General features: G+C 35.4%; 22 protein-coding genes and 1 pseudogene across 46 annotated transcripts in view; 3 read left to right on the top strand and 20 right to left on the bottom strand.

Moving 5' to 3' along the window:
• Positions 1-3,666, bottom strand: part of LOC140011061 (uncharacterized) — a 9,108-nt gene extending 5,442 nt beyond the window's left edge. Inside the window, exons 1-2 of the mRNA XM_072059118.1 lie at positions 3,655-3,666; positions 9-203 (exon numbers count right to left, since the gene is read on the bottom strand). Of these exons, the coding sequence (XP_071915219.1) occupies positions 9-203; positions 3,655-3,666 (207 nt within the window). The remainder of the gene's footprint in view (positions 1-8; positions 204-3,654) is intronic.
• The window catches only part of LOC113702190 (alcohol dehydrogenase 2-like), a 20,724-nt pseudogene extending 11,018 nt beyond the window's left edge, over positions 1-9,706 (top strand).
• Positions 9,707-17,271: 7,565 nt separating this feature from the next.
• LOC113702191 (alcohol dehydrogenase 1-like) lies at positions 17,272-19,990 on the top strand. The gene is made up of 10 exons (XM_027223253.2): positions 17,272-17,451; positions 17,640-17,776; positions 17,866-17,912; positions 18,012-18,337; positions 18,433-18,515; positions 18,612-18,687; positions 18,837-18,898; positions 18,976-19,071; positions 19,188-19,349; positions 19,727-19,990. Exons 1-10 carry the CDS (start codon positions 17,406-17,408, stop codon positions 19,841-19,843), a joined length of 1,152 nt encoding a protein of 383 aa, XP_027079054.1. The 5' UTR covers positions 17,272-17,405; the 3' UTR covers positions 19,844-19,990.
• A 3,476-nt stretch (positions 19,991-23,466) lies between these two features.
• Positions 23,467-28,639, top strand: LOC113700645 (alcohol dehydrogenase 1-like). Of its 3 annotated transcripts, XR_011818175.1 has the most exons (6): positions 23,467-23,716; positions 23,926-24,090; positions 24,454-24,705; positions 25,010-25,221; positions 27,369-28,041; positions 28,241-28,639. XR_011818175.1 is itself a non-coding variant. In XM_027221109.2 (4 exons), the coding sequence occupies exons 1-4, from the start codon at positions 23,704-23,706 to the stop codon at positions 25,147-25,149; spliced, it is 570 nt and encodes a 189-aa protein (XP_027076910.2). In that variant the 5' UTR covers positions 23,467-23,703; the 3' UTR covers positions 25,150-25,318. The 3 variants fall into 3 exon arrangements, 1 of the variants encoding a protein (XP_027076910.2); XR_011818174.1 differs by having other exon boundaries at positions 27,369-28,639; XM_027221109.2 differs by lacking the exons at positions 27,369-28,041; positions 28,241-28,639 and having other exon boundaries at positions 25,010-25,318.
• Positions 28,640-32,247: 3,608 nt separating this feature from the next.
• On the bottom strand, positions 32,248-33,369 carry LOC113699634 (beta-amyrin 6-beta-monooxygenase). The gene is made up of 2 exons (XM_027220004.2): positions 32,427-33,369; positions 32,248-32,294 (listed from the first exon to the last, which is right to left on the bottom strand). The coding sequence occupies exons 1-2, from the start codon at positions 33,367-33,369 to the stop codon at positions 32,248-32,250; spliced, it is 990 nt and encodes a 329-aa protein (XP_027075805.2).
• A 7,542-nt stretch (positions 33,370-40,911) lies between these two features.
• Positions 40,912-46,488, bottom strand: LOC140011454 (uncharacterized). Of its 4 annotated transcripts, none has more exons than XM_072060332.1 (5): positions 46,173-46,488; positions 44,635-44,714; positions 44,463-44,551; positions 44,003-44,326; positions 40,912-41,720 (listed from the first exon to the last, which is right to left on the bottom strand). In XM_072060332.1, exons 2-5 carry the CDS (start codon positions 44,669-44,671, stop codon positions 41,082-41,084), a joined length of 1,089 nt encoding a protein of 362 aa, XP_071916433.1. In that variant the 5' UTR covers positions 44,672-44,714; positions 46,173-46,488; the 3' UTR covers positions 40,912-41,081. The 4 variants fall into 4 exon arrangements, with proteins under 4 accessions (XP_071916433.1, XP_071916434.1, XP_071916437.1 ...); XM_072060333.1 differs by having other exon boundaries at positions 44,635-44,685; XM_072060336.1 differs by lacking the exon at positions 44,635-44,714 and having other exon boundaries at positions 44,463-44,538; positions 46,173-46,487.
• A 521-nt stretch (positions 46,489-47,009) lies between these two features.
• LOC140011270 (uncharacterized) lies at positions 47,010-48,419 on the bottom strand. The gene is made up of 3 exons (XM_072060046.1): positions 47,880-48,419; positions 47,566-47,794; positions 47,010-47,461 (listed from the first exon to the last, which is right to left on the bottom strand). Exons 1-3 carry the CDS (start codon positions 48,417-48,419, stop codon positions 47,010-47,012), a joined length of 1,221 nt encoding a protein of 406 aa, XP_071916147.1.
• Positions 48,420-51,691: 3,272 nt separating this feature from the next.
• Positions 51,692-57,268, bottom strand: LOC140011465 (uncharacterized). Of its 3 annotated transcripts, XM_072060376.1 has the most exons (5): positions 56,953-57,268; positions 55,415-55,494; positions 55,243-55,331; positions 54,783-55,106; positions 51,692-52,500 (listed from the first exon to the last, which is right to left on the bottom strand). In XM_072060376.1, the coding sequence occupies exons 2-5, from the start codon at positions 55,449-55,451 to the stop codon at positions 51,862-51,864; spliced, it is 1,089 nt and encodes a 362-aa protein (XP_071916477.1). In that variant the 5' UTR covers positions 55,452-55,494; positions 56,953-57,268; the 3' UTR covers positions 51,692-51,861. The 3 variants fall into 3 exon arrangements, with proteins under 3 accessions (XP_071916477.1, XP_071916479.1, XP_071916478.1); XM_072060378.1 differs by lacking the exon at positions 55,415-55,494 and having other exon boundaries at positions 55,243-55,318; positions 56,953-57,267; XM_072060377.1 differs by lacking the exon at positions 55,415-55,494 and having other exon boundaries at positions 56,953-57,266.
• A 533-nt stretch (positions 57,269-57,801) lies between these two features.
• LOC140011269 (uncharacterized) lies at positions 57,802-59,211 on the bottom strand. The gene is made up of 3 exons (XM_072060045.1): positions 58,672-59,211; positions 58,358-58,586; positions 57,802-58,253 (listed from the first exon to the last, which is right to left on the bottom strand). The coding sequence occupies exons 1-3, from the start codon at positions 59,209-59,211 to the stop codon at positions 57,802-57,804; spliced, it is 1,221 nt and encodes a 406-aa protein (XP_071916146.1).
• A 3,272-nt stretch (positions 59,212-62,483) lies between these two features.
• LOC140011450 (uncharacterized) lies at positions 62,484-68,060 on the bottom strand. Of its 4 annotated transcripts, none has more exons than XM_072060319.1 (5): positions 67,745-68,060; positions 66,207-66,286; positions 66,035-66,123; positions 65,575-65,898; positions 62,484-63,292 (listed from the first exon to the last, which is right to left on the bottom strand). In XM_072060319.1, the coding sequence occupies exons 2-5, from the start codon at positions 66,241-66,243 to the stop codon at positions 62,654-62,656; spliced, it is 1,089 nt and encodes a 362-aa protein (XP_071916420.1). In that variant the 5' UTR covers positions 66,244-66,286; positions 67,745-68,060; the 3' UTR covers positions 62,484-62,653. The 4 variants fall into 4 exon arrangements, with proteins under 4 accessions (XP_071916420.1, XP_071916422.1, XP_071916424.1 ...); XM_072060321.1 differs by having other exon boundaries at positions 66,207-66,257; XM_072060323.1 differs by lacking the exon at positions 66,207-66,286 and having other exon boundaries at positions 66,035-66,110.
• Positions 68,061-68,593: 533 nt separating this feature from the next.
• On the bottom strand, positions 68,594-70,003 carry LOC140011268 (uncharacterized). The gene is made up of 3 exons (XM_072060044.1): positions 69,464-70,003; positions 69,150-69,378; positions 68,594-69,045 (listed from the first exon to the last, which is right to left on the bottom strand). Exons 1-3 carry the CDS (start codon positions 70,001-70,003, stop codon positions 68,594-68,596), a joined length of 1,221 nt encoding a protein of 406 aa, XP_071916145.1.
• Positions 70,004-73,275: 3,272 nt separating this feature from the next.
• Positions 73,276-78,852, bottom strand: LOC140011468 (uncharacterized). 3 transcript variants are annotated; one of them, XM_072060382.1, is made up of 5 exons: positions 78,537-78,852; positions 76,999-77,078; positions 76,827-76,915; positions 76,367-76,690; positions 73,276-74,084 (listed from the first exon to the last, which is right to left on the bottom strand). In XM_072060382.1, the coding sequence occupies exons 2-5, from the start codon at positions 77,033-77,035 to the stop codon at positions 73,446-73,448; spliced, it is 1,089 nt and encodes a 362-aa protein (XP_071916483.1). In that variant the 5' UTR covers positions 77,036-77,078; positions 78,537-78,852; the 3' UTR covers positions 73,276-73,445. The 3 variants fall into 3 exon arrangements, with proteins under 3 accessions (XP_071916483.1, XP_071916485.1, XP_071916484.1); XM_072060384.1 differs by lacking the exon at positions 76,999-77,078 and having other exon boundaries at positions 76,827-76,902; positions 78,537-78,851; XM_072060383.1 differs by lacking the exon at positions 76,999-77,078 and having other exon boundaries at positions 78,537-78,850.
• Positions 78,853-79,373: 521 nt separating this feature from the next.
• Positions 79,374-80,783, bottom strand: LOC140011267 (uncharacterized). Its single transcript, XM_072060043.1, has 3 exons — positions 80,244-80,783; positions 79,930-80,158; positions 79,374-79,825 (listed from the first exon to the last, which is right to left on the bottom strand). Exons 1-3 carry the CDS (start codon positions 80,781-80,783, stop codon positions 79,374-79,376), a joined length of 1,221 nt encoding a protein of 406 aa, XP_071916144.1.
• Positions 80,784-84,055: 3,272 nt separating this feature from the next.
• LOC140011474 (uncharacterized) lies at positions 84,056-89,631 on the bottom strand. Of its 3 annotated transcripts, XM_072060408.1 has the most exons (5): positions 89,313-89,631; positions 87,775-87,854; positions 87,603-87,691; positions 87,143-87,466; positions 84,056-84,864 (listed from the first exon to the last, which is right to left on the bottom strand). In XM_072060408.1, exons 2-5 carry the CDS (start codon positions 87,809-87,811, stop codon positions 84,226-84,228), a joined length of 1,089 nt encoding a protein of 362 aa, XP_071916509.1. In that variant the 5' UTR covers positions 87,812-87,854; positions 89,313-89,631; the 3' UTR covers positions 84,056-84,225. The 3 variants fall into 3 exon arrangements, with proteins under 3 accessions (XP_071916509.1, XP_071916512.1, XP_071916510.1); XM_072060411.1 differs by lacking the exon at positions 87,775-87,854 and having other exon boundaries at positions 87,603-87,678; positions 89,313-89,630; XM_072060409.1 differs by lacking the exon at positions 87,775-87,854 and having other exon boundaries at positions 89,313-89,628.
• A 518-nt stretch (positions 89,632-90,149) lies between these two features.
• On the bottom strand, positions 90,150-91,559 carry LOC140011266 (uncharacterized). The gene is made up of 3 exons (XM_072060042.1): positions 91,020-91,559; positions 90,706-90,934; positions 90,150-90,601 (listed from the first exon to the last, which is right to left on the bottom strand). Exons 1-3 carry the CDS (start codon positions 91,557-91,559, stop codon positions 90,150-90,152), a joined length of 1,221 nt encoding a protein of 406 aa, XP_071916143.1.
• Positions 91,560-94,831: 3,272 nt separating this feature from the next.
• On the bottom strand, positions 94,832-100,407 carry LOC140011476 (uncharacterized). Of its 3 annotated transcripts, XM_072060416.1 has the most exons (5): positions 100,089-100,407; positions 98,551-98,630; positions 98,379-98,467; positions 97,919-98,242; positions 94,832-95,640 (listed from the first exon to the last, which is right to left on the bottom strand). In XM_072060416.1, exons 2-5 carry the CDS (start codon positions 98,585-98,587, stop codon positions 95,002-95,004), a joined length of 1,089 nt encoding a protein of 362 aa, XP_071916517.1. In that variant the 5' UTR covers positions 98,588-98,630; positions 100,089-100,407; the 3' UTR covers positions 94,832-95,001. The 3 variants fall into 3 exon arrangements, with proteins under 3 accessions (XP_071916517.1, XP_071916519.1, XP_071916518.1); XM_072060418.1 differs by lacking the exon at positions 98,551-98,630 and having other exon boundaries at positions 98,379-98,454; positions 100,089-100,406; XM_072060417.1 differs by lacking the exon at positions 98,551-98,630 and having other exon boundaries at positions 100,089-100,404.
• Positions 100,408-100,925: 518 nt separating this feature from the next.
• On the bottom strand, positions 100,926-102,335 carry LOC140011265 (uncharacterized). The gene is made up of 3 exons (XM_072060041.1): positions 101,796-102,335; positions 101,482-101,710; positions 100,926-101,377 (listed from the first exon to the last, which is right to left on the bottom strand). Exons 1-3 carry the CDS (start codon positions 102,333-102,335, stop codon positions 100,926-100,928), a joined length of 1,221 nt encoding a protein of 406 aa, XP_071916142.1.
• A 3,272-nt stretch (positions 102,336-105,607) lies between these two features.
• LOC140011475 (uncharacterized) lies at positions 105,608-111,187 on the bottom strand. 3 transcript variants are annotated; one of them, XM_072060413.1, is made up of 5 exons: positions 110,869-111,187; positions 109,331-109,410; positions 109,159-109,247; positions 108,699-109,022; positions 105,608-106,416 (listed from the first exon to the last, which is right to left on the bottom strand). In XM_072060413.1, exons 2-5 carry the CDS (start codon positions 109,365-109,367, stop codon positions 105,778-105,780), a joined length of 1,089 nt encoding a protein of 362 aa, XP_071916514.1. In that variant the 5' UTR covers positions 109,368-109,410; positions 110,869-111,187; the 3' UTR covers positions 105,608-105,777. The 3 variants fall into 3 exon arrangements, with proteins under 3 accessions (XP_071916514.1, XP_071916516.1, XP_071916515.1); XM_072060415.1 differs by lacking the exon at positions 109,331-109,410 and having other exon boundaries at positions 109,159-109,234; positions 110,869-111,186; XM_072060414.1 differs by lacking the exon at positions 109,331-109,410 and having other exon boundaries at positions 110,869-111,184.
• Positions 111,188-111,717: 530 nt separating this feature from the next.
• On the bottom strand, positions 111,718-113,127 carry LOC140011264 (uncharacterized). Its single transcript, XM_072060040.1, has 3 exons — positions 112,588-113,127; positions 112,274-112,502; positions 111,718-112,169 (listed from the first exon to the last, which is right to left on the bottom strand). The coding sequence occupies exons 1-3, from the start codon at positions 113,125-113,127 to the stop codon at positions 111,718-111,720; spliced, it is 1,221 nt and encodes a 406-aa protein (XP_071916141.1).
• Positions 113,128-116,399: 3,272 nt separating this feature from the next.
• LOC140011453 (uncharacterized) lies at positions 116,400-121,976 on the bottom strand. 4 transcript variants are annotated; one of them, XM_072060328.1, is made up of 5 exons: positions 121,661-121,976; positions 120,123-120,202; positions 119,951-120,039; positions 119,491-119,814; positions 116,400-117,208 (listed from the first exon to the last, which is right to left on the bottom strand). In XM_072060328.1, exons 2-5 carry the CDS (start codon positions 120,157-120,159, stop codon positions 116,570-116,572), a joined length of 1,089 nt encoding a protein of 362 aa, XP_071916429.1. In that variant the 5' UTR covers positions 120,160-120,202; positions 121,661-121,976; the 3' UTR covers positions 116,400-116,569. The 4 variants fall into 4 exon arrangements, with proteins under 4 accessions (XP_071916429.1, XP_071916430.1, XP_071916432.1 ...); XM_072060329.1 differs by having other exon boundaries at positions 120,123-120,173; XM_072060331.1 differs by lacking the exon at positions 120,123-120,202 and having other exon boundaries at positions 119,951-120,026.
• Positions 121,977-122,509: 533 nt separating this feature from the next.
• Positions 122,510-123,919, bottom strand: LOC140011263 (uncharacterized). The gene is made up of 3 exons (XM_072060039.1): positions 123,380-123,919; positions 123,066-123,294; positions 122,510-122,961 (listed from the first exon to the last, which is right to left on the bottom strand). Exons 1-3 carry the CDS (start codon positions 123,917-123,919, stop codon positions 122,510-122,512), a joined length of 1,221 nt encoding a protein of 406 aa, XP_071916140.1.
• A 3,272-nt stretch (positions 123,920-127,191) lies between these two features.
• On the bottom strand, positions 127,192-132,768 carry LOC140011449 (uncharacterized). 4 transcript variants are annotated; one of them, XM_072060315.1, is made up of 5 exons: positions 132,453-132,768; positions 130,915-130,994; positions 130,743-130,831; positions 130,283-130,606; positions 127,192-128,000 (listed from the first exon to the last, which is right to left on the bottom strand). In XM_072060315.1, the coding sequence occupies exons 2-5, from the start codon at positions 130,949-130,951 to the stop codon at positions 127,362-127,364; spliced, it is 1,089 nt and encodes a 362-aa protein (XP_071916416.1). In that variant the 5' UTR covers positions 130,952-130,994; positions 132,453-132,768; the 3' UTR covers positions 127,192-127,361. The 4 variants fall into 4 exon arrangements, with proteins under 4 accessions (XP_071916416.1, XP_071916417.1, XP_071916419.1 ...); XM_072060316.1 differs by having other exon boundaries at positions 130,915-130,965; XM_072060318.1 differs by lacking the exon at positions 130,915-130,994 and having other exon boundaries at positions 130,743-130,818.
• A 533-nt stretch (positions 132,769-133,301) lies between these two features.
• Positions 133,302-134,711, bottom strand: LOC140011262 (uncharacterized). The gene is made up of 3 exons (XM_072060038.1): positions 134,172-134,711; positions 133,858-134,086; positions 133,302-133,753 (listed from the first exon to the last, which is right to left on the bottom strand). The coding sequence occupies exons 1-3, from the start codon at positions 134,709-134,711 to the stop codon at positions 133,302-133,304; spliced, it is 1,221 nt and encodes a 406-aa protein (XP_071916139.1).
• Between the last annotated feature and the right edge of the window lie 2,338 nt (positions 134,712-137,049).

Genomic DNA, 137,049 nt, shown 5'->3' with positions numbered 1-137,049 from the left:
TGATCCACGAGATCAAAACCAGAGCGGCGGTCCATGCTGCCGGAGAGAGCTTTGTCTAGCTTCAGTCTCATCATTTCCACGTCTTTCTCAGCCATGGCAGCCTTTTCCTTCTGGATTTTTTGTGGGGTCTGAGACAGCGCAGGTTGCTGCACCTCTGGCGGTGGTGGTGGTGCCGGCGCTGTAGCCTCCGTAGCCGCAGGTGCCTTTGACGGTAAGCCAATCGGCAGTGAAGATGAGCCAATCAAAAGGACCTCATCGGAGGAAGAAGGAATCGGCAGTGAAGTGTGGACCTCATCGGAGTGGATCGGAGAGTTTGAAGGGTTTGAAGGCAATCAATGATGAAAGTATTGGTAGATGAATTAGACCAGTGGTTAATTTTGGTTCAAAGGTTTAGAGGGATTAGAAAATTTGTGTTAAACCAAACTAATTTGAATTATTAGAAAATTAAAGTGTAAATAATAATAAGACACTTGGCACAATGCTATAGGTGGCATTGGATTGGCATTGCAAATATGTCACAGAGGATCCCAAGTGCTGTTTTAGTGGATTTACTTCCAGTTTTGTGTAGGTATGTGAGATCAAATTAATTATTTGCTATATCAACCATGTGGCCTTTTCCATGTACTGCACGTCTCTTTTAATGTCCTCCTGGGTGAGGGATCTTGTTAAATTAGGAAAACACGACATTCAACTAGTACACTAGTGAAAGCATGAACAAGTTAGAGTAATCGAAGCCAATTGCATGATCATAAAAAATAAATCTTCTTAGAACCCTCTAACTGAATGCATAATTGACATGTAACATTTGAATGACTTTTCTATACACTCCTTTTAACAAAATAAAAAAAATTGCATTCCTATTGGACTTTTCCTATACTAGGACATAAGATCAGATTGGCCCTTCATGAAAACACAGAGATAAATATAAATCTCAGCCATTCCCATTAAGATGTATGATTTCACTTCCTTTGTGTCAAGCCCAGGGCATACATTGAATAATTTAAACATTTCACCACAAGATTTCTCACATTAACAGAATATTCTATTGGAGTTCAAGAACACCTTTAGCATATCTATTAGTCAAACAACTATTGCACCTTAGTTTTATTTATAACAAAACTAATAAAAATAATAGTGATAAAAATTAAATGAACAAGCATGGTTTTTTTTATTAATGTTTGGGCAAAATGTAGCACAAAAAATTAGAAAAAGATTTTACTAACCTTTGAAAGGCAAGAAGATCATTATCTTGTTCTGCTTCTTGATTCTCTCTCATGGTTGACGAAAAGTAGCTCAGTTAAGTCAGTCAGCCACTACATTCTGATAGAAGAACTGTAGATAATAATATTTCTTTAATTTAAGACTCAAACTCTTTGAATCATAATTTTTTGAATTATAATTTGTTTACTGAATATTAAGACAAATACATAGCATATCTTCATTGCAAAATTTCATATCATGCTTTACTGATTCCTATACATGATCATGTATAAAGAAAGGTGTGAGCTTTAAGGCTCTGATTTTAAAAATTTGGGGGGGGGGGGAGAAAAGGACACTTACCACAATGGGTGCATTTGGGTGACTCAATTTGGATTCAACGGTTAAAACAAAGTATAGATGACTGAATAAAGTTCTGTTGCTTACCTCCCAAACAATGAACTTTTCACAGAGGAAAATAATTTGAAAAATCCTTGCTGATGCTGTAGGTGGAGTACTGTATTCAAACTTGCGTATTTCTTATTTTGATTAGTTTAAGATACAATTTTTGAGATAATGAACTAATTTTGAACATGGGTTTCCTTGGTTGATCATCTTAAATATCTAGCATCAGTTTTCTTCTAAGCCAACTTTCGCCGGGATTCAGACTTATTGCTCATTATCATGGGGTTTTATGCTCTTCTATTCTAATATGGCCAATAGCTGTTGAAGAATTTGTTTATCAAAATTTGGAATAGGGTTGCGAGACAATTGAATGGAGCCTAATCAAATTCACAGTGTAGATAAAACCTCTATTTCAGCTCAATTTTATTGCATTGAAAACATTAAGTTTGATATAATTTGTAATTATAAATTTATTCAATGAATCAAATAAATTTAAGGGAATTGGAATGGCACTCCACTTTTCACTAACGACACTCCCATTATCATTTTTATCGTATAATTTTCATTTATAATACTACATGATAAAACAAATGATGGGAGTGTCATTAACAAAAATTGAGTGTCATTCATATTTTCCTAAATTTAAATACTTGAATTTGACTTGTTTATTATTTATACCCCTAATAAAAAACTCAAAGTCCTGCAATGAAAATTCAATTTGCCTGATATTTTTTTTTATAATTATAGGTAAATAGTGTAATTTTTTTTTGGTATGTTATTGATATGCTAAATGAAAAAAAAAACAAATCTTCCATTTTATTGACTGTGAATTTTGAACCATTTTGTTCTCTTATCAATCTATATATCATATTATTCAACTCATAAAAGATTATTGATGAAGGAAAAAAAACCATAAAACAAAAATAGGATGCTTAATATGATTACATCATAATATAATTTTTGAAACAAGTAATATGCCCTTTCTATAATTTAGCAAAAAAAAAAAATCTAATAAAAAAGAGGAAGGAAATCCAGGTTATGTCTGTGCAGTTCAACTTGGCTTAACATTTGTCTTTAGTTTTTGCTCATTGTTTTTCGAAAGTGATATAGTGTATTTTTTTCCCTCGAGTGAATATTAAATGTTCTAAAAGCAAGAATTTACATTATTGTATGCTTAACTCGATTAGAAAGTTGTCTTATGATATGTTTCTTTATTGGGTTATCAACAAAAAAGCCCCTTGTGGTTTAGCTATCATACAGAAAAATCTCCTGTAGTTTCATATCATACGCATCGGTATCCCATGGTTTGAATTATTCTGAAAAGTCAACGGAAATCGTTAAAACAGATGGAATTGAATGAAAAGATGAAAATACCCTTTTGATATAAGCGAAAATTGCAGAAGTAATTTTGCACTTTCATTCTGTCGAAACCAACGGGGGAGAAAAAACACCTACACAAAAACAAAAACAAAAAAACCCATAAAAGGTATCCGAACAGAGCTTGAAAAAAGAGGGAGAAAAGAGTTTTCATTGATTATTTGTGGGATAAGAAAACTAAGTAGGATTAGTTGAGGGGGACAACCGGACAAGGAGTAAAATATGTCAGAAAACAGAATAACGGCCTTTCTTCCCTCTTCTTTTCTGCTTTCCTTTGCTTTGCCTCCTCCTTTCTTCAGGCAAAGAGCATATTGTTCTTGACTTTCTTTCATGAATGAAACAAACTTCCACCACTCCCCCCGCCCCGGTCCCTTGCTTCCTTTTCGCCTTTTTATCTGCATGGATAAAAGAATAATACACTCTACTATAAAACAAACCCACTATCTTCATACTACTTATTGACTGTAGAAATGGTCCATTCCTTTTTAAGATTTTGTTGATTTATTTGTTTAAGCATACGAGCTTCCGAGTCTTCCGAGGCTTCGGCTTCGGCCAAAATTGAAGGCAGCATTCGAAGGGTATTTTCGAACATAAGACCCAACTGTTGAATCAAGGAGGCACTTGGTAAAGAAAAGTCCGGCTAGATAAACGAAAAAGCAGGGACCAAAGACTAACCATTCGCTGCATCGCTGCTGCCGCGAGCATTTGGCCAGTGGCAGCTGCTGATGGTGTTTGTCCATTGCCAGGGAGTGGTGCCAACCACCCAGAGCAGAAAGGAAAATAAGAAAATTTGAGAAGCAATAAACTAAGTTTAAGACTCGAAAAAAGTGGGGTTAAAGAAGCTAAGTGAGACGGAGAGAGAGCGAGATAGAAACCCAGGTGGAGATGTTGCTGTTGATAGTGTCTTTAGGCCATTTTTTCAAACAGCTAGCGTTCAAAGATCATACAAGATTGCAATCCTCCACCTGGGTTTCTGTTATTTTGTCAAACAGCTAGCTCGTCTCTTGTTATTAAAGTGTGAAGGGTAAAGTAGGCATATCAGGTGAAAGTTTGTGATAGAAATCTATTTTCTGCAAGAAATATGCGCCTTTCAGTGCGTTTAAGACACACGTTGTATATTTGACGATTTCCGTCCACTTTTCAAAATAGTTCAAACCATGGGGTATCGACTTGTATGATATGAAATCACAAGGGGCTTTTTTGTATGGTGGCTAAACTACAGGGGGCTTTTTTTTATTGTTAACCCTTTTTTATTCCCATTTTGTCAGTCTGCTCGGATGGTTCTGACTTTTGAAAGTTTAAATTGAATGGTGGGGAATATTATATTTCAAGAAAATCAATACCTTTCTTTTATTGGATATCCCCGAAGGGACTAAGGTGATAATAAACTACTACCACATTACTATGAATGAAGCTATACTCATCGTTCACAAAAAAACATTCTCATCAAATATACTTGTCAATGTTGAGCTTTACAATTATCCGAACTCATTGCAGCCTCAAACTCCTCAGTTCTAGTGTCCTGTTGATGCATTACTTCGTGGGGAGAAAATATTTTCAGATCTGAGTTTGTAGAGTTTGCCAAAAATGTCATTCGAAGGCACAGACCTGCGGAGAAATGAGGATGAAAAAATAGTAAAATGTGTGAGAAGACCTGAAAATTCGAAATACAGCATTTGGTGAAAGTAAATTTCACATTCCTGTTAAAGATTAAGATCATAATCTGCAGGCGAATTACTAAGAATGGAACGATGCTGATACAGAATCTCTTATGATAGGATCTTGGCTTAGATAACATCTGGCTCTTCTTGTTAGAATTTTGCAATGAACTGGCGAATATCGTGACAAGAATTGGCTTCAAATCGTGATAGAAGATCACTTTCCTTTAGGCTTTATTTGTCCGGTATGATGTGCAAAGACCTTGGACAAATATCCTTTAGGATAAGATGAAGTTTGTTTGTCTTACACTCTTGCACAAAGCAAGACAAACCCTTTTGAACTAAGGAGTGCTTTTGGGAGAGTATACAATAGTAGGAAAGTGATTTTCTGCAGCAAACCACTCTCTACTTGACCTCTTTATATAGGAAGATTGTTTGAGAAACAAAAGAACTCATAAAATACTTGTATGAATAGATTCAAAGTATTGTGTACAAATTCATGCATTTTAATTCATGCATCTCATGATCTTAAGATCAAAACATGAATCTATCATTTCATTCAAGGATTCCCATATACATGAATACATTCATAAATGAATGTACATAATAGAAACATTCACAATACTATACATGTACCAAAAAACATGAATATACATTAATTACATGTATGTACATCATACAAATTTTGAAAAGTTTCCAACACTTCTCACATTCCTACATTCTGGTTCTTCAACTTTTTCCACTCTCGATCCTATTCAACCATTCTTGTTTCTCAAGTCAAGCCTGTGAAAAAAGCACCTTCCGACCATTGAACAGACACATTATTGCATGGTATCTCCTCTTTGATCTCATGTTCAATGACATTTACTCTAGGCAGACTAATGTCTTCCTTCTTATCAGTTTCAGCAGATTCTATCACATATTGATTGCAGATTCTTCTCTGCTATCAAGCTGAGCGGGTTCTATTATATGGACATCTGTCATCTTTTTGCTGTCATGTTCAGATGATTCTACTCAATAGACAGTAGTAGAGGTGTGAATGGCTGTGGCAATTTCAAAATCTTCATTAGAATCTATCGCCACTGTCTCATCTGGTGGTGTACGAAGAAGTGATGAGCTTTTCAATGAAGATTATTGTGCCCCAATATATAAAATCAAATTAGTGTCAGTAAGCGTGTGACAGAACTCAAAGCTGGAGATTTTGTGCTTCCTGTATTTACCGGAGAGTGCAAGAAATGCAAGCACTGCAAGTCAGAGCATCAACAGTGACAGAGGAGTGATGCATTGCTTAGTGATGGTAAGTCAAGATTCTCAATACATGGGAAACCAATTTATCATTTTATTGGAACTTCCCCTTTCAGTGTATATACTATGGTACGTGGGATTTGTTGCAAAGATCAACCCTGAAGGTCCATTTGATGAAGTTTGTGTTCTTAGCTGTGGAATATCCACAAGTTGGAGATTTTTGGCAAGCTCAAAACTGTTAATGAATGCTTTTTTTCTTTATGTATCTTTCTTGCAAAATTTAATATGGAGAAAGTACATTTGGTGCAGGTCTTGGTGCTATTCTGAATGTTGCTAACCCGCCCAAGGGTTCCAATGTTGCAATTTTTGGACTCAGAGCTGTTGAGCTTGCCGTGAGAATCATTACTATACTTTAAAACTTCAATTGACAGTAAAAGCTGGTTTCATCATGCATGTTACTGTTGGCAGCTGCTCATGCCTACCACTTTTTGTTATCAGGCGGCTGAAGACGGGCGAGTTGCAGGTGCTTCAAGGATAATAGGGGTTGATCTAAACTCTGAACGATTCATGAAGATGACTAAGTTAGTCTTTCAGCTGCATCTCTTTCCATTTCACATTCTTCCAGGAAATGTCCAAATCAATAAAAGAAAAGGTTGACAGCTAGAAGAAAACACACTAATTGATTGAAATATGATAATCTATTACCTTTGATCTACTGAGAGCTAAAAAATTTGGTGTCGCTGAGTTTGGGTTTGGAAATGTCGAAATCAATCAAAGAAAATATTGACAGCTGGAAGAAAACATGCTTATTGATTTATATCTGATAATCTATTTCCTTTCATCTGCTGACAGCTAAAAAATTTGGTGTCACTGAGTTTGTAAACCCAAAGGACTTTGACAAGCCTGTTCAAGAGGTAATTGTTGTTTTTGCTTAATGTGTTTAGACAAAAAATCTAAAATTAAACTTCCTGGTCACAGCGAAAACAGTGTTTTGTCTTTAGGTAATTGCTGAGATGATGGTAGCATAGATCGAAGTGTTGAATGTGCTGGAAGCATCAACGCAATGATCTCTGCATTTGTATGTGTTCATAATGAAATTTCCACATTCTATTTTCCTCCCTGGACAAAATATTATCTGGTCTGATGTTTGCACAGGAAAAACCAACTTCAACTCTAGACCACGGTAACTAAAAACCGCGGTCTGACCTTCCTCCAGTGGTTGCAAAGTACATGAACAAGGTAGTTTTATTAAGACTAGAGCTGGCAAAAAAGCCCAAAACCCAACAACCCGCCCAACCCGCCCATTAATTTTAAGGGATGGGTTGGGTCAATTGGGTTATGGGTTTTATTGGGTTGGGTAAGAACAACCCAACTTATTCATTGGGCGGGTTGGGTTTTTTATTTGAGTACCCAATACCCAACTTGTTTAAAAGTAATTCAAAATAATAAATACAAAATTTAATACACATATGCCCAACTATTTGCATTTGGACATGTGTTAATAATTCATTAATTAATTTGTATTCAAAATTCTCATATATATATATATATATAATTTTTTTTTTCAATCATGTTTTTAAATTTTTATTTAAAATAAAAAAGAAATTTAAAATAAAAACTCATGCTTATTTTACTTTTATAACAATAGTTAAACTTGCTCAACTTTTATAATCAACAAAGTAGTACAAGCCCGTGGCTAAAATGCCACAAAAGTAAGGTTGTTATCACATCAAGTCAAACCTGAATTATGTATTATTTGAGTTCTATTCGAGTAAAAATATTTGGATTTGAGTTTTAACTCAAACTCTTCGAGTTTTTAATAATTAATCTTGAACTCGAGTTATCATATTCAAGTTTGAGTTCGAACTCGACCAAATAGAATTTATATAAAAGTTTCCAATAACAAACTGAAAGGAAGAAAGAAAACGCAAACGCAAGGTGTCTTAATTACAAAATTCACTATAGTTATACTATGGGTTGTTGAAGCTTCTCTTGTTTATGAAAAATGAAAACACATAGGCTCCATATGGATTAGGCATTTTTGAAAGTGTTTTTGAAATAAAAAAAACTACAAGAAGTCCTACAACAAAATAACATGTTGAAATTATAAATGAGAGGCAACTTCTAGGATTGACTTTTTGTGTGGCTGGATGGGCATAATGAAAGCACATACACATTTTATTTCCAATTTGGATATTAAAGAAAAATAAGACCTTGTTTGGATTGCTATTTTTAGGAGTTTTTGTAAATATATATATATATATATATATATATATATATATATATATATATATATATATATACTGTAACAATTTGGTGTATGTGAGGTAAAAAGGTAATTGAAAATGTGTTCACGGAAAATATAAAAATTTTCCATCAAAAAATCACATTCTACAAGTTCTTTGAATTGTGGTTGTAATGTAAATTCAGAATGAAGAAATCAAAATTAGAAACATGTAATTAAGATCAAACAACTTAACCCTATGCCTAGTAGAGAAAATAATAGTTGGTTATGGGACCAAATTTTCAGCACGTAATCAACTTTATTTAGTTGATCCATCTATATATTTTTCTTAAACTGCTTTTAGTAAATAGCCTACACTTCCCTTGCCATCTATATTCTTGTAACACTTTATTTACTAAATCACATGTTTATGTGGAATTGGAAGTTTGGATCCTAGTATGAATACAAAAATGTTTCGTTTTCTTTTAAAATATGGCCATGAATTAAAATCTTCTTTGTTTCGTTGACGCTGCTTGGAATTCATGGTGGTGGCTAATTCAAATGCAAGTGCTAATCTACCAAGTGATTCTTTGCTTAACAGAATTCTGATATAACATGTTAGAAGAATGAAAAGAATTAGAGAAGTTAAGTTTTGAAAACTTTGTTGATTATAGAAGAAAGAGAGGGGGGGGAGGGGAACTAATTCCATCGAACTTCAATTAGTAGTATTAAAAAAGTACAAAGTAAACAATTTTTTTAGCTAATCTATTTAAATGTATAATTTATTATCTAAAATTCACAATACAAGCAATATAAAATATTATTCTATTTATGATGTGTTTCCAAGGAACTTAAGAAGTGAGTGTGTGTTTGTGTGTGTGAAAATACATTTATATATGTGAAAATGTGTTTATATATGTGAAAAAAATCTTTTTTGTGTGTTAAAATGTATGTGAAAAAGTTTATGTATTAAAATGTATGAATTAATTTGTTGGGTCATAGTTGGGTCATGGGTTTGAGATAACCCAATATGACCCAACCCAAAATCAACCCAATCTAAAGTTGGGCGGGTTGGGTATAACCCAATTAAGTGAAGACCCAATATTAATCCGCTCAAAACCCGCCCAACCCGCCCAATTGCCAGGTATAATTAAGACAATGAAACTTCTTGACTTCAACAGGATTGTAATCACAATAGCTGGTTCAGACACAGTAATATTACCATATTGGCTTCCCAAAGCAGTGCTTCATTTCTAAAAGAATAACTGACTATCCCTGTGGCGCTTGAAACTTCAAGATAGTAGATTACTATATTTTCTCTAATTCATTCTGTTCTTGTTGAACTAGTAAGATAATATAGCAAAAGCTGAGCAGAGTTCGTGCCATTGCTTTGTTGACCAGCAGCAAAACGTATACATTCATTTAGCCATATAAACTACCAATTATGTGGCACTGATTTCTTATCCTCAGTAAAACTTCATGCTTGCGGGAACCTGAACTTGAAAAGTTTATCACCCATGAAGTTCCAGTTTCAGAGATCAACAAGGTATTTGAATAAAACGGAGAGGGCCATCAATGCCTTATCCGTATGGATTCATAGTGCACCATCCAAAGTGAGCGATGAATACTATTGTCCTGAGCTTGATGTTATGATTATTAGTTATCTTTTCTTCCAGAAAATGTAGCATGTAACTTTTCTTTACTATTCCTTCACTCTACAAATGTAATAAAATACCACAAAAGTTTCTCATGTCTTCGGTATCTTGATTACTTTGTTAAGATTTTAAGCACTATATGCTTACTGGAATTTTCCATTTGCACTAGATCAATTTTGTAAATGTGACTAGATATTCTGATCTTCACAATCAGATATCTTTTAATCAACATCATTGAGAGTATGAAAGCTCAAGACAGTATTAGTTATGAATGCAGGAAACAACAGTGCTATCCTGCTGGGAATCGATTCAGAAAAGATAGAAGAACAATTGATCAAATGAAACTGTGAAAGAAACCTGTCTCTAAAAGTTCTTTTTTGTCTAATGAGACATTGATATTCAAAAGCAGATAGCATTAGTACATTTTTTTCTTCGCTCATTGCTTCTCTAGATTTATGACTACTCTTGGAAATTAAGGGCTGCAGCTGGAATTAGACAATAAAGCAAAGATACTTCCAAGAACTCAAACAATCTAGCAACATTCTTGGCATGAAAAGCAGCTTGACTGATTCTCACATTAATCAAGCAATGACTGCAAAATTCCCTTCTCCTGAAACCATCTAAAATGTATCTGATAGACAAAATAAAAGATCAGAGTCCCATTGCTTTAGCTAATTCCTGCCGTGTTGTGGTTGTGAGGACCCATAATTTTATTATTTCAAAATATTGTTAATTGAGGACTGTAGTGAGTCCCGGCGAGAGTTGGGCAGGCGGTCCGCCGAGCCCTTTGGTTCGCCTTAGGGGGAGGTGGGGCTGTCACAGTGGTGCACTTTAAACAACCAGACTACAAAATATGCCATTCTAAACTACTTGTGATGAAGAAGACTTGATCCTCCGGAGCTCCAGATTTTCTGGCAAAGGAACAAAACAGAATCTTATTGTCTACTAGTTGCTGCAACTAGTAAAATTAGGGGAAGGTATTTATTTTAAGTCTTCTTCTTGACTTTTAAATTGAATGTGAGAGTTCCAAACTTGGAGTCTTAAAACTTGCGGAGGGATTTCAAACAGGCAGAAAAATATGAGCAAGGCCTGATGAAATCAAAGGAGAATATGGATTGCCAATATAGGCAACGGAGTACCAAGAAATATAAAAAACATCTATATACCCGAAACAAATCGAGATTCGGGGCAACTGGTATTAAGATTAGACAGCGGTCCCTGGAACAAATATGCTTTGCAGTTAGATCCAAACAATGTTCTATGAAACTCACCTAAGAACAACTCAGGATATCTTTTACAATATGCACGAGAAAAGAAAACTCAAGTCTACCCCTGATTTCTTGCAATACAGGATATTGAATGTTCTGCGAAACAAAACCAAGATGCAGTCGACTACGGAACAAAAGAAAGCAACGTCACGAAAGTGTTTATGCTACAAATGAAAACTATAACATTCTAAAAACCATAACCATCAAACCGAACAGCAAAGGCAAGGAAACAAGAAATACAGTCCCGGCTGTCCCTTTCCGGAATAATTTTGAACCCCAACTGGTCTTCAAACCATCATAGTAAGACATAAAAACAAAGGCATTCTTTCTTTCAGCTACTGTATCAAACGCTGGACTTTTGTTCTCATTGAATTCATCGTATAAAAGGGATCCTGATTATGGTTGCATCATACTAATGCATAACTTCCTTCACCCTTTTGTATAGATCATAAGTTGGTGCAGATTTACAATCCACCCCTTTATTCTCCCATAAATCAGCATCTGATCCTTTGTCCAACACAACAAAGGGATTATTACTACAATCAACTATTGCATCAATTCCATCAACTCCTGGACCTTTGTAGCAGTGACGATTATTAACTATTGCATCAGCCCCTGGACTTCTGTCAGACTCGAGATTACCAACTATTGCATCAACCTCTGGATTTTTGTTAGAGTGAATATTATCAACTATTCTATCAACCTCAGGACTTTTGTCGCCGTTAAGATAATTGTCTAAACAAAATTTAGTTGATGGATGCATCATATTCATATATGATTCATATGAATATGATTCTTGCATCGTGTTAAAATTAAAAACTCTGTTATCATCTTCTTCTTCATAGTGATCATAGATTAGTGAAGAACTCCAGTAACCGTGAGTATCTTCCCCTAAATCAACCTCTGATTCGTCCGCAAAAATCAGACGTCTTCGAATTTCTTCAATGGTTTTCTTCATCGAAAAAGAAGGCGATGGAGGCTGGCGACTCCTCACAGCAAGGTAATGGAATTACGTCTGATGTGGCAAACGGTGCGCTCGTGAAGGTAGACCAAGTTCACGACCCACGTGATATGGTGTCAGTTGGAGACACACCCCTTGTGGGTACAAGTACAAGTATAAGAACAGACACGAAATCCTCTATGCCTTAAAATCCACGGTTTAAAAATGTGCCACAATTTAAAGATGTGTTCGAAGAGTTTAAATGGGGGAAATTACATGGTAGGATCCCTCGTATATCAAAACCCTTTAAAGATGATTCACAACGCGATCAAGACAAAGACCAAAACCAGAAACTAGTTCACGAGCAATTTACCCAAGTGATTTCAAAGAAAACGAGGAAACAGCTTTCAAAAAAAGGTAAAACAATGCAAACATGTCAAGATGTTAAATCAAATTTCCATGCTCACTCGCAATCCCACAAATGTGGGGCACCATCATGTGGATGATTTCGTTCGATTCATCTGTTATGTGTTTAGATTCGCAAATTTTTTCATATGTGCGTATTATTGTTGATCCTTAGCTGTCCCTTTTACTTTAACAGAGGTCAGGTTTGGCCTCCCTCTAATTCGCTGTACTCTTTTCGGATATAAATAAATTAAGGGATGGATCCCTATTTAAAAAAAAAAAAAAGGTTTTCCTTTGCATCTCTTGAATTTCACGATCAATGTGTTCAATATCCCTCATGAGTTGGTTATCAGATTGACTAGCAATCGAGTTTGCTACTTTGCTTTCAACCTGTTTGGACTTCTTTTTCTTGGAAAACCACCATGTGTTGCTCCTTGTTGGTCTTTACGAGGAAGTAGTGCCCTTTTGAGTCATGATCAATCTCTGGAAACATCAAATCAACCTCTGTTTCGTAGGAGAAAAATCAAGACATGTATATGTAATACAATTTTTAGTCATAAACAATTCTACTCCTAAAATCTTCTTTTACTTAAAAATAGTTGGACCAAATAGAGAAGTGAGTATGGTTAGAATGGTAGTTCACTTGCAAAAGGATCTTAATTCATTTGCAGAAGAAAATAAACCAAGCATGGAATTTCTAAAATGACTAAAATTTGAGCATTTCTAAGATATTACTATTTCGTCGTAATATTTTTTTTTCTGGCCCAAAACTAACTAGTTTTTTTTTTTTTTGTAAATGTTATTGATTTAGAATGACAACATACACAATTGCTCAAACCTCTTTCTTTGTGATTTAGAACTACACTGATCAATTTTCGAGTGATGCCTTACTTTATTAAATGCTAATTGGGTTAAAAAAAAAAAAGCCTCTTGTTGTTTAACGAACTGAAAAGCCTCCTGTGATCTCAAAACATACAATCTAACAACTCATGATTCGAATTAAACTGAAAAAGCAACGGAAATCATCAAAACTAACGTGTTTGAAACACACGCACTTGTTTTGTAACTAGTGGTACCTAAAAGCAGTTTTTTTATAATTAATTTTAATTTGATATACCCATTTTATCTCTTACAAAAAAGCCCCCTATGGTCAACTTAACCTATAGAAAAGCTCTTTGTAGTTTTGAAACGTACAAGTTGGAAGTGGTACCTAAAAACAGTTTTTTTATAATTAATTTTCATTTGATATACCCGTTTTACCCCTTACAAAAGAGCCCCTATGGTCAACTTAACCTACAGAAATGCCCTTTGTAGTTTTGAAACATACAAGTTCGATTTAATCCAAAACTTTTAGGAAAATATTGAAAAAGGAGTAAAGCTTCTTGAGAGAAATCAACCATCGGTTTTATGTACACTACATTTGGGGTATGGGAAAAGGTTTAAAATTTGGATTTTTGCTATTATAATACTGTTTCGAGGCTCTTTTTTAAGAATTTAAAGTAAAAATTTCAATACTTTTCTTTGTATAAAGTGAAGGAAAATTTTGCAAAATAGTTGCTTATATCTTTCTCAAGCTCTCGAGTGGGTAGCAAAACTAGACCTTATAATACTAGTACAAGATTTATGAGTGTTCACAAAACGCGAAGGTAAAAATTGTCTAGGTCGAAAAAACCATCAAAAGGGATGTACTTTACCTATGCAATGGATGATTGTGGATTTTTTTTTGTGATCATGGTATTATCCCATATATAGATATTAACCAAACTAGAGCAACTGTTTTATGCATGAAAGGATGTATATTATATTTTTTGAAACCACAAGGGACTTTCTAGTAAGTTGGCTTAACAATTGGGAGGTTTTCTGCATTTTATCCTTATATGTATTAGGGTATTTTTGTCATTTTGTTTACCCATGTTAGTCTTGACAATTTTTGTCGCCTTTTCAGTTTAGTTCAAACCATGAGATGTCGAATTGTATGTTTAGAAATCATGGGAGATTTCCTGTATATTCACTTCACCACAAGTGGCTTTTTTTTTTTTTAACCAATGCTAATTCGAAAAAATTAATTATGTGCAGCTTTGTTGTACATAAAGTTTACAATACATGCACATACATATATTTTTATGGATTAATATTTTATGCACTGACAGTATAGTAATTTTTTTTACACAAGCAACTTTGGATGTATGCCACATGTGTATGATTAAATGTCAAATTTGAATTTATGTTACATGGCGTTATCTAACTCAACTTGTGTAAAAAAAAAATAAAAAATTATTTGCTGACAGTGTATAAAAAAATCTACTCTATTTTCATTTGTGCCTAAGAGTTTATAATGTATATAGACGTATAGATGTTCCATTTCATTGTCTTGTAAATTTCTTAAGATATGCATTAAAATTGATACATTGAATCATATAGAGGTTTTGGTTATATTAGGAATCATTTTATTAGAGGTTTTGAATCATATCTATGTAGGATCAAATGTATTAGGAATTTCTAGGTAGGTTAATAATTACAAAAGTTTTTGGTAAAATTTGTTTATTTTTTATGTTGTTAAAAACGATCAAAACTTAAGTAAATGTATAAGAACTGTCATTCTTTTCCCCTAATTTATATACAAAAACTAAAGCAAGCGTTGAAGTGCCAAAATGCACAAACTAAGAACATTTTTATTTTTCTAATTTGCTTAATTTTGGCCTTCAACTGGGTGAAAAGTGGAATTACCTCAACCTAATTCAAGGATGATTAAAAAAAAAACAACCGTCTGAATAATACAAGAATACTTTTAAAGAAAAATACATGAAACCCCAAACATTTTTATATGCTGAAAAGTTTAGAACTAAACGTTTAATTGATCAATTCCATAGTTTTCATCTTTTGTCCGGTTCAATTCCATATATTTTGAAGGGATAATTTCAGAAACCTCCCCTGAGGTTTTTGATAATTTCACTGAGCTCCCCTGAGGTTTGAAAAATTACACTTACCTCTCTTGATTTGATAGTTTTAGTAATAAAATCTTAAAATAATATTGACTTGGTCAATTTTTTAAATAAATACCTAAAAATGTCCTTATATAATGAGTTTTAATTTATTTTTCTATACAATTATAAGATTATCTAGTATAATTATAATGAAAAGGTGCCAAATTTTTTATGTTCATATCTACTATTTGATAAACAACTATAATAATAAATTTATCACTATGATAAGATACTTTTGATGATGCTTTATTATGGATTTATATTTATAAGATAGAAAAGAAAATGTTGAAATAATTTATTTAAATTTTATGAATTTTTTGGATAGTGGGATTATCATAATTTGGTAGTGATTTGGAGCCATTTATTTTTTATTTATTGTTAATTTTAGTACCAAAAAATAGAAAACAAATATAGACAAAAACATTGGATTACATATAAAATTAACTTGTCAAAAAAATCACTAGTTCGGCATTTGGTTACAATAGAAACTAGAAGCAATAGTGGTAGTTCTACAGTTTTATTGACAAAAAATTAAAAAAAAGGAATAAGAAGAAAAAATAATGAAAAAATAATTTTAAAACTCCTTCTAAGTATAAGCATACCAAATAAAGGAATTTCATTAAAATATTTAAGGGTAAAATTGTTATTTTAAATGACAAGGGAGGTATGTGTAATTTTTTAAATCTCAAGGGAGCTCAGTGAAATTGTTAGGAACCTCAGGGAAGGTTTCTAAAATTATCCCTATTTTGAATTCGAACATTACTAGAATGGACATTCCCTATATTACAAATGATTTATTTACAATATGAAATTGAGAAAATCAAATACCAAGTCTTCAAATTTAGTTTCATAAAAGTCTAATGAGAAAAATGACTGCAAGTTATAAAAATTCAACTAGAAGAAAACAAGAGCCAATTCGTCACATTTGGGAAAATATCTTTTAGTTCACCACATATGATAAAAATTAAAATAATATGAACATTCTGTTATAAAATTAATGAAATGATAAGTATGGATGTCTATTCATTCTCTAAGAGATATATTAGAATATCCATTCCCTTATAAGGTTGATTGATATATTCATGTATCTTCTCGTAGTTCGTTCATATAAAACTGTTAAATTCATGTATCCAAAGTATTCAATTCATGTATCTATATTAATTTTATAAGTCTTATTTGTAGCCTTTGATACCTTTGGAAATAAAAGCGAATGAAAAATATGTTCTCACCACCAATTGGGATCAGGTATTTGTCCATCAAGGGCTCTTACCAAAGCCTACAATATTATTTGTCGATCAGTGCTAAATGATTTGGTCCATTTGTTCATAAATCAACCAATCAGATACAGTTGATAAAGAACTAATAGACAACTGTTAGTTACTTCTTTTCCATTTTTTTTTCTTTGCCACAGAAAAGAATCCTGGGAACTTGGATTTGCAAAACTAAAACAACTGATCAAATCTGGTTTCCCATTTCCTAAAACCATGGATTTAGCATCTTCATTTCTCGTCAAATCAACCAAGAATTATTTATTGATGCCAGTAATAAAATATAACAACTTGAGACCAGCTTGCTTTCTTTTCTCTTAACTTTTTATAGTTTTTAATAACGGATTTGGACACTACATCGTTTTCTTGGTTTCTTTTTCCTAATTGGACAAACTGTATGCCAAACCTCAAGTTTTGCTAGTCTCAAAAATATTGTTTTTTCAGAATCTGTACCTGGCAATGTCAACTACTATTTTTTTTTAATCTTTTCTTTTTGGATGGTTTAAGGGAAAAAGTCAACTGGTTTCAGAAACCGGAAAATATAAACCAAGGCAGCATCTGTTTGCAGCTTTCTCTTCTGCTTTCCAATACTGCAGAAGCAATCCTGGTTTTCTTTAGAAGCCAAGGGGAAAAAGGATAAAAATAAAAATGAAACCTCTTGCATTTAACTTGTACTACCACTGCTATATATATCCACCTTCAACAAACTCTTTCTCCACAACAAAACCATCTGCCTAAGTTTCAATTTGATCACGAGAAAAGTTTTCAGAATATTCAAGATGTCTACTTGCTCCAGTACTGAAGGTCAAGTGATACGCTGCAAAGGTACTTCCATTTCAAATCATTTCCCTTGTTTTAGATGTGTCGACATTGAACACCATAAAACTCTGATTTTTCGTTGGCTAATGAATGCGGAAAGTAATCTTAACATGCCTTAACCAACTTGACTGAGTTGTGAACAACTGTTTGGTTTTGAAAAAAATTTTGTCTAACTTTGTTGTTGCAATTTGCAGCTGCTGTGGCATGGGGACCAGGGAAGCCACTGGTAATTGAGGAAGTTGAGGTTGCACCACCCCAGGCAATGGAAGTTCGCCTGAAGATCCTCTTCACTTCCCTTTGCCATACTGATGTTTACTTCTGGGAAGCAAAGGTTCTAATGACATGAGAATAATTTGTTGTACATGCACCTAAAAACAAATATTTGCCAGTTTTAACAAGATTATTGTTGTCAATGTGCAGGGGCAGACCCCAGTGTTTCCTAGAATATTTGGTCATGAGGCTGCAGGGTATGAGAATAATTTGTCTTGGATTGACTGCTAATTTAGAATGTTCTTGGATGGCATAAGCCAAATCAACTTGTGCTTTACGAATTTTTTTTTTTTCAGGATAGTGGAAAGTGTTGGTGAGGGTGTGACGGAACTCAAACCTGGTGATCATGTGCTTCCTGTATTCACAGGAGAGTGTAAGGAATGCAGACACTGCAAGTCAGAGGAGAGCAATATGTGTGACCTCCTCAGGATCAACACTGATAGAGGAGTGATGCTTAATGATGGGAAATCAAGATTTTCAATAAACGGGAAACCAATTTATCATTTTGTTGGAACTTCCACTTTCAGTGAATACACTGTGGTACATGTTGGCTGTGTTGCAAAGATCAATCCTGAAGCTCCACTTGATAAAGTTTGTGTTCTCAGCTGTGGAATCTCCACGGGTTGGAAATTTGTTTGAAAATCCATAACTTGATGTCCTTTTAGATTCAACCTTTCATTCCTACAATAACATGGGCATCGTATATTATGGGCACAGGTCTTGGTGCTACCTTGAATGTTGCAAAGCCACCGAAGGGCTCAACAGTTGCAATTTTTGGACTAGGAGCTGTTGGTCTTGCTGTAAGAATCTGTTCTGCATATGAATTTTATACCGAGTACTATTGTACTATGGCTGCTGCTTCCAGGAAATTTCATGCTATTACTTTTCTATGATAGGCTGCTGAAGGAGCTCGAATTGCTGGTGCATCAAGAATCATTGGGGTTGATTTGAACTCCAACCGATTTGAAGAAGGTACACAACAAGCCCTTATAATACACATTTCCATATGTTCATACTTGCTTCTGCTATAGAGTTCCTAAATCACAAAAGAAACTAAATAAGAAAGAAAACTAGGCTTACTTTTAATTGCTTTCTGTCTGTTCTCATTTTTCTGTAACCAGCCAAGAAATTTGGTGTAACGGAGTTTGTGAACCCAAAGGACTACAACAAGCCTGTGCAAGAGGTATTTCTTGTTTCTGAGGCAATTTATACCTGACAATGGATATTCAGCTCATGATGCCTTGAACAATTTGTCTTCAGGTTCTTGCAGAGATAACAGATGGGGGTGTAGACCGCAGTATTGAATGTACTGGAAGTATCAATGCAATGATCTCTGCATTTGAGTGTGTTCATGATGTAATCTCCTTACTCTTTACTTTGTTTTAAGAAACGTAGTGGCTAACCTAATATGAGATTTGAATGCGATAATTAGTCATTTTAAAGTCTGAATATACTGAATAATGACGTTGCAGGGATGGGGTGTTGCTGTACTTGTTGGAGTACCAAATAAGGATGACGCATTCAGAACTCATCCAATCAATGTCCTGAATGAGAAGACACTCAAGGGAACATTTTTTGGCAATTATAAACCGCGCACTGACCTTCCTTCGGTGGTTGAGAAGTACATGAATAAGGTAAGCTGATTTCTCTTGGGTCCAAAACTGATAGGCTGTTATGTGAAGCATCTTTATGGAGAAGGAAGTTATGTACCGATTTGTGTACATCAATTAGCCAGTTGCACTGACACGACATTCCCCCAAATATGTACTTCATCCTTCGACAAGCAGTATATGCTTCTAGTCTTATATACAAGGAATTGGCATAATAATCTGTTTGCACTTCATTCTTTAGAAACCTCTTAGACTATCTTCTCTTCATTGAACTAATTCTTGAGTCTGTTACTGCAGCAGATAAGATTAGTTTTTGTGTGAATTGATGGGAATATGAATTGCATCAAATTGCCATAGAGAGTCTATGTTCCTAACAGAATGGTGGTTTTTAATAAATACAGGAGCTTGAACTTGAGAAGTTTATCACCCATGAAGTGCCTTTCTCAGAGATCAACAAGGCATTTGAGTACATGCTCAAAGGAGCGGGCCTGCGCTGCATTATTCACATGGGAGCATAGTGCAGCATCCCTGGCAAAGTAGACGAATCAAATAATTAGCTAAATTTGATACGTTGGAATCATCATGTTTTCACCTGTACCAGAAAAGTACCTTGTAACTCAACTTTATTTCCAGTTTTGTATACATAAATAAAGACCTTTAAATCATCTTAAATAGCACATATATCATCAACTGCGTTTACAGTTTAGAACATTACTCTGCATCTTACCTCTTTGATAGATTCATTTTTCTTCATGATGGAACTAGATTCTATGCTTTTAACATCTCACAGATGTAGTCTTAAGCTGATTACAATGATAAAAAATGAGCTTTTTTTTTTTTTTTAAGGGATGTCATCCCTTAATTTATTAATATCCGAAAAGAGTACAGCGAATTAGAGGGGACCAAACCTGACCTCTGTTAAAGTAAAAGGAAGAGCTAAAGACAACAATAATACGCACATATAGAAAAATCTGCGAATCTAAACACATAACAGATGAATCGAACAAAATCATCCACATGAAGGTGCCCCACATTTGTGGGATTGTGAGTGAACGTGGGAGTTTGATTTAACATCTTGACGTGTTTGCATTGTTTTACCTTTTTGCTGCTTCCTCGCTTTCTTTGAAATCACTTGGGTAAATTGTTCGTGAACTAGTTTCTGGTCTTGGTCTTTGTCTTTATCGCGTTGTGAATCATCTTCTTCTTCTTCATTTTTGTCATCATTGCATGTTGTACTTGAATGAAGAAATGGCTTTTGATATACGAGGGGGATCTTACCATGTAATCTCTCCCATTTAAACTCTTCGAACACATCTTTAAATTGTGGCACATCTTTAAACCGTGTATTTTGAGGCATAGAGGATTTTGTTCCTGTTCTTGTACTTGTACCCACAAGGGTGTGTCTCCAACTGACACCATATCACGTGAGTCATGAACTTGGTCTACCTTCGCGAGCGCACCGTTTGCCACATCAGACGTAATTCCATTACCTTGCTGTGAGGAGTCGCCAGCCTCCATCGCCTTCTCTTCTGATGCAGCCTCTGTGAATGCGCCATTAGTTGGTTGAATGGAATAGTCATTCTCAGACTCCGGATCAGTGAATTCCCCATCCTCAAGTGGATTCAAAGTCGAAGTCTGCGGCCCAACATCTGCTCCATGCTCCGGCACCACAACCCGATCTGTGACAATAACAGACTTTGCAGCTTCTCCTATCCGAGAAGTTCAAGACTTCGAACTCTCAATATTGCTGCTTTGTCGGATTTCAAAATTGAGGAATGTAGTTTTGATTTTCACCTTAAATGTTATAATATATGTTTTAGACATGATCGATCTGTTTATCTTACCTGCTACCAGTGATAAGTCCATGAATGTTATAAAACTGGTGCTCCGCAGTTTTGAAGTGCTTCTCACTCTTGAGCCAAGTTAGCAAAAATGTGAGGTCTTTATGGAAGGTGTTTATGAAGGTCTTTATTAGTGTAAAAAAATTATCAACTGATAGTGTATAAAAAATATACTCTATTTTTATTTGTGCCTCAGAGTTTAGAATGCACATAGACGTATAGAAGTTCCATTTCATTGTCTTATAAATTTCTTAAGATATGCATTAAAATTGATACATTGAATCATATAGAGGCTTTGGATGTATAAGGAATCATTTTATTGGAGGTTTTGAATCATATCTGGGTAGGATCAAATGTATTAGGAAATTCTAGGTAGGACAAAAGGTACAAAATTTTTTGGTAAAGTTTGTTTAATTTTTATGTTATTAAAAACTATCAAAACTTAAGTAAATGTATAAGAACTGTCATTCTTTTCCCCTAATTTATATACAAAAACTAAAGCAAGCGTTGAAGTGCCAAAATTCACAAACTAAGAACATTTTTATTTTTCTAATTTGCTTAATTTTGACCTTCAACTGGGTGAAAAGTGGAATTACCTCAACCTAATTCAAGGACGATGAAAAAAAAAAAAAAAACAACCGTCTGAATGATACAAGAATTCTTTTAAAGAAAAATACAAGAAATCCCAAACATTTTTATATGCTGAAAAGTTTAGAACTAACCGTTTAATTGATCAATTCCATAGTTTTTATCTTTTGCCGGTTCAATTCCATATATTTTGAATTCGCACATTACTAGAATGGACATACCCTATATGACAAATGATTTATTTACAATATGAAATTGAGAAAATCAAATAACAAGTCTTCAAATTTAGTTTCATAAAAGTCTAATGAAAAAAAATGACTGCAAGTTATAAATATTCAACTCGAAGAAAACAAGAGCCAATTCATCACATTTGGGAAAATATCTTTTACTTCACCACATATGATAAAAATTAAAATAATATGAATATTCTGTTATGAAATTAATGAAATAATAAGTGTGGATGTGTATTTATTCTCCAAGAGATATATTAAAATATTCATTCCTTAATTGATACGCTCATGTATCTTCTCGTAGTTTGTTCATATGAAACTATTAAATTCATGTACTCGAAGTGCTCAATTCATGTTTCTATATTAATGTTGGTATTACGGGTGCAAATGAGTCTGAGTTAAGTCTTAACCTAATCGAACCGAGATTTAACACAATTTTACGAACCTTGAACTCGAACTTGACAAACTCAAACTGTCAAGTTCGAACTAGAATTCAATTCAAATTCGAGTCGAACCTTAAAAAAATAATTATTTTATTTTTAAAAAATGAATAAAATAATAATTTTTCTTAACAAATTATAAAATATTAGGGATATATGTAATTTTTCTATTTATATATATATATATATATATAATTGAATTCAAACCGACTCGTGAGTTGATGAGTTTAGTATTTTTGAACTCGAATTCGACTTAATCAACTTGAGCTCGACTCAAGTTCGAACGGCTAGCGAGCAGTTGGATTCGTTTGCAACCCTAGCTGGTATATATGCCTTTGGTCTTGTATCATATCACTCATAAAAGTTATAAGCCTCATTTGTAACTTTTGAAACCTTTGGAAATAAAAGCGAATGAAATACATATTCTCTCCACCAATTGGGATCAGGCATTTGTCCACCAAAGGCTCTTACCAAAGCCTACAATATTATTTGTCGACATCTCTTGAAATAGATGCCAAAGCTTATGTTACAAACAGTGCTAAATGATTTGGTCCATTTGTTCATAAATCAACCAATCAGATACAGTTGATAAAGAACTAATAGACAAATGTTAGTTACTTCTTTTCCATTTTTTTTCCTTTGCCGCAGAAAAGATTGCTAGGAAACTGGCTTCCTGCAAAACAAAAACAACTAATCAAATCTGGTTTCCCATTTCCTAAAACCATGGATTTAGCATCTTCATTTCTGGTCAAATCAACCAAGAATTATTTATTGATACCAGTAATAAAATATAACAACTTGAGACCAGCTCGCTTTCAACTTTTTATAGTTTTTAATAACGGATTTGGACACTACATCGTTTCCTCGGTTTCTTTTTCCTAATTGGATGAACCGTATGCCAAACCTCAAGTTTTGTTAGTCGCAAAAAGATTGTTTTTCAGTCAATCTGTACCCGGAAATGTCAACTACTGATTTTTTTTTTTCTTTTATTTTTGGATAGTTTAAGGAAAAAGTTGTTTCAGAAACCGGAAATTGTAAACCAAGGCAGCATCTGTTTACAGCATTCTCTTCTGCTTCCCAATCCTGGTTTTCTTCTGAAGCCAAGAGGGAAAAAAATGAAACCTATTGCATTTAACTTGTATTACTACTGCTATATATATCCACCTTCAACGAACTCTTTCTTCACAACAAAACCATCTGCCTAAGTTTCAATTTGGCCAAAAGAAAAGTTTTCAGAATATTCAAGAAGTCTACTTGCCCCAGTACTGAAGGACAAGTGATGCGCTGCAAAGGTACTTCCCTTTCAAATCATTTCCTTCCTCTGTTGTAGCTGAGTCAAAATCGAACACCATAAAACTCCGATTTTTCGTTGGCTAATGAATGCAGAAAGTAATCTTAACATGCCTTGACCAACTTGATTGAGTTATGAACAATTGTTTGGTTTACATCTACTGATTGGTTTTGAAAAATTTTTGCTTAATTTTGTTGTTGCAATTTGCAGCTGCTGTGGCATGGGGACCAGGGGAGCCACTGGTAATTGAGGAAGTTGAGGTTGCACCACCCCAGGCAATGGAAGTTCGCCTGAAGATCCTCTTCACTTCCCTTTGCCATACTGATGTTTACTTCTGGGAAGCTTCAGGGTTGATCTTTGCAACACGGCCAACATGTACCACTGTTTATTCACTGAAAGTGGAAGTTCCAACAAAATGATAAATTGGTTTCCCGTTTATTGAAAATCTTGATTTCCCATCATTAAGCCTCACTCCTCTACCAGTGTTGATAGACAAGTAGGCAAGCAATAGCATGAAATTTCTGGGGAGCAGCAGCCATAGTACAATAGTACTTGGTATAAAATTCATATGCAGAACAGATTCTTACAGCAAGACCAACAGCTCCTAGTCCAATAGAGGAGTGATGCCTAATGATGGGAAATCAAGAAGAATTGCAATGTCTTGCTAGTATGATATTTCAAGAAGACAATAATTAGTAATTCTAAAGTCTGGCTACACTGAATCCTACGACCTTGCAGGGATGGGATGGGGTGTTGCTGTACTTGTTGGAGTACCAAATAAGAATGATGCATTCAGAACTCATCCAATCAATGTCCTGACTGAGAAGACACTCAAGGGAACATTTTTTGGCAATTATAAACCGCGAACTGACCTTCCTTCAGTGGTTGAGAAGTGCATGAATAAAGCAAACTCATTTCTTTTGTCCAAAACTGATAGGCTGTTGTGTGAAGTACCCAGAAGCATCTTTATGGAGAAGGAAGTTATGGCAAGTTATGTACCAATTGTGTACATCAATTAACCAGTTGCACTGACATGACATTCCACTAAATATTCATCCTTAGACAAGCAGTATATGCTTCTAGTCTTATAAACAAGGAATTGACAATTTGACATAATAATCTGTATGCACTTCATTCTTTAGAAACCTCTTAGATTACCTTCTCTTCGTTGAACTAATTCTTAAGTCTGTTACTGCAGTGGATAAGATTAGTTTTAGTGTGAATTAAACATGAATTGCATCAAATTACGAGAGAGACTCTATGTTCCTGACAGAATGATGGTTTTTAATTACAGGAGCTAGAACTTTGAGAAGTTTCTCACCCATGAAGTGCCTTTCTCAGAGATCAACATGGCATTTGAGTACATGCTCAAAGGAGAGGGCCTGCGCTGCATTATCCACATGGGATCATAGTGCAACATCCCTGGCAAAATAGACTAATCAAATAATTAGCTAAATTTGATATGTTGGAATCATCACATTTTCAACTGTACCGGAAAAGTACCTGGTAACTCAACTTTATTTCCAGTTATGTATACATAAATAAGGACCTTTAGATCATCTTAAATGGCACGTATATCATCAACTGCATTTACAGTTTAAAACATTACTCTGCATCTTACCTCTTTGATAGATTCATTTTTCTTCATGATGGAACTAGATTCTAAGCTTTTAACATCTCACAAATGTAGTCTTGAGCTGCTTACAATCATAAAAGATGAGCACATTGTTTCTGGTATTTAAACATCAAAAGTTCAAGACTTTGAACTCCCAATATTGCTGCTTTGCTGGATTTCAAAATTGAGGAATAAGGTTTTGATTTTCACCCTAAATGTGATAATATATGTTTTAGAGATGATCTGTTTATCTTAACTGCTGCCAGTGAATCAGTGATAAGTCCATGAGTGTTATAAAACAGGTACTACACAGTTTTGAAGAGCTCCCCTGTCTTGAGCCAAATTAACAAAAATGTGAGGCCTTTTCGGCAGGTGTTTATGAGGGAAGGTGCTTAGCTCTCTGCTTTTGTCTAAAAATGAGAAGAGGATATCTTCCTGTCATATATTTGGACGTTCCTCTTCTCTGATCTACACTTAGAGGAGTAGAATGTAAGGTTATTATTGAGAAATTCACAACTAGGATCAATGGGAGGGCAAATAAAAGATTAACGTATGGTAGAAGTCTGCAATGGATAAATTTTTTTCCATGTAGTATTCAGCTTTATTCTTGTTCTTTCCTTATACTTCCAAAGGCTGCACACACAAGACTGAAATTTGCTACATTTTGTATTATTGTCACGCTGTCTCGTGGTTGGATATCTTATACCAGCAAGAGGAAGATGGATTGGGACTTTGACGGTTGTATGTGTGGAACAAATGTCTAATTTTGCGTTGTTTAACTTCTTTGGCCCTTTTTTTTTAAAATAAATACACTGTAGATTAGATGGTTTCATTTGCATAAGATTAAGGGCAATCTATTTGGAAGCTGGAAATGCTAAAAGATACTGCTTGGTGCTGGAGGAAAATTTTTGATTTCAAAAGCTTGACAAAACCATTTATTAAATACATTGTGGAAAATCGAAAAGATACTTTCCTAAGGTATGACTCCTAGCATCCTATAGGCTATTTGCTGGAAGTGGTTTCACTTCAGACAGTTTTAGCTTAGGGAGGTCTTTAACTGCTAAAGTATCATCTATTTCTTGTTGATGGCAAGTTGGCTTGGCCTGTTGGGAGGAAAACTGGAAAAGGGCTTCTGAGTAAGGTTGCTTTTTGAAGTCACTCCATCTTTCTTGCTCCCTAGAGTTGCTATGGTGTATTTCTGATTCCATTATTGAGAAGAAAGTCTAGTGTGAGCTGCAATGCAAAAGGTTGGAGGTTGTGTGGTCTAAGCCCTTCTCGAGTATGAGCTAATGATCAGTTCTAAGGTTTCTTTTGTGCTGCTGCAATATCTGTCTAAACAGGTGGCAAAAACTATTAATCATCTATATTTTGCATACCACAATGCTGCAAATATTTGGAGAGAAGTGCAGGATTGAGTTTGGCATATAGAGAAGCCTATACTTGGAATATTGCGCTTTCTTGGCTAATTAGTTTTCATTATGCGCGGAACAACCTTGTTGATCAAGTAGCTAGATTGTCTCTTGCCACTAATGTCCATCACATTTGAGGAGAAAGGAATAGGAAAAATTTTGTTAAGGAGGAGAAAAACCTGCTTCTGTCATCCTGCAGTCCATCATCAACGAAGTTAGAGCAGCTGTAGCTTCTTGAAGAAAGATTAAACCAACAAAGCTTGATTGGTCTATAAGCATAGCCTGAAATTTTGATTAGTGTGCATTTTTAAGCATAGAGTATTCTGTTTTGTTTACTTAATCATTTGGTATTGATTGTAATTGCTGCAAATAGATAAGAGCAGTAGTTGTTGTACCTTGCGTATTGCAAACTTAAAAAAGCTACATTAAGTATCCATTCAACAGAGGCCAGTGTGATCCTGAATTTGTTTTTCAATGTCGAGTAATATATTAGGGATCCATAAAAATTATTTTCCTCTAATTTGTTGGTATAAATCCTTGTTTGTTCCAAACACGGATAACAAGAGAACTTACTACATAAATTGGGTTACATACTGAACTTAATACTGAAAGTGCAATACAACTTGTAGTTGGAAAGCTTCAGACCATCAGTTTATTTTGCTTGGAGTGGGAGAAATGAGTTCCGCATCAAAGGAGATGACAAGAAGCTTCATGTCAGGACTACAAAACTGATAGCACAGGCTGAACAAGCGCATGCAGCTTTGTCCATCAAAAGCAATCAGCAACAAAAGGAACTTTTGTTTATCAGTTGGATCAAGCCACCGGAGGAATGGATTAAAGTGAATGTTGACGGAGCCTCAACTAACAACCAGGGTCTTGCAGGTGCTGGAGGTCTTCTACGGGATGCTCTAGGAAGATGGCATGGTGGTTTCTGTGCTAAACTAGGAATTGCAAGCAATGTAGCTGCAGAATTATGGCAATGGTCGATGGCCTGAACCTGGCATGGGCTTTAGGATATCCAAGATTGATCTTAGAATCGGATTCAATGACCAGCATCTCCCTTATTCAAGGCAATGTACAGAACAGCCCCCACCATAATCTCATTGCCCAGGTCAATCAGTTTCTTTGCAGAGAATGGGAATGCAAAATATCTAGCAAAGAAGAGCATCAGCTTCCAGAGACTACGGAACCTACCAGATGAGCTACGCCAGCTACTCGGAGCTGATTGTAGAGGGGTGAGCACCCCAAGATTTGTTGCTTGCAACAGTTAGGGCCTTAGGCCATCCATAGAACCAAAAAAAGGTACAATACAAATGGTACTGCCTTCAACTCAGAATCCTATCTATGACCTCACTGAGTTCAATTTTACAAAGATGGATATACTTTCATACTGCCAATCCCATTTCTCCATAACTGTTGAAAGATAAGATACATTCAAAATTACAAGATAACGATTCTTGAACTTAAAGGGAAACTGCATATTATCTCAATGTGTTTGCAGGCGCATTGGGAGGCCATTGGCAGGAACAGGACCAACGCGGTATCGCATCTTCTCATCTTGAATCAGTTTTTGTAACTTAAATCTCGTCACCACGTTATATATGTATACGAGTATCAGGAACATGGAATAGTCCTTGCCTGGGCACATACGAGGTCCTGCAGAAAATGGTAGAAATGTGCAGGATGTCGGTCCATCACCCTCATATCTTGTGGGATCAAAAGCCTCTGGATCAGGAAAGTACTTGTGATTTTTGTTGGTTGTAAATGGACTCCAGTGCATCTGAAAGCGCAAGCTCTCACGAATGATCAAAAGTAGCAGCACTTGTCAATTTCTGTTTCTTGTTTTTCTCCTGTAATTTGTCATGTAGAGTAAGCAGAAAAAGTGCATACCTTCCATCCTCTTGGAATAGTTATACCAGCGAAATTGATATCAATCAGGGCCTCTCGAAAGGTTCCCATGCTAGGTGGTGTTAACCTCATCGATTCACATATCACATTCCAAGAATACTTCATTTTCTTGACGTCTTCCCAATTTAATAGTTCTTCAGGAGCTTTTGACCGGGCAATCTCCATAAGTTCTGCGCATTAAATAATTAATACCAAGCCAGTTACCATATTTTTTTCAAGGCAAAACTCTAAACGTTAGAAGGAAGACAGCGAAAATGGGAGAATTTGAGAGTCGAATTACAAATCTCATGACCATCTAACTATTGTTTCTACAACTTCAGCTAAGTCCCAGACTCCCAGGACATGTTATAGGTATTTCACTTTCTTTGTAATTATGTATAAATGCAATTCTTTTCCCCCTTGCAAAAAATATCAATATCCTAGCTAGTAGGAAGTAAAAATGCCACAAATAAATGAAAATTATTAGTTAAGGTATTGAGTTGTGTACATAAGCTGAGTAGACATTAATACAATTGCAAGCTTAAATTAAAGAAGTCGACGACCTTTTCTTCTCCAATAATAGATAAGTGATATGTCAATTATTTCAAATGATATACTATATAGACACATACACATATATGTATACATATAAACATATACACGTGCATATAGGGGTGGCAATTTCTGACACGACCCGAAAACACGACACGAACCTAACACGAAATTAATGGGTTTGGGTTGAAGTTTTGGGGGTTCGGGTCAGAATCGGGTCGAACCCGATGAACCCGAAAAGAAAACAGGTCGATTTCGGGTCAACCCGTGGTGACCTGATATGACTCGATATGACCCGTTTACAAATTAAAAATAATTTAATAAACATAAAAATTATTTTATCTAACTAAACTAAATCATTCTTTTTTTTCAAAGGCATTAATTACTTAATCCTAAATGAATTTATTTACCTTGTATGAAGTTAAAATTATTATATTTGGACAAATAATATAATTCGTTTTAATTTATTTTATATTTGGTTTGGAATAAAACACTTTTTCGGTGTTTAATTTATTTTAGATTTGATTTTGAAATTATTTATTTAAATTTTTATTACTTGATGATGTAATTAATTTTGTGAGAAATTGATTTTATTAGAATTTACAATGATAAATTAATAAATTAAAATTAATTTTCGGGTCATTTCGGGTCGACCCGCCAACCCAAAATTTTCGGGTTCGTGTCAGATATACTGACCCGTCACGGGTTGACGGGTCGGGTTCGGGTCACAGATTTTTTGACGGGCCGGATCAAGACCCGACCCGCCAACCTGATTGGACTCGAATTGCCACCCCTACGTGCATATCCATCAAGTATTAGATGTGGGACTAGTGCATTTAATTTTCTTTTCGAAACTACCCTTACTATCAATTTTAATGACCATGGTATGTTTCGGTACATTATGGGGGCTATATATGTAAAATACTCTTTAAAAAAAAAAAAAGTGAACATAACCTACTTTGAGCTTTCGTATTAGGAATTAAATTGGAAATTGCCAATATTACAGTCTAGTTACGGACCACTAGTCTAGTTGCACCAAAATTCTGTTACTTATTCAACCTGTTGCTTTTAAAAATTTGCTGGAAGTGCTATAATTATTAGTTAATTAAACATTGGCCTTGTTTTAAGTGTCAAGTATACTCTCACAGGGCTTATTAGTTTCTAATTCCGAGAGTTCTTTTACTTAGTCTAGCAATATTCTATGTTGATGGATTATGGAAATTGATTAATTTCCTTTGTTGGAGTAAAATTCTATAAGAATGGCTAATGGAAATTTTTAGACAAAAAAATTAGGAAATTATATGCCTTAAGTCTAGGATTAAGCAACATTTTTTTTTTTTGGCAGGGTTAAGCCACGGTTGTTTATAGAGAAATTGGGCATTGTTTAGGCCTAATTTCTATAAAATTGGACTTTGTATAGTATAATTAACAGTCATGTAATGATTCATATATAGATTGGTCATTCTTTTGGTGTAAAGAACTATTTACAAGAAAAGGGTTGACTACATAGTATTAAATGGCTGTCCTAATATCCTTGGGAGTTGGGACTGTTTTGTAATAACCAATTTTGAGTTCTCATTGTGAAATAAGATCGAATGTGGTATGAAAAATTATATAATAGCTTTGAGAAATTTATTGAACAAGAAGAAAGTGAAATTTCTTGGGATTGCTTTTAGAAATTATAATCAACAGAATATGCAAGCTCAAATATTGGCACCAAATCCAGAACCATGGGATAAACTGACGAAGCAAAACATGATTATTGGACTAAGGAGAATTTTTCATCTTATTATTGAATAAATCAATTTTTATACAAATTCACTTAGCAGTTTGCTACAAAATTTTGTCATCTGAGTTCATTGGTTGTCTAAATTAATCATTGGTTGAATTCAGATGTCGTACGAGTTTGCTGGCATCAAAAGTGGAGTTTTATGTAACCATGCAATTTACTGACAGTTCATTTGACAAATAGGATGATTCATTATACAAGCAGAAGTTTAAGGTTTCCGAAGGACTATACAAGAGAGGATAACTTTGTGCTAATTCAATGATAGGATTTCAGGTCCAGCATATAGTTGATAATTGGCAAAAAACCTCGGCAACCATTAAACTATTGGTCGGGTTAAGTTTTAGCCATTAAACCATTATAAGTTGGTCACTAAACTAACTAATCAGTCCACCCGTGACCATTGCGTCAATTAATGTTCTTAATTTATGAAATAAGCAAACATGTGGCATAGTTTTGCTCTTAATCATTAAGTGGTGGACAAAACTATCCCTGCACTTTGCCATGTGTTCTACTTATTTCATAGATTAAGAGTATTAATCGACACAATAGTCACACGTATATTGATTAGTTAGTTTAGTGATCAATTTGTGACGAAAATTTGTTTAATGGTCAAAATTTGATTCGATCAATAGTTTACTGGCAGCTATCTTTTACCATATACTTAATGATTTTTTTAATTTCTTTTTCATGCAACATATCTTTGTTAGGAAGTTCCAATGCAAGTACTTTAATTTTTCTCTTTCTGTATTGTTAGGCTGTTATGGCAGGAGAAGCAAGCTAATCAAATCACTGTTATTTGATTAGTCGAGGTGCATTATTGTCTTCTGGTTTTTGGGCAAGAATAATGTTCTACTTCTATACCATGGAAATCCCTGCTAGGGCTGTATAAGCCTAGAGGGAAAGGAAATCCACCTCTGGATTGTATACTACAGCATCATTTAGCTTCTTTTTAAATAATGAGGAGTTCATGTTCAGTTTATGACTGTAATCTACATGAATTTCTATGTAAGAAATTAATTAGATAGATTTGCTTAAATTAGATGAACTACTTGGTGGATTTGCTCAAATTAGATGAATATTAGCTTTCTATCAAGAATTAACCCCACACGTTGATGAAGATATGAAAGAAGGAGAAATCTTAATTAGTTCAACAACTAGGAGGATTGCCTATCTAGTTTCCATGGATCTTGTAATAAGAAAACTTAATCTTATTTGCATCGTAAGTCTCTTAAATTTAATTTGTCTCATAGATTAAGTTGAAAATGTTAGAAGTTTATCATTCAATTCCCTATCTGAATATACACCCAATTGGTATCAAAATCTTGACCTGATGCACGGAATAGCTCTAAAAGTCTCCCATGGCCAATGGATCAAAGCCCACTGGTTGATTTTCTAACTACTTCTCGTTGGATATAATCTGTCGATCGCAAATGAAATGGATGAGATTTTTAAAACGTACCTTTGTAAACCGCCTCATAAATATGGGGAAGCTCAGCCAGATGGTTTAAGGCAAATGTGATTGTTGCACTTATTCCTTCATAGCTGGGAAGCATTAAAGTTAAAAGATAGGCGCCAATCTCTGAATCGGACATGGAATAGGCGTTTCCCTCGAGCAGAATGCGAGACAATACGTCGGAACCAGCACTTCCTGTATCCTGAAAAACCATGTCTCTCTTCTTGGCGATGATGTTCAAGAATTGATGCTTAACCCTTTTGACTTCTTTCAAAGCACGATTATATCTGGTGCCAGGCATATTGATGGGCATTGAAAACAACCCTTGCATTATGATCCAGAAAGAATCAGATATTCTTTGAATCTGGCAAGCATCTTCAAGGCCAAGGAGCAATCTGCATGACAACGAAAGTGCATACTTCTGGCAAAGAGGATAAACAAGTATCACTTTGGAAGGATCCCATTCTGTCTTGATATGTTCCCTTGCCAGGGCATCCATTATGGTTATGTACTGTCTCAAAGTTTTCGGATTCAGGATTTCACTATGAAGAAAAGTTCGACATTTTGAAATTACTTGCCTGACAGATTGTCCCGGAGAATCTACCAAATCCATTAGCTTGGACGCTGCAGAAGGAAGCCAAGGAGCAAGCTGGTCGTTTGCAGTGTAAAGTAAAAACTTGTTCCCAGCTGCACCACAAACTACAGCCACTTTCTTCCCAAACAATGAGGTCGCGAATACTTCTGCCGAGTATTTTTCCATCCTCTGATGAATAAATTTTTCTGGGCCACTCGAGAAAAAGTGGAGTGTCTCTCCAACAACTGGCAAACCAAATGTGCCTGTTGGAAGTATGGATGTCTTAGATTTGAAACGTTGACTTAGAAAGCCAAGAAAAATGAAGGAAACCAAGACGACTACAATGGTGAGGAAATACAGAGAAAAGGCCTCCATATTCCTGTGTTTCAATCCTACACAGACAAAAGTTGATGAATCTGTTGTCTAGTCCCTTCTGCAAGGGGTATATGCATACGCGGATATATATATATATATTTGGTGAACGGATGACGGTGGAAATGCATCTGGTTGTGAAATATATCCACACGGTATTGTGAAATGGATGTGGGATTTTCTATCTCACTTTCCTAATCCACAGTGTTGACGCCAACAACACTTGTCCTCATAACAAATTCTGTTGCTTCGTTTGTATCGAGAGATTTGATGAAGGAATTTGAAATTCTCTCAAGTATCTCTAATTGTTTAGATTATTTAGGAAGTACTTGAATTTATACATCACAAATTATTATAGTGTTTAAAATGTGTTTTAATAATTGGTGAATTATAAATTCAAAACCTCTTAAATAAACCAAATAACTAGAGCGATTTGGGGGAATTTCAAATTATTCGTCAAATGCCTAAATACAACTTTTTGGTGGCTCCGTTTGGATTACCTGTTTTTGGCGGTGTTTTTGAAAAAATTTACTGTAACAGATTTTTTAGAGTATATTTTGGGATATTTTTAGAAAATATTTTGGAATATTTAAGAGTAGTAGAGTTTTTAAAATATATTTTGGAATATTTTTTAAACATAAAAAAAATTTAGACTACTTTTTAGAGTACCTTTTAGAATATTTTTTAAAAATTTTTATAGCATTTGAAAAACTGAAGGACTTTATGGCAAAAAACAACTAGAGTTTTAATTCAGTTACAAGACTCATTAATTCATTTAGGGATTTAATGACAAAAGTTTTTTGTCTCATTTAATGAGTTTTTCAAAACCTCCCAACTAGAGGGATTTAATGAGACTCATTAATGACAAAGGTTGTGATTGAAAAACTCATTAATGACAAAATACAAAAATCCCTAAATGATTTAATGAGTTTTTCAATTAGAATTTTTCTCAATTAATTTATTACTTCCAAAACTATTGCAATGTTGATTTTTTTTCTTTTCTTTTTTTCTTGTTTTGTAAGTGGGAGATTTTGAACACAGGAGGACCTCCTACTTACAATTCCTAATCCTCCCACTTTACCAATTTATACCAATTTGATGGTTATACGTTGTATACATTGTATATAGGCAATTGTGCTATGTATAGACTTAATTTAGAAGATTGTAACTCCTATTTTTGAAACTATACAGGTTCCAATAGTAGAATTATTGCTTTTATTTTTCGCACCATCTCTTTAACTTATTACCTTATAAGAGGATCTTTCTATTATTTATTGCTATTCGGATCTTATATGATACATTGCTGCATTGGATAGGTGTTATGTTTTTTGTTTTTTTTCTTTTCTGGCAACAATCAAGTATTATTATTATTATTATTATTATTATTATTATTATTATTTGGATTAGTGGTAATTTATCTACATTACTCCCATTCTAACTATACTACGAAAGGATCCATTTTGGCTAAGGGGATCAAAGGAAAAGAAATCCAGCTCTCTAGGCCACAAAAGTGCACTATTGCACATTTTTAAAAATTTTTACTATACAATGATTTGAACCCCTGACTACATGGTAACATTCCTTAATTTAGTAAGTTTCTATCAAGGCATTAGTTCCCTATTTTATATAGGTTTGAATCAATGATACATATTTTTATTTTTGACCAATCAATCCATAGTGTTTCTTTTTTGTTTGTCTTCGATATCACATATTTCCATTTTATACATAGATTAGAAATTTTACAATTGCTCATAACTTTCCATTTTTCTACTCCTATTATTTGATTTGGTTATTTATTATTATTTCTAAACTTTTGAATATTTTTACTTCTTATTGTTTTATCCTATAATTTTATGATAATACTCATACTAACCTATTTATGTTATCTAATTAATAATTTGATAAAAATTTCTTTAGTAATTATCATGTTTTTTTTGTTTGAATCTATTTTCTTTGCAACTTATTATAGGTCAAAGCCATGTCCATTTAAGATTTGATTTCTCTATTAATTTATTGTTTAAAATTTTTTATACCTTAAACAACTTAAAAGATTGCCTCTAAAATTAGCTTTCTTATTTCAATTTCTTATTCTTTGTTTTTCTTTTATAAATGAATTTTTTTTCTATCTTTTTTAATAATTTATCCTTATCAAAAATTTATAATGTCCATTCTCAAACTTACAAAATTGAAAAAACTATATAGTAAATATCTATTTCTTGCATATGATACTTTACCATCATCAATTTGAATAGTCAAAATTGAATCACAAATTATTATTTATTGAAAACTAATTATTAGCTTGAGCATGAGTCAAATATTTTTATTCCATTTAGTTTCAATGTTTTCTATGTTTAGTATTTTAAAATTTTTCTTTTTGTATGAATATCTATTCAAAAGAAAATTTTTTGAAGAATAAAAAATGACGACACAAATGTGCCTGACTAATTCTATTTGACTTGTTAATATACTTGACTAATTCTATTTTTGGATCTTAGTATTGCATATCCTTTTCACAATTTGACTTAATTAAATTTTAGATGCTACACATATCTTTTTGTCCTATCCCAAATTGTTTCTCAATGGGTTGAAAAATAGAATGATATGAGCAATTGTATAAATATAGAAAGATGATAGAATATATCTTCGAGGTTAAGTGATATAAGCAATTGTATAAAAATAGAAAGATAATAGAATAGATTTTCAAGGTTAAGTGTTCAGACCTACTACATTAAATTACACTGTGTAGAAGTCGCAAATTAGTGGGCATCTCAACCCATGCCAAAATATATTTGTTTGGATTGTAAGTTATTTGGGATATTTTTTAGGTTACTTTTTAAGATCGCGTAAATATGAAATAGGCGTTTGGATAGCAAGTAAATCGTGTAAATTAGCGTTTGGACAGGTGCTTATTATTGAATTTAAGCATGTGACTTTGACTTTGACTTTGACTTTGACTTCGAAAATTTTGACTTTGACTTCGAAAATTTTGATTTTATACTACGTTTACGCTAAACCAATTGCATACTTAATACCCAAACGGTACAGATTAATTTAGAAGTTGGAAATCGAGGACATTTTAAGTACATTCTACACATGGGAAAATATATTTTAGGGACAATTACAATCCTACTTAATGCGATGAACACTTAACGGCGGCGTCGCCCTCGTGCTGCATACATTTGAGTCGCTATGTAGTCTCGTTTAGCTTTCCATTCCGCCAGCTCTGCAGGAGACACGTTTAATGCGAACGGCTGAGGTACTAGCCCGCCTATTTCTGGCTCTTCATTTAAGTGCACGTCTTGTGATTCAAACCGTTGAAAATGAGCATCTTCTGGTTGGTGCATCCTTAAAAAGTTGTGCAACGCACAACAAGCAATGACTATACTGATTTGAGTGCTCATATAGAAATTATCTACCGGACCCTTTAACCATTTGAATCTTTTCTTAAGCACACCGAATGTGCGCTCAATGACATTGCGCAGTTGCGAATGTCGAGTATTGAACAAGATCTTTGACGGAGATTCGGACCCCACGTTCTTATACGGAGGCATGAAACCAGGAGCATTCCTGTATGCCGCATCAACTAAGTAGTACTGGCCTATTTGACAAAGTTATTCTAATTAATAAACGCGATAAAAAATAGGAGTTGTGGAAATAAAGCATAGCACATGCTTGACTTGAAATATTGGACCCATCACTTACCAGGTTGCGGCAGTGGAAAATCGGACGGATATGCTAATGCTGACTCCAACACTCGCGCATCGTGTGCACTTCCCTCCCATCCAGCATACACATAGATGAAGCGCATGTCATGGTCACAAACTGCCAGAACATTCTGTGATTGCCACCCGTGCCGATTTGTATATGCCATTTGCTCGCCTGTCGGAGGACAAGCTGAGCGGTGCGTATGCTTGTGGCTGACCAACATTAAAGTCATAGCAAGCGCCTCCTGTATGGGCACGCGCTGTTGGTAATTGTGTGGAACGTACTGTCTCTCGACAAGGATATTGGACAGTAGCAAGAAATTATCAGTCGTGATACGCATGTTGTCTATTGAGCGTCTATGATGACCGTAGAGTACGCGTTCCACCCACTGCCTATCTGTGAATGAACCATCATGTTGCGGAAGTGGTTGATTATTATCCACGTGTGCAAGTGACGGATGCATTAACATTAACGATGCACTCATAAGAAGTAAGGCCTCATCTTCCTCATCTTGCCTCATGCGGTCCGCATTGCGTCCTCTAGCACCACGGCGGTTGTTCCAGGCCATGATAAGGGATGTATATAGCTGTATATATGTTTATATAAGCATGTTTTGTATGAGTATAACCAATTCCATAAATGTGTTAATACCACTTGCGTATTGGACATAAATTAAATGTCGGGAATCTAGACATGTCCCATTAGACATAAATTAAGTATGTAATTGGTCAGACATGTCCCATTAGAGACTTCATCATCCTCTCAAACCAATTACGTAAAGTAGCTTTATGGAGTATAAATTAGCAATATGACTTTTAAATAGAATACTATGCAATATGACTTTATAGCACGTATTTGGCAATATAACTTTTAATACTAATATATTTATAAATGTATAAATGTATATTATTATAAATACATATAATTATAAATGAATATTATATAAATGTATAAATTAATATATTTGTGATTTATAATTTATATATTTTTATATAAATATACATTTATGCATTTATAATACAATTATAAATATTTATGAATAAATATATTTATTTACTTATATAAAACTCTTATAAATATATTATAATTGTATTATATTATCTATTACTATAAATAAATGTATAAATTATAAATAAATGTTATTATATGAATGTATTCCTATAAATATCTGTTACTTTTTCAATTCATTCAACTAAAAAGACAAACAATACATTTTGAGTAAATAGATTATTTACACAATTTTATTTACTTATATCATAAATATAAGTTTTAATTATTTTTTATTTCATATACGTCACCTAAAAAAAATGTTATTTATTTATTTATTGTTTTCAAAGACACTCAAGCTAGAACAACACATTACAACCTGTGTATCTGCATGCTTAAAAGTAAAAATTTACTTCCTTTAATAGGCTTTCTGAATCCTATGTCGAGACATATCTATAAATGTAAATCATATGTATAAATGTATAATTAATATTATGTATATTAATATAAATGTATAAATGCATTAAGTGAGAGGTTATAAAACAACAATCCAAGCCTAACGAAGTCCAGTCCGTACTATATCAAAAAACTCATCCGACCAGGTTACTCAATTCGTAACACCTCAAAATATTTATTATCACTTTGAAGCGGTAAAATATGAACGATTAGTCACCAATAACTCGTACAATGCATTAAGTGAGAGTATATAAACGGCTACCATACAAAAGATCTAAATAATGGCAAGATATTGAATTTAGATTGCAATTTTATAACTGAAAACATTCGTCTACAATTTACCTCGCTTCCAGTGGCACGCACGTAGTTTCCGGTTGCCACACGGCGAGGTGCACACAGCTACCACGTTAATTAAGAAAAGGTCGCCACTTCGTCTTGACGTTCTGTCTTCTATCCTCTTCGTTCGTTTTTCAAAAGAGAATTGCAGAGGCCAGTTCTTTTTATAGAGAATTGCACTGCTTAAATGTGAAGAAACAGTGGGAAATGCGCTGATCTACATTGGAGTTTTTAGAGAACTTCCACCACAATTTTCACTTTGTCGTTTCATGAGATATATTTGACATGCAATTGGAATGCTTTATAGCACATGTATTTCCGCAATTTATGGCCCTCGTCAGAGGACACGACACAGAACAAAAAATGCAAATAGTGGAAACATACGGAGAAGTTAACTTTACAGAGACTTTTTTATTGGCCATCTAAAAGAACTAGGGATAATTTCAGAAACCTCCCTTGAGGTTTTTTAGAAACAATTTCATTTAGCTCCCTCGAGCTTTTAAAAATTACACATACCTCCCTTATCATTTAATACTACCCTTAAATATTTTTATGAAATTTCCTTGTTATATTTAGAATGCCATTTAAAATTATTTTTTTCTTTTTATTCCTTTTCTTAATTTTTTACCAATAAAACTGTACAATCACCACTATTACCTCTATTTTTTAATGTAACCAAATGTCACATCTAGTAATCCAATGTTTTTGTTGATCTTTATTTTTTGTCTCAAAATTAACAATAAATAAAAAATAAATGGTCCAAAATCACATCTAAATTTTTCAAAATCCCACTACTCAAAAAATTCATAAACTTTAAATGAATTATTTGAACATCTTCTTTTCTATCTTATAAATTTAATCTATAATAAATACCATCAAAAGTATCCTATCATAATGATAAATTATTATTAATATTATTGTTGTTTATCAAATACTTACTACTACTACTAGTAGGTATAGACATAAAATTAAAACTCATTACTGCAGGTCATTTTAGGGTATTCATTTAAAAATTTGACCGAATCAATTTATTTTAAGATTTTGTTACTAAAACTATCAAATCAAGGGAGGTAAGTGTAATTTTTCAAACCTTAGGGGAGCTAAGTAAAAAAATAAATAAAACGTTAGGGGAGCTCTCTGAAATTATCTCAAAGAACTAGTCACAAATGCTATAGAACCCATGTGCTTGTCAGCAATTGCAGTACTAGGGCGTGTCAGCTATTTGTTCTTCAGGATTGGTGTTACAGTAGTTTGCGTTAATGGACAAAAAAGGTGCATGCTCTTTTTTGTGTCCTCTGTCTTCATTGTGAGGACCATATGCCAGTCCAAGAACGCATGTAAATATCTCCATTCCATAGCTCACAGTTCCATCTCCAATACCTTTTTCTCCACGTTCAAGTTCCTATAGCAATCTAAAAATTTCGAGGGACTGCAAGGAGATTTGAAGTGTGAGAAGCTAAAATTCTCCAGAATGCAGCATCCTGCTTTCCAATGCTTGTGTGAATGGATGTTCAGAAAAGAAAAGAAAAGAAAAGAAAAGAAGTACCACAACCCTGAGATTGCAACGTATTCCCTCCTGGGCTCATTAAAAATTTCCTTGGCAACTTTTGAAACTAGACCGACATACCAACAAAGGGCTGATGATACCAGATAATATAATAACCAATTGTCAGACTCAAAATCATCAAGATAACGCAATAGTAGTAATACTTTTACTTGACTCCCTGCTTCCCTGCTGTGTGGAAGACCATAAGTGAAAGAAATAGCTACAGAGCACCAAAACAGTAACAATATCCATGCATCTCCAAACAATAATAATGAATTGCACACCAACAAAATGAAAAACTTGGGAAAATTGAAACCACCGGAAGCAAAGAAACACATCTCTGCAGGTCCTCTATTTCTGCAGCTTCATTCAGAATTTTTCATGAAATGTACCATGCAGCATTTAGAATTGACAATGACAGCAAATTTACTGAACTAGTAAGAATAGCATTCAGAAATCTCAATAAGAGTGTGAACTCAACCAGGAAAATTCCAGAAAAGAAAAGGCAAACGGTATTTTCCCTGCAACATAATCCTCTGGCATGAATAAACATTTTTTCTTCACAAGAAGTTAATAAATATCTCTAATATTATATGGACAAGTAATCCACAAACAACCACGTTATACAAGTACAATCATCCACAATGTACTTTAATAGTACAAACATTTCACATAATTGGCATGCCTAGGCCAAGCCTTTTAGCTTCATCAACTTGAGGATGTAGCCGTAGCGATCGGCTGCAGAAGCTCTAAGAAAAATAATCCTTGCACCCTCGTTCTCATATTTGGCATAGTGATCACATGCTTCAAGTCTCCACTCGTCCGGAATATCCATTGAGGTGATCACATCCTGGCACTGCATTATGCCGTAGAGGGAGTCGAACTCCGACCTACTCCGTCTGTCCTCAAGAACGAAGTCGGTGTAATTCCCGATCTTGCTTATAGCATCCTCAAGACCAGTAGATGACCGTGTCGATTTTGAACCTCTACTCCCTTCAGGTTCACCACTGGTTCCTAAGCTTGAGGCTGACCGTTTTCCTCCAACTGCACCAGGAACTGGGGGAACATAGTAGACGTCGTCGTCATCCTCAACTGCTGGTACGTTCACCGGAGTAGGCACCCTCGAACTAGAGGCTTGACCTTTTCCCTTCCGATTTTTAGCAGCAGTGTTGGACCGTTCTCGGCGAGGCGGTTCCGATGGAACTACCTCGCTTGCAGACTGGGCACGGCTGCCTGTGGCATGTCTTCCAAGCAGTAGCGGTGTCAACCGATCGTACCAGTAGCATGAATTCTCTTTTTTGAAGTCAACGTACGAGGCATTGGTCTGGTGAAATGCAAATATGAAGTGAGCACACATGAATTGATAGTGTACAAGGAAAATATTATTATAAGATTCGAGTTATTTCAACAAGGAAAATGCTAATTCAATTAACTATGTCGATAGCTAAATCCAGGATCCAAAACTTTGTCGATAGCTAATATTTCTGTATATTAAAGAAAGAGTTGTGAATGACAAATCACCAGCAGCTAAGCCGAGCAATTTTCACATTTTGCAGTCAAATAATCCAATCAAAGCTAATCCAGTTAATCCGTCTGCCCAGAAAAGAATGGTCAACTAAGCGAAGGATAATCCAACTTCAAGTAAATCATATCATGGAAACAAGAACCCAGATTTATAAATTTACTCACTAATGCTGCCTTGATTTGCTACTATTACATCTTACTTCCAATATAACCCATACAGAGAGGATAAAAGAATCCAAAGCCACAGCTGATTACTTTGTGAAGAAACAGAAAACACAACCAAGCCTCCAAAACACACTCGAAAAAAAGCAGATTCAGCAAGAAAGACTTAAAATGAGGATGAATAAAAAAAAGAAACAACTTTTTTCGTCGACAATGATCAGAATTTCAATAAGTGGAGCCATAAAAACCAAAATCAACCAAATAATCAGCATCCCATTTCACGAATTGAAGGAAATGCACTAATCGACAAGTCAAATTCATCGAAAAAAGCACATCAAGAAAGGAGAAAAGAAAGAACATGAAAGATTAGATAAAAAAAGGTTGGCACTGCAGCTGTCTATGCAAAAAAAAAAACAATTTAAACGAGAGTAAAATAGCAAAGATGTTTGGATATCAATTTGGGATGTGCAGATAGAGGCTTGACACTAACTCATCACTTTATGAGAAGGCCATTCATTAGTATCATTATAATTGACATCAGCAGTGCAGGCACTAAATAGAATACAATTGGTCATTTTCAAGTTTCGAATGGCTCAGAAATTTCTTCATATTGCTCTCTAAAGTTCATAGAAGTGCTGCTGCTTCTGGTGTGACTTTGGCGAGAAGCTTTGATAAGCTCATAATGAAATATTCCATGCATCTCTGAAATTTGCTTTCTTGTTTTCTTTGTTTTTTCAAACGTGTCTTTGTATAAGATTTTTAATTCTTGAAATTATTTTACACTTTTTATGTCCAAACAATTATGTGAGTTGTCAAATCAACAAAAGTACAAATGCCATGCCCGAATGCTGGAACTTGGAAGGATTGAGGAAGATCATAGCTGAGGTGAGATATTAAAATTATCTACTCTGCCAATAAATAAACCAGGACAATCCTGATCAAGATTCAGCATTCAAAATTCAAAGTTACAGTTGGTAATGGTCCCAACAAGTAACAACCTTTGCAGGAAAAGATCTGCACGGACCATATTAATTGAACAGGGACTTTGATTTCAGAAAAGGTTATCCAGAATTGGATATATATATATATATATATATATATAACAGTTACAAATTTGACTAAAAATGTTTAGCAAAATATTAAAGTACTAAATTTTCTCCTATAAACAACTCTTTTTTTTTCCTCCTTTGTACTTTACAACAAATAGAAGACACCAAATTTAGTCTCAACTAAAAGGCATCAAAGCAACTAAAAGGCACCAAATTTTAATTAAAGCAGGCCTGTTAAATTATTGAGACTAAGGATAAATTCTTGCGAGGATAGGCCCATGCAGTTATGAAAAGGGATGTTATAGATGGAACAAATGAATTGTTTAACTTTTGAGTTTCATGAAAAGGGATGTAACCCGAGTTGTCATCCGAATTCATTGAAGCTGTAATTTTTTTTATTATGTAAAATTTCATGCGCTTACTGAAAACTCTAAATATTCAAGTTATTTTAACAAGGAAAATACTTATATTATTCAGGAACCTCCCCTTATAACCCTTTATAACCCAAATCTAGTTCTATTCAGAATTGAATATGTAGTTGTGCACCAAATTACAGGTTCTTTTCATCATTCAATCTAATAAGGTAATTGTAATGACTGAGCTACAAGATTAACTCATCAAAAGACTTCGAGGATTGAAAATAAGACGGAATAACAAGTGGAGTCAGCATATAAAAATTGATTAAGTCACCGGAAAATCAAGGATGAAAAGGCATCAAGGATTAGACACAAGTGAGAATTAAATAACAAGTGCAGTTTAAACAAGATTGAGTGCTCAGATTTTAGTTCAATAGGGAATCTGAAGTCACCTTTCAAATCTGAAGTACAAAGAAATTCAATTAACAGAAGTCAGGGAAGCGACAAGTCCATACCTGCTCCAAGTTGGCCCAATGTTCATCATCAGCAGTGAAACAGTAGCTGTCCTCACTCCACCCAACCCCGGTCTCTGTTTTTGATGAAATCCCACGCAGATTGCAGAACAGGTCCCATTTCTTCTTGATGTGATAGAATCTGGTCTGCAATTGCTGGCCAGTCACAGTCAATATGTGATTGCTCACCAAATGGGCTGCCAACATGTCGTAGTTGGTCTCTAGCGACTTCCTCTTGTCCCAAACGTCATTTTCCCGAAAACTGACGTAGGCTGTGAGGAAAGCTTCATCCATTGCATCAGTCCAGTGAATCCTAGAAGCCATTTGCTAAGTTTGATGGGGAAAAAGAGTTAGCAGTGGACTGAGATAACAGAAATTGAATTAAAGTGGTTTGGAAACAGATCTGGACAATCAATAGTGAAAGCAAAAACAGGTGCAGAAGGAACTCAACAAAGGCACTTGCCTCAAAATAGACCTCAAGGCACTTGATGTAGTTGTTGGATGCAGTTGACGAACGGGTAGAGCAATCGGACGTACAGCTAACAGGTGAGGCTTCAAAATTCGAACAAAAAGTATTATTAACCAATGAATATGCTGCGAAAATTACTTTCTAATACAGCGTAGAAAGAACATACAATCGCAAGAAGGCTTCTTCCTCTTCTCAGCGGTCATAACCGAAGAGAGAACTGCCTCAGAACAACCGAAATGGCAGCAGCTGGACAGTAAAATTATTAACTCATTGCAAAAAATATGCATCCAAACAGCAAATGGGAGTTTGCATCCAAACAAATTCCCAGCATGTTAGCTTTCAAGTTCCATTGATCAACAAAAAATCCCATGCTTCTGTTAATTCTGGAAATTAGCAGCCCACAATAATAAGGTAATTGACTCCTAATCGACAAGTCTATAAGCTAATTGACATGTATCTAACCTCATCAAATGAGACTTACAACAGAACCAAAAGTTATGAATTCAAGCATCTATAACTGTGCAGGATTATGTATTCCGTATAATCTGATACAATTTCTTTGTTGAAAAGGCACAAATCCTAGTCCTTTTATTTTCCTTTGGTTCTGGGTCACACTCAAAATGTAAAGATTCTTTTCTCTGGGCTGCTCATGTAAACTTTTGTTGTCAAGTATATGTCCAATTTTAATTCTTCTTCAAAACCATTTTTTCTTTTCCTTCATATACTGTCTCAGTTATGACTTATTTTATAGCATCCCATTAAACAACTTATACTACGTTAAAGTATGAGTTTATTATTCAATAATAAACATGATCAATGCCAAGGACAAGTAACTTGCTGCTAACTTCAAAGTATTAATCCAGGGACTCGTTGGCTCATTATCAGTAATATTTTGCATATTACTGCCTTGGGCATCCAGACGCCACCCACATTTAACTTTAAATACTTTATAAATTTTACAGCAGACCGGTATATTTTGCTTTTATGTTTCCTATCACACTTGTCCAATCCTTGTGCGTTATGAGGCAAACCTTTTTAATTGGAAAGAAAGCAAAAGAAACCATGGAAAAAAAGAAAACTGATTGCCAAAGGCCAATGCAATTAAGCAGTGAAAATCCCTTGTATTTTTTGGCAAAACTTTATTAAACAACTTCTGTCCATCTTTAATTTACGTAATTGTAGAATATATTTTACTTCAATTATTTTTTTTAAGGGTGATGAATTTATTTTTTTAAGGGTCATAATATATTTTACTTCTGTCCACCATCAATTATTTCACCTGCTTAAATTGACATATTCTAAAGCAAAATTAACTTCTAACATCGACTTATCCTCCTAATAAATTCAGGACAGATTTTATTTTCCCCATTAAATTTTCTTTCCATGATAAGAAAAAAGCCCAAAGACAATAAATCTCCCTGCTTGCAATATATCCAGTTAATCCAGTTTTAATGCTCATAACCTCCCAATTTGAAAGGCCAGAGCAGCTTTATTCCACCATTCATTCAGATTCGGGTTCAATTAATCCTAAGTACATTTTAATCTACCATAAACGAAATCTACTCTTCGCACACAGCCAACACAAAATCAGGTGTCCAAGGGAGATAATCAGCTGATGAAGCCGTGGACAACTAGAAAGACAGATCAACGCAGGTTTATGGAATGTAAATTGCAGCTAAATCCAGAAAATCGAGGGAATTGTACCTGCCGCTGTAGATAGGGAGAAAGTGGAATGGGCTCGGAGCAAGAAATTCCGTTTGGGTGTTGGAAGCGTCGACCGCGGCAGGGTGAAATGCGTCCGATAGATTCAAAACTTCAGTCAAGGATCTTGTTTGCCGGACGTCTCTGCAAGCTGGGTTTGATTGCAGCTGTCTTTCCCGTCTGTTGGTAGATGAAAATGGCGAAGAGAGGCCCGAATAGAGGAGCACTTCTAGCCTTTGTGCTGTGTTCAGGAGTAAATGCCTTTACTCTCCTCAACCAACGGTTATTTTTTTTGCAGGTTTCCGTCAAAATGCAGTTGCCACGTGAAGGAATGAATTTTTGCATGACTTTAGTGCAAAAGGCTGCACCTAAGGAATCCAATGTCGGAACTCTACAGTAAATTACCCCACCACTTTTATTTACACAGTACAAACGCTAATTTCTTAAAATTTCAAATTACCCACCAATTATGCTTTCCAAACACTTCCTCAGGGTTTGTTTGGATTGTAAGTTATTTGGGATATTTTTTAGGTTACTTTTTAAGATCGCGTAAATATGAAATAGGCGTTTGGATAGCAAGTAAATCGTGTAAATTAGCGTTTGGACAGGTGCTTATTATTGAATTTAAGCATGTGACTTTGACTTTGACTTCGAAAATTTTGACTTTGACTTCGAAAATTTTGATTTTATACTACGTTTACGCTAAACCAATTGCATACTTAATACCCAAACGGTACAGATTAATTTAGAAGTTGGAAATCGAGGACATTTTAAGTACATTCTACACATGGGAAAATATATTTTAGGGACAATTACAATCCTACTTAATGCGATGAACACTTAACGGCGGCGTCGCCCTCGTGCTGCATACATTTGAGTCGCTATGTAGTCTCGTTTAGCTTTCCATTCCGCCAGCTCTGCAGGAGACACGTTTAATGCGAACGGCTGAGGTACTAGCCCGCCTATTTCTGGCTCTTCATTTAAGTGCACGTCTTGTGATTCAAACCGTTGAAAATGAGCATCTTCTGGTTGGTGCATCCTTAAAAAGTTGTGCAACGCACAACAAGCAATGACTATACTGATTTGAGTGCTCATATAGAAATTATCTACCGGACCCTTTAACCATTTGAATCTTTTCTTAAGCACACCGAATGTGCGCTCAATGACATTGCGCAGTTGCGAATGTCGAGTATTGAACAAGGTCTTTGACGGAGATTCGGACCCCACGTTCTTATACGGAGGCATGAAACCAGGAGCATTCCTGTATGCCGCATCAACTAAGTAGTACTGGCCTATTTGACAAAGTTATTCTAATTAATAAACGCGATAAAAAATAGGAGTTGTGGAAATAAAGCATAGCACATGCTTGACTTGAAATATTGGACCCATCACTTACCAGGTTGCGGCAGTGGAAAATCGGACGGATATGCTAATGCTGACTCCAACACTCGCGCATCGTGTGCACTTCCCTCCCATCCAGCATACACATAGATGAAGCGCATGTCATGGTCACAAACTGCCAGAACATTCTGTGATTGCCACCCGTGCCGATTTGTATATGCCATTTGCTCGCCTGTCGGAGGACAAGCTGAGATGTGGGTGCCATCCATCGCTCCCACGGCATCCTAATATGTGTAAAAAATATATAATCAACTTTATAGAATCGTCGTACTACAGAGTCGCCAAAAATCAGTATTCTTTCCACATTACCTTGAACCACGGATAAAAATTAGTTGAGTTTGCAATTCGTGGATGAACTGCAGTCTGGTCACCCGGTCGTATTATTTCAGCTGCAAATAGACACAGGCCTCGGAGCACCTTTTTTATATTTCGATTAATCGTCTCGATGGATCGATCAAAAATAGTCCCCAACACACGGTGCGTATGCTTGTGGCTGACCAACATTAAAGTCATAGCAAGCGCCTCCTGTATGGGCACGCGCTGTTGGTAATTGTGTGGAACGTACTGTCTCTCGACAAGGATATTGGACAGTAGCAAGAAATTATCAGTCGTGATACGCATGTTGTCTATTGAGCGTCTATGATGACCGTAGAGTACGCGTTCCACCCACTGCCTATCTGTGAATGAACCATCATGTTGCGGAAGTGGTTGATTATTATCCACGTGTGCAAGTGACGGATGCATTAACATTAACGATGCACTCATAAGAAGTAAGGCCTCATCTTCCTCATCTTGCCTCATGCGGTCCGCATTGCGTCCTCTAGCACCACGGCGGTTGTTCCAGGCCATGATAAGGGATGTATATAGCTGTATATATGTTTATATAAGCATGTTTTGTATGAGTATAACCAATTCCATAAATGTGTTAATACCACTTGCGTATTGGACATAAATTAAATGTCGGGAATCTAGACATGTCCCATTAGACATAAATTAAGTATGTAATTGGTCAGACATGTCCCATTAGAGACTTCATCATCCTCTCAAACCAATTACGTAAAGTAGCTTTATGGAGTATAAATTAGCAATATGACTTTTAAATAGAATACTATGCAATATGACTTTATAGCACGTATTTGGCAATATAACTTTTAATACTAATATATTTATAAATGTATAAATGTATATTATTATAAATACATATAATTATAAATGAATATTATATAAATGTATAAATTAATATATTTGTGATTTATAATTTATATATTTTTATATAAATATACATTTATGCATTTATAATACAATTATAAATATTTATGAATAAATATATTTATTTACTTATATAAAACTCTTATAAATATATTATAATTGTATTATATTATCTATTACTATAAATAAATGTATAAATTATAAATAAATGTTATTATATGAATGTATTCCTATAAATATCTGTTACTTTTTCAATTCATTCAACTAAAAAGACAAACAATACATTTTGAGTAAATAGATTATTTACACAATTTTATTTACTTATATCATAAATATAAGTTTTAATTATTTTTTATTTCATATACGTCACCTAAAAAAAATGTTATTTATTTATTTATTGTTTTCAAAGACACTCAAGCTAGAACAACACATTACAACCTGTGTATCTGCATGCTTAAAAGTAAAAATTTACTTCCTTTAATAGGCTTTCTGAATCCTATGTCGAGACATATCTATAAATGTAAATCATATGTATAAATGTATAATTAATATTATGTATATTAATATAAATGTATAAATGCATTAAGTGAGAGGTTATAAAACAACAATCCAAGCCTAACGAAGTCCAGTCCGTACTATATCAAAAAACTCATCCGACCAGGTTACTCAATTCGTAACACCTCAAAATATTTATTATCACTTTGAAGCGGTAAAATATGAACGATTAGTCACCAATAACTCGTACAATGCATTAAGTGAGAGTATATAAACGGCTACCATACAAAAGATCTAAATAATGGCAAGATATTGAATTTAGATTGCAATTTTATAACTGAAAACATTCGTCTACAATTTACCTCGCTTCCAGTGGCACGCACGTAGTTTCCGGTTGCCACACGGCGAGGTGCACACAGCTACCACGTTAATTAAGAAAAGGTCGCCACTTCGTCTTGACGTTCTGTCTTCTATCCTCTTCGTTCGTTTTTCAAAAGAGAATTGCAGAGGCCAGTTCTTTTTATAGAGAATTGCACTGCTTAAATGTGAAGAAACAGTGGGAAATGCGCTGATCTACATTGGAGTTTTTAGAGAACTTCCACCACAATTTTCACTTTGTCGTTTCATGAGATATATTTGACATGCAATTGGAATGCTTTATAGCACATGTATTTCCGCAATTTATGGCCCTCGTCAGAGGACACGACACAGAACAAAAAATGCAAATAGTGGAAACATACGGAGAAGTTAACTTTACAGAGACTTTTTTATTGGCCATCTAAAAGAACTAGGGATAATTTCAGAAACCTCCCTTGAGGTTTTTTAGAAACAATTTCATTTAGCTCCCTCGAGCTTTTAAAAATTACACATACCTCCCTTATCATTTAATACTACCCTTAAATATTTTTATGAAATTTCCTTGTTATATTTAGAATGCCATTTAAAATTATTTTTTTCTTTTTATTCCTTTTCTTAATTTTTTACCAATAAAACTGTACAATCACCACTATTACCTCTATTTTTTAATGTAACCAAATGTCACATCTAGTAATCCAATGTTTTTGTTGATCTTTATTTTTTGTCTCAAAATTAACAATAAATAAAAAATAAATGGTCCAAAATCACATCTAAATTTTTCAAAATCCCACTACTCAAAAAATTCATAAACTTTAAATGAATTATTTGAACATCTTCTTTTCTATCTTATAAATTTAATCTATAATAAATACCATCAAAAGTATCCTATCATAATGATAAATTATTATTAATATTATTGTTGTTTATCAAATACTTACTACTACTACTAGTAGGTATAGACATAAAATTAAAACTCATTACTGCAGGTCATTTTAGGGTATTCATTTAAAAATTTGACCGAATCAATTTATTTTAAGATTTTGTTACTAAAACTATCAAATCAAGGGAGGTAAGTGTAATTTTTCAAACCTTAGGGGAGCTAAGTAAAAAAATAAATAAAACGTTAGGGGAGCTCTCTGAAATTATCTCAAAGAACTAGTCACAAATGCTATAGAACCCATGTGCTTGTCAGCAATTGCAGTACTAGGGCGTGTCAGCTATTTGTTCTTCAGGATTGGTGTTACAGTAGTTTGCGTTAATGGACAAAAAAGGTGCATGCTCTTTTTTGTGTCCTCTGTCTTCATTGTGAGGACCATATGCCAGTCCAAGAACGCATGTAAATATCTCCATTCCATAGCTCACAGTTCCATCTCCAATACCTTTTTCTCCACGTTCAAGTTCCTATAGCAATCTAAAAATTTCGAGGGACTGCAAGGAGATTTGAAGTGTGAGAAGCTAAAATTCTCCAGAATGCAGCATCCTGCTTTCCAATGCTTGTGTGAATGGATGTTCAGAAAAGAAAAGAAAAGAAAAGAAAAGAAGTACCACAACCCTGAGATTGCAACGTATTCCCTCCTGGGCTCATTAAAAATTTCCTTGGCAACTTTTGAAACTAGACCGACATACCAACAAAGGGCTGATGATACCAGATAATATAATAACCAATTGTCAGACTCAAAATCATCAAGATAACGCAATAGTAGTAATACTTTTACTTGACTCCCTGCTTCCCTGCTGTGTGGAAGACCATAAGTGAAAGAAATAGCTACAGAGCACCAAAACAGTAACAATATCCATGCATCTCCAAACAATAATAATGAATTGCACACCAACAAAATGAAAAACTTGGGAAAATTGAAACCACCGGAAGCAAAGAAACACATCTCTGCAGGTCCTCTATTTCTGCAGCTTCATTCAGAATTTTTCATGAAATGTACCATGCAGCATTTAGAATTGACAATGACAGCAAATTTACTGAACTAGTAAGAATAGCATTCAGAAATCTCAATAAGAGTGTGAACTCAACCAGGAAAATTCCAGAAAAGAAAAGGCAAACGGTATTTTCCCTGCAACATAATCCTCTGGCATGAATAAACATTTTTTCTTCACAAGAAGTTAATAAATATCTCTAATATTATATGGACAAGTAATCCACAAACAACCACGTTATACAAGTACAATCATCCACAATGTACTTTAATAGTACAAACATTTCACATAATTGGCATGCCTAGGCCAAGCCTTTTAGCTTCATCAACTTGAGGATGTAGCCGTAGCGATCGGCTGCAGAAGCTCTAAGAAAAATAATCCTTGCACCCTCGTTCTCATATTTGGCATAGTGATCACATGCTTCAAGTCTCCACTCGTCCGGAATATCCATTGAGGTGATCACATCCTGGCACTGCATTATGCCGTAGAGGGAGTCGAACTCCGACCTACTCCGTCTGTCCTCAAGAACGAAGTCGGTGTAATTCCCGATCTTGCTTATAGCATCCTCAAGACCAGTAGATGACCGTGTCGATTTTGAACCTCTACTCCCTTCAGGTTCACCACTGGTTCCTAAGCTTGAGGCTGACCGTTTTCCTCCAACTGCACCAGGAACTGGGGGAACATAGTAGACGTCGTCGTCATCCTCAACTGCTGGTACGTTCACCGGAGTAGGCACCCTCGAACTAGAGGCTTGACCTTTTCCCTTCCGATTTTTAGCAGCAGTGTTGGACCGTTCTCGGCGAGGCGGTTCCGATGGAACTACCTCGCTTGCAGACTGGGCACGGCTGCCTGTGGCATGTCTTCCAAGCAGTAGCGGTGTCAACCGATCGTACCAGTAGCATGAATTCTCTTTTTTGAAGTCAACGTACGAGGCATTGGTCTGGTGAAATGCAAATATGAAGTGAGCACACATGAATTGATAGTGTACAAGGAAAATATTATTATAAGATTCGAGTTATTTCAACAAGGAAAATGCTAATTCAATTAACTATGTCGATAGCTAAATCCAGGATCCAAAACTTTGTCGATAGCTAATATTTCTGTATATTAAAGAAAGAGTTGTGAATGACAAATCACCAGCAGCTAAGCCGAGCAATTTTCACATTTTGCAGTCAAATAATCCAATCAAAGCTAATCCAGTTAATCCGTCTGCCCAGAAAAGAATGGTCAACTAAGCGAAGGATAATCCAACTTCAAGTAAATCATATCATGGAAACAAGAACCCAGATTTATAAATTTACTCACTAATGCTGCCTTGATTTGCTACTATTACATCTTACTTCCAATATAACCCATACAGAGAGGATAAAAGAATCCAAAGCCACAGCTGATTACTTTGTGAAGAAACAGAAAACACAACCAAGCCTCCAAAACACACTCGAAAAAAAGCAGATTCAGCAAGAAAGACTTAAAATGAGGATGAATAAAAAAAAGAAACAACTTTTTTCGTCGACAATGATCAGAATTTCAATAAGTGGAGCCATAAAAACCAAAATCAACCAAATAATCAGCATCCCATTTCACGAATTGAAGGAAATGCACTAATCGACAAGTCAAATTCATCGAAAAAAGCACATCAAGAAAGGAGAAAAGAAAGAACATGAAAGATTAGATAAAAAAAGGTTGGCACTGCAGCTGTCTATGCAAAAAAAAAAACAATTTAAACGAGAGTAAAATAGCAAAGATGTTTGGATATCAATTTGGGATGTGCAGATAGAGGCTTGACACTAACTCATCACTTTATGAGAAGGCCATTCATTAGTATCATTATAATTGACATCAGCAGTGCAGGCACTAAATAGAATACAATTGGTCATTTTCAAGTTTCGAATGGCTCAGAAATTTCTTCATATTGCTCTCTAAAGTTCATAGAAGTGCTGCTGCTTCTGGTGTGACTTTGGCGAGAAGCTTTGATAAGCTCATAATGAAATATTCCATGCATCTCTGAAATTTGCTTTCTTGTTTTCTTTGTTTTTTCAAACGTGTCTTTGTATAAGATTTTTAATTCTTGAAATTATTTTACACTTTTTATGTCCAAACAATTATGTGAGTTGTCAAATCAACAAAAGTACAAATGCCATGCCCGAATGCTGGAACTTGGAAGGATTGAGGAAGATCATAGCTGAGGTGAGATATTAAAATTATCTACTCTGCCAATAAATAAACCAGGACAATCCTGATCAAGATTCAGCATTCAAAATTCAAAGTTACAGTTGGTAATGGTCCCAACAAGTAACAACCTTTGCAGGAAAAGATCTGCACGGACCATATTAATTGAACAGGGACTTTGATTTCAGAAAAGGTTATCCAGAATTGGATATATATATATATATATATATATATAACAGTTACAAATTTGACTAAAAATGTTTAGCAAAATATTAAAGTACTAAATTTTCTCCTATAAACAACTCTTTTTTTTTCCTCCTTTGTACTTTACAACAAATAGAAGACACCAAATTTAGTCTCAACTAAAAGGCATCAAAGCAACTAAAAGGCACCAAATTTTAATTAAAGCAGGCCTGTTAAATTATTGAGACTAAGGATAAATTCTTGCGAGGATAGGCCCATGCAGTTATGAAAAGGGATGTTATAGATGGAACAAATGAATTGTTTAACTTTTGAGTTTCATGAAAAGGGATGTAACCCGAGTTGTCATCCGAATTCATTGAAGCTGTAATTTTTTTTATTATGTAAAATTTCATGCGCTTACTGAAAACTCTAAATATTCAAGTTATTTTAACAAGGAAAATACTTATATTATTCAGGAACCTCCCCTTATAACCCTTTATAACCCAAATCTAGTTCTATTCAGAATTGAATATGTAGTTGTGCACCAAATTACAGGTTCTTTTCATCATTCAATCTAATAAGGTAATTGTAATGACTGAGCTACAAGATTAACTCATCAAAAGACTTCGAGGATTGAAAATAAGACGGAATAACAAGTGGAGTCAGCATATAAAAATTGATTAAGTCACCGGAAAATCAAGGATGAAAAGGCATCAAGGATTAGACACAAGTGAGAATTAAATAACAAGTGCAGTTTAAACAAGATTGAGTGCTCAGATTTTAGTTCAATAGGGAATCTGAAGTCACCTTTCAAATCTGAAGTACAAAGAAATTCAATTAACAGAAGTCAGGGAAGCGACAAGTCCATACCTGCTCCAAGTTGGCCCAATGTTCATCATCAGCAGTGAAACAGTAGCTGTCCTCACTCCACCCAACCCCGGTCTCTGTTTTTGATGAAATCCCACGCAGATTGCAGAACAGGTCCCATTTCTTCTTGATGTGATAGAATCTGGTCTGCAATTGCTGGCCAGTCACAGTCAATATGTGATTGCTCACCAAATGGGCTGCCAACATGTCGTAGTTGGTCTCTAGCGACTTCCTCTTGTCCCAAACGTCATTTTCCCGAAAACTGACGTAGGCTGTGAGGAAAGCTTCATCCATTGCATCAGTCCAGTGAATCCTAGAAGCCATTTGCTAAGTTTGATGGGGAAAAAGAGTTAGCAGTGGACTGAGATAACAGAAATTGAATTAAAGTGGTTTGGAAACAGATCTGGACAATCAATAGTGAAAGCAAAAACAGGTGCAGAAGGAACTCAACAAAGGCACTTGCCTCAAAATAGACCTCAAGGCACTTGATGTAGTTGTTGGATGCAGTTGACGAACGGGTAGAGCAATCGGACGTACAGCTAACAGGTGAGGCTTCAAAATTCGAACAAAAAGTATTATTAACCAATGAATATGCTGCGAAAATTACTTTCTAATACAGCGTAGAAAGAACATACAATCGCAAGAAGGCTTCTTCCTCTTCTCAGCGGTCATAACCGAAGAGAGAAATGCCTCAGAACAACCGAAATGGCAGCAGCTGGACAGTAAAATTATTAACTCATTGCAAAAAATATGCATCCAAACAGCAAATGGGAGTTTGCATCCAAACAAATTCCCAGCATGTTAGCTTTCAAGTTCCATTGATCAACAAAAAATCCCATGCTTCTGTTAATTCTGGAAATTAGCAGCCCACAATAATAAGGTAATTGACTCCTAATCGACAAGTCTATAAGCTAATTGACATGTATCTAACCTCATCAAATGAGACTTACAACAGAACCAAAAGTTATGAATTCAAGCATCTATAACTGTGCAGGATTATGTATTCCGTATAATCTGATACAATTTCTTTGTTGAAAAGGCACAAATCCTAGTCCTTTTATTTTCCTTTGGTTCTGGGTCACACTCAAAATGTAAAGATTCTTTTCTCTGGGCTGCTCATGTAAACTTTTGTTGTCAAGTATATGTCCAATTTTAATTCTTCTTCAAAACCATTTTTTCTTTTCCTTCATATACTATCTCAGTTATGACTTATTTTATAGCATCCCATTAAACAACTTATACTACGTTAAAGTATGAGTTTATTATTCAATAATAAACATGATCAATGCCAAGGACAAGTAACTTGCTGCTAACTTCAAAGTATTAATCCAGGGACTCGTTGGCTCATTATCAGTAATATTTTGCATATTACTGCCTTGGGCATCCAGACGCCACCCACATTTAACTTTAAATACTTTATAAATTTTACAGCAGACCGGTATATTTTGCTTTTATGTTTCCTATCACACTTGTCCAATCCTTGTGCGTTATGAGGCAAACCTTTTTAATTGGAAAGAAAGCAAAAGAAACCATGGAAAAAAAGAAAACTGATTGCCAAAGGCCAATGCAATTAAGCAGTGAAAATCCCTTGTATTTTTTGGCAAAACTTTATTAAACAACTTCTGTCCATCTTTAATTTACGTAATTGTAGAATATATTTTACTTCAATTATTTTTTTTAAGGGTGATAAATTTATTTTTTTAAGGGTCATAATATATTTTACTTCTGTCCACCATCAATTATTTCACCTGCTTAAATTGACATATTCTAAAGCAAAATTAACTTCTAACATCGACTTATCCTCCTAATAAATTCAGGACAGATTTTATTTTCCCCATTAAATTTTCTTTCCATGATAAGAAAAAAGCCCAAAGACAATAAATCTCCCTGCTTGCAATATATCCAGTTAATCCAGTTTTAATGCTCATAACCTCCCAATTTGAAAGGCCAGAGCAGCTTTATTCCACCATTCATTCAGATTCGGGTTCAATTAATCCTAAGTACATTTTAATCTACCATAAACGAAATCTACTCTTCGCACACAGCCAACACAAAATCAGGTGTCCAAGGGAGATAATCAGCTGATGAAGCCGTGGACAACTAGAAAGACAGATCAACGCAGGTTTATGGAATGTAAATTGCAGCTAAATCCAGAAAATCGAGGGAATTGTACCTGCCGCTGTAGATAGGGAGAAAGTGGAATGGGCTCGGAGCAAGAAATTCCGTTTGGGTGTTGGAAGCGTCGACCGCGGCAGGGTGAAATGCGTCCGATAGATTCAAAACTTCAGTCAAGGATCTTGTTTGCCGGACGTCTCTGCAAGCTGGGTTTGATTGCAGCTGTCTTTCCCGTCTGTTGGTAGATGAAAATGGCGAAGAGAGGCCCGAATAGAGGAGCACTTCTAGCCTTTGTGCTGTGTTCAGGAGTAAATGCCTTTACTCTCCTCAACCAACGGTTATTTTTTTTGCAGGTTTCCGTCAAAATGCAGTTGCCACGTGAAGGAATGAATTTTTGCATGACTTTAGTGCAAAAGGCTGCACCTAAGGAATCCAATGTCGGAACTCTACAGTAAATTACCCCACCACTTTTATTTACACAGTACAAACGCTAATTTCTTAAAATTTCAAATTACCCACCAATTATGCTTTCCAAACACTTCCTCAGGGTTTGTTTGGATTGTAAGTTATTTGGGATATTTTTTAGGTTACTTTTTAAGATCGCGTAAATATGAAATAGGCGTTTGGATAGCAAGTAAATCGTGTAAATTAGCGTTTGGACAGGTGCTTATTATTGAATTTAAGCATGTGACTTTGACTTTGACTTTGACTTTGACTTCGAAAATTTTGACTTTGACTTCGAAAATTTTGATTTTATACTACGTTTACGCTAAACCAATTGCATACTTAATACCCAAACGGTACAGATTAATTTAGAAGTTGGAAATCGAGGACATTTTAAGTACATTCTACACATGGGAAAATATATTTTAGGGACAATTACAATCCTACTTAATGCGATGAACACTTAACGGCGGCGTCGCCCTCGTGCTGCATACATTTGAGTCGCTATGTAGTCTCGTTTAGCTTTCCATTCCGCCAGCTCTGCAGGAGACACGTTTAATGCGAACGGCTGAGGTACTAGCCCGCCTATTTCTGGCTCTTCATTTAAGTGCACGTCTTGTGATTCAAACCGTTGAAAATGAGCATCTTCTGGTTGGTGCATCCTTAAAAAGTTGTGCAACGCACAACAAGCAATGACTATACTGATTTGAGTGCTCATATAGAAATTATCTACCGGACCCTTTAACCATTTGAATCTTTTCTTAAGCACACCGAATGTGCGCTCAATGACATTGCGCAGTTGCGAATGTCGAGTATTGAACAAGGTCTTTGACGGAGATTCGGACCCCACGTTCTTATACGGAGGCATGAAACCAGGAGCATTCCTGTATGCCGCATCAACTAAGTAGTACTGGCCTATTTGACAAAGTTATTCTAATTAATAAACGCGATAAAAAATAGGAGTTGTGGAAATAAAGCATAGCACATGCTTGACTTGAAATATTGGACCCATCACTTACCAGGTTGCGGCAGTGGAAAATCGGACGGATATGCTAATGCTGACTCCAACACTCGCGCATCGTGTGCACTTCCCTCCCATCCAGCATACACATAGATGAAGCGCATGTCATGGTCACAAACTGCCAGAACATTCTGTGATTGCCACCCGTGCCGATTTGTATATGCCATTTGCTCGCCTGTCGGAGGACAAGCTGAGATGTGGGTGCCATCCATCGCTCCCACGGCATCCTAATATGTGTAAAAAATATATAATCAACTTTATAGAATCGTCGTACTACAGAGTCGCCAAAAATCAGTATTCTTTCCACATTACCTTGAACCACGGATAAAAATTAGTTGAGTTTGCAATTCGTGGATGAACTGCAGTCTGGTCACCCGGTCGTATTATTTCAGCTGCAAATAGACACAGGCCTCGGAGCACCTTTTTTATATTTCGATTAATCGTCTCGATGGATCGATCAAAAATAGTCCCCAACACACGGTGCGTATGCTTGTGGCTGACCAACATTAAAGTCATAGCAAGCGCCTCCTGTATGGGCACGCGCTGTTGGTAATTGTGTGGAACGTACTGTCTCTCGACAAGGATATTGGACAGTAGCAAGAAATTATCAGTCGTGATACGCATGTTGTCTATTGAGCGTCTATGATGACCGTAGAGTACGCGTTCCACCCACTGCCTATCTGTGAATGAACCATCATGTTGCGGAAGTGGTTGATTATTATCCACGTGTGCAAGTGACGGATGCATTAACATTAACGATGCACTCATAAGAAGTAAGGCCTCATCTTCCTCATCTTGCCTCATGCGGTCCGCATTGCGTCCTCTAGCACCACGGCGGTTGTTCCAGGCCATGATAAGGGATGTATATAGCTGTATATATGTTTATATAAGCATGTTTTGTATGAGTATAACCAATTCCATAAATGTGTTAATACCACTTGCGTATTGGACATAAATTAAATGTCGGGAATCTAGACATGTCCCATTAGACATAAATTAAGTATGTAATTGGTCAGACATGTCCCATTAGAGACTTCATCATCCTCTCAAACCAATTACGTAAAGTAGCTTTATGGAGTATAAATTAGCAATATGACTTTTAAATAGAATACTATGCAATATGACTTTATAGCACGTATTTGGCAATATAACTTTTAATACTAATATATTTATAAATGTATAAATGTATATTATTATAAATACATATAATTATAAATGAATATTATATAAATGTATAAATTAATATATTTGTGATTTATAATTTATATATTTTTATATAAATATACATTTATGCATTTATAATACAATTATAAATATTTATGAATAAATATATTTATTTACTTATATAAAACTCTTATAAATATATTATAATTGTATTATATTATCTATTACTATAAATAAATGTATAAATTATAAATAAATGTTATTATATGAATGTATTCCTATAAATATCTGTTACTTTTTCAATTCATTCAACTAAAAAGACAAACAATACATTTTGAGTAAATAGATTATTTACACAATTTTATTTACTTATATCATAAATATAAGTTTTAATTATTTTTTATTTCATATACGTCACCTAAAAAAAATGTTATTTATTTATTTATTGTTTTCAAAGACACTCAAGCTAGAACAACACATTACAACCTGTGTATCTGCATGCTTAAAAGTAAAAATTTACTTCCTTTAATAGGCTTTCTGAATCCTATGTCGAGACATATCTATAAATGTAAATCATATGTATAAATGTATAATTAATATTATGTATATTAATATAAATGTATAAATGCATTAAGTGAGAGGTTATAAAACAACAATCCAAGCCTAACGAAGTCCAGTCCGTACTATATCAAAAAACTCATCCGACCAGGTTACTCAATTCGTAACACCTCAAAATATTTATTATCACTTTGAAGCGGTAAAATATGAACGATTAGTCACCAATAACTCGTACAATGCATTAAGTGAGAGTATATAAACGGCTACCATACAAAAGATCTAAATAATGGCAAGATATTGAATTTAGATTGCAATTTTATAACTGAAAACATTCGTCTACAATTTACCTCGCTTCCAGTGGCACGCACGTAGTTTCCGGTTGCCACACGGCGAGGTGCACACAGCTACCACGTTAATTAAGAAAAGGTCGCCACTTCGTCTTGACGTTCTGTCTTCTATCCTCTTCGTTCGTTTTTCAAAAGAGAATTGCAGAGGCCAGTTCTTTTTATAGAGAATTGCACTGCTTAAATGTGAAGAAACAGTGGGAAATGCGCTGATCTACATTGGAGTTTTTAGAGAACTTCCACCACAATTTTCACTTTGTCGTTTCATGAGATATATTTGACATGCAATTGGAATGCTTTATAGCACATGTATTTCCGCAATTTATGGCCCTCGTCAGAGGACACGACACAGAACAAAAAATGCAAATAGTGGAAACATACGGAGAAGTTAACTTTACAGAGACTTTTTTATTGGCCATCTAAAAGAACTAGGGATAATTTCAGAAACCTCCCTTGAGGTTTTTTAGAAACAATTTCATTTAGCTCCCTCGAGCTTTTAAAAATTACACATACCTCCCTTATCATTTAATACTACCCTTAAATATTTTTATGAAATTTCCTTGTTATATTTAGAATGCCATTTAAAATTATTTTTTTCTTTTTATTCCTTTTCTTAATTTTTTACCAATAAAACTGTACAATCACCACTATTACCTCTATTTTTTAATGTAACCAAATGTCACATCTAGTAATCCAATGTTTTTGTTGATCTTTATTTTTTGTCTCAAAATTAACAATAAATAAAAAATAAATGGTCCAAAATCACATCTAAATTTTTCAAAATCCCACTACTCAAAAAATTCATAAACTTTAAATGAATTATTTGAACATCTTCTTTTCTATCTTATAAATTTAATCTATAATAAATACCATCAAAAGTATCCTATCATAATGATAAATTATTATTAATATTATTGTTGTTTATCAAATACTTACTACTACTACTAGTAGGTATAGACATAAAATTAAAACTCATTACTGCAGGTCATTTTAGGGTATTCATTTAAAAATTTGACCGAATCAATTTATTTTAAGATTTTGTTACTAAAACTATCAAATCAAGGGAGGTAAGTGTAATTTTTCAAACCTTAGGGGAGCTAAGTAAAAAAATAAATAAAACGTTAGGGGAGCTCTCTGAAATTATCTCAAAGAACTAGTCACAAATGCTATAGAACCCATGTGCTTGTCAGCAATTGCAGTACTAGGGCGTGTCAGCTATTTGTTCTTCAGGATTGGTGTTACAGTAGTTTGCGTTAATGGACAAAAAAGGTGCATGCTCTTTTTTGTGTCCTCTGTCTTCATTGTGAGGACCATATGCCAGTCCAAGAACGCATGTAAATATCTCCATTCCATAGCTCACAGTTCCATCTCCAATACCTTTTTCTCCACGTTCAAGTTCCTATAGCAATCTAAAAATTTCGAGGGACTGCAAGGAGATTTGAAGTGTGAGAAGCTAAAATTCTCCAGAATGCAGCATCCTGCTTTCCAATGCTTGTGTGAATGGATGTTCAGAAAAGAAAAGAAAAGAAAAGAAAAGAAGTACCACAACCCTGAGATTGCAACGTATTCCCTCCTGGGCTCATTAAAAATTTCCTTGGCAACTTTTGAAACTAGACCGACATACCAACAAAGGGCTGATGATACCAGATAATATAATAACCAATTGTCAGACTCAAAATCATCAAGATAACGCAATAGTAGTAATACTTTTACTTGACTCCCTGCTTCCCTGCTGTGTGGAAGACCATAAGTGAAAGAAATAGCTACAGAGCACCAAAACAGTAACAATATCCATGCATCTCCAAACAATAATAATGAATTGCACACCAACAAAATGAAAAACTTGGGAAAATTGAAACCACCGGAAGCAAAGAAACACATCTCTGCAGGTCCTCTATTTCTGCAGCTTCATTCAGAATTTTTCATGAAATGTACCATGCAGCATTTAGAATTGACAATGACAGCAAATTTACTGAACTAGTAAGAATAGCATTCAGAAATCTCAATAAGAGTGTGAACTCAACCAGGAAAATTCCAGAAAAGAAAAGGCAAACGGTATTTTCCCTGCAACATAATCCTCTGGCATGAATAAACATTTTTTCTTCACAAGAAGTTAATAAATATCTCTAATATTATATGGACAAGTAATCCACAAACAACCACGTTATACAAGTACAATCATCCACAATGTACTTTAATAGTACAAACATTTCACATAATTGGCATGCCTAGGCCAAGCCTTTTAGCTTCATCAACTTGAGGATGTAGCCGTAGCGATCGGCTGCAGAAGCTCTAAGAAAAATAATCCTTGCACCCTCGTTCTCATATTTGGCATAGTGATCACATGCTTCAAGTCTCCACTCGTCCGGAATATCCATTGAGGTGATCACATCCTGGCACTGCATTATGCCGTAGAGGGAGTCGAACTCCGACCTACTCCGTCTGTCCTCAAGAACGAAGTCGGTGTAATTCCCGATCTTGCTTATAGCATCCTCAAGACCAGTAGATGACCGTGTCGATTTTGAACCTCTACTCCCTTCAGGTTCACCACTGGTTCCTAAGCTTGAGGCTGACCGTTTTCCTCCAACTGCACCAGGAACTGGGGGAACATAGTAGACGTCGTCGTCATCCTCAACTGCTGGTACGTTCACCGGAGTAGGCACCCTCGAACTAGAGGCTTGACCTTTTCCCTTCCGATTTTTAGCAGCAGTGTTGGACCGTTCTCGGCGAGGCGGTTCCGATGGAACTACCTCGCTTGCAGACTGGGCACGGCTGCCTGTGGCATGTCTTCCAAGCAGTAGCGGTGTCAACCGATCGTACCAGTAGCATGAATTCTCTTTTTTGAAGTCAACGTACGAGGCATTGGTCTGGTGAAATGCAAATATGAAGTGAGCACACATGAATTGATAGTGTACAAGGAAAATATTATTATAAGATTCGAGTTATTTCAACAAGGAAAATGCTAATTCAATTAACTATGTCGATAGCTAAATCCAGGATCCAAAACTTTGTCGATAGCTAATATTTCTGTATATTAAAGAAAGAGTTGTGAATGACAAATCACCAGCAGCTAAGCCGAGCAATTTTCACATTTTGCAGTCAAATAATCCAATCAAAGCTAATCCAGTTAATCCGTCTGCCCAGAAAAGAATGGTCAACTAAGCGAAGGATAATCCAACTTCAAGTAAATCATATCATGGAAACAAGAACCCAGATTTATAAATTTACTCACTAATGCTGCCTTGATTTGCTACTATTACATCTTACTTCCAATATAACCCATACAGAGAGGATAAAAGAATCCAAAGCCACAGCTGATTACTTTGTGAAGAAACAGAAAACACAACCAAGCCTCCAAAACACACTCGAAAAAAAGCAGATTCAGCAAGAAAGACTTAAAATGAGGATGAATAAAAAAAAGAAACAACTTTTTTCGTCGACAATGATCAGAATTTCAATAAGTGGAGCCATAAAAACCAAAATCAACCAAATAATCAGCATCCCATTTCACGAATTGAAGGAAATGCACTAATCGACAAGTCAAATTCATCGAAAAAAGCACATCAAGAAAGGAGAAAAGAAAGAACATGAAAGATTAGATAAAAAAAGGTTGGCACTGCAGCTGTCTATGCAAAAAAAAAAACAATTTAAACGAGAGTAAAATAGCAAAGATGTTTGGATATCAATTTGGGATGTGCAGATAGAGGCTTGACACTAACTCATCACTTTATGAGAAGGCCATTCATTAGTATCATTATAATTGACATCAGCAGTGCAGGCACTAAATAGAATACAATTGGTCATTTTCAAGTTTCGAATGGCTCAGAAATTTCTTCATATTGCTCTCTAAAGTTCATAGAAGTGCTGCTGCTTCTGGTGTGACTTTGGCGAGAAGCTTTGATAAGCTCATAATGAAATATTCCATGCATCTCTGAAATTTGCTTTCTTGTTTTCTTTGTTTTTTCAAACGTGTCTTTGTATAAGATTTTTAATTCTTGAAATTATTTTACACTTTTTATGTCCAAACAATTATGTGAGTTGTCAAATCAACAAAAGTACAAATGCCATGCCCGAATGCTGGAACTTGGAAGGATTGAGGAAGATCATAGCTGAGGTGAGATATTAAAATTATCTACTCTGCCAATAAATAAACCAGGACAATCCTGATCAAGATTCAGCATTCAAAATTCAAAGTTACAGTTGGTAATGGTCCCAACAAGTAACAACCTTTGCAGGAAAAGATCTGCACGGACCATATTAATTGAACAGGGACTTTGATTTCAGAAAAGGTTATCCAGAATTGGATATATATATATATATATATATATATAACAGTTACAAATTTGACTAAAAATGTTTAGCAAAATATTAAAGTACTAAATTTTCTCCTATAAACAACTCTTTTTTTTTCCTCCTTTGTACTTTACAACAAATAGAAGACACCAAATTTAGTCTCAACTAAAAGGCATCAAAGCAACTAAAAGGCACCAAATTTTAATTAAAGCAGGCCTGTTAAATTATTGAGACTAAGGATAAATTCTTGCGAGGATAGGCCCATGCAGTTATGAAAAGGGATGTTATAGATGGAACAAATGAATTGTTTAACTTTTGAGTTTCATGAAAAGGGATGTAACCCGAGTTGTCATCCGAATTCATTGAAGCTGTAATTTTTTTTATTATGTAAAATTTCATGCGCTTACTGAAAACTCTAAATATTCAAGTTATTTTAACAAGGAAAATACTTATATTATTCAGGAACCTCCCCTTATAACCCTTTATAACCCAAATCTAGTTCTATTCAGAATTGAATATGTAGTTGTGCACCAAATTACAGGTTCTTTTCATCATTCAATCTAATAAGGTAATTGTAATGACTGAGCTACAAGATTAACTCATCAAAAGACTTCGAGGATTGAAAATAAGACGGAATAACAAGTGGAGTCAGCATATAAAAATTGATTAAGTCACCGGAAAATCAAGGATGAAAAGGCATCAAGGATTAGACACAAGTGAGAATTAAATAACAAGTGCAGTTTAAACAAGATTGAGTGCTCAGATTTTAGTTCAATAGGGAATCTGAAGTCACCTTTCAAATCTGAAGTACAAAGAAATTCAATTAACAGAAGTCAGGGAAGCGACAAGTCCATACCTGCTCCAAGTTGGCCCAATGTTCATCATCAGCAGTGAAACAGTAGCTGTCCTCACTCCACCCAACCCCGGTCTCTGTTTTTGATGAAATCCCACGCAGATTGCAGAACAGGTCCCATTTCTTCTTGATGTGATAGAATCTGGTCTGCAATTGCTGGCCAGTCACAGTCAATATGTGATTGCTCACCAAATGGGCTGCCAACATGTCGTAGTTGGTCTCTAGCGACTTCCTCTTGTCCCAAACGTCATTTTCCCGAAAACTGACGTAGGCTGTGAGGAAAGCTTCATCCATTGCATCAGTCCAGTGAATCCTAGAAGCCATTTGCTAAGTTTGATGGGGAAAAAGAGTTAGCAGTGGACTGAGATAACAGAAATTGAATTAAAGTGGTTTGGAAACAGATCTGGACAATCAATAGTGAAAGCAAAAACAGGTGCAGAAGGAACTCAACAAAGGCACTTGCCTCAAAATAGACCTCAAGGCACTTGATGTAGTTGTTGGATGCAGTTGACGAACGGGTAGAGCAATCGGACGTACAGCTAACAGGTGAGGCTTCAAAATTCGAACAAAAAGTATTATTAACCAATGAATATGCTGCGAAAATTACTTTCTAATACAGCGTAGAAAGAACATACAATCGCAAGAAGGCTTCTTCCTCTTCTCAGCGGTCATAACCGAAGAGAGAACTGCCACAGAACAACCGAAATGGCAGCAGCTGGACAGTAAAATTATTAACTCATTGCAAAAAATATGCATCCAAACAGCAAATGGGAGTTTGCATCCAAACAAATTCCCAGCATGTTAGCTTTCAAGTTCCATTGATCAACAAAAAATCCCATGCTTCTGTTAATTCTGGAAATTAGCAGCCCACAATAATAAGGTAATTGACTCCTAATCGACAAGTCTATAAGCTAATTGACATGTATCTAACCTCATCAAATGAGACTTACAACAGAACCAAAAGTTATGAATTCAAGCATCTATAACTGTGCAGGATTATGTATTCCGTATAATCTGATACAATTTCTTTGTTGAAAAGGCACAAATCCTAGTCCTTTTATTTTCCTTTGGTTCTGGGTCACACTCAAAATGTAAAGATTCTTTTCTCTGGGCTGCTCATGTAAACTTTTGTTGTCAAGTATATGTCCAATTTTAATTCTTCTTCAAAACCATTTTTTCTTTTCCTTCATATACTGTCTCAGTTATGACTTATTTTATAGCATCCCATTAAACAACTTATACTACGTTAAAGTATGAGTTTATTATTCAATAATAAACATGATCAATGCCAAGGACAAGTAACTTGCTGCTAACTTCAAAGTATTAATCCAGGGACTCGTTGGCTCATTATCAGTAATATTTTGCATATTACTGCCTTGGGCATCCAGACGCCACCCACATTTAACTTTAAATACTTTATAAATTTTACAGCAGACCGGTATATTTTGCTTTTATGTTTCCTATCACACTTGTCCAATCCTTGTGCGTTATGAGGCAAACCTTTTTAATTGGAAAGAAAGCAAAAGAAACCATGGAAAAAAAGAAAACTGATTGCCAAAGGCCAATGCAATTAAGCAGTGAAAATCCCTTGTATTTTTTGGCAAAACTTTATTAAACAACTTCTGTCCATCTTTAATTTACGTAATTGTAGAATATATTTTACTTCAATTATTTTTTTTAAGGGTGATGAATTTATTTTTTTAAGGGTCATAATATATTTTACTTCTGTCCACCATCAATTATTTCACCTGCTTAAATTGACATATTCTAAAGCAAAATTAACTTCTAACATCGACTTATCCTCCTAATAAATTCAGGACAGATTTTATTTTCCCCATTAAATTTTCTTTCCATGATAAGAAAAAAGCCCAAAGACAATAAATCTCCCTGCTTGCAATATATCCAGTTAATCCAGTTTTAATGCTCATAACCTCCCAATTTGAAAGGCCAGAGCAGCTTTATTCCACCATTCATTCAGATTCGGGTTCAATTAATCCTAAGTACATTTTAATCTACCATAAACGAAATCTACTCTTCGCACACAGCCAACACAAAATCAGGTGTCCAAGGGAGATAATCAGCTGATGAAGCCGTGGACAACTAGAAAGACAGATCAACGCAGGTTTATGGAATGTAAATTGCAGCTAAATCCAGAAAATCGAGGGAATTGTACCTGCCGCTGTAGATAGGGAGAAAGTGGAATGGGCTCGGAGCAAGAAATTCCGTTTGGGTGTTGGAAGCGTCGACCGCGGCAGGGTGAAATGCGTCCGATAGATTCAAAACTTCAGTCAAGGATCTTGTTTGCCGGACGTCTCTGCAAGCTGGGTTTGATTGCAGCTGTCTTTCCCGTCTGTTGGTAGATGAAAATGGCGAAGAGAGGCCCGAATAGAGGAGCACTTCTAGCCTTTGTGCTGTGTTCAGGAGTAAATGCCTTTACTCTCCTCAACCAACGGTTATTTTTTTTGCAGGTTTCCGTCAAAATGCAGTTGCCACGTGAAGGAATGAATTTTTGCATGACTTTAGTGCAAAAGGCTGCACCTAAGGAATCCAATGTCGGAACTCTACAGTAAATTACCCCACCACTTTTATTTACACAGTACAAACGCTAATTTCTTAAAATTTCAAATTACCCACCAATTATGCTTTCCAAACACTTCCTCAGGGTTTGTTTGGATTGTAAGTTATTTGGGATATTTTTTAGGTTACTTTTTAAGATCGCGTAAATATGAAATAGGCGTTTGGATAGCAAGTAAATCGTGTAAATTAGCGTTTGGACAGGTGCTTATTATTGAATTTAAGCATGTGACTTTGACTTTGACTTTGACTTTGACTTCGAAAATTTTGACTTTGACTTCGAAAATTTTGATTTTATACTACGTTTACGCTAAACCAATTGCATACTTAATACCCAAACGGTACAGATTAATTTAGAAGTTGGAAATCGAGGACATTTTAAGTACATTCTACACATGGGAAAATATATTTTAGGGACAATTACAATCCTACTTAATGCGATGAACACTTAACGGCGGCGTCGCCCTCGTGCTGCATACATTTGAGTCGCTATGTAGTCTCGTTTAGCTTTCCATTCCGCCAGCTCTGCAGGAGACACGTTTAATGCGAACGGCTGAGGTACTAGCCCGCCTATTTCTGGCTCTTCATTTAAGTGCACGTCTTGTGATTCAAACCGTTGAAAATGAGCATCTTCTGGTTGGTGCATCCTTAAAAAGTTGTGCAACGCACAACAAGCAATGACTATACTGATTTGAGTGCTCATATAGAAATTATCTACCGGACCCTTTAACCATTTGAATCTTTTCTTAAGCACACCGAATGTGCGCTCAATGACATTGCGCAGTTGCGAATGTCGAGTATTGAACAAGGTCTTTGACGGAGATTCGGACCCCACGTTCTTATACGGAGGCATGAAACCAGGAGCATTCCTGTATGCCGCATCAACTAAGTAGTACTGGCCTATTTGACAAAGTTATTCTAATTAATAAACGCGATAAAAAATAGGAGTTGTGGAAATAAAGCATAGCACATGCTTGACTTGAAATATTGGACCCATCACTTACCAGGTTGCGGCAGTGGAAAATCGGACGGATATGCTAATGCTGACTCCAACACTCGCGCATCGTGTGCACTTCCCTCCCATCCAGCATACACATAGATGAAGCGCATGTCATGGTCACAAACTGCCAGAACATTCTGTGATTGCCACCCGTGCCGATTTGTATATGCCATTTGCTCGCCTGTCGGAGGACAAGCTGAGATGTGGGTGCCATCCATCGCTCCCACGGCATCCTAATATGTGTAAAAAATATATAATCAACTTTATAGAATCGTCGTACTACAGAGTCGCCAAAAATCAGTATTCTTTCCACATTACCTTGAACCACGGATAAAAATTAGTTGAGTTTGCAATTCGTGGATGAACTGCAGTCTGGTCACCCGGTCGTATTATTTCAGCTGCAAATAGACACAGGCCTCGGAGCACCTTTTTTATATTTCGATTAATCGTCTCGATGGATCGATCAAAAATAGTCCCCAACACACGGTGCGTATGCTTGTGGCTGACCAACATTAAAGTCATAGCAAGCGCCTCCTGTATGGGCACGCGCTGTTGGTAATTGTGTGGAACGTACTGTCTCTCGACAAGGATATTGGACAGTAGCAAGAAATTATCAGTCGTGATACGCATGTTGTCTATTGAGCGTCTATGATGACCGTAGAGTACGCGTTCCACCCACTGCCTATCTGTGAATGAACCATCATGTTGCGGAAGTGGTTGATTATTATCCACGTGTGCAAGTGACGGATGCATTAACATTAACGATGCACTCATAAGAAGTAAGGCCTCATCTTCCTCATCTTGCCTCATGCGGTCCGCATTGCGTCCTCTAGCACCACGGCGGTTGTTCCAGGCCATGATAAGGGATGTATATAGCTGTATATATGTTTATATAAGCATGTTTTGTATGAGTATAACCAATTCCATAAATGTGTTAATACCACTTGCGTATTGGACATAAATTAAATGTCGGGAATCTAGACATGTCCCATTAGACATAAATTAAGTATGTAATTGGTCAGACATGTCCCATTAGAGACTTCATCATCCTCTCAAACCAATTACGTAAAGTAGCTTTATGGAGTATAAATTAGCAATATGACTTTTAAATAGAATACTATGCAATATGACTTTATAGCACGTATTTGGCAATATAACTTTTAATACTAATATATTTATAAATGTATAAATGTATATTATTATAAATACATATAATTATAAATGAATATTATATAAATGTATAAATTAATATATTTGTGATTTATAATTTATATATTTTTATATAAATATACATTTATGCATTTATAATACAATTATAAATATTTATGAATAAATATATTTATTTACTTATATAAAACTCTTATAAATATATTATAATTGTATTATATTATCTATTACTATAAATAAATGTATAAATTATAAATAAATGTTATTATATGAATGTATTCCTATAAATATCTGTTACTTTTTCAATTCATTCAACTAAAAAGACAAACAATACATTTTGAGTAAATAGATTATTTACACAATTTTATTTACTTATATCATAAATATAAGTTTTAATTATTTTTTATTTCATATACGTCACCTAAAAAAAATGTTATTTATTTATTTATTGTTTTCAAAGACACTCAAGCTAGAACAACACATTACAACCTGTGTATCTGCATGCTTAAAAGTAAAAATTTACTTCCTTTAATAGGCTTTCTGAATCCTATGTCGAGACATATCTATAAATGTAAATCATATGTATAAATGTATAATTAATATTATGTATATTAATATAAATGTATAAATGCATTAAGTGAGAGGTTATAAAACAACAATCCAAGCCTAACGAAGTCCAGTCCGTACTATATCAAAAAACTCATCCGACCAGGTTACTCAATTCGTAACACCTCAAAATATTTATTATCACTTTGAAGCGGTAAAATATGAACGATTAGTCACCAATAACTCGTACAATGCATTAAGTGAGAGTATATAAACGGCTACCATACAAAAGATCTAAATAATGGCAAGATATTGAATTTAGATTGCAATTTTATAACTGAAAACATTCGTCTACAATTTACCTCGCTTCCAGTGGCACGCACGTAGTTTCCGGTTGCCACACGGCGAGGTGCACACAGCTACCACGTTAATTAAGAAAAGGTCGCCACTTCGTCTTGACGTTCTGTCTTCTATCCTCTTCGTTCGTTTTTCAAAAGAGAATTGCAGAGGCCAGTTCTTTTTATAGAGAATTGCACTGCTTAAATGTGAAGAAACAGTGGGAAATGCGCTGATCTACATTGGAGTTTTTAGAGAACTTCCACCACAATTTTCACTTTGTCGTTTCATGAGATATATTTGACATGCAATTGGAATGCTTTATAGCACATGTATTTCCGCAATTTATGGCCCTCGTCAGAGGACACGACACAGAACAAAAAATGCAAATAGTGGAAACATACGGAGAAGTTAACTTTACAGAGACTTTTTTATTGGCCATCTAAAAGAACTAGGGATAATTTCAGAAACCTCCCTTGAGGTTTTTTAGAAACAATTTCATTTAGCTCCCTCGAGCTTTTAAAAATTACACATACCTCCCTTATCATTTAATACTACCCTTAAATATTTTTATGAAATTTCCTTGTTATATTTAGAATGCCATTTAAAATTATTTTTTTCTTTTTATTCCTTTTCTTAATTTTTTACCAATAAAACTGTACAATCACCACTATTACCTCTATTTTTTAATGTAACCAAATGTCACATCTAGTAATCCAATGTTTTTGTTGATCTTTATTTTTTGTCTCAAAATTAACAATAAATAAAAAATAAATGGTCCAAAATCACATCTAAATTTTTCAAAATCCCACTACTCAAAAAATTCATAAACTTTAAATGAATTATTTGAACATCTTCTTTTCTATCTTATAAATTTAATCTATAATAAATACCATCAAAAGTATCCTATCATAATGATAAATTATTATTAATATTATTGTTGTTTATCAAATACTTACTACTACTACTAGTAGGTATAGACATAAAATTAAAACTCATTACTGCAGGTCATTTTAGGGTATTCATTTAAAAATTTGACCGAATCAATTTATTTTAAGATTTTGTTACTAAAACTATCAAATCAAGGGAGGTAAGTGTAATTTTTCAAACCTTAGGGGAGCTAAGTAAAAAAATAAATAAAACGTTAGGGGAGCTCTCTGAAATTATCTCAAAGAACTAGTCACAAATGCTATAGAACCCATGTGCTTGTCAGCAATTGCAGTACTAGGGCGTGTCAGCTATTTGTTCTTCAGGATTGGTGTTACAGTAGTTTGCGTTAATGGACAAAAAAGGTGCATGCTCTTTTTTGTGTCCTCTGTCTTCATTGTGAGGACCATATGCCAGTCCAAGAACGCATGTAAATATCTCCATTCCATAGCTCACAGTTCCATCTCCAATACCTTTTTCTCCACGTTCAAGTTCCTATAGCAATCTAAAAATTTCGAGGGACTGCAAGGAGATTTGAAGTGTGAGAAGCTAAAATTCTCCAGAATGCAGCATCCTGCTTTCCAATGCTTGTGTGAATGGATGTTCAGAAAAGAAAAGAAAAGAAAAGAAAAGAAGTACCACAACCCTGAGATTGCAACGTATTCCCTCCTGGGCTCATTAAAAATTTCCTTGGCAACTTTTGAAACTAGACCGACATACCAACAAAGGGCTGATGATACCAGATAATATAATAACCAATTGTCAGACTCAAAATCATCAAGATAACGCAATAGTAGTAATACTTTTACTTGACTCCCTGCTTCCCTGCTGTGTGGAAGACCATAAGTGAAAGAAATAGCTACAGAGCACCAAAACAGTAACAATATCCATGCATCTCCAAACAATAATAATGAATTGCACACCAACAAAATGAAAAACTTGGGAAAATTGAAACCACCGGAAGCAAAGAAACACATCTCTGCAGGTCCTCTATTTCTGCAGCTTCATTCAGAATTTTTCATGAAATGTACCATGCAGCATTTAGAATTGACAATGACAGCAAATTTACTGAACTAGTAAGAATAGCATTCAGAAATCTCAATAAGAGTGTGAACTCAACCAGGAAAATTCCAGAAAAGAAAAGGCAAACGGTATTTTCCCTGCAACATAATCCTCTGGCATGAATAAACATTTTTTCTTCACAAGAAGTTAATAAATATCTCTAATATTATATGGACAAGTAATCCACAAACAACCACGTTATACAAGTACAATCATCCACAATGTACTTTAATAGTACAAACATTTCACATAATTGGCATGCCTAGGCCAAGCCTTTTAGCTTCATCAACTTGAGGATGTAGCCGTAGCGATCGGCTGCAGAAGCTCTAAGAAAAATAATCCTTGCACCCTCGTTCTCATATTTGGCATAGTGATCACATGCTTCAAGTCTCCACTCGTCCGGAATATCCATTGAGGTGATCACATCCTGGCACTGCATTATGCCGTAGAGGGAGTCGAACTCCGACCTACTCCGTCTGTCCTCAAGAACGAAGTCGGTGTAATTCCCGATCTTGCTTATAGCATCCTCAAGACCAGTAGATGACCGTGTCGATTTTGAACCTCTACTCCCTTCAGGTTCACCACTGGTTCCTAAGCTTGAGGCTGACCGTTTTCCTCCAACTGCACCAGGAACTGGGGGAACATAGTAGACGTCGTCGTCATCCTCAACTGCTGGTACGTTCACCGGAGTAGGCACCCTCGAACTAGAGGCTTGACCTTTTCCCTTCCGATTTTTAGCAGCAGTGTTGGACCGTTCTCGGCGAGGCGGTTCCGATGGAACTACCTCGCTTGCAGACTGGGCACGGCTGCCTGTGGCATGTCTTCCAAGCAGTAGCGGTGTCAACCGATCGTACCAGTAGCATGAATTCTCTTTTTTGAAGTCAACGTACGAGGCATTGGTCTGGTGAAATGCAAATATGAAGTGAGCACACATGAATTGATAGTGTACAAGGAAAATATTATTATAAGATTCGAGTTATTTCAACAAGGAAAATGCTAATTCAATTAACTATGTCGATAGCTAAATCCAGGATCCAAAACTTTGTCGATAGCTAATATTTCTGTATATTAAAGAAAGAGTTGTGAATGACAAATCACCAGCAGCTAAGCCGAGCAATTTTCACATTTTGCAGTCAAATAATCCAATCAAAGCTAATCCAGTTAATCCGTCTGCCCAGAAAAGAATGGTCAACTAAGCGAAGGATAATCCAACTTCAAGTAAATCATATCATGGAAACAAGAACCCAGATTTATAAATTTACTCACTAATGCTGCCTTGATTTGCTACTATTACATCTTACTTCCAATATAACCCATACAGAGAGGATAAAAGAATCCAAAGCCACAGCTGATTACTTTGTGAAGAAACAGAAAACACAACCAAGCCTCCAAAACACACTCGAAAAAAAGCAGATTCAGCAAGAAAGACTTAAAATGAGGATGAATAAAAAAAAGAAACAACTTTTTTCGTCGACAATGATCAGAATTTCAATAAGTGGAGCCATAAAAACCAAAATCAACCAAATAATCAGCATCCCATTTCACGAATTGAAGGAAATGCACTAATCGACAAGTCAAATTCATCGAAAAAAGCACATCAAGAAAGGAGAAAAGAAAGAACATGAAAGATTAGATAAAAAAAGGTTGGCACTGCAGCTGTCTATGCAAAAAAAAAAACAATTTAAACGAGAGTAAAATAGCAAAGATGTTTGGATATCAATTTGGGATGTGCAGATAGAGGCTTGACACTAACTCATCACTTTATGAGAAGGCCATTCATTAGTATCATTATAATTGACATCAGCAGTGCAGGCACTAAATAGAATACAATTGGTCATTTTCAAGTTTCGAATGGCTCAGAAATTTCTTCATATTGCTCTCTAAAGTTCATAGAAGTGCTGCTGCTTCTGGTGTGACTTTGGCGAGAAGCTTTGATAAGCTCATAATGAAATATTCCATGCATCTCTGAAATTTGCTTTCTTGTTTTCTTTGTTTTTTCAAACGTGTCTTTGTATAAGATTTTTAATTCTTGAAATTATTTTACACTTTTTATGTCCAAACAATTATGTGAGTTGTCAAATCAACAAAAGTACAAATGCCATGCCCGAATGCTGGAACTTGGAAGGATTGAGGAAGATCATAGCTGAGGTGAGATATTAAAATTATCTACTCTGCCAATAAATAAACCAGGACAATCCTGATCAAGATTCAGCATTCAAAATTCAAAGTTACAGTTGGTAATGGTCCCAACAAGTAACAACCTTTGCAGGAAAAGATCTGCACGGACCATATTAATTGAACAGGGACTTTGATTTCAGAAAAGGTTATCCAGAATTGGATATATATATATATATATATATATATAACAGTTACAAATTTGACTAAAAATGTTTAGCAAAATATTAAAGTACTAAATTTTCTCCTATAAACAACTCTTTTTTTTTCCTCCTTTGTACTTTACAACAAATAGAAGACACCAAATTTAGTCTCAACTAAAAGGCATCAAAGCAACTAAAAGGCACCAAATTTTAATTAAAGCAGGCCTGTTAAATTATTGAGACTAAGGATAAATTCTTGCGAGGATAGGCCCATGCAGTTATGAAAAGGGATGTTATAGATGGAACAAATGAATTGTTTAACTTTTGAGTTTCATGAAAAGGGATGTAACCCGAGTTGTCATCCGAATTCATTGAAGCTGTAATTTTTTTTATTATGTAAAATTTCATGCGCTTACTGAAAACTCTAAATATTCAAGTTATTTTAACAAGGAAAATACTTATATTATTCAGGAACCTCCCCTTATAACCCTTTATAACCCAAATCTAGTTCTATTCAGAATTGAATATGTAGTTGTGCACCAAATTACAGGTTCTTTTCATCATTCAATCTAATAAGGTAATTGTAATGACTGAGCTACAAGATTAACTCATCAAAAGACTTCGAGGATTGAAAATAAGACGGAATAACAAGTGGAGTCAGCATATAAAAATTGATTAAGTCACCGGAAAATCAAGGATGAAAAGGCATCAAGGATTAGACACAAGTGAGAATTAAATAACAAGTGCAGTTTAAACAAGATTGAGTGCTCAGATTTTAGTTCAATAGGGAATCTGAAGTCACCTTTCAAATCTGAAGTACAAAGAAATTCAATTAACAGAAGTCAGGGAAGCGACAAGTCCATACCTGCTCCAAGTTGGCCCAATGTTCATCATCAGCAGTGAAACAGTAGCTGTCCTCACTCCACCCAACCCCGGTCTCTGTTTTTGATGAAATCCCACGCAGATTGCAGAACAGGTCCCATTTCTTCTTGATGTGATAGAATCTGGTCTGCAATTGCTGGCCAGTCACAGTCAATATGTGATTGCTCACCAAATGGGCTGCCAACATGTCGTAGTTGGTCTCTAGCGACTTCCTCTTGTCCCAAACGTCATTTTCCCGAAAACTGACGTAGGCTGTGAGGAAAGCTTCATCCATTGCATCAGTCCAGTGAATCCTAGAAGCCATTTGCTAAGTTTGATGGGGAAAAAGAGTTAGCAGTGGACTGAGATAACAGAAATTGAATTAAAGTGGTTTGGAAACAGATCTGGACAATCAATAGTGAAAGCAAAAACAGGTGCAGAAGGAACTCAACAAAGGCACTTGCCTCAAAATAGACCTCAAGGCACTTGATGTAGTTGTTGGATGCAGTTGACGAACGGGTAGAGCAATCGGACGTACAGCTAACAGGTGAGGCTTCAAAATTCGAACAAAAAGTATTATTAACCAATGAATATGCTGCGAAAATTACTTTCTAATACAGCGTAGAAAGAACATACAATCGCAAGAAGGCTTCTTCCTCTTCTCAGCGGTCATAACCGAAGAGAGAAATGCCTCAGAACAACCGAAATGGCAGCAGCTGGACAGTAAAATTATTAACTCATTGCAAAAAATATGCATCCAAACAGCAAATGGGAGTTTGCATCCAAACAAATTCCCAGCATGTTAGCTTTCAAGTTCCATTGATCAACAAAAAATCCCATGCTTCTGTTAATTCTGGAAATTAGCAGCCCACAATAATAAGGTAATTGACTCCTAATCGACAAGTCTATAAGCTAATTGACATGTATCTAACCTCATCAAATGAGACTTACAACAGAACCAAAAGTTATGAATTCAAGCATCTATAACTGTGCAGGATTATGTATTCCGTATAATCTGATACAATTTCTTTGTTGAAAAGGCACAAATCCTAGTCCTTTTATTTTCCTTTGGTTCTGGGTCACACTCAAAATGTAAAGATTCTTTTCTCTGGGCTGCTCATGTAAACTTTTGTTGTCAAGTATATGTCCAATTTTAATTCTTCTTCAAAACCATTTTTTCTTTTCCTTCATATACTATCTCAGTTATGACTTATTTTATAGCATCCCATTAAACAACTTATACTACGTTAAAGTATGAGTTTATTATTCAATAATAAACATGATCAATGCCAAGGACAAGTAACTTGCTGCTAACTTCAAAGTATTAATCCAGGGACTCGTTGGCTCATTATCAGTAATATTTTGCATATTACTGCCTTGGGCATCCAGACGCCACCCACATTTAACTTTAAATACTTTATAAATTTTACAGCAGACCGGTATATTTTGCTTTTATGTTTCCTATCACACTTGTCCAATCCTTGTGCGTTATGAGGCAAACCTTTTTAATTGGAAAGAAAGCAAAAGAAACCATGGAAAAAAAGAAAACTGATTGCCAAAGGCCAATGCAATTAAGCAGTGAAAATCCCTTGTATTTTTTGGCAAAACTTTATTAAACAACTTCTGTCCATCTTTAATTTACGTAATTGTAGAATATATTTTACTTCAATTATTTTTTTTAAGGGTGATAAATTTATTTTTTTAAGGGTCATAATATATTTTACTTCTGTCCACCATCAATTATTTCACCTGCTTAAATTGACATATTCTAAAGCAAAATTAACTTCTAACATCGACTTATCCTCCTAATAAATTCAGGACAGATTTTATTTTCCCCATTAAATTTTCTTTCCATGATAAGAAAAAAGCCCAAAGACAATAAATCTCCCTGCTTGCAATATATCCAGTTAATCCAGTTTTAATGCTCATAACCTCCCAATTTGAAAGGCCAGAGCAGCTTTATTCCACCATTCATTCAGATTCGGGTTCAATTAATCCTAAGTACATTTTAATCTACCATAAACGAAATCTACTCTTCGCACACAGCCAACACAAAATCAGGTGTCCAAGGGAGATAATCAGCTGATGAAGCTGTGGACAACTAGAAAGACAGATCAACGCAGGTTTATGGAATGTAAATTGCAGCTAAATCCAGAAAATCGAGGGAATTGTACCTGCCGCTGTAGATAGGGAGAAAGTGGAATGGGCTCGGAGCAAGAAATTCCGTTTGGGTGTTGGAAGCGTCGACCGCGGCAGGGTGAAATGCGTCCGATAGATTCAAAACTTCAGTCAAGGATCTTGTTTGCCGGACGTCTCTGCAAGCTGGGTTTGATTGCAGCTGTCTTTCCCGTCTGTTGGTAGATGAAAATGGCGAAGAGAGGCCCGAATAGAGGAGCACTTCTAGCCTTTGTGCTGTGTTCAGGAGTAAATGCCTTTACTCTCCTCAACCAACGGTTATTTTTTTTGCAGGTTTCCGTCAAAATGCAGTTGCCACGTGAAGGAATGAATTTTTGCATGACTTTAGTGCAAAAGGCTGCACCTAAGGAATCCAATGTCGGAACTCTACAGTAAATTACCCCACCACTTTTATTTACACAGTGCAAACGCTAATTTCTTAAAATTTCAAATTACCCACCAATTATGCTTTCCAAACACTTCCTCAGGGTTTGTTTGGATTGTAAGTTATTTGGGATATTTTTTAGGTTACTTTTTAAGATCGCGTAAATATGAAATAGGCGTTTGGATAGCAAGTAAATCGTGTAAATTAGCGTTTGGACAGGTGCTTATTATTGAATTTAAGCATGTGACTTTGACTTTGACTTCGAAAATTTTGACTTTGACTTCGAAAATTTTGATTTTATACTACGTTTACGCTAAACCAATTGCATACTTAATACCCAAACGGTACAGATTAATTTAGAAGTTGGAAATCGAGGACATTTTAAGTACATTCTACACATGGGAAAATATATTTTAGGGACAATTACAATCCTACTTAATGCGATGAACACTTAACGGCGGCGTCGCCCTCGTGCTGCATACATTTGAGTCGCTATGTAGTCTCGTTTAGCTTTCCATTCCGCCAGCTCTGCAGGAGACACGTTTAATGCGAACGGCTGAGGTACTAGCCCGCCTATTTCTGGCTCTTCATTTAAGTGCACGTCTTGTGATTCAAACCGTTGAAAATGAGCATCTTCTGGTTGGTGCATCCTTAAAAAGTTGTGCAACGCACAACAAGCAATGACTATACTGATTTGAGTGCTCATATAGAAATTATCTACCGGACCCTTTAACCATTTGAATCTTTTCTTAAGCACACCGAATGTGCGCTCAATGACATTGCGCAGTTGCGAATGTCGAGTATTGAACAAGGTCTTTGACGGAGATTCGGACCCCACGTTCTTATACGGAGGCATGAAACCAGGAGCATTCCTGTATGCCGCATCAACTAAGTAGTACTGGCCTATTTGACAAAGTTATTCTAATTAATAAACGCGATAAAAAATAGGAGTTGTGGAAATAAAGCATAGCACATGCTTGACTTGAAATATTGGACCCATCACTTACCAGGTTGCGGCAGTGGAAAATCGGACGGATATGCTAATGCTGACTCCAACACTCGCGCATCGTGTGCACTTCCCTCCCATCCAGCATACACATAGATGAAGCGCATGTCATGGTCACAAACTGCCAGAACATTCTGTGATTGCCACCCGTGCCGATTTGTATATGCCATTTGCTCGCCTGTCGGAGGACAAGCTGAGATGTGGGTGCCATCCATCGCTCCCACGGCATCCTAATATGTGTAAAAAATATATAATCAACTTTATAGAATCGTCGTACTACAGAGTCGCCAAAAATCAGTATTCTTTCCACATTACCTTGAACCACGGATAAAAATTAGTTGAGTTTGCAATTCGTGGATGAACTGCAGTCTGGTCACCCGGTCGTATTATTTCAGCTGCAAATAGACACAGGCCTCGGAGCACCTTTTTTATATTTCGATTAATCGTCTCGATGGATCGATCAAAAATAGTCCCCAACACACGGTGCGTATGCTTGTGGCTGACCAACATTAAAGTCATAGCAAGCGCCTCCTGTATGGGCACGCGCTGTTGGTAATTGTGTGGAACGTACTGTCTCTCGACAAGGATATTGGACAGTAGCAAGAAATTATCAGTCGTGATACGCATGTTGTCTATTGAGCGTCTATGATGACCGTAGAGTACGCGTTCCACCCACTGCCTATCTGTGAATGAACCATCATGTTGCGGAAGTGGTTGATTATTATCCACGTGTGCAAGTGACGGATGCATTAACATTAACGATGCACTCATAAGAAGTAAGGCCTCATCTTCCTCATCTTGCCTCATGCGGTCCGCATTGCGTCCTCTAGCACCACGGCGGTTGTTCCAGGCCATGATAAGGGATGTATATAGCTGTATATATGTTTATATAAGCATGTTTTGTATGAGTATAACCAATTCCATAAATGTGTTAATACCACTTGCGTATTGGACATAAATTAAATGTCGGGAATCTAGACATGTCCCATTAGACATAAATTAAGTATGTAATTGGTCAGACATGTCCCATTAGAGACTTCATCATCCTCTCAAACCAATTACGTAAAGTAGCTTTATGGAGTATAAATTAGCAATATGACTTTTAAATAGAATACTATGCAATATGACTTTATAGCACGTATTTGGCAATATAACTTTTAATACTAATATATTTATAAATGTATAAATGTATATTATTATAAATACATATAATTATAAATGAATATTATATAAATGTATAAATTAATATATTTGTGATTTATAATTTATATATTTTTATATAAATATACATTTATGCATTTATAATACAATTATAAATATTTATGAATAAATATATTTATTTACTTATATAAAACTCTTATAAATATATTATAATTGTATTATATTATCTATTACTATAAATAAATGTATAAATTATAAATAAATGTTATTATATGAATGTATTCCTATAAATATCTGTTACTTTTTCAATTCATTCAACTAAAAAGACAAACAATGCATTTTGAGTAAATAGATTATTTACACAATTTTATTTACTTATATCATAAATATAAGTTTTAATTATTTTTTATTTCATATACGTCACCTAAAAAAAATGTTATTTATTTATTTATTGTTTTCAAAGACACTCAAGCTAGAACAACACATTACAACCTGTGTATCTGCATGCTTAAAAGTAAAAATTTACTTCCTTTAATAGGCTTTCTGAATCCTATGTCGAGACATATCTATAAATGTAAATCATATGTATAAATGTATAATTAATATTATGTATATTAATATAAATGTATAAATGCATTAAGTGAGAGGTTATAAAACAACAATCCAAGCCTAACGAAGTCCAGTCCGTACTATATCAAAAAACTCATCCGACCAGGTTACTCAATTCGTAACACCTCAAAATATTTATTATCACTTTGAAGCGGTAAAATATGAACGATTAGTCACCAATAACTCGTACAATGCATTAAGTGAGAGTATATAAACGGCTACCATACAAAAGATCTAAATAATGGCAAGATATTGAATTTAGATTGCAATTTTATAACTGAAAACATTCGTCTACAATTTACCTCGCTTCCAGTGGCACGCACGTAGTTTCCGGTTGCCACACGGCGAGGTGCACACAGCTACCACGTTAATTAAGAAAAGGTCGCCACTTCGTCTTGACGTTCTGTCTTCTATCCTCTTCGTTCGTTTTTCAAAAGAGAATTGCAGAGGCCAGTTCTTTTTATAGAGAATTGCACTGCTTAAATGTGAAGAAACAGTGGGAAATGCGCTGATCTACATTGGAGTTTTTAGAGAACTTCCACCACAATTTTCACTTTGTCGTTTCATGAGATATATTTGACATGCAATTGGAATGCTTTATAGCACATGTATTTCCGCAATTTATGGCCCTCGTCAGAGGACACGACACAGAACAAAAAATGCAAATAGTGGAAACATACGGAGAAGTTAACTTTACAGAGACTTTTTTATTGGCCATCTAAAAGAACTAGGGATAATTTCAGAAACCTCCCTTGAGGTTTTTTAGAAACAATTTCATTTAGCTCCCTCGAGCTTTTAAAAATTACACATACCTCCCTTATCATTTAATACTACCCTTAAATATTTTTATGAAATTTCCTTGTTATATTTAGAATGCCATTTAAAATTATTTTTTTCTTTTTATTCCTTTTCTTAATTTTTTACCAATAAAACTGTACAATCACCACTATTACCTCTATTTTTTAATGTAACCAAATGTCACATCTAGTAATCCAATGTTTTTGTTGATCTTTATTTTTTGTCTCAAAATTAACAATAAATAAAAAATAAATGGTCCAAAATCACATCTAAATTTTTCAAAATCCCACTACTCAAAAAATTCATAAACTTTAAATGAATTATTTGAACATCTTCTTTTCTATCTTATAAATTTAATCTATAATAAATACCATCAAAAGTATCCTATCATAATGATAAATTATTATTAATATTATTGTTGTTTATCAAATACTTACTACTACTACTAGTAGGTATAGACATAAAATTAAAACTCATTACTGCAGGTCATTTTAGGGTATTCATTTAAAAATTTGACCGAATCAATTTATTTTAAGATTTTGTTACTAAAACTATCAAATCAAGGGAGGTAAGTGTAATTTTTCAAACCTTAGGGGAGCTAAGTAAAAAAATAAATAAAACGTTAGGGGAGCTCTCTGAAATTATCTCAAAGAACTAGTCACAAATGCTATAGAACCCATGTGCTTGTCAGCAATTGCAGTACTAGGGCGTGTCAGCTATTTGTTCTTCAGGATTGGTGTTACAGTAGTTTGCGTTAATGGACAAAAAAGGTGCATGCTCTTTTTTGTGTCCTCTGTCTTCATTGTGAGGACCATATGCCAGTCCAAGAACGCATGTAAATATCTCCATTCCATAGCTCACAGTTCCATCTCCAATACCTTTTTCTCCACGTTCAAGTTCCTATAGCAATCTAAAAATTTCGAGGGACTGCAAGGAGATTTGAAGTGTGAGAAGCTAAAATTCTCCAGAATGCAGCATCCTGCTTTCCAATGCTTGTGTGAATGGATGTTCAGAAAAGAAAAGAAAAGAAAAGAAAAGAAGTACCACAACCCTGAGATTGCAACGTATTCCCTCCTGGGCTCATTAAAAATTTCCTTGGCAACTTTTGAAACTAGACCGACATACCAACAAAGGGCTGATGATACCAGATAATATAATAACCAATTGTCAGACTCAAAATCATCAAGATAACGCAATAGTAGTAATACTTTTACTTGACTCCCTGCTTCCCTGCTGTGTGGAAGACCATAAGTGAAAGAAATAGCTACAGAGCACCAAAACAGTAACAATATCCATGCATCTCCAAACAATAATAATGAATTGCACACCAACAAAATGAAAAACTTGGGAAAATTGAAACCACCGGAAGCAAAGAAACACATCTCTGCAGGTCCTCTATTTCTGCAGCTTCATTCAGAATTTTTCATGAAATGTACCATGCAGCATTTAGAATTGACAATGACAGCAAATTTACTGAACTAGTAAGAATAGCATTCAGAAATCTCAATAAGAGTGTGAACTCAACCAGGAAAATTCCAGAAAAGAAAAGGCAAACGGTATTTTCCCTGCAACATAATCCTCTGGCATGAATAAACATTTTTTCTTCACAAGAAGTTAATAAATATCTCTAATATTATATGGACAAGTAATCCACAAACAACCACGTTATACAAGTACAATCATCCACAATGTACTTTAATAGTACAAACATTTCACATAATTGGCATGCCTAGGCCAAGCCTTTTAGCTTCATCAACTTGAGGATGTAGCCGTAGCGATCGGCTGCAGAAGCTCTAAGAAAAATAATCCTTGCACCCTCGTTCTCATATTTGGCATAGTGATCACATGCTTCAAGTCTCCACTCGTCCGGAATATCCATTGAGGTGATCACATCCTGGCACTGCATTATGCCGTAGAGGGAGTCGAACTCCGACCTACTCCGTCTGTCCTCAAGAACGAAGTCGGTGTAATTCCCGATCTTGCTTATAGCATCCTCAAGACCAGTAGATGACCGTGTCGATTTTGAACCTCTACTCCCTTCAGGTTCACCACTGGTTCCTAAGCTTGAGGCTGACCGTTTTCCTCCAACTGCACCAGGAACTGGGGGAACATAGTAGACGTCGTCGTCATCCTCAACTTCTGGTACGTTCACCGGAGTAGGCACCCTCGAACTAGAGGCTTGACCTTTTCCCTTCCGATTTTTAGCAGCAGTGTTGGACCGTTCTCGGCGAGGCGGTTCCGATGGAACTACCTCGCTTGCAGACTGGGCACGGCTGCCTGTGGCATGTCTTCCAAGCAGTAGCGGTGTCAACCGATCGTACCAGTAGCATGAATTCTCTTTTTTGAAGTCAACGTACGAGGCATTGGTCTGGTGAAATGCAAATATGAAGTGAGCACACATGAATTGATAGTGTACAAGGAAAATATTATTATAAGATTCGAGTTATTTCAACAAGGAAAATGCTAATTCAATTAACTATGTCGATAGCTAAATCCAGGATCCAAAACTTTGTCGATAGCTAATATTTCTGTATATTAAAGAAAGAGTTGTGAATGACAAATCACCAGCAGCTAAGCCGAGCAATTTTCACATTTTGCAGTCAAATAATCCAATCAAAGCTAATCCAGTTAATCCGTCTGCCCAGAAAAGAATGGTCAACTAAGCGAAGGATAATCCAACTTCAAGTAAATCATATCATGGAAACAAGAACCCAGATTTATAAATTTACTCACTAATGCTGCCTTGATTTGCTACTATTACATCTTACTTCCAATATAACCCATACAGAGAGGATAAAAGAATCCAAAGCCACAGCTGATTACTTTGTGAAGAAACAGAAAACACAACCAAGCCTCCAAAACACACTCGAAAAAAAGCAGATTCAGCAAGAAAGACTTAAAATGAGGATGAATAAAAAAAAGAAACAACTTTTTTCGTCGACAATGATCAGAATTTCAATAAGTGGAGCCATAAAAACCAAAATCAACCAAATAATCAGCATCCCATTTCACGAATTGAAGGAAATGCACTAATCGACAAGTCAAATTCATCGAAAAAAGCACATCAAGAAAGGAGAAAAGAAAGAACATGAAAGATTAGATAAAAAAAGGTTGGCACTGCAGCTGTCTATGCAAAAAAAAAAACAATTTAAACGAGAGTAAAATAGCAAAGATGTTTGGATATCAATTTGGGATGTGCAGATAGAGGCTTGACACTAACTCATCACTTTATGAGAAGGCCATTCATTAGTATCATTATAATTGACATCAGCAGTGCAGGCACTAAATAGAATACAATTGGTCATTTTCAAGTTTCGAATGGCTCAGAAATTTCTTCATATTGCTCTCTAAAGTTCATAGAAGTGCTGCTGCTTCTGGTGTGACTTTGGCGAGAAGCTTTGATAAGCTCATAATGAAATATTCCATGCATCTCTGAAATTTGCTTTCTTGTTTTCTTTGTTTTTTCAAACGTGTCTTTGTATAAGATTTTTAATTCTTGAAATTATTTTACACTTTTTATGTCCAAACAATTATGTGAGTTGTCAAATCAACAAAAGTACAAATGCCATGCCCGAATGCTGGAACTTGGAAGGATTGAGGAAGATCATAGCTGAGGTGAGATATTAAAATTATCTACTCTGCCAATAAATAAACCAGGACAATCCTGATCAAGATTCAGCATTCAAAATTCAAAGTTACAGTTGGTAATGGTCCCAACAAGTAACAACCTTTGCAGGAAAAGATCTGCACGGACCATATTAATTGAACAGGGACTTTGATTTCAGAAAAGGTTATCCAGAATTGGATATATATATATATATATATATAACAGTTACAAATTTGACTAAAAATGTTTAGCAAAATATTAAAGTACTAAATTTTCTCCTATAAACAACTCTTTTTTTTTCCTCCTTTGTACTTTACAACAAATAGAAGACACCAAATTTAGTCTCAACTAAAAGGCATCAAAGCAACTAAAAGGCACCAAATTTTAATTAAAGCAGGCCTGTTAAATTATTGAGACTAAGGATAAATTCTTGCGAGGATAGGCCCATGCAGTTATGAAAAGGGATGTTATAGATGGAACAAATGAATTGTTTAACTTTTGAGTTTCATGAAAAGGGATGTAACCCGAGTTGTCATCCGAATTCATTGAAGCTGTAATTTTTTTTATTATGTAAAATTTCATGCGCTTACTGAAAACTCTAAATATTCAAGTTATTTTAACAAGGAAAATACTTATATTATTCAGGAACCTCCCCTTATAACCCTTTATAACCCAAATCTAGTTCTATTCAGAATTGAATATGTAGTTGTGCACCAAATTACAGGTTCTTTTCATCATTCAATCTAATAAGGTAATTGTAATGACTGAGCTACAAGATTAACTCATCAAAAGACTTCGAGGATTGAAAATAAGACGGAATAACAAGTGGAGTCAGCATATAAAAATTGATTAAGTCACCGGAAAATCAAGGATGAAAAGGCATCAAGGATTAGACACAAGTGAGAATTAAATAACAAGTGCAGTTTAAACAAGATTGAGTGCTCAGATTTTAGTTCAATAGGGAATCTGAAGTCACCTTTCAAATCTGAAGTACAAAGAAATTCAATTAACAGAAGTCAGGGAAGCGACAAGTCCATACCTGCTCCAAGTTGGCCCAATGTTCATCATCAGCAGTGAAACAGTAGCTGTCCTCACTCCACCCAACCCCGGTCTCTGTTTTTGATGAAATCCCACGCAGATTGCAGAACAGGTCCCATTTCTTCTTGATGTGATAGAATCTGGTCTGCAATTGCTGGCCAGTCACAGTCAATATGTGATTGCTCACCAAATGGGCTGCCAACATGTCGTAGTTGGTCTCTAGCGACTTCCTCTTGTCCCAAACGTCATTTTCCCGAAAACTGACGTAGGCTGTGAGGAAAGCTTCATCCATTGCATCAGTCCAGTGAATCCTAGAAGCCATTTGCTAAGTTTGATGGGGAAAAAGAGTTAGCAGTGGACTGAGATAACAGAAATTGAATTAAAGTGGTTTGGAAACAGATCTGGACAATCAATAGTGAAAGCAAAAACAGGTGCAGAAGGAACTCAACAAAGGCACTTGCCTCAAAATAGACCTCAAGGCACTTGATGTAGTTGTTGGATGCAGTTGACGAACGGGTAGAGCAATCGGACGTACAGCTAACAGGTGAGGCTTCAAAATTCGAACAAAAAGTATTATTAACCAATGAATATGCTGCGAAAATTACTTTCTAATACAGCGTAGAAAGAACATACAATCGCAAGAAGGCTTCTTCCTCTTCTCAGCGGTCATAACCGAAGAGAGAAATGCCTCAGAACAACCGAAATGGCAGCAGCTGGACAGTAAAATTATTAACTCATTGCAAAAAATATGCATCCAAACAGCAAATGGGAGTTTGCATCCAAACAAATTCCCAGCATGTTAGCTTTCAAGTTCCATTGATCAACAAAAAATCCCATGCTTCTGTTAATTCTGGAAATTAGCAGCCCACAATAATAAGGTAATTGACTCCTAATCGACAAGTCTATAAGCTAATTGACATGTATCTAACCTCATCAAATGAGACTTACAACAGAACCAAAAGTTATGAATTCAAGCATCTATAACTGTGCAGGATTATGTATTCCGTATAATCTGATACAATTTCTTTGTTGAAAAGGCACAAATCCTAGTCCTTTTATTTTCCTTTGGTTCTGGGTCACACTCAAAATGTAAAGATTCTTTTCTCTGGGCTGCTCATGTAAACTTTTGTTGTCAAGTATATGTCCAATTTTAATTCTTCTTCAAAACCATTTTTTCTTTTCCTTCATATACTATCTCAGTTATGACTTATTTTATAGCATCCCATTAAACAACTTATACTACGTTAAAGTATGAGTTTATTATTCAATAATAAACATGATCAATGCCAAGGACAAGTAACTTGCTGCTAACTTCAAAGTATTAATCCAGGGACTCGTTGGCTCATTATCAGTAATATTTTGCATATTACTGCCTTGGGCATCCAGACGCCACCCACATTTAACTTTAAATACTTTATAAATTTTACAGCAGACCGGTATATTTTGCTTTTATGTTTCCTATCACACTTGTCCAATCCTTGTGCGTTATGAGGCAAACCTTTTTAATTGGAAAGAAAGCAAAAGAAACCATGGAAAAAAAGAAAACTGATTGCCAAAGGCCAATGCAATTAAGCAGTGAAAATCCCTTGTATTTTTTGGCAAAACTTTATTAAACAACTTCTGTCCATCTTTAATTTACGTAATTGTAGAATATATTTTACTTCAATTATTTTTTTTAAGGGTGATAAATTTATTTTTTTAAGGGTCATAATATATTTTACTTCTGTCCACCATCAATTATTTCACCTGCTTAAATTGACATATTCTAAAGCAAAATTAACTTCTAACATCGACTTATCCTCCTAATAAATTCAGGACAGATTTTATTTTCCCCATTAAATTTTCTTTCCATGATAAGAAAAAAGCCCAAAGACAATAAATCTCCCTGCTTGCAATATATCCAGTTAATCCAGTTTTAATGCTCATAACCTCCCAATTTGAAAGGCCAGAGCAGCTTTATTCCACCATTCATTCAGATTCGGGTTCAATTAATCCTAAGTACATTTTAATCTACCATAAACGAAATCTACTCTTCGCACACAGCCAACACAAAATCAGGTGTCCAAGGGAGATAATCAGCTGATGAAGCTGTGGACAACTAGAAAGACAGATCAACGCAGGTTTATGGAATGTAAATTGCAGCTAAATCCAGAAAATCGAGGGAATTGTACCTGCCGCTGTAGATAGGGAGAAAGTGGAATGGGCTCGGAGCAAGAAATTCCGTTTGGGTGTTGGAAGCGTCGACCGCGGCAGGGTGAAATGCGTCCGATAGATTCAAAACTTCAGTCAAGGATCTTGTTTGCCGGACGTCTCTGCAAGCTGGGTTTGATTGCAGCTGTCTTTCCCGTCTGTTGGTAGATGAAAATGGCGAAGAGAGGCCCGAATAGAGGAGCACTTCTAGCCTTTGTGCTGTGTTCAGGAGTAAATGCCTTTACTCTCCTCAACCAACGGTTATTTTTTTTGCAGGTTTCCGTCAAAATGCAGTTGCCACGTGAAGGAATGAATTTTTGCATGACTTTAGTGCAAAAGGCTGCACCTAAGGAATCCAATGTCGGAACTCTACAGTAAATTACCCCACCACTTTTATTTACACAGTGCAAACGCTAATTTCTTAAAATTTCAAATTACCCACCAATTATGCTTTCCAAACACTTCCTCAGGGTTTGTTTGGATTGTAAGTTATTTGGGATATTTTTTAGGTTACTTTTTAAGATCGCGTAAATATGAAATAGGCGTTTGGATAGCAAGTAAATCGTGTAAATTAGCGTTTGGACAGGTGCTTATTATTGAATTTAAGCATGTGACTTTGACTTTGACTTCGAAAATTTTGACTTTGACTTCGAAAATTTTGATTTTATACTACGTTTACGCTAAACCAATTGCATACTTAATACCCAAACGGTACAGATTAATTTAGAAGTTGGAAATCGAGGACATTTTAAGTACATTCTACACATGGGAAAATATATTTTAGGGACAATTACAATCCTACTTAATGCGATGAACACTTAACGGCGGCGTCGCCCTCGTGCTGCATACATTTGAGTCGCTATGTAGTCTCGTTTAGCTTTCCATTCCGCCAGCTCTGCAGGAGACACGTTTAATGCGAACGGCTGAGGTACTAGCCCGCCTATTTCTGGCTCTTCATTTAAGTGCACGTCTTGTGATTCAAACCGTTGAAAATGAGCATCTTCTGGTTGGTGCATCCTTAAAAAGTTGTGCAACGCACAACAAGCAATGACTATACTGATTTGAGTGCTCATATAGAAATTATCTACCGGACCCTTTAACCATTTGAATCTTTTCTTAAGCACACCGAATGTGCGCTCAATGACATTGCGCAGTTGCGAATGTCGAGTATTGAACAAGGTCTTTGACGGAGATTCGGACCCCACGTTCTTATACGGAGGCATGAAACCAGGAGCATTCCTGTATGCCGCATCAACTAAGTAGTACTGGCCTATTTGACAAAGTTATTCTAATTAATAAACGCGATAAAAAATAGGAGTTGTGGAAATAAAGCATAGCACATGCTTGACTTGAAATATTGGACCCATCACTTACCAGGTTGCGGCAGTGGAAAATCGGACGGATATGCTAATGCTGACTCCAACACTCGCGCATCGTGTGCACTTCCCTCCCATCCAGCATACACATAGATGAAGCGCATGTCATGGTCACAAACTGCCAGAACATTCTGTGATTGCCACCCGTGCCGATTTGTATATGCCATTTGCTCGCCTGTCGGAGGACAAGCTGAGATGTGGGTGCCATCCATCGCTCCCACGGCATCCTAATATGTGTAAAAAATATATAATCAACTTTATAGAATCGTCGTACTACAGAGTCGCCAAAAATCAGTATTCTTTCCACATTACCTTGAACCACGGATAAAAATTAGTTGAGTTTGCAATTCGTGGATGAACTGCAGTCTGGTCACCCGGTCGTATTATTTCAGCTGCAAATAGACACAGGCCTCGGAGCACCTTTTTTATATTTCGATTAATCGTCTCGATGGATCGATCAAAAATAGTCCCCAACACACGGTGCGTATGCTTGTGGCTGACCAACATTAAAGTCATAGCAAGCGCCTCCTGTATGGGCACGCGCTGTTGGTAATTGTGTGGAACGTACTGTCTCTCGACAAGGATATTGGACAGTAGCAAGAAATTATCAGTCGTGATACGCATGTTGTCTATTGAGCGTCTATGATGACCGTAGAGTACGCGTTCCACCCACTGCCTATCTGTGAATGAACCATCATGTTGCGGAAGTGGTTGATTATTATCCACGTGTGCAAGTGACGGATGCATTAACATTAACGATGCACTCATAAGAAGTAAGGCCTCATCTTCCTCATCTTGCCTCATGCGGTCCGCATTGCGTCCTCTAGCACCACGGCGGTTGTTCCAGGCCATGATAAGGGATGTATATAGCTGTATATATGTTTATATAAGCATGTTTTGTATGAGTATAACCAATTCCATAAATGTGTTAATACCACTTGCGTATTGGACATAAATTAAATGTCGGGAATCTAGACATGTCCCATTAGACATAAATTAAGTATGTAATTGGTCAGACATGTCCCATTAGAGACTTCATCATCCTCTCAAACCAATTACGTAAAGTAGCTTTATGGAGTATAAATTAGCAATATGACTTTTAAATAGAATACTATGCAATATGACTTTATAGCACGTATTTGGCAATATAACTTTTAATACTAATATATTTATAAATGTATAAATGTATATTATTATAAATACATATAATTATAAATGAATATTATATAAATGTATAAATTAATATATTTGTGATTTATAATTTATATATTTTTATATAAATATACATTTATGCATTTATAATACAATTATAAATATTTATGAATAAATATATTTATTTACTTATATAAAACTCTTATAAATATATTATAATTGTATTATATTATCTATTACTATAAATAAATGTATAAATTATAAATAAATGTTATTATATGAATGTATTCCTATAAATATCTGTTACTTTTTCAATTCATTCAACTAAAAAGACAAACAATGCATTTTGAGTAAATAGATTATTTACACAATTTTATTTACTTATATCATAAATATAAGTTTTAATTATTTTTTATTTCATATACGTCACCTAAAAAAAATGTTATTTATTTATTTATTGTTTTCAAAGACACTCAAGCTAGAACAACACATTACAACCTGTGTATCTGCATGCTTAAAAGTAAAAATTTACTTCCTTTAATAGGCTTTCTGAATCCTATGTCGAGACATATCTATAAATGTAAATCATATGTATAAATGTATAATTAATATTATGTATATTAATATAAATGTATAAATGCATTAAGTGAGAGGTTATAAAACAACAATCCAAGCCTAACGAAGTCCAGTCCGTACTATATCAAAAAACTCATCCGACCAGGTTACTCAATTCGTAACACCTCAAAATATTTATTATCACTTTGAAGCGGTAAAATATGAACGATTAGTCACCAATAACTCGTACAATGCATTAAGTGAGAGTATATAAACGGCTACCATACAAAAGATCTAAATAATGGCAAGATATTGAATTTAGATTGCAATTTTATAACTGAAAACATTCGTCTACAATTTACCTCGCTTCCAGTGGCACGCACGTAGTTTCCGGTTGCCACACGGCGAGGTGCACACAGCTACCACGTTAATTAAGAAAAGGTCGCCACTTCGTCTTGACGTTCTGTCTTCTATCCTCTTCGTTCGTTTTTCAAAAGAGAATTGCAGAGGCCAGTTCTTTTTATAGAGAATTGCACTGCTTAAATGTGAAGAAACAGTGGGAAATGCGCTGATCTACATTGGAGTTTTTAGAGAACTTCCACCACAATTTTCACTTTGTCGTTTCATGAGATATATTTGACATGCAATTGGAATGCTTTATAGCACATGTATTTCCGCAATTTATGGCCCTCGTCAGAGGACACGACACAGAACAAAAAATGCAAATAGTGGAAACATACGGAGAAGTTAACTTTACAGAGACTTTTTTATTGGCCATCTAAAAGAACTAGGGATAATTTCAGAAACCTCCCTTGAGGTTTTTTAGAAACAATTTCATTTAGCTCCCTCGAGCTTTTAAAAATTACACATACCTCCCTTATCATTTAATACTACCCTTAAATATTTTTATGAAATTTCCTTGTTATATTTAGAATGCCATTTAAAATTATTTTTTTCTTTTTATTCCTTTTCTTAATTTTTTACCAATAAAACTGTACAATCACCACTATTACCTCTATTTTTTAATGTAACCAAATGTCACATCTAGTAATCCAATGTTTTTGTTGATCTTTATTTTTTGTCTCAAAATTAACAATAAATAAAAAATAAATGGTCCAAAATCACATCTAAATTTTTCAAAATCCCACTACTCAAAAAATTCATAAACTTTAAATGAATTATTTGAACATCTTCTTTTCTATCTTATAAATTTAATCTATAATAAATACCATCAAAAGTATCCTATCATAATGATAAATTATTATTAATATTATTGTTGTTTATCAAATACTTACTACTACTACTAGTAGGTATAGACATAAAATTAAAACTCATTACTGCAGGTCATTTTAGGGTATTCATTTAAAAATTTGACCGAATCAATTTATTTTAAGATTTTGTTACTAAAACTATCAAATCAAGGGAGGTAAGTGTAATTTTTCAAACCTTAGGGGAGCTAAGTAAAAAAATAAATAAAACGTTAGGGGAGCTCTCTGAAATTATCTCAAAGAACTAGTCACAAATGCTATAGAACCCATGTGCTTGTCAGCAATTGCAGTACTAGGGCGTGTCAGCTATTTGTTCTTCAGGATTGGTGTTACAGTAGTTTGCGTTAATGGACAAAAAAGGTGCATGCTCTTTTTTGTGTCCTCTGTCTTCATTGTGAGGACCATATGCCAGTCCAAGAACGCATGTAAATATCTCCATTCCATAGCTCACAGTTCCATCTCCAATACCTTTTTCTCCACGTTCAAGTTCCTATAGCAATCTAAAAATTTCGAGGGACTGCAAGGAGATTTGAAGTGTGAGAAGCTAAAATTCTCCAGAATGCAGCATCCTGCTTTCCAATGCTTGTGTGAATGGATGTTCAGAAAAGAAAAGAAAAGAAAAGAAAAGAAGTACCACAACCCTGAGATTGCAACGTATTCCCTCCTGGGCTCATTAAAAATTTCCTTGGCAACTTTTGAAACTAGACCGACATACCAACAAAGGGCTGATGATACCAGATAATATAATAACCAATTGTCAGACTCAAAATCATCAAGATAACGCAATAGTAGTAATACTTTTACTTGACTCCCTGCTTCCCTGCTGTGTGGAAGACCATAAGTGAAAGAAATAGCTACAGAGCACCAAAACAGTAACAATATCCATGCATCTCCAAACAATAATAATGAATTGCACACCAACAAAATGAAAAACTTGGGAAAATTGAAACCACCGGAAGCAAAGAAACACATCTCTGCAGGTCCTCTATTTCTGCAGCTTCATTCAGAATTTTTCATGAAATGTACCATGCAGCATTTAGAATTGACAATGACAGCAAATTTACTGAACTAGTAAGAATAGCATTCAGAAATCTCAATAAGAGTGTGAACTCAACCAGGAAAATTCCAGAAAAGAAAAGGCAAACGGTATTTTCCCTGCAACATAATCCTCTGGCATGAATAAACATTTTTTCTTCACAAGAAGTTAATAAATATCTCTAATATTATATGGACAAGTAATCCACAAACAACCACGTTATACAAGTACAATCATCCACAATGTACTTTAATAGTACAAACATTTCACATAATTGGCATGCCTAGGCCAAGCCTTTTAGCTTCATCAACTTGAGGATGTAGCCGTAGCGATCGGCTGCAGAAGCTCTAAGAAAAATAATCCTTGCACCCTCGTTCTCATATTTGGCATAGTGATCACATGCTTCAAGTCTCCACTCGTCCGGAATATCCATTGAGGTGATCACATCCTGGCACTGCATTATGCCGTAGAGGGAGTCGAACTCCGACCTACTCCGTCTGTCCTCAAGAACGAAGTCGGTGTAATTCCCGATCTTGCTTATAGCATCCTCAAGACCAGTAGATGACCGTGTCGATTTTGAACCTCTACTCCCTTCAGGTTCACCACTGGTTCCTAAGCTTGAGGCTGACCGTTTTCCTCCAACTGCACCAGGAACTGGGGGAACATAGTAGACGTCGTCGTCATCCTCAACTTCTGGTACGTTCACCGGAGTAGGCACCCTCGAACTAGAGGCTTGACCTTTTCCCTTCCGATTTTTAGCAGCAGTGTTGGACCGTTCTCGGCGAGGCGGTTCCGATGGAACTACCTCGCTTGCAGACTGGGCACGGCTGCCTGTGGCATGTCTTCCAAGCAGTAGCGGTGTCAACCGATCGTACCAGTAGCATGAATTCTCTTTTTTGAAGTCAACGTACGAGGCATTGGTCTGGTGAAATGCAAATATGAAGTGAGCACACATGAATTGATAGTGTACAAGGAAAATATTATTATAAGATTCGAGTTATTTCAACAAGGAAAATGCTAATTCAATTAACTATGTCGATAGCTAAATCCAGGATCCAAAACTTTGTCGATAGCTAATATTTCTGTATATTAAAGAAAGAGTTGTGAATGACAAATCACCAGCAGCTAAGCCGAGCAATTTTCACATTTTGCAGTCAAATAATCCAATCAAAGCTAATCCAGTTAATCCGTCTGCCCAGAAAAGAATGGTCAACTAAGCGAAGGATAATCCAACTTCAAGTAAATCATATCATGGAAACAAGAACCCAGATTTATAAATTTACTCACTAATGCTGCCTTGATTTGCTACTATTACATCTTACTTCCAATATAACCCATACAGAGAGGATAAAAGAATCCAAAGCCACAGCTGATTACTTTGTGAAGAAACAGAAAACACAACCAAGCCTCCAAAACACACTCGAAAAAAAGCAGATTCAGCAAGAAAGACTTAAAATGAGGATGAATAAAAAAAAGAAACAACTTTTTTCGTCGACAATGATCAGAATTTCAATAAGTGGAGCCATAAAAACCAAAATCAACCAAATAATCAGCATCCCATTTCACGAATTGAAGGAAATGCACTAATCGACAAGTCAAATTCATCGAAAAAAGCACATCAAGAAAGGAGAAAAGAAAGAACATGAAAGATTAGATAAAAAAAGGTTGGCACTGCAGCTGTCTATGCAAAAAAAAAAACAATTTAAACGAGAGTAAAATAGCAAAGATGTTTGGATATCAATTTGGGATGTGCAGATAGAGGCTTGACACTAACTCATCACTTTATGAGAAGGCCATTCATTAGTATCATTATAATTGACATCAGCAGTGCAGGCACTAAATAGAATACAATTGGTCATTTTCAAGTTTCGAATGGCTCAGAAATTTCTTCATATTGCTCTCTAAAGTTCATAGAAGTGCTGCTGCTTCTGGTGTGACTTTGGCGAGAAGCTTTGATAAGCTCATAATGAAATATTCCATGCATCTCTGAAATTTGCTTTCTTGTTTTCTTTGTTTTTTCAAACGTGTCTTTGTATAAGATTTTTAATTCTTGAAATTATTTTACACTTTTTATGTCCAAACAATTATGTGAGTTGTCAAATCAACAAAAGTACAAATGCCATGCCCGAATGCTGGAACTTGGAAGGATTGAGGAAGATCATAGCTGAGGTGAGATATTAAAATTATCTACTCTGCCAATAAATAAACCAGGACAATCCTGATCAAGATTCAGCATTCAAAATTCAAAGTTACAGTTGGTAATGGTCCCAACAAGTAACAACCTTTGCAGGAAAAGATCTGCACGGACCATATTAATTGAACAGGGACTTTGATTTCAGAAAAGGTTATCCAGAATTGGATATATATATATATATATATATAACAGTTACAAATTTGACTAAAAATGTTTAGCAAAATATTAAAGTACTAAATTTTCTCCTATAAACAACTCTTTTTTTTTCCTCCTTTGTACTTTACAACAAATAGAAGACACCAAATTTAGTCTCAACTAAAAGGCATCAAAGCAACTAAAAGGCACCAAATTTTAATTAAAGCAGGCCTGTTAAATTATTGAGACTAAGGATAAATTCTTGCGAGGATAGGCCCATGCAGTTATGAAAAGGGATGTTATAGATGGAACAAATGAATTGTTTAACTTTTGAGTTTCATGAAAAGGGATGTAACCCGAGTTGTCATCCGAATTCATTGAAGCTGTAATTTTTTTTATTATGTAAAATTTCATGCGCTTACTGAAAACTCTAAATATTCAAGTTATTTTAACAAGGAAAATACTTATATTATTCAGGAACCTCCCCTTATAACCCTTTATAACCCAAATCTAGTTCTATTCAGAATTGAATATGTAGTTGTGCACCAAATTACAGGTTCTTTTCATCATTCAATCTAATAAGGTAATTGTAATGACTGAGCTACAAGATTAACTCATCAAAAGACTTCGAGGATTGAAAATAAGACGGAATAACAAGTGGAGTCAGCATATAAAAATTGATTAAGTCACCGGAAAATCAAGGATGAAAAGGCATCAAGGATTAGACACAAGTGAGAATTAAATAACAAGTGCAGTTTAAACAAGATTGAGTGCTCAGATTTTAGTTCAATAGGGAATCTGAAGTCACCTTTCAAATCTGAAGTACAAAGAAATTCAATTAACAGAAGTCAGGGAAGCGACAAGTCCATACCTGCTCCAAGTTGGCCCAATGTTCATCATCAGCAGTGAAACAGTAGCTGTCCTCACTCCACCCAACCCCGGTCTCTGTTTTTGATGAAATCCCACGCAGATTGCAGAACAGGTCCCATTTCTTCTTGATGTGATAGAATCTGGTCTGCAATTGCTGGCCAGTCACAGTCAATATGTGATTGCTCACCAAATGGGCTGCCAACATGTCGTAGTTGGTCTCTAGCGACTTCCTCTTGTCCCAAACGTCATTTTCCCGAAAACTGACGTAGGCTGTGAGGAAAGCTTCATCCATTGCATCAGTCCAGTGAATCCTAGAAGCCATTTGCTAAGTTTGATGGGGAAAAAGAGTTAGCAGTGGACTGAGATAACAGAAATTGAATTAAAGTGGTTTGGAAACAGATCTGGACAATCAATAGTGAAAGCAAAAACAGGTGCAGAAGGAACTCAACAAAGGCACTTGCCTCAAAATAGACCTCAAGGCACTTGATGTAGTTGTTGGATGCAGTTGACGAACGGGTAGAGCAATCGGACGTACAGCTAACAGGTGAGGCTTCAAAATTCGAACAAAAAGTATTATTAACCAATGAATATGCTGCGAAAATTACTTTCTAATACAGCGTAGAAAGAACATACAATCGCAAGAAGGCTTCTTCCTCTTCTCAGCGGTCATAACCGAAGAGAGAAATGCCTCAGAACAACCGAAATGGCAGCAGCTGGACAGTAAAATTATTAACTCATTGCAAAAAATATGCATCCAAACAGCAAATGGGAGTTTGCATCCAAACAAATTCCCAGCATGTTAGCTTTCAAGTTCCATTGATCAACAAAAAATCCCATGCTTCTGTTAATTCTGGAAATTAGCAGCCCACAATAATAAGGTAATTGACTCCTAATCGACAAGTCTATAAGCTAATTGACATGTATCTAACCTCATCAAATGAGACTTACAACAGAACCAAAAGTTATGAATTCAAGCATCTATAACTGTGCAGGATTATGTATTCCGTATAATCTGATACAATTTCTTTGTTGAAAAGGCACAAATCCTAGTCCTTTTATTTTCCTTTGGTTCTGGGTCACACTCAAAATGTAAAGATTCTTTTCTCTGGGCTGCTCATGTAAACTTTTGTTGTCAAGTATATGTCCAATTTTAATTCTTCTTCAAAACCATTTTTTCTTTTCCTTCATATACTATCTCAGTTATGACTTATTTTATAGCATCCCATTAAACAACTTATACTACGTTAAAGTATGAGTTTATTATTCAATAATAAACATGATCAATGCCAAGGACAAGTAACTTGCTGCTAACTTCAAAGTATTAATCCAGGGACTCGTTGGCTCATTATCAGTAATATTTTGCATATTACTGCCTTGGGCATCCAGACGCCACCCACATTTAACTTTAAATACTTTATAAATTTTACAGCAGACCGGTATATTTTGCTTTTATGTTTCCTATCACACTTGTCCAATCCTTGTGCGTTATGAGGCAAACCTTTTTAATTGGAAAGAAAGCAAAAGAAACCATGGAAAAAAAGAAAACTGATTGCCAAAGGCCAATGCAATTAAGCAGTGAAAATCCCTTGTATTTTTTGGCAAAACTTTATTAAACAACTTCTGTCCATCTTTAATTTACGTAATTGTAGAATATATTTTACTTCAATTATTTTTTTTAAGGGTGATAAATTTATTTTTTTAAGGGTCATAATATATTTTACTTCTGTCCACCATCAATTATTTCACCTGCTTAAATTGACATATTCTAAAGCAAAATTAACTTCTAACATCGACTTATCCTCCTAATAAATTCAGGACAGATTTTATTTTCCCCATTAAATTTTCTTTCCATGATAAGAAAAAAGCCCAAAGACAATAAATCTCCCTGCTTGCAATATATCCAGTTAATCCAGTTTTAATGCTCATAACCTCCCAATTTGAAAGGCCAGAGCAGCTTTATTCCACCATTCATTCAGATTCGGGTTCAATTAATCCTAAGTACATTTTAATCTACCATAAACGAAATCTACTCTTCGCACACAGCCAACACAAAATCAGGTGTCCAAGGGAGATAATCAGCTGATGAAGCTGTGGACAACTAGAAAGACAGATCAACGCAGGTTTATGGAATGTAAATTGCAGCTAAATCCAGAAAATCGAGGGAATTGTACCTGCCGCTGTAGATAGGGAGAAAGTGGAATGGGCTCGGAGCAAGAAATTCCGTTTGGGTGTTGGAAGCGTCGACCGCGGCAGGGTGAAATGCGTCCGATAGATTCAAAACTTCAGTCAAGGATCTTGTTTGCCGGACGTCTCTGCAAGCTGGGTTTGATTGCAGCTGTCTTTCCCGTCTGTTGGTAGATGAAAATGGCGAAGAGAGGCCCGAATAGAGGAGCACTTCTAGCCTTTGTGCTGTGTTCAGGAGTAAATGCCTTTACTCTCCTCAACCAACGGTTATTTTTTTTGCAGGTTTCCGTCAAAATGCAGTTGCCACGTGAAGGAATGAATTTTTGCATGACTTTAGTGCAAAAGGCTGCACCTAAGGAATCCAATGTCGGAACTCTACAGTAAATTACCCCACCACTTTTATTTACACAGTGCAAACGCTAATTTCTTAAAATTTCAAATTACCCACCAATTATGCTTTCCAAACACTTCCTCAGGGTTTGTTTGGATTGTAAGTTATTTGGGATATTTTTTAGGTTACTTTTTAAGATCGCGTAAATATGAAATAGGCGTTTGGATAGCAAGTAAATCGTGTAAATTAGCGTTTGGACAGGTGCTTATTATTGAATTTAAGCATGTGACTTTGACTTTGACTTCGAAAATTTTGACTTTGACTTCGAAAATTTTGATTTTATACTACGTTTACGCTAAACCAATTGCATACTTAATACCCAAACGGTACAGATTAATTTAGAAGTTGGAAATCGAGGACATTTTAAGTACATTCTACACATGGGAAAATATATTTTAGGGACAATTACAATCCTACTTAATGCGATGAACACTTAACGGCGGCGTCGCCCTCGTGCTGCATACATTTGAGTCGCTATGTAGTCTCGTTTAGCTTTCCATTCCGCCAGCTCTGCAGGAGACACGTTTAATGCGAACGGCTGAGGTACTAGCCCGCCTATTTCTGGCTCTTCATTTAAGTGCACGTCTTGTGATTCAAACCGTTGAAAATGAGCATCTTCTGGTTGGTGCATCCTTAAAAAGTTGTGCAACGCACAACAAGCAATGACTATACTGATTTGAGTGCTCATATAGAAATTATCTACCGGACCCTTTAACCATTTGAATCTTTTCTTAAGCACACCGAATGTGCGCTCAATGACATTGCGCAGTTGCGAATGTCGAGTATTGAACAAGGTCTTTGACGGAGATTCGGACCCCACGTTCTTATACGGAGGCATGAAACCAGGAGCATTCCTGTATGCCGCATCAACTAAGTAGTACTGGCCTATTTGACAAAGTTATTCTAATTAATAAACGCGATAAAAAATAGGAGTTGTGGAAATAAAGCATAGCACATGCTTGACTTGAAATATTGGACCCATCACTTACCAGGTTGCGGCAGTGGAAAATCGGACGGATATGCTAATGCTGACTCCAACACTCGCGCATCGTGTGCACTTCCCTCCCATCCAGCATACACATAGATGAAGCGCATGTCATGGTCACAAACTGCCAGAACATTCTGTGATTGCCACCCGTGCCGATTTGTATATGCCATTTGCTCGCCTGTCGGAGGACAAGCTGAGATGTGGGTGCCATCCATCGCTCCCACGGCATCCTAATATGTGTAAAAAATATATAATCAACTTTATAGAATCGTCGTACTACAGAGTCGCCAAAAATCAGTATTCTTTCCACATTACCTTGAACCACGGATAAAAATTAGTTGAGTTTGCAATTCGTGGATGAACTGCAGTCTGGTCACCCGGTCGTATTATTTCAGCTGCAAATAGACACAGGCCTCGGAGCACCTTTTTTATATTTCGATTAATCGTCTCGATGGATCGATCAAAAATAGTCCCCAACACACGGTGCGTATGCTTGTGGCTGACCAACATTAAAGTCATAGCAAGCGCCTCCTGTATGGGCACGCGCTGTTGGTAATTGTGTGGAACGTACTGTCTCTCGACAAGGATATTGGACAGTAGCAAGAAATTATCAGTCGTGATACGCATGTTGTCTATTGAGCGTCTATGATGACCGTAGAGTACGCGTTCCACCCACTGCCTATCTGTGAATGAACCATCATGTTGCGGAAGTGGTTGATTATTATCCACGTGTGCAAGTGACGGATGCATTAACATTAACGATGCACTCATAAGAAGTAAGGCCTCATCTTCCTCATCTTGCCTCATGCGGTCCGCATTGCGTCCTCTAGCACCACGGCGGTTGTTCCAGGCCATGATAAGGGATGTATATAGCTGTATATATGTTTATATAAGCATGTTTTGTATGAGTATAACCAATTCCATAAATGTGTTAATACCACTTGCGTATTGGACATAAATTAAATGTCGGGAATCTAGACATGTCCCATTAGACATAAATTAAGTATGTAATTGGTCAGACATGTCCCATTAGAGACTTCATCATCCTCTCAAACCAATTACGTAAAGTAGCTTTATGGAGTATAAATTAGCAATATGACTTTTAAATAGAATACTATGCAATATGACTTTATAGCACGTATTTGGCAATATAACTTTTAATACTAATATATTTATAAATGTATAAATGTATATTATTATAAATACATATAATTATAAATGAATATTATATAAATGTATAAATTAATATATTTGTGATTTATAATTTATATATTTTTATATAAATATACATTTATGCATTTATAATACAATTATAAATATTTATGAATAAATATATTTATTTACTTATATAAAACTCTTATAAATATATTATAATTGTATTATATTATCTATTACTATAAATAAATGTATAAATTATAAATAAATGTTATTATATGAATGTATTCCTATAAATATCTGTTACTTTTTCAATTCATTCAACTAAAAAGACAAACAATGCATTTTGAGTAAATAGATTATTTACACAATTTTATTTACTTATATCATAAATATAAGTTTTAATTATTTTTTATTTCATATACGTCACCTAAAAAAAATGTTATTTATTTATTTATTGTTTTCAAAGACACTCAAGCTAGAACAACACATTACAACCTGTGTATCTGCATGCTTAAAAGTAAAAATTTACTTCCTTTAATAGGCTTTCTGAATCCTATGTCGAGACATATCTATAAATGTAAATCATATGTATAAATGTATAATTAATATTATGTATATTAATATAAATGTATAAATGCATTAAGTGAGAGGTTATAAAACAACAATCCAAGCCTAACGAAGTCCAGTCCGTACTATATCAAAAAACTCATCCGACCAGGTTACTCAATTCGTAACACCTCAAAATATTTATTATCACTTTGAAGCGGTAAAATATGAACGATTAGTCACCAATAACTCGTACAATGCATTAAGTGAGAGTATATAAACGGCTACCATACAAAAGATCTAAATAATGGCAAGATATTGAATTTAGATTGCAATTTTATAACTGAAAACATTCGTCTACAATTTACCTCGCTTCCAGTGGCACGCACGTAGTTTCCGGTTGCCACACGGCGAGGTGCACACAGCTACCACGTTAATTAAGAAAAGGTCGCCACTTCGTCTTGACGTTCTGTCTTCTATCCTCTTCGTTCGTTTTTCAAAAGAGAATTGCAGAGGCCAGTTCTTTTTATAGAGAATTGCACTGCTTAAATGTGAAGAAACAGTGGGAAATGCGCTGATCTACATTGGAGTTTTTAGAGAACTTCCACCACAATTTTCACTTTGTCGTTTCATGAGATATATTTGACATGCAATTGGAATGCTTTATAGCACATGTATTTCCGCAATTTATGGCCCTCGTCAGAGGACACGACACAGAACAAAAAATGCAAATAGTGGAAACATACGGAGAAGTTAACTTTACAGAGACTTTTTTATTGGCCATCTAAAAGAACTAGGGATAATTTCAGAAACCTCCCTTGAGGTTTTTTAGAAACAATTTCATTTAGCTCCCTCGAGCTTTTAAAAATTACACATACCTCCCTTATCATTTAATACTACCCTTAAATATTTTTATGAAATTTCCTTGTTATATTTAGAATGCCATTTAAAATTATTTTTTTCTTTTTATTCCTTTTCTTAATTTTTTACCAATAAAACTGTACAATCACCACTATTACCTCTATTTTTTAATGTAACCAAATGTCACATCTAGTAATCCAATGTTTTTGTTGATCTTTATTTTTTGTCTCAAAATTAACAATAAATAAAAAATAAATGGTCCAAAATCACATCTAAATTTTTCAAAATCCCACTACTCAAAAAATTCATAAACTTTAAATGAATTATTTGAACATCTTCTTTTCTATCTTATAAATTTAATCTATAATAAATACCATCAAAAGTATCCTATCATAATGATAAATTATTATTAATATTATTGTTGTTTATCAAATACTTACTACTACTACTAGTAGGTATAGACATAAAATTAAAACTCATTACTGCAGGTCATTTTAGGGTATTCATTTAAAAATTTGACCGAATCAATTTATTTTAAGATTTTGTTACTAAAACTATCAAATCAAGGGAGGTAAGTGTAATTTTTCAAACCTTAGGGGAGCTAAGTAAAAAAATAAATAAAACGTTAGGGGAGCTCTCTGAAATTATCTCAAAGAACTAGTCACAAATGCTATAGAACCCATGTGCTTGTCAGCAATTGCAGTACTAGGGCGTGTCAGCTATTTGTTCTTCAGGATTGGTGTTACAGTAGTTTGCGTTAATGGACAAAAAAGGTGCATGCTCTTTTTTGTGTCCTCTGTCTTCATTGTGAGGACCATATGCCAGTCCAAGAACGCATGTAAATATCTCCATTCCATAGCTCACAGTTCCATCTCCAATACCTTTTTCTCCACGTTCAAGTTCCTATAGCAATCTAAAAATTTCGAGGGACTGCAAGGAGATTTGAAGTGTGAGAAGCTAAAATTCTCCAGAATGCAGCATCCTGCTTTCCAATGCTTGTGTGAATGGATGTTCAGAAAAGAAAAGAAAAGAAAAGAAAAGAAGTACCACAACCCTGAGATTGCAACGTATTCCCTCCTGGGCTCATTAAAAATTTCCTTGGCAACTTTTGAAACTAGACCGACATACCAACAAAGGGCTGATGATACCAGATAATATAATAACCAATTGTCAGACTCAAAATCATCAAGATAACGCAATAGTAGTAATACTTTTACTTGACTCCCTGCTTCCCTGCTGTGTGGAAGACCATAAGTGAAAGAAATAGCTACAGAGCACCAAAACAGTAACAATATCCATGCATCTCCAAACAATAATAATGAATTGCACACCAACAAAATGAAAAACTTGGGAAAATTGAAACCACCGGAAGCAAAGAAACACATCTCTGCAGGTCCTCTATTTCTGCAGCTTCATTCAGAATTTTTCATGAAATGTACCATGCAGCATTTAGAATTGACAATGACAGCAAATTTACTGAACTAGTAAGAATAGCATTCAGAAATCTCAATAAGAGTGTGAACTCAACCAGGAAAATTCCAGAAAAGAAAAGGCAAACGGTATTTTCCCTGCAACATAATCCTCTGGCATGAATAAACATTTTTTCTTCACAAGAAGTTAATAAATATCTCTAATATTATATGGACAAGTAATCCACAAACAACCACGTTATACAAGTACAATCATCCACAATGTACTTTAATAGTACAAACATTTCACATAATTGGCATGCCTAGGCCAAGCCTTTTAGCTTCATCAACTTGAGGATGTAGCCGTAGCGATCGGCTGCAGAAGCTCTAAGAAAAATAATCCTTGCACCCTCGTTCTCATATTTGGCATAGTGATCACATGCTTCAAGTCTCCACTCGTCCGGAATATCCATTGAGGTGATCACATCCTGGCACTGCATTATGCCGTAGAGGGAGTCGAACTCCGACCTACTCCGTCTGTCCTCAAGAACGAAGTCGGTGTAATTCCCGATCTTGCTTATAGCATCCTCAAGACCAGTAGATGACCGTGTCGATTTTGAACCTCTACTCCCTTCAGGTTCACCACTGGTTCCTAAGCTTGAGGCTGACCGTTTTCCTCCAACTGCACCAGGAACTGGGGGAACATAGTAGACGTCGTCGTCATCCTCAACTTCTGGTACGTTCACCGGAGTAGGCACCCTCGAACTAGAGGCTTGACCTTTTCCCTTCCGATTTTTAGCAGCAGTGTTGGACCGTTCTCGGCGAGGCGGTTCCGATGGAACTACCTCGCTTGCAGACTGGGCACGGCTGCCTGTGGCATGTCTTCCAAGCAGTAGCGGTGTCAACCGATCGTACCAGTAGCATGAATTCTCTTTTTTGAAGTCAACGTACGAGGCATTGGTCTGGTGAAATGCAAATATGAAGTGAGCACACATGAATTGATAGTGTACAAGGAAAATATTATTATAAGATTCGAGTTATTTCAACAAGGAAAATGCTAATTCAATTAACTATGTCGATAGCTAAATCCAGGATCCAAAACTTTGTCGATAGCTAATATTTCTGTATATTAAAGAAAGAGTTGTGAATGACAAATCACCAGCAGCTAAGCCGAGCAATTTTCACATTTTGCAGTCAAATAATCCAATCAAAGCTAATCCAGTTAATCCGTCTGCCCAGAAAAGAATGGTCAACTAAGCGAAGGATAATCCAACTTCAAGTAAATCATATCATGGAAACAAGAACCCAGATTTATAAATTTACTCACTAATGCTGCCTTGATTTGCTACTATTACATCTTACTTCCAATATAACCCATACAGAGAGGATAAAAGAATCCAAAGCCACAGCTGATTACTTTGTGAAGAAACAGAAAACACAACCAAGCCTCCAAAACACACTCGAAAAAAAGCAGATTCAGCAAGAAAGACTTAAAATGAGGATGAATAAAAAAAAGAAACAACTTTTTTCGTCGACAATGATCAGAATTTCAATAAGTGGAGCCATAAAAACCAAAATCAACCAAATAATCAGCATCCCATTTCACGAATTGAAGGAAATGCACTAATCGACAAGTCAAATTCATCGAAAAAAGCACATCAAGAAAGGAGAAAAGAAAGAACATGAAAGATTAGATAAAAAAAGGTTGGCACTGCAGCTGTCTATGCAAAAAAAAAAACAATTTAAACGAGAGTAAAATAGCAAAGATGTTTGGATATCAATTTGGGATGTGCAGATAGAGGCTTGACACTAACTCATCACTTTATGAGAAGGCCATTCATTAGTATCATTATAATTGACATCAGCAGTGCAGGCACTAAATAGAATACAATTGGTCATTTTCAAGTTTCGAATGGCTCAGAAATTTCTTCATATTGCTCTCTAAAGTTCATAGAAGTGCTGCTGCTTCTGGTGTGACTTTGGCGAGAAGCTTTGATAAGCTCATAATGAAATATTCCATGCATCTCTGAAATTTGCTTTCTTGTTTTCTTTGTTTTTTCAAACGTGTCTTTGTATAAGATTTTTAATTCTTGAAATTATTTTACACTTTTTATGTCCAAACAATTATGTGAGTTGTCAAATCAACAAAAGTACAAATGCCATGCCCGAATGCTGGAACTTGGAAGGATTGAGGAAGATCATAGCTGAGGTGAGATATTAAAATTATCTACTCTGCCAATAAATAAACCAGGACAATCCTGATCAAGATTCAGCATTCAAAATTCAAAGTTACAGTTGGTAATGGTCCCAACAAGTAACAACCTTTGCAGGAAAAGATCTGCACGGACCATATTAATTGAACAGGGACTTTGATTTCAGAAAAGGTTATCCAGAATTGGATATATATATATATATATATATATATAACAGTTACAAATTTGACTAAAAATGTTTAGCAAAATATTAAAGTACTAAATTTTCTCCTATAAACAACTCTTTTTTTTTCCTCCTTTGTACTTTACAACAAATAGAAGACACCAAATTTAGTCTCAACTAAAAGGCATCAAAGCAACTAAAAGGCACCAAATTTTAATTAAAGCAGGCCTGTTAAATTATTGAGACTAAGGATAAATTCTTGCGAGGATAGGCCCATGCAGTTATGAAAAGGGATGTTATAGATGGAACAAATGAATTGTTTAACTTTTGAGTTTCATGAAAAGGGATGTAACCCGAGTTGTCATCCGAATTCATTGAAGCTGTAATTTTTTTTATTATGTAAAATTTCATGCGCTTACTGAAAACTCTAAATATTCAAGTTATTTTAACAAGGAAAATACTTATATTATTCAGGAACCTCCCCTTATAACCCTTTATAACCCAAATCTAGTTCTATTCAGAATTGAATATGTAGTTGTGCACCAAATTACAGGTTCTTTTCATCATTCAATCTAATAAGGTAATTGTAATGACTGAGCTACAAGATTAACTCATCAAAAGACTTCGAGGATTGAAAATAAGACGGAATAACAAGTGGAGTCAGCATATAAAAATTGATTAAGTCACCGGAAAATCAAGGATGAAAAGGCATCAAGGATTAGACACAAGTGAGAATTAAATAACAAGTGCAGTTTAAACAAGATTGAGTGCTCAGATTTTAGTTCAATAGGGAATCTGAAGTCACCTTTCAAATCTGAAGTACAAAGAAATTCAATTAACAGAAGTCAGGGAAGCGACAAGTCCATACCTGCTCCAAGTTGGCCCAATGTTCATCATCAGCAGTGAAACAGTAGCTGTCCTCACTCCACCCAACCCCGGTCTCTGTTTTTGATGAAATCCCACGCAGATTGCAGAACAGGTCCCATTTCTTCTTGATGTGATAGAATCTGGTCTGCAATTGCTGGCCAGTCACAGTCAATATGTGATTGCTCACCAAATGGGCTGCCAACATGTCGTAGTTGGTCTCTAGCGACTTCCTCTTGTCCCAAACGTCATTTTCCCGAAAACTGACGTAGGCTGTGAGGAAAGCTTCATCCATTGCATCAGTCCAGTGAATCCTAGAAGCCATTTGCTAAGTTTGATGGGGAAAAAGAGTTAGCAGTGGACTGAGATAACAGAAATTGAATTAAAGTGGTTTGGAAACAGATCTGGACAATCAATAGTGAAAGCAAAAACAGGTGCAGAAGGAACTCAACAAAGGCACTTGCCTCAAAATAGACCTCAAGGCACTTGATGTAGTTGTTGGATGCAGTTGACGAACGGGTAGAGCAATCGGACGTACAGCTAACAGGTGAGGCTTCAAAATTCGAACAAAAAGTATTATTAACCAATGAATATGCTGCGAAAATTACTTTCTAATACAGCGTAGAAAGAACATACAATCGCAAGAAGGCTTCTTCCTCTTCTCAGCGGTCATAACCGAAGAGAGAAATGCCTCAGAACAACCGAAATGGCAGCAGCTGGACAGTAAAATTATTAACTCATTGCAAAAAATATGCATCCAAACAGCAAATGGGAGTTTGCATCCAAACAAATTCCCAGCATGTTAGCTTTCAAGTTCCATTGATCAACAAAAAATCCCATGCTTCTGTTAATTCTGGAAATTAGCAGCCCACAATAATAAGGTAATTGACTCCTAATCGACAAGTCTATAAGCTAATTGACATGTATCTAACCTCATCAAATGAGACTTACAACAGAACCAAAAGTTATGAATTCAAGCATCTATAACTGTGCAGGATTATGTATTCCGTATAATCTGATACAATTTCTTTGTTGAAAAGGCACAAATCCTAGTCCTTTTATTTTCCTTTGGTTCTGGGTCACACTCAAAATGTAAAGATTCTTTTCTCTGGGCTGCTCATGTAAACTTTTGTTGTCAAGTATATGTCCAATTTTAATTCTTCTTCAAAACCATTTTTTCTTTTCCTTCATATACTATCTCAGTTATGACTTATTTTATAGCATCCCATTAAACAACTTATACTACGTTAAAGTATGAGTTTATTATTCAATAATAAACATGATCAATGCCAAGGACAAGTAACTTGCTGCTAACTTCAAAGTATTAATCCAGGGACTCGTTGGCTCATTATCAGTAATATTTTGCATATTACTGCCTTGGGCATCCAGACGCCACCCACATTTAACTTTAAATACTTTATAAATTTTACAGCAGACCGGTATATTTTGCTTTTATGTTTCCTATCACACTTGTCCAATCCTTGTGCGTTATGAGGCAAACCTTTTTAATTGGAAAGAAAGCAAAAGAAACCATGGAAAAAAAGAAAACTGATTGCCAAAGGCCAATGCAATTAAGCAGTGAAAATCCCTTGTATTTTTTGGCAAAACTTTATTAAACAACTTCTGTCCATCTTTAATTTACGTAATTGTAGAATATATTTTACTTCAATTATTTTTTTTAAGGGTGATAAATTTATTTTTTTAAGGGTCATAATATATTTTACTTCTGTCCACCATCAATTATTTCACCTGCTTAAATTGACATATTCTAAAGCAAAATTAACTTCTAACATCGACTTATCCTCCTAATAAATTCAGGACAGATTTTATTTTCCCCATTAAATTTTCTTTCCATGATAAGAAAAAAGCCCAAAGACAATAAATCTCCCTGCTTGCAATATATCCAGTTAATCCAGTTTTAATGCTCATAACCTCCCAATTTGAAAGGCCAGAGCAGCTTTATTCCACCATTCATTCAGATTCGGGTTCAATTAATCCTAAGTACATTTTAATCTACCATAAACGAAATCTACTCTTCGCACACAGCCAACACAAAATCAGGTGTCCAAGGGAGATAATCAGCTGATGAAGCTGTGGACAACTAGAAAGACAGATCAACGCAGGTTTATGGAATGTAAATTGCAGCTAAATCCAGAAAATCGAGGGAATTGTACCTGCCGCTGTAGATAGGGAGAAAGTGGAATGGGCTCGGAGCAAGAAATTCCGTTTGGGTGTTGGAAGCGTCGACCGCGGCAGGGTGAAATGCGTCCGATAGATTCAAAACTTCAGTCAAGGATCTTGTTTGCCGGACGTCTCTGCAAGCTGGGTTTGATTGCAGCTGTCTTTCCCGTCTGTTGGTAGATGAAAATGGCGAAGAGAGGCCCGAATAGAGGAGCACTTCTAGCCTTTGTGCTGTGTTCAGGAGTAAATGCCTTTACTCTCCTCAACCAACGGTTATTTTTTTTGCAGGTTTCCGTCAAAATGCAGTTGCCACGTGAAGGAATGAATTTTTGCATGACTTTAGTGCAAAAGGCTGCACCTAAGGAATCCAATGTCGGAACTCTACAGTAAATTACCCCACCACTTTTATTTACACAGTGCAAACGCTAATTTCTTAAAATTTCAAATTACCCACCAATTATGCTTTCCAAACACTTCCTCAGGGTTTGTTTGGATTGTAAGTTATTTGGGATATTTTTTAGGTTACTTTTTAAGATCGCGTAAATATGAAATAGGCGTTTGGATAGCAAGTAAATCGTGTAAATTAGCGTTTGGACAGGTGCTTATTATTGAATTTAAGCATGTGACTTTGACTTTGACTTTGACTTTGACTTCGAAAATTTTGACTTTGACTTCGAAAATTTTGATTTTATACTACGTTTACGCTAAACCAATTGCATACTTAATACCCAAACGGTACAGATTAATTTAGAAGTTGGAAATCGAGGACATTTTAAGTACATTCTACACATGGGAAAATATATTTTAGGGACAATTACAATCCTACTTAATGCGATGAACACTTAACGGCGGCGTCGCCCTCGTGCTGCATACATTTGAGTCGCTATGTAGTCTCGTTTAGCTTTCCATTCCGCCAGCTCTGCAGGAGACACGTTTAATGCGAACGGCTGAGGTACTAGCCCGCCTATTTCTGGCTCTTCATTTAAGTGCACGTCTTGTGATTCAAACCGTTGAAAATGAGCATCTTCTGGTTGGTGCATCCTTAAAAAGTTGTGCAACGCACAACAAGCAATGACTATACTGATTTGAGTGCTCATATAGAAATTATCTACCGGACCCTTTAACCATTTGAATCTTTTCTTAAGCACACCGAATGTGCGCTCAATGACATTGCGCAGTTGCGAATGTCGAGTATTGAACAAGGTCTTTGACGGAGATTCGGACCCCACGTTCTTATACGGAGGCATGAAACCAGGAGCATTCCTGTATGCCGCATCAACTAAGTAGTACTGGCCTATTTGACAAAGTTATTCTAATTAATAAACGCGATAAAAAATAGGAGTTGTGGAAATAAAGCATAGCACATGCTTGACTTGAAATATTGGACCCATCACTTACCAGGTTGCGGCAGTGGAAAATCGGACGGATATGCTAATGCTGACTCCAACACTCGCGCATCGTGTGCACTTCCCTCCCATCCAGCATACACATAGATGAAGCGCATGTCATGGTCACAAACTGCCAGAACATTCTGTGATTGCCACCCGTGCCGATTTGTATATGCCATTTGCTCGCCTGTCGGAGGACAAGCTGAGATGTGGGTGCCATCCATCGCTCCCACGGCATCCTAATATGTGTAAAAAATATATAATCAACTTTATAGAATCGTCGTACTACAGAGTCGCCAAAAATCAGTATTCTTTCCACATTACCTTGAACCACGGATAAAAATTAGTTGAGTTTGCAATTCGTGGATGAACTGCAGTCTGGTCACCCGGTCGTATTATTTCAGCTGCAAATAGACACAGGCCTCGGAGCACCTTTTTTATATTTCGATTAATCGTCTCGATGGATCGATCAAAAATAGTCCCCAACACACGGTGCGTATGCTTGTGGCTGACCAACATTAAAGTCATAGCAAGCGCCTCCTGTATGGGCACGCGCTGTTGGTAATTGTGTGGAACGTACTGTCTCTCGACAAGGATATTGGACAGTAGCAAGAAATTATCAGTCGTGATACGCATGTTGTCTATTGAGCGTCTATGATGACCGTAGAGTACGCGTTCCACCCACTGCCTATCTGTGAATGAACCATCATGTTGCGGAAGTGGTTGATTATTATCCACGTGTGCAAGTGACGGATGCATTAACATTAACGATGCACTCATAAGAAGTAAGGCCTCATCTTCCTCATCTTGCCTCATGCGGTCCGCATTGCGTCCTCTAGCACCACGGCGGTTGTTCCAGGCCATGATAAGGGATGTATATAGCTGTATATATGTTTATATAAGCATGTTTTGTATGAGTATAACCAATTCCATAAATGTGTTAATACCACTTGCGTATTGGACATAAATTAAATGTCGGGAATCTAGACATGTCCCATTAGACATAAATTAAGTATGTAATTGGTCAGACATGTCCCATTAGAGACTTCATCATCCTCTCAAACCAATTACGTAAAGTAGCTTTATGGAGTATAAATTAGCAATATGACTTTTAAATAGAATACTATGCAATATGACTTTATAGCACGTATTTGGCAATATAACTTTTAATACTAATATATTTATAAATGTATAAATGTATATTATTATAAATACATATAATTATAAATGAATATTATATAAATGTATAAATTAATATATTTGTGATTTATAATTTATATATTTTTATATAAATATACATTTATGCATTTATAATACAATTATAAATATTTATGAATAAATATATTTATTTACTTATATAAAACTCTTATAAATATATTATAATTGTATTATATTATCTATTACTATAAATAAATGTATAAATTATAAATAAATGTTATTATATGAATGTATTCCTATAAATATCTGTTACTTTTTCAATTCATTCAACTAAAAAGACAAACAATGCATTTTGAGTAAATAGATTATTTACACAATTTTATTTACTTATATCATAAATATAAGTTTTAATTATTTTTTATTTCATATACGTCACCTAAAAAAAATGTTATTTATTTATTTATTGTTTTCAAAGACACTCAAGCTAGAACAACACATTACAACCTGTGTATCTGCATGCTTAAAAGTAAAAATTTACTTCCTTTAATAGGCTTTCTGAATCCTATGTCGAGACATATCTATAAATGTAAATCATATGTATAAATGTATAATTAATATTATGTATATTAATATAAATGTATAAATGCATTAAGTGAGAGGTTATAAAACAACAATCCAAGCCTAACGAAGTCCAGTCCGTACTATATCAAAAAACTCATCCGACCAGGTTACTCAATTCGTAACACCTCAAAATATTTATTATCACTTTGAAGCGGTAAAATATGAACGATTAGTCACCAATAACTCGTACAATGCATTAAGTGAGAGTATATAAACGGCTACCATACAAAAGATCTAAATAATGGCAAGATATTGAATTTAGATTGCAATTTTATAACTGAAAACATTCGTCTACAATTTACCTCGCTTCCAGTGGCACGCACGTAGTTTCCGGTTGCCACACGGCGAGGTGCACACAGCTACCACGTTAATTAAGAAAAGGTCGCCACTTCGTCTTGACGTTCTGTCTTCTATCCTCTTCGTTCGTTTTTCAAAAGAGAATTGCAGAGGCCAGTTCTTTTTATAGAGAATTGCACTGCTTAAATGTGAAGAAACAGTGGGAAATGCGCTGATCTACATTGGAGTTTTTAGAGAACTTCCACCACAATTTTCACTTTGTCGTTTCATGAGATATATTTGACATGCAATTGGAATGCTTTATAGCACATGTATTTCCGCAATTTATGGCCCTCGTCAGAGGACACGACACAGAACAAAAAATGCAAATAGTGGAAACATACGGAGAAGTTAACTTTACAGAGACTTTTTTATTGGCCATCTAAAAGAACTAGGGATAATTTCAGAAACCTCCCTTGAGGTTTTTTAGAAACAATTTCATTTAGCTCCCTCGAGCTTTTAAAAATTACACATACCTCCCTTATCATTTAATACTACCCTTAAATATTTTTATGAAATTTCCTTGTTATATTTAGAATGCCATTTAAAATTATTTTTTTCTTTTTATTCCTTTTCTTAATTTTTTACCAATAAAACTGTACAATCACCACTATTACCTCTATTTTTTAATGTAACCAAATGTCACATCTAGTAATCCAATGTTTTTGTTGATCTTTATTTTTTGTCTCAAAATTAACAATAAATAAAAAATAAATGGTCCAAAATCACATCTAAATTTTTCAAAATCCCACTACTCAAAAAATTCATAAACTTTAAATGAATTATTTGAACATCTTCTTTTCTATCTTATAAATTTAATCTATAATAAATACCATCAAAAGTATCCTATCATAATGATAAATTATTATTAATATTATTGTTGTTTATCAAATACTTACTACTACTACTAGTAGGTATAGACATAAAATTAAAACTCATTACTGCAGGTCATTTTAGGGTATTCATTTAAAAATTTGACCGAATCAATTTATTTTAAGATTTTGTTACTAAAACTATCAAATCAAGGGAGGTAAGTGTAATTTTTCAAACCTTAGGGGAGCTAAGTAAAAAAATAAATAAAACGTTAGGGGAGCTCTCTGAAATTATCTCAAAGAACTAGTCACAAATGCTATAGAACCCATGTGCTTGTCAGCAATTGCAGTACTAGGGCGTGTCAGCTATTTGTTCTTCAGGATTGGTGTTACAGTAGTTTGCGTTAATGGACAAAAAAGGTGCATGCTCTTTTTTGTGTCCTCTGTCTTCATTGTGAGGACCATATGCCAGTCCAAGAACGCATGTAAATATCTCCATTCCATAGCTCACAGTTCCATCTCCAATACCTTTTTCTCCACGTTCAAGTTCCTATAGCAATCTAAAAATTTCGAGGGACTGCAAGGAGATTTGAAGTGTGAGAAGCTAAAATTCTCCAGAATGCAGCATCCTGCTTTCCAATGCTTGTGTGAATGGATGTTCAGAAAAGAAAAGAAAAGAAAAGAAAAGAAGTACCACAACCCTGAGATTGCAACGTATTCCCTCCTGGGCTCATTAAAAATTTCCTTGGCAACTTTTGAAACTAGACCGACATACCAACAAAGGGCTGATGATACCAGATAATATAATAACCAATTGTCAGACTCAAAATCATCAAGATAACGCAATAGTAGTAATACTTTTACTTGACTCCCTGCTTCCCTGCTGTGTGGAAGACCATAAGTGAAAGAAATAGCTACAGAGCACCAAAACAGTAACAATATCCATGCATCTCCAAACAATAATAATGAATTGCACACCAACAAAATGAAAAACTTGGGAAAATTGAAACCACCGGAAGCAAAGAAACACATCTCTGCAGGTCCTCTATTTCTGCAGCTTCATTCAGAATTTTTCATGAAATGTACCATGCAGCATTTAGAATTGACAATGACAGCAAATTTACTGAACTAGTAAGAATAGCATTCAGAAATCTCAATAAGAGTGTGAACTCAACCAGGAAAATTCCAGAAAAGAAAAGGCAAACGGTATTTTCCCTGCAACATAATCCTCTGGCATGAATAAACATTTTTTCTTCACAAGAAGTTAATAAATATCTCTAATATTATATGGACAAGTAATCCACAAACAACCACGTTATACAAGTACAATCATCCACAATGTACTTTAATAGTACAAACATTTCACATAATTGGCATGCCTAGGCCAAGCCTTTTAGCTTCATCAACTTGAGGATGTAGCCGTAGCGATCGGCTGCAGAAGCTCTAAGAAAAATAATCCTTGCACCCTCGTTCTCATATTTGGCATAGTGATCACATGCTTCAAGTCTCCACTCGTCCGGAATATCCATTGAGGTGATCACATCCTGGCACTGCATTATGCCGTAGAGGGAGTCGAACTCCGACCTACTCCGTCTGTCCTCAAGAACGAAGTCGGTGTAATTCCCGATCTTGCTTATAGCATCCTCAAGACCAGTAGATGACCGTGTCGATTTTGAACCTCTACTCCCTTCAGGTTCACCACTGGTTCCTAAGCTTGAGGCTGACCGTTTTCCTCCAACTGCACCAGGAACTGGGGGAACATAGTAGACGTCGTCGTCATCCTCAACTGCTGGTACGTTCACCGGAGTAGGCACCCTCGAACTAGAGGCTTGACCTTTTCCCTTCCGATTTTTAGCAGCAGTGTTGGACCGTTCTCGGCGAGGCGGTTCCGATGGAACTACCTCGCTTGCAGACTGGGCACGGCTGCCTGTGGCATGTCTTCCAAGCAGTAGCGGTGTCAACCGATCGTACCAGTAGCATGAATTCTCTTTTTTGAAGTCAACGTACGAGGCATTGGTCTGGTGAAATGCAAATATGAAGTGAGCACACATGAATTGATAGTGTACAAGGAAAATATTATTATAAGATTCGAGTTATTTCAACAAGGAAAATGCTAATTCAATTAACTATGTCGATAGCTAAATCCAGGATCCAAAACTTTGTCGATAGCTAATATTTCTGTATATTAAAGAAAGAGTTGTGAATGACAAATCACCAGCAGCTAAGCCGAGCAATTTTCACATTTTGCAGTCAAATAATCCAATCAAAGCTAATCCAGTTAATCCGTCTGCCCAGAAAAGAATGGTCAACTAAGCGAAGGATAATCCAACTTCAAGTAAATCATATCATGGAAACAAGAACCCAGATTTATAAATTTACTCACTAATGCTGCCTTGATTTGCTACTATTACATCTTACTTCCAATATAACCCATACAGAGAGGATAAAAGAATCCAAAGCCACAGCTGATTACTTTGTGAAGAAACAGAAAACACAACCAAGCCTCCAAAACACACTCGAAAAAAAGCAGATTCAGCAAGAAAGACTTAAAATGAGGATGAATAAAAAAAAGAAACAACTTTTTTCGTCGACAATGATCAGAATTTCAATAAGTGGAGCCATAAAAACCAAAATCAACCAAATAATCAGCATCCCATTTCACGAATTGAAGGAAATGCACTAATCGACAAGTCAAATTCATCGAAAAAAGCACATCAAGAAAGGAGAAAAGAAAGAACATGAAAGATTAGATAAAAAAAGGTTGGCACTGCAGCTGTCTATGCAAAAAAAAAAACAATTTAAACGAGAGTAAAATAGCAAAGATGTTTGGATATCAATTTGGGATGTGCAGATAGAGGCTTGACACTAACTCATCACTTTATGAGAAGGCCATTCATTAGTATCATTATAATTGACATCAGCAGTGCAGGCACTAAATAGAATACAATTGGTCATTTTCAAGTTTCGAATGGCTCAGAAATTTCTTCATATTGCTCTCTAAAGTTCATAGAAGTGCTGCTGCTTCTGGTGTGACTTTGGCGAGAAGCTTTGATAAGCTCATAATGAAATATTCCATGCATCTCTGAAATATGCTTTCTTGTTTTCTTTGTTTTTTCAAACGTGTCTTTGTATAAGATTTTTAATTCTTGAAATTATTTTACACTTTTTATGTCCAAACAATTATGTGAGTTGTCAAATCAACAAAAGTACAAATGCCATGCCCGAATGCTGGAACTTGGAAGGATTGAGGAAGATCATAGCTGAGGTGAGATATTAAAATTATCTACTCTGCCAATAAATAAACCAGGACAATCCTGATCAAGATTCAGCATTCAAAATTCAAAGTTACAGTTGGTAATGGTCCCAACAAGTAACAACCTTTGCAGGAAAAGATCTGCACGGACCATATTAATTGAACAGGGACTTTGATTTCAGAAAAGGTTATCCAGAATTGGATATATATATATATATATATATATATAACAGTTACAAATTTGACTAAAAATGTTTAGCAAAATATTAAAGTACTAAATTTTCTCCTATAAACAACTCTTTTTTTTTCCTCCTTTGTACTTTACAACAAATAGAAGACACCAAATTTAGTCTCAACTAAAAGGCATCAAAGCAACTAAAAGGCACCAAATTTTAATTAAAGCAGGCCTGTTAAATTATTGAGACTAAGGATAAATTCTTGCGAGGATAGGCCCATGCAGTTATGAAAAGGGATGTTATAGATGGAACAAATGAATTGTTTAACTTTTGAGTTTCATGAAAAGGGATGTAACCCGAGTTGTCATCCGAATTCATTGAAGCTGTAATTTTTTTTATTATGTAAAATTTCATGCGCTTACTGAAAACTCTAAATATTCAAGTTATTTTAACAAGGAAAATACTTATATTATTCAGGAACCTCCCCTTATAACCCTTTATAACCCAAATCTAGTTCTATTCAGAATTGAATATGTAGTTGTGCACCAAATTACAGGTTCTTTTCATCATTCAATCTAATAAGGTAATTGTAATGACTGAGCTACAAGATTAACTCATCAAAAGACTTCGAGGATTGAAAATAAGACGGAATAACAAGTGGAGTCAGCATATAAAAATTGATTAAGTCACCGGAAAATCAAGGATGAAAAGGCATCAAGGATTAGACACAAGTGAGAATTAAATAACAAGTGCAGTTTAAACAAGATTGAGTGCTCAGATTTTAGTTCAATAGGGAATCTGAAGTCACCTTTCAAATCTGAAGTACAAAGAAATTCAATTAACAGAAGTCAGGGAAGCGACAAGTCCATACCTGCTCCAAGTTGGCCCAATGTTCATCATCAGCAGTGAAACAGTAGCTGTCCTCACTCCACCCAACCCCGGTCTCTGTTTTTGATGAAATCCCACGCAGATTGCAGAACAGGTCCCATTTCTTCTTGATGTGATAGAATCTGGTCTGCAATTGCTGGCCAGTCACAGTCAATATGTGATTGCTCACCAAATGGGCTGCCAACATGTCGTAGTTGGTCTCTAGCGACTTCCTCTTGTCCCAAACGTCATTTTCCCGAAAACTGACGTAGGCTGTGAGGAAAGCTTCATCCATTGCATCAGTCCAGTGAATCCTAGAAGCCATTTGCTAAGTTTGATGGGGAAAAAGAGTTAGCAGTGGACTGAGATAACAGAAATTGAATTAAAGTGGTTTGGAAACAGATCTGGACAATCAATAGTGAAAGCAAAAACAGGTGCAGAAGGAACTCAACAAAGGCACTTGCCTCAAAATAGACCTCAAGGCACTTGATGTAGTTGTTGGATGCAGTTGACGAACGGGTAGAGCAATCGGACGTACAGCTAACAGGTGAGGCTTCAAAATTCGAACAAAAAGTATTATTAACCAATGAATATGCTGCGAAAATTACTTTCTAATACAGCGTAGAAAGAACATACAATCGCAAGAAGGCTTCTTCCTCTTCTCAGCGGTCATAACCGAAGAGAGAACTGCCACAGAACAACCGAAATGGCAGCAGCTGGACAGTAAAATTATTAACTCATTGCAAAAAATATGCATCCAAACAGCAAATGGGAGTTTGCATCCAAACAAATTCCCAGCATGTTAGCTTTCAAGTTCCATTGATCAACAAAAAATCCCATGCTTCTGTTAATTCTGGAAATTAGCAGCCCACAATAATAAGGTAATTGACTCCTAATCGACAAGTCTATAAGCTAATTGACATGTATCTAACCTCATCAAATGAGACTTACAACAGAACCAAAAGTTATGAATTCAAGCATCTATAACTGTGCAGGATTATGTATTCCGTATAATCTGATACAATTTCTTTGTTGAAAAGGCACAAATCCTAGTCCTTTTATTTTCCTTTGGTTCTGGGTCACACTCAAAATGTAAAGATTCTTTTCTCTGGGCTGCTCATGTAAACTTTTGTTGTCAAGTATATGTCCAATTTTAATTCTTCTTCAAAACCATTTTTTCTTTTCCTTCATATACTGTCTCAGTTATGACTTATTTTATAGCATCCCATTAAACAACTTATACTACGTTAAAGTATGAGTTTATTATTCAATAATAAACATGATCAATGCCAAGGACAAGTAACTTGCTGCTAACTTCAAAGTATTAATCCAGGGACTCGTTGGCTCATTATCAGTAATATTTTGCATATTACTGCCTTGGGCATCCAGACGCCACCCACATTTAACTTTAAATACTTTATAAATTTTACAGCAGACCGGTATATTTTGCTTTTATGTTTCCTATCACACTTGTCCAATCCTTGTGCGTTATGAGGCAAACCTTTTTAATTGGAAAGAAAGCAAAAGAAACCATGGAAAAAAAGAAAACTGATTGCCAAAGGCCAATGCAATTAAGCAGTGAAAATCCCTTGTATTTTTTGGCAAAACTTTATTAAACAACTTCTGTCCATCTTTAATTTACGTAATTGTAGAATATATTTTACTTCAATTATTTTTTTTAAGGGTGATGAATTTATTTTTTTAAGGGTCATAATATATTTTACTTCTGTCCACCATCAATTATTTCACCTGCTTAAATTGACATATTCTAAAGCAAAATTAACTTCTAACATCGACTTATCCTCCTAATAAATTCAGGACAGATTTTATTTTCCCCATTAAATTTTCTTTCCATGATAAGAAAAAAGCCCAAAGACAATAAATCTCCCTGCTTGCAATATATCCAGTTAATCCAGTTTTAATGCTCATAACCTCCCAATTTGAAAGGCCAGAGCAGCTTTATTCCACCATTCATTCAGATTCGGGTTCAATTAATCCTAAGTACATTTTAATCTACCATAAACGAAATCTACTCTTCGCACACAGCCAACACAAAATCAGGTGTCCAAGGGAGATAATCAGCTGATGAAGCCGTGGACAACTAGAAAGACAGATCAACGCAGGTTTATGGAATGTAAATTGCAGCTAAATCCAGAAAATCGAGGGAATTGTACCTGCCGCTGTAGATAGGGAGAAAGTGGAATGGGCTCGGAGCAAGAAATTCCGTTTGGGTGTTGGAAGCGTCGACCGCGGCAGGGTGAAATGCGTCCGATAGATTCAAAACTTCAGTCAAGGATCTTGTTTGCCGGACGTCTCTGCAAGCTGGGTTTGATTGCAGCTGTCTTTCCCGTCTGTTGGTAGATGAAAATGGCGAAGAGAGGCCCGAATAGAGGAGCACTTCTAGCCTTTGTGCTGTGTTCAGGAGTAAATGCCTTTACTCTCCTCAACCAACGGTTATTTTTTTTGCAGGTTTCCGTCAAAATGCAGTTGCCACGTGAAGGAATGAATTTTTGCATGACTTTAGTGCAAAAGGCTGCACCTAAGGAATCCAATGTCGGAACTCTACAGTAAATTACCCCACCACTTTTATTTACACAGTACAAACGCTAATTTCTTAAAATTTCAAATTACCCACCAATTATGCTTTCCAAACACTTCCTCAGGGTTTGTTTGGATTGTAAGTTATTTGGGATATTTTTTAGGTTACTTTTTAAGATCGCGTAAATATGAAATAGGCGTTTGGATAGCAAGTAAATCGTGTAAATTAGCGTTTGGACAGGTGCTTATTATTGAATTTAAGCATGTGACTTTGACTTTGACTTTGACTTTGACTTCGAAAATTTTGACTTTGACTTCGAAAATTTTGATTTTATACTACGTTTACGCTAAACCAATTGCATACTTAATACCCAAACGGTACAGATTAATTTAGAAGTTGGAAATCGAGGACATTTTAAGTACATTCTACACATGGGAAAATATATTTTAGGGACAATTACAATCCTACTTAATGCGATGAACACTTAACGGCGGCGTCGCCCTCGTGCTGCATACATTTGAGTCGCTATGTAGTCTCGTTTAGCTTTCCATTCCGCCAGCTCTGCAGGAGACACGTTTAATGCGAACGGCTGAGGTACTAGCCCGCCTATTTCTGGCTCTTCATTTAAGTGCACGTCTTGTGATTCAAACCGTTGAAAATGAGCATCTTCTGGTTGGTGCATCCTTAAAAAGTTGTGCAACGCACAACAAGCAATGACTATACTGATTTGAGTGCTCATATAGAAATTATCTACCGGACCCTTTAACCATTTGAATCTTTTCTTAAGCACACCGAATGTGCGCTCAATGACATTGCGCAGTTGCGAATGTCGAGTATTGAACAAGGTCTTTGACGGAGATTCGGACCCCACGTTCTTATACGGAGGCATGAAACCAGGAGCATTCCTGTATGCCGCATCAACTAAGTAGTACTGGCCTATTTGACAAAGTTATTCTAATTAATAAACGCGATAAAAAATAGGAGTTGTGGAAATAAAGCATAGCACATGCTTGACTTGAAATATTGGACCCATCACTTACCAGGTTGCGGCAGTGGAAAATCGGACGGATATGCTAATGCTGACTCCAACACTCGCGCATCGTGTGCACTTCCCTCCCATCCAGCATACACATAGATGAAGCGCATGTCATGGTCACAAACTGCCAGAACATTCTGTGATTGCCACCCGTGCCGATTTGTATATGCCATTTGCTCGCCTGTCGGAGGACAAGCTGAGATGTGGGTGCCATCCATCGCTCCCACGGCATCCTAATATGTGTAAAAAATATATAATCAACTTTATAGAATCGTCGTACTACAGAGTCGCCAAAAATCAGTATTCTTTCCACATTACCTTGAACCACGGATAAAAATTAGTTGAGTTTGCAATTCGTGGATGAACTGCAGTCTGGTCACCCGGTCGTATTATTTCAGCTGCAAATAGACACAGGCCTCGGAGCACCTTTTTTATATTTCGATTAATCGTCTCGATGGATCGATCAAAAATAGTCCCCAACACACGGTGCGTATGCTTGTGGCTGACCAACATTAAAGTCATAGCAAGCGCCTCCTGTATGGGCACGCGCTGTTGGTAATTGTGTGGAACGTACTGTCTCTCGACAAGGATATTGGACAGTAGCAAGAAATTATCAGTCGTGATACGCATGTTGTCTATTGAGCGTCTATGATGACCGTAGAGTACGCGTTCCACCCACTGCCTATCTGTGAATGAACCATCATGTTGCGGAAGTGGTTGATTATTATCCACGTGTGCAAGTGACGGATGCATTAACATTAACGATGCACTCATAAGAAGTAAGGCCTCATCTTCCTCATCTTGCCTCATGCGGTCCGCATTGCGTCCTCTAGCACCACGGCGGTTGTTCCAGGCCATGATAAGGGATGTATATAGCTGTATATATGTTTATATAAGCATGTTTTGTATGAGTATAACCAATTCCATAAATGTGTTAATACCACTTGCGTATTGGACATAAATTAAATGTCGGGAATCTAGACATGTCCCATTAGACATAAATTAAGTATGTAATTGGTCAGACATGTCCCATTAGAGACTTCATCATCCTCTCAAACCAATTACGTAAAGTAGCTTTATGGAGTATAAATTAGCAATATGACTTTTAAATAGAATACTATGCAATATGACTTTATAGCACGTATTTGGCAATATAACTTTTAATACTAATATATTTATAAATGTATAAATGTATATTATTATAAATACATATAATTATAAATGAATATTATATAAATGTATAAATTAATATATTTGTGATTTATAATTTATATATTTTTATATAAATATACATTTATGCATTTATAATACAATTATAAATATTTATGAATAAATATATTTATTTACTTATATAAAACTCTTATAAATATATTATAATTGTATTATATTATCTATTACTATAAATAAATGTATAAATTATAAATAAATGTTATTATATGAATGTATTCCTATAAATATCTGTTACTTTTTCAATTCATTCAACTAAAAAGACAAACAATACATTTTGAGTAAATAGATTATTTACACAATTTTATTTACTTATATCATAAATATAAGTTTTAATTATTTTTTATTTCATATACGTCACCTAAAAAAAATGTTATTTATTTATTTATTGTTTTCAAAGACACTCAAGCTAGAACAACACATTACAACCTGTGTATCTGCATGCTTAAAAGTAAAAATTTACTTCCTTTAATAGGCTTTCTGAATCCTATGTCGAGACATATCTATAAATGTAAATCATATGTATAAATGTATAATTAATATTATGTATATTAATATAAATGTATAAATGCATTAAGTGAGAGGTTATAAAACAACAATCCAAGCCTAACGAAGTCCAGTCCGTACTATATCAAAAAACTCATCCGACCAGGTTACTCAATTCGTAACACCTCAAAATATTTATTATCACTTTGAAGCGGTAAAATATGAACGATTAGTCACCAATAACTCGTACAATGCATTAAGTGAGAGTATATAAACGGCTACCATACAAAAGATCTAAATAATGGCAAGATATTGAATTTAGATTGCAATTTTATAACTGAAAACATTCGTCTACAATTTACCTCGCTTCCAGTGGCACGCACGTAGTTTCCGGTTGCCACACGGCGAGGTGCACACAGCTACCACGTTAATTAAGAAAAGGTCGCCACTTCGTCTTGACGTTCTGTCTTCTATCCTCTTCGTTCGTTTTTCAAAAGAGAATTGCAGAGGCCAGTTCTTTTTATAGAGAATTGCACTGCTTAAATGTGAAGAAACAGTGGGAAATGCGCTGATCTACATTGGAGTTTTTAGAGAACTTCCACCACAATTTTCACTTTGTCGTTTCATGAGATATATTTGACATGCAATTGGAATGCTTTATAGCACATGTATTTCCGCAATTTATGGCCCTCGTCAGAGGACACGACACAGAACAAAAAATGCAAATAGTGGAAACATACGGAGAAGTTAACTTTACAGAGACTTTTTTATTGGCCATCTAAAAGAACTAGGGATAATTTCAGAAACCTCCCTTGAGGTTTTTTAGAAACAATTTCATTTAGCTCCCTCGAGCTTTTAAAAATTACACATACCTCCCTTATCATTTAATACTACCCTTAAATATTTTTATGAAATTTCCTTGTTATATTTAGAATGCCATTTAAAATTATTTTTTTCTTTTTATTCCTTTTCTTAATTTTTTACCAATAAAACTGTACAATCACCACTATTACCTCTATTTTTTAATGTAACCAAATGTCACATCTAGTAATCCAATGTTTTTGTTGATCTTTATTTTTTGTCTCAAAATTAACAATAAATAAAAAATAAATGGTCCAAAATCACATCTAAATTTTTCAAAATCCCACTACTCAAAAAATTCATAAACTTTAAATGAATTATTTGAACATCTTCTTTTCTATCTTATAAATTTAATCTATAATAAATACCATCAAAAGTATCCTATCATAATGATAAATTATTATTAATATTATTGTTGTTTATCAAATACTTACTACTACTACTAGTAGGTATAGACATAAAATTAAAACTCATTACTGCAGGTCATTTTAGGGTATTCATTTAAAAATTTGACCGAATCAATTTATTTTAAGATTTTGTTACTAAAACTATCAAATCAAGGGAGGTAAGTGTAATTTTTCAAACCTTAGGGGAGCTAAGTAAAAAAATAAATAAAACGTTAGGGGAGCTCTCTGAAATTATCTCAAAGAACTAGTCACAAATGCTATAGAACCCATGTGCTTGTCAGCAATTGCAGTACTAGGGCGTGTCAGCTATTTGTTCTTCAGGATTGGTGTTACAGTAGTTTGCGTTAATGGACAAAAAAGGTGCATGCTCTTTTTTGTGTCCTCTGTCTTCATTGTGAGGACCATATGCCAGTCCAAGAACGCATGTAAATATCTCCATTCCATAGCTCACAGTTCCATCTCCAATACCTTTTTCTCCACGTTCAAGTTCCTATAGCAATCTAAAAATTTCGAGGGACTGCAAGGAGATTTGAAGTGTGAGAAGCTAAAATTCTCCAGAATGCAGCATCCTGCTTTCCAATGCTTGTGTGAATGGATGTTCAGAAAAGAAAAGAAAAGAAAAGAAAAGAAGTACCACAACCCTGAGATTGCAACGTATTCCCTCCTGGGCTCATTAAAAATTTCCTTGGCAACTTTTGAAACTAGACCGACATACCAACAAAGGGCTGATGATACCAGATAATATAATAACCAATTGTCAGACTCAAAATCATCAAGATAACGCAATAGTAGTAATACTTTTACTTGACTCCCTGCTTCCCTGCTGTGTGGAAGACCATAAGTGAAAGAAATAGCTACAGAGCACCAAAACAGTAACAATATCCATGCATCTCCAAACAATAATAATGAATTGCACACCAACAAAATGAAAAACTTGGGAAAATTGAAACCACCGGAAGCAAAGAAACACATCTCTGCAGGTCCTCTATTTCTGCAGCTTCATTCAGAATTTTTCATGAAATGTACCATGCAGCATTTAGAATTGACAATGACAGCAAATTTACTGAACTAGTAAGAATAGCATTCAGAAATCTCAATAAGAGTGTGAACTCAACCAGGAAAATTCCAGAAAAGAAAAGGCAAACGGTATTTTCCCTGCAACATAATCCTCTGGCATGAATAAACATTTTTTCTTCACAAGAAGTTAATAAATATCTCTAATATTATATGGACAAGTAATCCACAAACAACCACGTTATACAAGTACAATCATCCACAATGTACTTTAATAGTACAAACATTTCACATAATTGGCATGCCTAGGCCAAGCCTTTTAGCTTCATCAACTTGAGGATGTAGCCGTAGCGATCGGCTGCAGAAGCTCTAAGAAAAATAATCCTTGCACCCTCGTTCTCATATTTGGCATAGTGATCACATGCTTCAAGTCTCCACTCGTCCGGAATATCCATTGAGGTGATCACATCCTGGCACTGCATTATGCCGTAGAGGGAGTCGAACTCCGACCTACTCCGTCTGTCCTCAAGAACGAAGTCGGTGTAATTCCCGATCTTGCTTATAGCATCCTCAAGACCAGTAGATGACCGTGTCGATTTTGAACCTCTACTCCCTTCAGGTTCACCACTGGTTCCTAAGCTTGAGGCTGACCGTTTTCCTCCAACTGCACCAGGAACTGGGGGAACATAGTAGACGTCGTCGTCATCCTCAACTGCTGGTACGTTCACCGGAGTAGGCACCCTCGAACTAGAGGCTTGACCTTTTCCCTTCCGATTTTTAGCAGCAGTGTTGGACCGTTCTCGGCGAGGCGGTTCCGATGGAACTACCTCGCTTGCAGACTGGGCACGGCTGCCTGTGGCATGTCTTCCAAGCAGTAGCGGTGTCAACCGATCGTACCAGTAGCATGAATTCTCTTTTTTGAAGTCAACGTACGAGGCATTGGTCTGGTGAAATGCAAATATGAAGTGAGCACACATGAATTGATAGTGTACAAGGAAAATATTATTATAAGATTCGAGTTATTTCAACAAGGAAAATGCTAATTCAATTAACTATGTCGATAGCTAAATCCAGGATCCAAAACTTTGTCGATAGCTAATATTTCTGTATATTAAAGAAAGAGTTGTGAATGACAAATCACCAGCAGCTAAGCCGAGCAATTTTCACATTTTGCAGTCAAATAATCCAATCAAAGCTAATCCAGTTAATCCGTCTGCCCAGAAAAGAATGGTCAACTAAGCGAAGGATAATCCAACTTCAAGTAAATCATATCATGGAAACAAGAACCCAGATTTATAAATTTACTCACTAATGCTGCCTTGATTTGCTACTATTACATCTTACTTCCAATATAACCCATACAGAGAGGATAAAAGAATCCAAAGCCACAGCTGATTACTTTGTGAAGAAACAGAAAACACAACCAAGCCTCCAAAACACACTCGAAAAAAAGCAGATTCAGCAAGAAAGACTTAAAATGAGGATGAATAAAAAAAAGAAACAACTTTTTTCGTCGACAATGATCAGAATTTCAATAAGTGGAGCCATAAAAACCAAAATCAACCAAATAATCAGCATCCCATTTCACGAATTGAAGGAAATGCACTAATCGACAAGTCAAATTCATCGAAAAAAGCACATCAAGAAAGGAGAAAAGAAAGAACATGAAAGATTAGATAAAAAAAGGTTGGCACTGCAGCTGTCTATGCAAAAAAAAAAACAATTTAAACGAGAGTAAAATAGCAAAGATGTTTGGATATCAATTTGGGATGTGCAGATAGAGGCTTGACACTAACTCATCACTTTATGAGAAGGCCATTCATTAGTATCATTATAATTGACATCAGCAGTGCAGGCACTAAATAGAATACAATTGGTCATTTTCAAGTTTCGAATGGCTCAGAAATTTCTTCATATTGCTCTCTAAAGTTCATAGAAGTGCTGCTGCTTCTGGTGTGACTTTGGCGAGAAGCTTTGATAAGCTCATAATGAAATATTCCATGCATCTCTGAAATTTGCTTTCTTGTTTTCTTTGTTTTTTCAAACGTGTCTTTGTATAAGATTTTTAATTCTTGAAATTATTTTACACTTTTTATGTCCAAACAATTATGTGAGTTGTCAAATCAACAAAAGTACAAATGCCATGCCCGAATGCTGGAACTTGGAAGGATTGAGGAAGATCATAGCTGAGGTGAGATATTAAAATTATCTACTCTGCCAATAAATAAACCAGGACAATCCTGATCAAGATTCAGCATTCAAAATTCAAAGTTACAGTTGGTAATGGTCCCAACAAGTAACAACCTTTGCAGGAAAAGATCTGCACGGACCATATTAATTGAACAGGGACTTTGATTTCAGAAAAGGTTATCCAGAATTGGATATATATATATATATATATATATATAACAGTTACAAATTTGACTAAAAATGTTTAGCAAAATATTAAAGTACTAAATTTTCTCCTATAAACAACTCTTTTTTTTTCCTCCTTTGTACTTTACAACAAATAGAAGACACCAAATTTAGTCTCAACTAAAAGGCATCAAAGCAACTAAAAGGCACCAAATTTTAATTAAAGCAGGCCTGTTAAATTATTGAGACTAAGGATAAATTCTTGCGAGGATAGGCCCATGCAGTTATGAAAAGGGATGTTATAGATGGAACAAATGAATTGTTTAACTTTTGAGTTTCATGAAAAGGGATGTAACCCGAGTTGTCATCCGAATTCATTGAAGCTGTAATTTTTTTTATTATGTAAAATTTCATGCGCTTACTGAAAACTCTAAATATTCAAGTTATTTTAACAAGGAAAATACTTATATTATTCAGGAACCTCCCCTTATAACCCTTTATAACCCAAATCTAGTTCTATTCAGAATTGAATATGTAGTTGTGCACCAAATTACAGGTTCTTTTCATCATTCAATCTAATAAGGTAATTGTAATGACTGAGCTACAAGATTAACTCATCAAAAGACTTCGAGGATTGAAAATAAGACGGAATAACAAGTGGAGTCAGCATATAAAAATTGATTAAGTCACCGGAAAATCAAGGATGAAAAGGCATCAAGGATTAGACACAAGTGAGAATTAAATAACAAGTGCAGTTTAAACAAGATTGAGTGCTCAGATTTTAGTTCAATAGGGAATCTGAAGTCACCTTTCAAATCTGAAGTACAAAGAAATTCAATTAACAGAAGTCAGGGAAGCGACAAGTCCATACCTGCTCCAAGTTGGCCCAATGTTCATCATCAGCAGTGAAACAGTAGCTGTCCTCACTCCACCCAACCCCGGTCTCTGTTTTTGATGAAATCCCACGCAGATTGCAGAACAGGTCCCATTTCTTCTTGATGTGATAGAATCTGGTCTGCAATTGCTGGCCAGTCACAGTCAATATGTGATTGCTCACCAAATGGGCTGCCAACATGTCGTAGTTGGTCTCTAGCGACTTCCTCTTGTCCCAAACGTCATTTTCCCGAAAACTGACGTAGGCTGTGAGGAAAGCTTCATCCATTGCATCAGTCCAGTGAATCCTAGAAGCCATTTGCTAAGTTTGATGGGGAAAAAGAGTTAGCAGTGGACTGAGATAACAGAAATTGAATTAAAGTGGTTTGGAAACAGATCTGGACAATCAATAGTGAAAGCAAAAACAGGTGCAGAAGGAACTCAACAAAGGCACTTGCCTCAAAATAGACCTCAAGGCACTTGATGTAGTTGTTGGATGCAGTTGACGAACGGGTAGAGCAATCGGACGTACAGCTAACAGGTGAGGCTTCAAAATTCGAACAAAAAGTATTATTAACCAATGAATATGCTGCGAAAATTACTTTCTAATACAGCGTAGAAAGAACATACAATCGCAAGAAGGCTTCTTCCTCTTCTCAGCGGTCATAACCGAAGAGAGAACTGCCACAGAACAACCGAAATGGCAGCAGCTGGACAGTAAAATTATTAACTCATTGCAAAAAATATGCATCCAAACAGCAAATGGGAGTTTGCATCCAAACAAATTCCCAGCATGTTAGCTTTCAAGTTCCATTGATCAACAAAAAATCCCATGCTTCTGTTAATTCTGGAAATTAGCAGCCCACAATAATAAGGTAATTGACTCCTAATCGACAAGTCTATAAGCTAATTGACATGTATCTAACCTCATCAAATGAGACTTACAACAGAACCAAAAGTTATGAATTCAAGCATCTATAACTGTGCAGGATTATGTATTCCGTATAATCTGATACAATTTCTTTGTTGAAAAGGCACAAATCCTAGTCCTTTTATTTTCCTTTGGTTCTGGGTCACACTCAAAATGTAAAGATTCTTTTCTCTGGGCTGCTCATGTAAACTTTTGTTGTCAAGTATATGTCCAATTTTAATTCTTCTTCAAAACCATTTTTTCTTTTCCTTCATATACTGTCTCAGTTATGACTTATTTTATAGCATCCCATTAAACAACTTATACTACGTTAAAGTATGAGTTTATTATTCAATAATAAACATGATCAATGCCAAGGACAAGTAACTTGCTGCTAACTTCAAAGTATTAATCCAGGGACTCGTTGGCTCATTATCAGTAATATTTTGCATATTACTGCCTTGGGCATCCAGACGCCACCCACATTTAACTTTAAATACTTTATAAATTTTACAGCAGACCGGTATATTTTGCTTTTATGTTTCCTATCACACTTGTCCAATCCTTGTGCGTTATGAGGCAAACCTTTTTAATTGGAAAGAAAGCAAAAGAAACCATGGAAAAAAAGAAAACTGATTGCCAAAGGCCAATGCAATTAAGCAGTGAAAATCCCTTGTATTTTTTGGCAAAACTTTATTAAACAACTTCTGTCCATCTTTAATTTACGTAATTGTAGAATATATTTTACTTCAATTATTTTTTTTAAGGGTGATGAATTTATTTTTTTAAGGGTCATAATATATTTTACTTCTGTCCACCATCAATTATTTCACCTGCTTAAATTGACATATTCTAAAGCAAAATTAACTTCTAACATCGACTTATCCTCCTAATAAATTCAGGACAGATTTTATTTTCCCCATTAAATTTTCTTTCCATGATAAGAAAAAAGCCCAAAGACAATAAATCTCCCTGCTTGCAATATATCCAGTTAATCCAGTTTTAATGCTCATAACCTCCCAATTTGAAAGGCCAGAGCAGCTTTATTCCACCATTCATTCAGATTCGGGTTCAATTAATCCTAAGTACATTTTAATCTACCATAAACGAAATCTACTCTTCGCACACAGCCAACACAAAATCAGGTGTCCAAGGGAGATAATCAGCTGATGAAGCCGTGGACAACTAGAAAGACAGATCAACGCAGGTTTATGGAATGTAAATTGCAGCTAAATCCAGAAAATCGAGGGAATTGTACCTGCCGCTGTAGATAGGGAGAAAGTGGAATGGGCTCGGAGCAAGAAATTCCGTTTGGGTGTTGGAAGCGTCGACCGCGGCAGGGTGAAATGCGTCCGATAGATTCAAAACTTCAGTCAAGGATCTTGTTTGCCGGACGTCTCTGCAAGCTGGGTTTGATTGCAGCTGTCTTTCCCGTCTGTTGGTAGATGAAAATGGCGAAGAGAGGCCCGAATAGAGGAGCACTTCTAGCCTTTGTGCTGTGTTCAGGAGTAAATGCCTTTACTCTCCTCAACCAACGGTTATTTTTTTTGCAGGTTTCCGTCAAAATGCAGTTGCCACGTGAAGGAATGAATTTTTGCATGACTTTAGTGCAAAAGGCTGCACCTAAGGAATCCAATGTCGGAACTCTACAGTAAATTACCCCACCACTTTTATTTACACAGTACAAACGCTAATTTCTTAAAATTTCAAATTACCCACCAATTATGCTTTCCAAACACTTCCTCAGGGTTTGTTTGGATTGTAAGTTATTTGGGATATTTTTTAGGTTACTTTTTAAGATCGCGTAAATATGAAATAGGCGTTTGGATAGCAAGTAAATCGTGTAAATTAGCGTTTGGACAGGTGCTTATTATTGAATTTAAGCATGTGACTTTGACTTTGACTTTGACTTTGACTTCGAAAATTTTGACTTTGACTTCGAAAATTTTGATTTTATACTACGTTTACGCTAAACCAATTGCATACTTAATACCCAAACGGTACAGATTAATTTAGAAGTTGGAAATCGAGGACATTTTAAGTACATTCTACACATGGGAAAATATATTTTAGGGACAATTACAATCCTACTTAATGCGATGAACACTTAACGGCGGCGTCGCCCTCGTGCTGCATACATTTGAGTCGCTATGTAGTCTCGTTTAGCTTTCCATTCCGCCAGCTCTGCAGGAGACACGTTTAATGCGAACGGCTGAGGTACTAGCCCGCCTATTTCTGGCTCTTCATTTAAGTGCACGTCTTGTGATTCAAACCGTTGAAAATGAGCATCTTCTGGTTGGTGCATCCTTAAAAAGTTGTGCAACGCACAACAAGCAATGACTATACTGATTTGAGTGCTCATATAGAAATTATCTACCGGACCCTTTAACCATTTGAATCTTTTCTTAAGCACACCGAATGTGCGCTCAATGACATTGCGCAGTTGCGAATGTCGAGTATTGAACAAGGTCTTTGACGGAGATTCGGACCCCACGTTCTTATACGGAGGCATGAAACCAGGAGCATTCCTGTATGCCGCATCAACTAAGTAGTACTGGCCTATTTGACAAAGTTATTCTAATTAATAAACGCGATAAAAAATAGGAGTTGTGGAAATAAAGCATAGCACATGCTTGACTTGAAATATTGGACCCATCACTTACCAGGTTGCGGCAGTGGAAAATCGGACGGATATGCTAATGCTGACTCCAACACTCGCGCATCGTGTGCACTTCCCTCCCATCCAGCATACACATAGATGAAGCGCATGTCATGGTCACAAACTGCCAGAACATTCTGTGATTGCCACCCGTGCCGATTTGTATATGCCATTTGCTCGCCTGTCGGAGGACAAGCTGAGATGTGGGTGCCATCCATCGCTCCCACGGCATCCTAATATGTGTAAAAAATATATAATCAACTTTATAGAATCGTCGTACTACAGAGTCGCCAAAAATCAGTATTCTTTCCACATTACCTTGAACCACGGATAAAAATTAGTTGAGTTTGCAATTCGTGGATGAACTGCAGTCTGGTCACCCGGTCGTATTATTTCAGCTGCAAATAGACACAGGCCTCGGAGCACCTTTTTTATATTTCGATTAATCGTCTCGATGGATCGATCAAAAATAGTCCCCAACACACGGTGCGTATGCTTGTGGCTGACCAACATTAAAGTCATAGCAAGCGCCTCCTGTATGGGCACGCGCTGTTGGTAATTGTGTGGAACGTACTGTCTCTCGACAAGGATATTGGACAGTAGCAAGAAATTATCAGTCGTGATACGCATGTTGTCTATTGAGCGTCTATGATGACCGTAGAGTACGCGTTCCACCCACTGCCTATCTGTGAATGAACCATCATGTTGCGGAAGTGGTTGATTATTATCCACGTGTGCAAGTGACGGATGCATTAACATTAACGATGCACTCATAAGAAGTAAGGCCTCATCTTCCTCATCTTGCCTCATGCGGTCCGCATTGCGTCCTCTAGCACCACGGCGGTTGTTCCAGGCCATGATAAGGGATGTATATAGCTGTATATATGTTTATATAAGCATGTTTTGTATGAGTATAACCAATTCCATAAATGTGTTAATACCACTTGCGTATTGGACATAAATTAAATGTCGGGAATCTAGACATGTCCCATTAGACATAAATTAAGTATGTAATTGGTCAGACATGTCCCATTAGAGACTTCATCATCCTCTCAAACCAATTACGTAAAGTAGCTTTATGGAGTATAAATTAGCAATATGACTTTTAAATAGAATACTATGCAATATGACTTTATAGCACGTATTTGGCAATATAACTTTTAATACTAATATATTTATAAATGTATAAATGTATATTATTATAAATACATATAATTATAAATGAATATTATATAAATGTATAAATTAATATATTTGTGATTTATAATTTATATATTTTTATATAAATATACATTTATGCATTTATAATACAATTATAAATATTTATGAATAAATATATTTATTTACTTATATAAAACTCTTATAAATATATTATAATTGTATTATATTATCTATTACTATAAATAAATGTATAAATTATAAATAAATGTTATTATATGAATGTATTCCTATAAATATCTGTTACTTTTTCAATTCATTCAACTAAAAAGACAAACAATACATTTTGAGTAAATAGATTATTTACACAATTTTATTTACTTATATCATAAATATAAGTTTTAATTATTTTTTATTTCATATACGTCACCTAAAAAAAATGTTATTTATTTATTTATTGTTTTCAAAGACACTCAAGCTAGAACAACACATTACAACCTGTGTATCTGCATGCTTAAAAGTAAAAATTTACTTCCTTTAATAGGCTTTCTGAATCCTATGTCGAGACATATCTATAAATGTAAATCATATGTATAAATGTATAATTAATATTATGTATATTAATATAAATGTATAAATGCATTAAGTGAGAGGTTATAAAACAACAATCCAAGCCTAACGAAGTCCAGTCCGTACTATATCAAAAAACTCATCCGACCAGGTTACTCAATTCGTAACACCTCAAAATATTTATTATCACTTTGAAGCGGTAAAATATGAACGATTAGTCACCAATAACTCGTACAATGCATTAAGTGAGAGTATATAAACGGCTACCATACAAAAGATCTAAATAATGGCAAGATATTGAATTTAGATTGCAATTTTATAACTGAAAACATTCGTCTACAATTTACCTCGCTTCCAGTGGCACGCACGTAGTTTCCGGTTGCCACACGGCGAGGTGCACACAGCTACCACGTTAATTAAGAAAAGGTCGCCACTTCGTCTTGACGTTCTGCCTTCTATCCTCTTCGTTCGTTTTTCAAAAGAGAATTGCAGAGGCCAGTTCTTTTTATAGAGAATTGCACTGCTTAAATGTGAAGAAACAGTGGGAAATGCGCTGATCTACATTGGAGTTTTTAGAGAACTTCCACCACAATTTTCACTTTGTCGTTTCATGAGATATATTTGACATGCAATTGGAATGCTTTATAGCACATGTATTTCCGCAATTTATGGCCCTCGTCAGAGGACACGACACAGAACAAAAAATGCAAATAGTGGAAACATACGGAGAAGTTAACTTTACAGAGACTTTTTTATTGGCCATCTAAAAGAACTAGGGATAATTTCAGAAACCTCCCTTGAGGTTTTTTAGAAACAATTTCATTTAGCTCCCTCGAGCTTTTAAAAATTACACATACCTCCCTTATCATTTAATACTACCCTTAAATATTTTTATGAAATTTCCTTGTTATATTTAGAATGCCATTTAAAATTATTTTTTTCTTTTTATTCCTTTTCTTAATTTTTTACCAATAAAACTGTACAACCTCTATTTTTTAATGTAACCAAATGTCACATCTAGTAATCCAATGTTTTTGTTGATCTTTATTTTTTGTCTCAAAATTAACAATAAATAAAAAATAAATGGTCCAAAATCACATCTAAATTTTTCAAAATCCCACTACTCAAAAAATTCATAAACTTTAAATGAATTATTTGAACATCTTCTTTTCTATCTTATAAATTTAATCTATAATAAATACCATCAAAAGTATCCTATCATAATGATAAATTATTATTAATATTATTGTTGTTTATCAAATACTTACTACTACTACTAGTAGGTATAGACATAAAATTAAAACTCATTACTGCAGGTCATTTTAGGGTATTCATTTAAAAATTTGACCGAATCAATTTATTTTAAGATTTTGTTACTAAAACTATCAAATCAAGGGAGGTAAGTGTAATTTTTCAAACCTTAGGGGAGCTAAGTAAAAAAATAAATAAAACGTTAGGGGAGCTCTCT

The sequence above is a fragment of the Coffea arabica genome, chromosome 7e, assembly GCF_036785885.1.
Source record: "Coffea arabica cultivar ET-39 chromosome 7e, Coffea Arabica ET-39 HiFi, whole genome shotgun sequence".
In the NCBI taxonomy this organism is placed as follows: domain Eukaryota; kingdom Viridiplantae; phylum Streptophyta; class Magnoliopsida; order Gentianales; family Rubiaceae; genus Coffea; species Coffea arabica.
This window is presented reverse-complemented; position numbering and strand designations above follow the sequence as displayed.

Excerpts from the sequence above, each read along its gene's own strand:
- LOC113702191 (XM_027223253.2), top strand. The coding sequence starts at position 17,406 with ATGTCTACTTGCTCCAGTACTGAAGGTCAAGTGATACGCTGCAAAG. Across the intron at positions 18,338-18,432 it reads CAGCTGTGGAATCTCCACGG|GTCTTGGTGCTACCTTGAAT; the intron begins GTTGGAAATTTG and ends TTATGGGCACAG. Across the intron at positions 18,688-18,836 it reads CTCCAACCGATTTGAAGAAG|CCAAGAAATTTGGTGTAACG; the intron begins GTACACAACAAG and ends TTCTGTAACCAG.
- LOC113700645 (XM_027221109.2), top strand. Across the intron at positions 24,091-24,453 it reads CTTTGCAACACGGCCAACAT|GGATGGGATGGGGTGTTGCT; the intron begins GTACCACTGTTT and ends ACGACCTTGCAG. Across the intron at positions 24,706-25,009 it reads GGAGAAGGAAGTTATGGCAA|GAGCTAGAACTTTGAGAAGT; the intron begins GTTATGTACCAA and ends TTTTAATTACAG.
- LOC113699634 (XM_027220004.2), bottom strand. The coding sequence starts at position 33,369 with ATGGAGGCCTTTTCTCTGTATTTCCTCACCATTGTAGTCGTCTTGGTT. Across the intron at positions 32,295-32,426 it reads TTATGAGGCGGTTTACAAAG|GTCAAGATTTTGATACCAAT; the intron begins GTACGTTTTAAA and ends TCCGTGCATCAG.
- LOC140011454 (XM_072060332.1), bottom strand. The coding sequence starts at position 44,671 with ATGACCGCTGAGAAGAGGAAGAAGCCTTCTTGCGATT. Across the intron at positions 44,327-44,462 it reads GCCTTGAGGTCTATTTTGAG|CAAATGGCTTCTAGGATTCA; the intron begins GCAAGTGCCTTT and ends CATCAAACTTAG. Across the intron at positions 41,721-44,002 it reads ATTGGGCCAACTTGGAGCAG|ACCAATGCCTCGTACGTTGA; the intron begins GTATGGACTTGT and ends GCATTTCACCAG.
- LOC140011270 (XM_072060046.1), bottom strand. The coding sequence starts at position 48,419 with ATGGCCTGGAACAACCGCCGTGGTGCTAGAGGACGCAATGCGGACCGC. Across the intron at positions 47,795-47,879 it reads ATTTTTATCCGTGGTTCAAG|GATGCCGTGGGAGCGATGGA; the intron begins GTAATGTGGAAA and ends TACACATATTAG. Across the intron at positions 47,462-47,565 it reads TTTTCCACTGCCGCAACCTG|GCCAGTACTACTTAGTTGAT; the intron begins GTAAGTGATGGG and ends TTTGTCAAATAG.
- LOC140011465 (XM_072060376.1), bottom strand. The coding sequence starts at position 55,451 with ATGACCGCTGAGAAGAGGAAGAAGCCTTCTTGCGATT. Across the intron at positions 55,107-55,242 it reads GCCTTGAGGTCTATTTTGAG|CAAATGGCTTCTAGGATTCA; the intron begins GCAAGTGCCTTT and ends CATCAAACTTAG. Across the intron at positions 52,501-54,782 it reads ATTGGGCCAACTTGGAGCAG|ACCAATGCCTCGTACGTTGA; the intron begins GTATGGACTTGT and ends GCATTTCACCAG.
- LOC140011269 (XM_072060045.1), bottom strand. The coding sequence starts at position 59,211 with ATGGCCTGGAACAACCGCCGTGGTGCTAGAGGACGCAATGCGGACCGC. Across the intron at positions 58,587-58,671 it reads ATTTTTATCCGTGGTTCAAG|GATGCCGTGGGAGCGATGGA; the intron begins GTAATGTGGAAA and ends TACACATATTAG. Across the intron at positions 58,254-58,357 it reads TTTTCCACTGCCGCAACCTG|GCCAGTACTACTTAGTTGAT; the intron begins GTAAGTGATGGG and ends TTTGTCAAATAG.
- LOC140011450 (XM_072060319.1), bottom strand. The coding sequence starts at position 66,243 with ATGACCGCTGAGAAGAGGAAGAAGCCTTCTTGCGATT. Across the intron at positions 66,124-66,206 it reads GAAGAAGCCTTCTTGCGATT|CCTCACCTGTTAGCTGTACG; the intron begins GTATGTTCTTTC and ends CGAATTTTGAAG. Across the intron at positions 63,293-65,574 it reads ATTGGGCCAACTTGGAGCAG|ACCAATGCCTCGTACGTTGA; the intron begins GTATGGACTTGT and ends GCATTTCACCAG.
- LOC140011268 (XM_072060044.1), bottom strand. The coding sequence starts at position 70,003 with ATGGCCTGGAACAACCGCCGTGGTGCTAGAGGACGCAATGCGGACCGC. Across the intron at positions 69,379-69,463 it reads ATTTTTATCCGTGGTTCAAG|GATGCCGTGGGAGCGATGGA; the intron begins GTAATGTGGAAA and ends TACACATATTAG. Across the intron at positions 69,046-69,149 it reads TTTTCCACTGCCGCAACCTG|GCCAGTACTACTTAGTTGAT; the intron begins GTAAGTGATGGG and ends TTTGTCAAATAG.
- LOC140011468 (XM_072060382.1), bottom strand. The coding sequence starts at position 77,035 with ATGACCGCTGAGAAGAGGAAGAAGCCTTCTTGCGATT. Across the intron at positions 76,916-76,998 it reads GAAGAAGCCTTCTTGCGATT|CCTCACCTGTTAGCTGTACG; the intron begins GTATGTTCTTTC and ends CGAATTTTGAAG. Across the intron at positions 76,691-76,826 it reads GCCTTGAGGTCTATTTTGAG|CAAATGGCTTCTAGGATTCA; the intron begins GCAAGTGCCTTT and ends CATCAAACTTAG.
- LOC140011267 (XM_072060043.1), bottom strand. The coding sequence starts at position 80,783 with ATGGCCTGGAACAACCGCCGTGGTGCTAGAGGACGCAATGCGGACCGC. Across the intron at positions 80,159-80,243 it reads ATTTTTATCCGTGGTTCAAG|GATGCCGTGGGAGCGATGGA; the intron begins GTAATGTGGAAA and ends TACACATATTAG. Across the intron at positions 79,826-79,929 it reads TTTTCCACTGCCGCAACCTG|GCCAGTACTACTTAGTTGAT; the intron begins GTAAGTGATGGG and ends TTTGTCAAATAG.
- LOC140011474 (XM_072060408.1), bottom strand. The coding sequence starts at position 87,811 with ATGACCGCTGAGAAGAGGAAGAAGCCTTCTTGCGATT. Across the intron at positions 87,467-87,602 it reads GCCTTGAGGTCTATTTTGAG|CAAATGGCTTCTAGGATTCA; the intron begins GCAAGTGCCTTT and ends CATCAAACTTAG. Across the intron at positions 84,865-87,142 it reads ATTGGGCCAACTTGGAGCAG|ACCAATGCCTCGTACGTTGA; the intron begins GTATGGACTTGT and ends GCATTTCACCAG.
- LOC140011266 (XM_072060042.1), bottom strand. The coding sequence starts at position 91,559 with ATGGCCTGGAACAACCGCCGTGGTGCTAGAGGACGCAATGCGGACCGC. Across the intron at positions 90,935-91,019 it reads ATTTTTATCCGTGGTTCAAG|GATGCCGTGGGAGCGATGGA; the intron begins GTAATGTGGAAA and ends TACACATATTAG. Across the intron at positions 90,602-90,705 it reads TTTTCCACTGCCGCAACCTG|GCCAGTACTACTTAGTTGAT; the intron begins GTAAGTGATGGG and ends TTTGTCAAATAG.
- LOC140011476 (XM_072060416.1), bottom strand. The coding sequence starts at position 98,587 with ATGACCGCTGAGAAGAGGAAGAAGCCTTCTTGCGATT. Across the intron at positions 98,468-98,550 it reads GAAGAAGCCTTCTTGCGATT|CCTCACCTGTTAGCTGTACG; the intron begins GTATGTTCTTTC and ends CGAATTTTGAAG. Across the intron at positions 95,641-97,918 it reads ATTGGGCCAACTTGGAGCAG|ACCAATGCCTCGTACGTTGA; the intron begins GTATGGACTTGT and ends GCATTTCACCAG.
- LOC140011265 (XM_072060041.1), bottom strand. The coding sequence starts at position 102,335 with ATGGCCTGGAACAACCGCCGTGGTGCTAGAGGACGCAATGCGGACCGC. Across the intron at positions 101,711-101,795 it reads ATTTTTATCCGTGGTTCAAG|GATGCCGTGGGAGCGATGGA; the intron begins GTAATGTGGAAA and ends TACACATATTAG. Across the intron at positions 101,378-101,481 it reads TTTTCCACTGCCGCAACCTG|GCCAGTACTACTTAGTTGAT; the intron begins GTAAGTGATGGG and ends TTTGTCAAATAG.
- LOC140011475 (XM_072060413.1), bottom strand. The coding sequence starts at position 109,367 with ATGACCGCTGAGAAGAGGAAGAAGCCTTCTTGCGATT. Across the intron at positions 109,248-109,330 it reads GAAGAAGCCTTCTTGCGATT|CCTCACCTGTTAGCTGTACG; the intron begins GTATGTTCTTTC and ends CGAATTTTGAAG. Across the intron at positions 106,417-108,698 it reads ATTGGGCCAACTTGGAGCAG|ACCAATGCCTCGTACGTTGA; the intron begins GTATGGACTTGT and ends GCATTTCACCAG.
- LOC140011264 (XM_072060040.1), bottom strand. The coding sequence starts at position 113,127 with ATGGCCTGGAACAACCGCCGTGGTGCTAGAGGACGCAATGCGGACCGC. Across the intron at positions 112,503-112,587 it reads ATTTTTATCCGTGGTTCAAG|GATGCCGTGGGAGCGATGGA; the intron begins GTAATGTGGAAA and ends TACACATATTAG. Across the intron at positions 112,170-112,273 it reads TTTTCCACTGCCGCAACCTG|GCCAGTACTACTTAGTTGAT; the intron begins GTAAGTGATGGG and ends TTTGTCAAATAG.
- LOC140011453 (XM_072060328.1), bottom strand. The coding sequence starts at position 120,159 with ATGACCGCTGAGAAGAGGAAGAAGCCTTCTTGCGATT. Across the intron at positions 120,040-120,122 it reads GAAGAAGCCTTCTTGCGATT|CCTCACCTGTTAGCTGTACG; the intron begins GTATGTTCTTTC and ends CGAATTTTGAAG. Across the intron at positions 119,815-119,950 it reads GCCTTGAGGTCTATTTTGAG|CAAATGGCTTCTAGGATTCA; the intron begins GCAAGTGCCTTT and ends CATCAAACTTAG.
- LOC140011263 (XM_072060039.1), bottom strand. The coding sequence starts at position 123,919 with ATGGCCTGGAACAACCGCCGTGGTGCTAGAGGACGCAATGCGGACCGC. Across the intron at positions 123,295-123,379 it reads ATTTTTATCCGTGGTTCAAG|GATGCCGTGGGAGCGATGGA; the intron begins GTAATGTGGAAA and ends TACACATATTAG. Across the intron at positions 122,962-123,065 it reads TTTTCCACTGCCGCAACCTG|GCCAGTACTACTTAGTTGAT; the intron begins GTAAGTGATGGG and ends TTTGTCAAATAG.
- LOC140011449 (XM_072060315.1), bottom strand. The coding sequence starts at position 130,951 with ATGACCGCTGAGAAGAGGAAGAAGCCTTCTTGCGATT. Across the intron at positions 130,607-130,742 it reads GCCTTGAGGTCTATTTTGAG|CAAATGGCTTCTAGGATTCA; the intron begins GCAAGTGCCTTT and ends CATCAAACTTAG. Across the intron at positions 128,001-130,282 it reads ATTGGGCCAACTTGGAGCAG|ACCAATGCCTCGTACGTTGA; the intron begins GTATGGACTTGT and ends GCATTTCACCAG.
- LOC140011262 (XM_072060038.1), bottom strand. The coding sequence starts at position 134,711 with ATGGCCTGGAACAACCGCCGTGGTGCTAGAGGACGCAATGCGGACCGC. Across the intron at positions 134,087-134,171 it reads ATTTTTATCCGTGGTTCAAG|GATGCCGTGGGAGCGATGGA; the intron begins GTAATGTGGAAA and ends TACACATATTAG. Across the intron at positions 133,754-133,857 it reads TTTTCCACTGCCGCAACCTG|GCCAGTACTACTTAGTTGAT; the intron begins GTAAGTGATGGG and ends TTTGTCAAATAG.